This window comes from Papio anubis, chromosome 7 (genome assembly GCF_008728515.1).
Source record: "Papio anubis isolate 15944 chromosome 7, Panubis1.0, whole genome shotgun sequence".
Lineage (NCBI taxonomy): Eukaryota > Metazoa > Chordata > Mammalia > Primates > Cercopithecidae > Papio > Papio anubis.
In genome coordinates, this window is record NC_044982.1 from 1,727,283 (window position 1) to 1,863,579 (window position 136,297).

The following is a 136,297-nucleotide window of genomic DNA, read 5'->3' on the forward strand; positions in this document are numbered from 1 at the left end:
CAGGTGGAGCCTTTTCCCAGGGGTGCAACCTGGGCTGCCCTTGACTGAGCAGGTTTCAAGGTACTCTAGACCACCCGATCATCACAACAGTACCATTTAACTAGATGCTCTTATTTTTTATACCTTTTTGATGAGAGAGGCTAGGTAAGATACCCAGGGCCATATATTAGGCAGTAAGTCACTGAACCAGGATTTGAATTCAGCCAGTTTCATTCTGCTCTGCCTTGGAGTCCGGGAAATGGAGGATGTAGTGGAGGAGTCGCCCTGGCCAAGGCCCTGCAGTGGGGTGGGGGTGGTGCTGGAAGAGGGGCTGGATCACAAAGGACAGGACCCAGCCAGGTATATGTGTGCAGGAGGAGTGGAGCCCACAGTGGGATCTGAAGGAAGGCCTCGTTGTTATACTAAAATATCATTCCTTGTTTCACCGGATGGCCTGCATTTTTATTTCCTAAACCTGGCAACTGCAGCTTGGACCCCTGGAATGACACTGCACTTACAGCCACTGAGACCAGCTTAGGGACAGCAGAGGCCTGGCTCCCATCGCTGCTGGCCACCCACCCTGAGGACCCCTTCCTGAGGAAGGCCAACTCCCCTCCCCCATTTAAATAATCATCTGCCTTGCCCCGGCCACCAGCAGGAATAGCTGAATTCAAGTAAGCTAAGGGTGAACCCAGATGTGACTGCTCCCTTCCTGCCCTGCCTAGATCAGAGCCCTGCCCTGGCCCCTCCCAATCTTGAGCACGACCAAACCTTTAACCTCTTTGAACCTCAATAACCCTCATCTGCAAAATGGGAATCAGAGTGCATCCCGGGGTCTTTGTGAAAATTAACTAGAGGGCCTGGCACTCAGCAAGCTCTCAGGTTCTGGAATGTTCTTCCCCAAAGAACCCTTCACTGGCTTCTCTTCATTCCTGTCTCTGCTCAAAGTCCACTCCTTAGTCAGGGTGGCCGTTCCTGCCCACCTTAGCTAAGCTCCCTCCCAATCCCTTGGGCTGCATACCTTCCTCTCCAGCCCATTCTTGGTGTCCTGTGATTGTGGGATATCCCATCTCCTTCCAAAAGGGAAGGGGCTGTTTTGTTCACTTGGTGCTTAAAAGTTGGCAGGATGCAAGTGGGTGTTCAGTAAACGTTTGTTGAGTGAATGCATGATGGTTGCTTCTGTGAGTGATAACCAATGGTCCCGCCATCCCCAATCCTGACTCCTCTGTGGCAGCAGTTCAGCCCTGCCTGCCCACACCCCCAGCTGCTGAGCCTTCAGAGCAAGTAGGGGTGGCCTGCCACCCTGGGGCTCTGGGCAACAGGCTGACAGCTCCCCACTCTAGGCTGGCAGCAAACACCCTAGCCTGCCCTGCCTGGCTGGCGTGACAGAGAGAGCCTGGACACTTAACGGGGGTTGTGGTACACAAGGAGGGTCAGGATGCTGTCTTCGGGAGCCCAGGGTAGGACCTGGAAGGTGGGCCCAGCTAGGAATGGGTTAGAGGAGGGGGAGTGGACAGTGGGAGAGAAGCTCCTTGTGCCTCTCAGGTCGGGATGTCTGGGTTCAGGTCCCTCCTGCCCCACGCTGATCAGGGAAGGGGGGCTGTCCCAGGCAGAGAGCGCCCAGAGTTGGTACTGGGATCCTGGCCAGCCTGCAGTCCTCAGAGCCCCTGTGACTGGCTGAGTCTCAAGTGTAGAATGACAGGACACTGTCACACGGCCACTGTCACGGCGGTGGTGGTTCAGGCAGACCCTCTCCAGACATAGGCGGCCATCTGGCCTGTGAGCTGCCCTGGGGCCCCGCCCTGCAGCTGCTGCCGGGACCTACACAGCCCAGGGACCCTGGAGTCCTGCCCCCGGCCAGCAGCTGCAGAAGGTGACAGGGCAGGAGGCCCCTGAGCTCTGGGAGGAGGCAGCCGGCAGGCCCTCCCCTGGTGCAGCAGTTTTAGTTGGAAACATCTGGCCACAGAGCTCCTCAGCAGTCCCAGCAGCAGCTATGGGACTGGGTTCTCTCCTGGCCATTCTGTCTGGGGTGGGAGGGGGTATTCTCGAAGAGAGGACTCTGCTTTCCCTCTGGGAGGCCAGAGGAGAGGGAGCTGGCCCTGCCCACTGGGAGATCCCCGTCTTGGGGGAGGGCAGTTCATGCCAAGGTGAAGACAGGACTGGAGTGTGGGGCCCACAGCGGGTTGCAGGCACCAGCGGATGCCAGGGCACCAGGCTGGGAAGAGTGGGAGGCCTCGGAGACAGCCAGTGCAAAATAAGCAGGAGGTCCGACCCCTTCAAGAACAGCCCACGGTGTCACTGCCTCTTCCATGAGAGGGTGCCCTGCTCCCTCCCACACCCCCCAGCCTCGGCCACTTGCTGGCCTCCTCTCATGGCTCTCTCATCCTCTGCTTCCTCCCTGAATTCCTTCCTCTATCCTTGCATGGCAGAGCCGAGGATGGTGGGCGGATACCAGGAACTCTTCCAGGGGGAGCAATGGGCAGGTGGGACAGTCCCAGAGGGAGCCCCAGGTGGCCCATGGTGCAGGTTTGCTGGGTGAGAGACAGACACCAGATGCCCGGGCTCTGGGGGCAACCCTTGGGTCAGGTATCCCACTCAGGCGGCACAGACCACTGGGCCTCTGACTTGGCCCCCTGGAGGTCGGGCCCTTTCTGGGGTTACAAAGTCTGAGCTGGGAGGGAGCAGAGGTGCCCAGGGGAGAGGCAGGAATGGGGAGTCCCCTGCCTGAGGAGCCAGTGCCCCCATGCAGCGGGAGAGAGTCCTTCTTTTGGTCAGCCCCAAGAGGCAGTTTTGGCTGCAGACTCTGTCCTGAGCGCTGGGCCGAACCTGCTGCCTCTGTCTACATCTCCTCCCACCCCCTCCCCTGTTGCCAGCTGAAGTCACTCAGGCTGAAAATAAAAATGCTCCCCCCACCCCAATACTTAGCCTCAGGAAGGTTAACTCACAAGAGTCCCTCTTTCACAAAAGGGTTATTATCAACTGTGGGCCTCTGGAATGGGGGAGGGGCAGTTGTTGGAGGAACTTCTGGCTAGGAAGGGGTCGGGGTGGCAGTCACCTGCATCGTCCTGTGAGTGTGCAGGAGAAGGGGGTCTGTGTCCCATTCACTCATTCCATACCGGGGTCATCTGCCTCCCAGTGGACTTCGGACTGGGTGTCGGGGCTGACCAAATCCACCCAGCAGGGAGGGTCCTGGGCTCTCAGCTGTCACAGCCCACCCTAGACACCGCTCCTCCTGTGTCTGGTGTCTGCTCCCAGCTCAAGGTGGGACTCAGGCAAGGTGTGCCCCTCTTCTCCCACTCCCCAGCAGTCTCCCTTTTGTGAGTGTAGCTGCCGGTACCTAGGTGAATGGTTGAGTCCCCTCGGAGCCTTCCCGCTCCTTGGAGGCACACCTCCAACTGACCTCCTGTCCTGGCATCCTCCCGCACTTCCCCCAGAGGCACAAGGTCCTGGGATTGGGCGTTTTAGGACACTCTTGGCCGTCCCCTCCACGCCCCCCAGAGTGGGGCAGTGCATACGTGGGGCACGGCCTGAAAGTCAACCTAACCCACCCCCACCCCGCCCAGTGGAGGCAGAAGTCCGGGATTCGTCCCTGACCGCTCGGGCCTGGTCTAGTAGGGTCAGGGCAGAGCAGGTCAAGCTGCCAGGTCACTTACAGATGGGGAAACTGAGGCCAGAGGCGTGGCCCCAGGACGGAGCTGGCTGGTGGCCGGGCTCCGTTAGCGGCCCAGCCCGGGCCCCAGGCCGCCGAGGGCCACGCCCTCCAGGCACGGCCGCACGCGCCTTGCTTCCCGGGCGCGCTCCGCCCTCGCCGCGGGCCCGGGCGGCCGCGCGGTGGGGACGCCCCGGCGGGGCGGATGTGGGCGGGCGGCTCCGGGCGCGGGGCGGGCGCGGGGCGGGGAGAGGGCGGGCCGGCGGCGGCAGCGGGACCGAGCGCGGCAGGCGGCCGGCCCAGCGGCTCAGCGCGGCCGAAGGACGGGGCAGGCGGCCAAGCACCGGCGCGGGGCACCGGGCGCAGGCGGCAGCGGCACGCAAGGCCGAGCCCCGAGCAGCGCCCTGCCCGCCGCGGCCTCCAGCCAGCCCGCCAGCGCCGGCCCGCGGGGATGCGGGCGAAAGACCGGAGGCCAGCGGCCGGCTGAGCCCGCGCTCGCGCTCGGACGCGGCGGCCCGGTGAGTCCCCGCCCGCCGCGGCCGCCCGGGCCCGGATTTCCTCCCCGCGGGCCGGGCCGCTTTGTTCCCGGCCGGTTGGGACGGGGCGCGAGCCGCGGCGCCGCCAGAATGGAGGAGCAGGAGCAGGAAGTGGCCGAGCGGGCCTGGGCGGGGAGGGCGCGGGGCGCGCGGGCCCGGCCAAGGGAGGGCGGCCCCACGCCGGGCGCCGGGGGTGCAGGCTGCCGGCCCCAGCCTCCCTCATGACCTTGGGGAGGCCGCTCCACCCGGCGAGGCCGGGGCCCGGGAGAAGGGGCGCTGCCGGGCCTGGGGCTTGGGGTGCCCCTGCGGGCCGTGGGGCTCCCCGGGCGTTGGGCCAGCGAGACAGCCGGCGGAGGTGCCCCGGGGTTAGGAGAAAGGCTCGCCGCGGCCGGCCTTCAAGTTTGTGGGAGGGCCCCGGAAGGAGACTTCGTTTCCCACGGACAAAAAGTTGTACGTGGTGGCGGGGTACCCAGGCTAGCCACAAAGGACTGACCCTCCTGGGCCCCGGAACTGCTTCCTGTCTTGGGTGGGCCCTGGAGGTCCTGCCCGCCCGTCCCAGAGGCCGAGGCTTAGAGGGCAGCTGGGGCTTGCCCCTTAGATTGAGTATCCTGGGGCGCTAGCGAGCCTTGGTCCTGTCGGGACGGCCGCTGAGTGCTGCTGTGGTAAGCGGGGTTGGCTTGGGCCCCTGCTCTGTAGCCAGAGGCCGCCGCACATTCACTCCTGGGTCTCTTGGCCTTGCTCCAGGTGGCCACTTCTTGACTGCTTTGAGTCCCTCATCCAAGCAAAGGGCGGAGTGCATTGGTGGAGCGGTATAGACTTCTCATACACCAGGGTTCTGGAGGCAGATGGAGGAGCCCTTTCGAAACGCAGAGTATTTTTTTTTTTTAAGTTGTGACTTAAATAATAACAGTAGCAAGAATATGTGCTTATGGTAAAGGCAGGTGGCAGGTACGGAGGCTGTGGGAAGTTGGGGTCCCTCCGCCTCCACAGGCAGCCCTGTACTGGCCTGGTGTACACGTTTCTGTGCAGACGTACACCACCCTGTGTGTGCACAGATGTATTTTTACACATGGCTCTGGACAGCTGTCTGACTCTGTCAGCAGCAGGCCTTGGAGGGGCGCAGGCCCGGGTGGGGGGTGGGGGGACATCCAGAGGTCTTTGAGTCCAGCCCTCTGCCTCCAGGCCACGCCCACTCTGTCGTCAGAGCCCCCTGTGCCTGAGGCGTGCGCGGCTGGGAGCCCTGCCCTCCTCGGGTCTGGCCTGCTTTCCATCCTGCTGAGTACTTGGGGCATTTCCCTCTTTGAGCAAGGTGTGGTCTTCCCTGTCCTGGCATTAGACACAAGGCAGTGGGCCTTCCTGCCATTCTAAATGTAGCTTAAGACAGTCAGTGCAAAGCACCCCTCTGTAGGTGTCCAGCCCAGGCCTCAGGAGGCCAGAAAGGTTGCCTGGCGGGAGAGCATCTTGGCTGACTGTGGAAAGACCCATGTTGGCGTCCATTCCACAGAGGTCGTCAGGTATCTCTGCCTGGCCTGGAGGTCCCAGAGAGGACCCTCCTCCCCTCAGGAAGGCCCGTCTGGAAGGGTAGCAGAGGACTGCTCACAGGAAGAGCATGCCAAGTGCTCTTTCTCGGGATGCCAGGAGTTGGTGATGTGGGAACTGGGTTTTGAGGGATGCCTAGGAGTTCATCTATCAGAGGGGAAATGAGGAAGCCATGCAGGATCAATGGATAAAGTGTGCTCAGGTGAGGGCTGGCTGGTGGGCCACTGCAGGGTAGGGGCCTGTCCAGTGCTCCCTCACTTACTTGCTGCCTCCCGACTGCTGTAATTATGGGTCTGTAACCACCCTGGACTGGGTGCTCGTCACTGACCGACTTGTCTGAACCTCTCTTTGTCTCCAGCGCCCAGCACTGGGCCTGGCAAAGCCAGAGACGCCTGGTACACGTTGGCCAAATGAATGAACCAGATTCAGACCGGCAGGGGCGCTGTGGTTTAGGAGGGGCCTGGGGTTTCTCCCAGGAGGTTTTTGGGCTCGCCCTGGAGGGCTCTGGGCTGCCGTTTGCGCCGGTGGCCTGCATCCTGGTCCAGTCTTCTTCATGTTTGAATTTCTTTGCTTTCCTAGTCTGGAGAGCAGGGAGGAGCCCTGTTCCTTGTCCCAGGATCCATGGGTAGGAACACCATGGACAGGGAGAGCAAACGGGGCCATCTGTCACCAGGGGCTTAGGGAAGGCCGAGCCAGCCTGGGTCAAATAAGTCTCAAAGGGACTGCCTGGAGGAGGCAGCCTGTCAGCTGGTGCATCAGGTTAGGCAGGCTGGGAAGGCCTTTTGGGGATGGGGATGATTTGTCCAAAGGCTCAGGGAGGTGGTAATGGGGAGGTGAGCAAGGCAGCAGTTCTCAGGGCCAGGCTGTTGAGGGAGGTGGTGGCAGGGGCTGGGGACTCAGCCTAGAATGAGGAGAGGCCCAGGTCCAGGGAACTGTGTTCAATTACATGGATTTTACACTTGGCAGCCGTGAGTGTTTTGGGGGGAGGTAAGGCAGGCCGGCAGTTGGGAGTCAGAGAGCCTAGAGGGATGGCAGCCCACCTGGGAAGGCAGGTGCAGGTGGAGCCCCCAGGCACGTGCATTGGGTCTCCGACTCACCCTGGGCGAGGAGCTTCCCTTAGCCGGGCATGGCCTCACACTCAGCTTCCTTTGCTTCTCCCAGAGGCTGTGGCCAGGCCAGCTGGGCTCAGGGAGCGCCAGCCTGAGAGGAGCGCAGGAGCATCGTGGAAGCCTCGGGCACCATGAGCGACGTGGCTATTGTGAAGGAGGGCTGGCTGCACAAACGAGGTTGGTACCCGCTGCCCGGGCTGGGCCTGGGGAGGGAGGGATGGGGGTGGCCCCAGGGTCTGTGAGTGCCTGTGCCCAGGCCTGCTGGGTGGGAGGGACTGCCTCCCCTGGGAATCCTGGGCTGGCCTAGGGTGAGTGTCCGGGGCCCCGTGTCTTCCCATGGCATGGAGGGCATGGCCTCGGGGAGGCCAGGAGGATGAGGCCCCGTGCAGGGCCGGCCATCTGAGTGGCTTCCTGGTGCGGGCCCTGGCAGGCGGGGGAGCTGCTGCCAGCCTCTCTCCTGGCTTTCCTGGAAGGCGGCGAGGACACTGGGCTGTTCCAGGGTCTGGCACGCTGGCGGCCCAGGGCACTGCCCAAGGGCTCCTGAGGGCAGGGCAGGGCTGCTTGGCTTGGCTTGGTGCCTGCTTCAGGCCTGAGCTTTGGGGGTGGGGGGAATCCGTAACCGCCTGGGCACAGGGCATGTTTGCCTTGGAGCTACAGAGCTGGCTGAGCCCAGGCCCCCCAGCCCCTGAGTCCCCCTCCTCACTCATTTGGCCTTGCAGCCTATGGAGGGGGTGCTCCCCAAGTGGCCTGGCCAGGAGCTGGTGGGATGGAAGCTGGGGATATAGCCCCACCCCTTCCAACCCTGTGCAGGCCCTTCTGCCTTGCCCACACTCCATTGCTCAGGGGGGTGCAGTGGAGGCTGCGTGGCTGTTTTGCTCCTCTGTCCTGCTGGGGTAGACTTCCTATTCAGGTTCAGGTCCTCTGGCCGAGTCACTCTCTCCTGCCCCAGGCGGGATCTGTCTGCCCTCTCCTGACTTCTTTTTCCAGACTGGTTCCCTGCTAAGTTCTAGTGATCTCATGCCAGCAGCTCCCCACTTTACGTATACCCTTTAGCAGATGGGTTTCACATCTGGTAGTGGGGAGACCCCAGACACAGCTGGAGCAGACAGGGAGGTGTGGCAAAAGTAGGTGTCACAAGATGGGGCATTGTGGGATGTATAGGAGCTCACAGAAGAGCAGGCCTGAGGAGCCGCAGGAGCCTGGGGGTGGGGTGAAGGAGTGCCCAAGATGAGATGCTGGGGGATCAGGGGTGTGGTTGGCTGTGTGTTTGGAGCATTCGAGTTGGCAGCTACCAGTGATGTCACGCGGGGTCTCGAGATGAAGACAAGGAGGCTGCAGAGGCCTGTAGTCCATGGGGAGCTTCTGGCGTGGCTTCCCCCGAAGGCCTCCTGCCCTAGCCTGCCTTCTCCATCCCCTCCCGTGTGCTGTCCCCTGCTTGTTCCCCAGGAGTCCTGCCACCTGTGCCTGGAGGTGCTCTGTTACCTCTTCTCCCAGCCCTCTTTGGTGTCAGGGACCCCCCCCAACCGCTGACCCTGGCCCGGTTCCTCTCTGTGCCACACACAGTCTGCTGCCTGGGGCCGCTGCTTCTTAATCCTTGGCAAATGTTTGTTCATTGATAGACTGTTGGATTTAGGGTTGACCCAGGAGACGTCAGGGCCTTGACTGCCCAGGGGCCCAGGCCCCGGTTACTGGGGTGCCCATCAGCCAGCTGGGCCCAGGCGGGAGTGCTCCTCCGAGGCCAGGGTGATTTTCAGGTTGCTGCTGCTGTCGTGCCTTCGGGAGGGGCCTGGCAGGGGCGGGGCATCAGGCCCAGTGGGGTGTCCAGAGAGCTGAGTTTGAACCCTGGTTAGCCACTCCATCACCATGTCCCTTTCCAAGGGCAAGTTCATTGAGCTCCTTGGGCCTCAGTTTCCCCATCTACACTAGGGAGCAGTAGTGGGAGAGAGACCTGGTGGAGTGGAGAATGGCTTGTGGGGGGCCCTAAGTTGGGGTCCAGCCAGCCTCAGCAGCCTCCGGGCTCTGTCACCTGACCCCTAGCCTCAGGCCAGGAGACAGGGTCCTGTACCTCTACCCCTGGCTCTTCCTCCTCCATCCCCAGTGCAGTGGGCGCTGAGGATGGGAGGTGGCGTGGGTATGACATATGCCCTTGGCAGGCATAGCCCCTCTTGTTGCCGAGAGCAGGTGGGCGTCCACCCGCACAGCTGGTCCCTGCTTGCGGAGGAAAGCCTCTTCTCCAGGGCCTGCCGCATTTCCCCACTCCCGTCCCCGGGTCCCCTGTGTGTTGCAGATGTGCTCTGCCACCTTGCTGGCTGGGCCAGCCCTACCCATAGCACTGGTTGGAGGTACCAGCTGCCTCCCTGTCCCCAGCAGGGCTGTGCTGGGCTGACCCCACCCCTGCTTCACAGTGCTCAGGCCTGGCTGGGGAGGGACGCAGTGACTGTCCTCCAGGCCCGGCCGCAGCCCCTTGCAGACGCCCTGTGCCACTCCCCACCATTCCTTGCTCCTGCAGGTTAGGGTGCTGTCCTGGAGGCTGGCCCACACCTGTCCCCTTTGCCAGGACTCCCCACGGCCATGGCCTGGGGCACTTTGGTTCTCAGCTGAACCCCCAGGTGATAGTCCCACCAACGCTCCTTGGGCTGGCCACACATCCCGTGATGGTGCCTTCAGGGGTGATGTGGTCATCGAGATGAGAGGGGATGGGTGTGCCCTGTGTGTGAGGGGCAGGGTGGCAGTGTCTGCCAGGCCAAGGCTCCTTCTCCTGCCCCTTGGGAGGTGGGCGTCGTCTCTGGGGAGTGGCCCAGCCTGCTTTCTGTTGTTCTGATATGTGTGCTCTGGGTCAGAGGAGCTTCAGAGATAGAAGGGACCTGGCACGGGGACACAGGAGTTCTGGCTACAGGCCTGTGTGGACCTGTGGCTGGACCCAGGCAAGGCTTCTGGGTCTGCGCATCTAACAGGAAGATGGTTCCTGGAGGGTGAGCTCAGGCTGTTAAGGGCAGGAGCTAGCGAGGAGGCTGGTGGGACCTATAGGGACAGGGGGCCAGATGTCCCCTATTGGTTTGGGTGTCTCACTGGATAAGCAGCCACAGCTCAGCTCTGGCCATTGGTGACCTGGTGGGCTCAGTGTTGCTCAGATGTTTGCGTTTTCAAAGATTTGTTCTGTTGTGTGAAGTCTCCGGATTTTTGAAGGTTGACAATTTTAAAAAATCATCCCTGGGCCAGGGCGCAGGTCTGGCTGAACTCGGCTTCCAGCCTGCAGTTTTCCTTCCTTTGATAGCTCCGTACCAGGCTTTGGCCAGAGGCTGTGTGGCTCTTTTGAGGTACTTTTCCCCAATGGCTTGCTCACCTTGCCCGCTTGCGCCAGTGCTCCTGGGGCCATGCACCAGCCTGGCTACAGCCCAGCCCCATGGAGAGCTGCCCCGGTGCAGCTCCCGGCCTGGGGGCCTGTCCTTGTCCACTCACGGTTGTCTTCCTGAGCGTCCCCCCGTCCACTTGGCCGGACCAAGTGGGTCAGTAGAGGGCCAAGGCGGGTGGCCGGGGTGCTGGGACCCAGGATGAGGGGCTCTGGGCTCTTGAGAAAGGGCTGGGCCTAGGCCAGGAGTGGGTGCCAGCCACAGGGGCACCTCCTGGACTCCCTCAGGCTGGTCACTGACAGGGAGCCCGGGGAAGAGCCGCAGGCCTGGCTGCCTTTGGCAGGCTGTCACCCAGCAGGCCAAGGCCGAGTGGGCGTGGCTTGAGGGAAGCTGCCTGTGATGCGTGGGTCTACGCGGCAGATGCTCCTGAGTGCACATGGCGGCATGTCCAAGCCGCGGATCTGGGTGCCTGGCCGGGCCCGGGTGACATGGGACCATGTGTCCATGCAGCTCACGGAGGGTCCAGTCTCCGGACATCTGAGTCCTTGCCGTGCCCCACCCTGGGCCCATGCTTGGCACAGACCCCCAGTCCAGGCCTCAGGGCAGCGCCCTCACCACTGCTGCTGAGTGAGCCCCAGGCGCCCCGGTGGGGAGTACGGAGGCTGCTCTCTGACCCCAAGCAGGTGCCCAGGCTGGGCCTCCTTCCCACCGCCTCTCCCCACCTTGAGGTTCTGCCACTGGCTGTCCCTGCAGGGCCCCGAGGCAGGGAGTGGTTCCCTGAGGGTTCCACCCGTGTGTGACTTCGCATTGGTGAGTGACACAGACCCTCTCTGCACCCCAGCTGCTGCCCAGCCATCCAGCTGGTCCTGGGGTCTCTGTATGAGTGGGGGACCTCAGCAGGTACAGCCCACTCCCCTTCATCTTGGAGGAGGCCTTGACTTTGCTGAGTAAACACCCATGAGAAGAGAGGTCTGTGGGGAGCTCCGAGCCCACTCCGGAGAGCAGCTGCCGTGGAGGGCCCCGCTGGGCTCGTTGTTTGTGTGCAAATGGAGGCTGCTCATTACCCTGCCAGGATGAGGGGCCCAGCAGGACCCTGAGGGAGGGAGCCCGCAGACTCTCCCTTCAGCCTGTGGGAACCTTGTGAGCTCCAGGCCAAGGCTGTTTGTGCTTCCTGGGCCTCAGTTTCCCAGGCTGTCAGGTGAGGGTCAACCCCAGCCTGCGTCTGGGGGGCTTCAGTCTGAGTCCCGCGGGCCCTGGGCTGGTTAGTGCCAAGCTCCGCCTCCCCTGGGGGAGCACTGAGGGTCCAGAACGGCCCCTGTGGGCGGGCCAGGGACAAAGATCGGGAGGCAAGTGTGCTGGCTCCTGATGGGAGGGCTGGGCAGAGAGCGGGGGTCCCGACAGCCCTGGGCCCACCCGGGTGAGGGACAGGAGGCACAGGCTGGTGGAGGTCATGGCACGGCTGTGGTGGAGGCCGCCGGCATTGGGGAGGTTCCTGTTTTGGGAGCTTGTTGAGTTCTCACTTCAAAAACAACAAAAGAGGAAGCCGAGGTGGCCTTGAGTGGGGGTGAGGGGTCACTGCTGGCCCCAGCCCTGGACCTCAACCCCACGACTGGTGGCTTCTGATGGGCAGCTCTTCTTCCCGTCTGTTTGTTGGTTGCTGGCCCTCTCTGGACAGGGATGCCCTATGGGGGCCTGGACTCCGGGAAGGGAAACTGAGGCCCAGGAGAGGGGACACAATGTGTGTGGAATAGTTCCTGCGCTGGCGCCCAGACCCCTGCATACTTTCCGCTCTCAGGAGAGGCCTGGCTGGGTTACATCAGGCCGGGTTCCTAGAAGTCCTGCGGGAGGCTGAGCGGAGGGAACTGGCGCGGCCCCTGCTGGCGTCCCCTCTGCCTGGGCACACCCAGTCCGGCTTGGGGCCAGCACCCTGCCCTCGGGCCCTGCCATAGCTGAGCCTGGCGGCTGTGGCTCTGGGCCTGCTCCTCAGGCCACCCTGGGTGGGCAGATGCCTGCTGCTTCTGCCTGCTTGGATCACTGTGCCCAGTCCCATTGCCTCAGGAGAAGGTTCCCCCAGCCCAACGCTGGAGCCCCGGGCAGGTTGGCAGAGGGCCGTGCGGCTCTAGGCCAGGATGGGGCTGTTGGGCGAACCCTAGGCCCCTCACTTCCCCATCCCCAGTGGGAGTTCCCTTCCCTGTCATGCCGCCTTCAGGTGCGTTTTCCTTGAACCTTAAGAAATGATAGGTTTAGATTTCAGAAACATTGGAATTGAGGGGGTTGGGAGTTCATTGTTGACCACCAATGTTGGGGGCTTTGGGGTGGGACCCTTGGGGTGCTGTGTTTGGGCTCACACACTCCCCAGGCAGTGACCGCAGACCCCACCCATACCCTGTAACCTGACGGGCCCACCTGCCCAGGCCTTCAGCTGGTTGTCCAGCTCAGGGGTGGAGACACCCCCTGCGCAGGCCTGGCGGGGAGGCGGCTGCTCCCGGGGCCCGGAGAACGCAGAGGGGCCCTTCGGCTGGCCACGGACTGGCTGGCTTCCCCACAGACTGCGGCCGGGGCACAGCAGCCAGGTAGGGCGTGGAGATGCTGAGCTGCACAAGCTTGGTGGGGTGTGGGGGTGAGGCCACGGGGGTCAGGGCTGCAGTATCCCAGCAGGCCAGGGGATCAGAAGGAGCACCCTCCTCAGCCGGCCATGCTCTGGGGGCCCTCTTGCCCCAGGTGTGGCTCCAAGTTAGGGCAGAAACAAGAGCAGGCCAGTGGTGGGGAGGTGGGAGGCCGCTGGTGGGGAGGTGGAGGCCGGTGGTGGGAGGTGAAGGCCCCTCTCTGGGAGGTGCTTCCCATGGTTGGTGTGGAGGAGGAGGTCCCTATCGCTTGGTTCCAGTTTCCCCTAGCAATGCAGGGCACTTTTCCTGGGACGTCAGGGATCGAGAGGTCAGCACTGGAGCCCTTCACCCGCCAGGGGCCCTGCCCGAGAGAGACGGGAGGAGGGAGGGGCTGTGGGCATGGCTGTGTGCCCCCGACCGAGCCCCGGAAGGAGCCTGTGCCCGTGCCCACTTCCTTTCCCGAGGGCAGTGTCTACACATGGGACACTCTGGCCAGCCCTCCCTCGCAGCAGGCACTGTGTGCTGTCCCCATGCCCTGCTTCCTCCCACGCAGGGAGTGAGGGTGAGGGCCCTGGGAACCCACTGGGTGGAGGGCACCTGGCAAAGCCTGCTGCCAGTTACGGGGAGAGTGGGCGGGGGCAGAGCAGGAGGTGCCAGGGAGGGGCTACAGCCTCATCTGCAGGGGTCCTGAGTAGGCAGGGTGGGCCATGACATGGGTGGGGCTTGCTTGGGGGAGACCAAAAGTGAGGTGGGGGACAGGGACAGGGTACAGGGCCAGATCCACAGGGTCTTGGGATGTGCCCCTGCTGGGCTCTGCGATGGATGGGTGTGTGGCAGGTGGGGTGCCTTTGCCAGCCCGAGGGGTGGCTGACGGGCAGTGCCTGTGGGGGAGGACATCCAGGCTCAGGTGTCTGTCAGGGGCAGCGCCAGGAGGAGGCCCAGTACCCCACCCTAGTAGAACCCCAGGGGAATGGAAAGCTGAGAGCCAGGCGCTGCCCTGGAGCAGCAGGAAGAGGGGCCCCAGCGCCTCCAGCTGTGCCTCAGTGAGGTGGACGGGGTCATGGTGGTGCCCCCTGCCAGCACCCACGTTCCTCCTGGTGTGTGTGTCAGGCTGAGGCCTGCTCAGTGGTGGAGCAGAAGGCGGTGAGGAATTTGCAGTTTGTGTCAAGTTACAAACCCTGCTTGAGCGGCAGGACCTGGGGTCTCTGGTCGTGATCTGCGTCTCTGTGACCTTCAGGGTCACCTCCCCTAAGTCTCAGTTTCCCCAGGGAGCTGATGGGCATGATGAACCCTGCCCGCCCTGCCTGCCAGGTGGGCTTTCTGGGAGAGCAGAATGGGTCCTGGGCTGGGAGAGGCCCAGGCAGGTGGAGCGCCAGCCCTCTGCCTGGCAGGAACAGACACCTCTCCTCGTGCAGAGTGGCTGCTTGTGCCCCCTAGAAGGGCTTGTGCCGGGAGGAGCAGTGGATGTATTTCACCCACAGACCTGGGAGCTCTAGCCGAGTGGGGTCAGCTGGCCTCTGTTGTGCGGCCCCTCCCCTGCCCCCACCCCAGCCTGGTTGTTTACAGGGTTCGAGGGCTGCTGGTAAAGGGATGTGGACTCTCGGGCCCGGGCAGAGGCCTGGCAGGCAGGGAGGGTGGGTTGTGGGCCCCTCATGGGCTGCCGTCAGCGGGGCCGTCTGCTCAATGTGCTGGAGAAGGTAAATGGGCCCCCGGCAGCTGTCGGGGCGATGGATGTGTCGTCAGTGGGGACCGCGGTGGCCGCTGTCAGCTGGCGCCCGCTCCCAGGGCCTGCTGGGCTCACTTCACTGTGGAGAAGCAGCTCGGTGCCGCCTGGCACCCTGCCAGCCGTTGCCACCACCGTCTCTGCGAAGTGTTTATCCAGCAGTTTCCTGAGAACTGGGGACTTTGAGAAAATGTTCATGGAGCTGAGGACGTGGTGGCCTAGAGGGGCTGACACACCTGGTGGCTCAGGAGGACGTGTGTCAGTCCTGGGACATGGACCACCCGCCAGCTGGCCCTCAGGAGCCCACCCAGTCCTGCCCGTGGCACATGGGTCCTGGTCTCCATGTCTTTGTGGGTGCTGCCTTGGGGGCCCTGACCCACAGTGTGGCCTGGGATGCGTGTGTGAGGCGTGGAGAGGGTGTGCTGCCTGTGACTGTCCACACGGCCCTTGTGGTGGTGGTGTGGGTTGGGGGAGGCCAGGCAAGAGCAGCTTCCTCTCAGAACCCTGGTATTTGGCCCAGGAGGACTTCTGGGAAGGAACCCCCTTTCCTTGGGGGTGCTCCAGCCCCTTCCTGGGGATGAGCAGGGTTGGGGATGGAAGGTCACTCCTGCCGGAGAGCCACCAGGGACATGGGGGTGCCAAAGGGACCAGGGCTGGGGGTTGTGGGGCCTAGGAGGTGCAGGAGGAGTCAGGGTAGCCTGGGCTCCTCTGTCCCTCTGGGCAGGGCACAGGCGTCTGGCCAACTGCCTACCCCCCACCAAGGGCAGCCACCTCCCATGCCTAGAGCCCTGGGCCATGGACTTGCTGGCTGGCGGGGGGCAGTTATGGGTTTCATCGGGCACAGGAGCCCCTTCCCTTGTGGCTTCACAGGACCTGGTCTGGGATAGGTGCAGTGCCACAGGGTTAAGGGTCAGGGCGGCTCTCACCGGCCCAGGGCTGGCCTTGAGAGAACCCTAGAGGGTGGGACTGGAGCTGCTGCTTGCCCGCTGCCGTGGGGACCAGCCATGGGGCAGGAGGCTGGGACCGGTCCCGTACTGTCCTTCACGCGGCCCCCACTCAGTGGTGTGGGGTCCCCCATCCGGACTTGCTGACATTCCTGAAGGGGCACGGAGCCCTCTTTGCTGCTAGATCCTGAGGCCCAGGCCGGGGCTGTGCTGGGTCCCTGCCTGCTCCAGGTCCCAGGTCTGAAGCATGTGCAGTGGTTGGGGACTTGGGGGTTCTCGAGCCAAGAATGGGGGTATGAGAGTTAGGGATTGAAGAGGCCCGTTAGGGACTGGGCCTGAATGCCGGGCGGTCTCCGCTGCCCTTGGGAGTGGCTGCTGGCAGGAAATGGCTTTGGCTGTGTGTGGGTTTCTGTTCTGTGGGGTGAGGCGTGCCCTGGGCTCCCCATTTGTCTCCTGCCTGTACCCATCTGGAGTGAGGGCCTGGCGTGGCAACCTGGGGGTCTGTGCCCACTCTGTGTTTGGTGCCCTCAGCTGTGCGGGCAGGTAGGTGGGTGGAGTGGAGTGGGGTGGGGTTAGGGGGTGAGTGGGGTGGGGTTAGCGGGTAAGTGGGGTGGGGTCGGGGGGACGCCAGCTGGCTCTACGCGTCTCCAAGTGGATTCTACTCCTTCCTCGAGTGGGGGCCATCTGAGGACCACAACAGGGTGGGGAACTCAAGAAAGGCCTGGATGACAGGTTCCAATTCCCCTGGGGACCCTCAGGACAACGAAGGAGAAGAGTCCATGTGGGCCGGTCTCTTCGTGTGGGCAGCCCTGACTGATGTGTCTGTGCTCCCACCCTCCTGAGGGACCCAGAGGAGGCAGGTGCCAGCCTGCAGGTGTCCCGTGGCCGTGAGGACAGTGATGCTGGGCCCCAGGTGGCTGTCTCCTCCACCTGCCCTGTCCTGTGTCACCGCAGTCCTGGAGCAGGGAGTAGTGGGGCCCTGGGGCATCTGTTGTTGGGGCTGGCCACCCACCCAGCATCCTGTCTGAGCTGAACTCGTTAAGATGCAAGCCCCGGCCCCGGCCGCAGCTGGCACCACCCCAACTGATCGCCTGGCTGACCCTGTAGGCGGGAGATGAAGAAAAAGAACTGTGTGTCTCTGGACCCCTTATCCCGGTCCCTGGGGATCCTGCTCCTCCCCTGGAGGGGTCTGTGTGCTGGGCCGGGCTTCCGAAGATAAAGGCCAAGTGAGGCTCCCTCACTCACACTTGTCTCCCTGGCCCGCCCTGGGCCAGCCCTGATCCCTGTCCATTCCCTGTGTCTGTGGGGCCAGGTGAGCGGAAGGCACTGAAAGCCCAGGGCCCAGTTGGGCCTCTGCCCACCCCAGGACTCCCCAGGAGTGCTCGGGTCTGGGCACCTGCCCTCTTCCACCCCCTACGCCTGGTAAGTGCCGCCCCTGGGCTTGCCCCTCCCACACTCCCAGATCCAGCTCCCAGAACCCCCCAGATCCAGCTCCCAGAACCTGGGGCTTAGCTTGTGGCAGCAGGGACAGGGGCAAGACTGGGGTTGGACACGGGGGCTGCGTGCACGGGGGCAGCACGGGGCCATGCTGGGCACAGTGGGGGCTGGCAGCAGTTGGTGGATCAAGATGGGTTTCAGGGGTGCCGGGCCTGGGCGCTCATCAGTCTTCCCGCTCAGTTAGCGTCCTGGGGAGTGGCAGCTGGCAGGATGGGAGGCACTCCATCAGGGGCCGACAGCTCCAGACTGGCACACAGGCGGGTGGGCGCGAGCGGCAGGGTGGCCTAGGATGGGGGACGGGTGGAGTGGGCTGTATGCAGCCCCCGCGCCTGCTCTGCTCTCGCTGAGAGACCCTGCCTGCCTGCTGCACCTGCAGGGGTCCTGTGGCTGGGGGAGGGGACCTGGGAGGTGAGGTGGAGCTGCGTGGCACGTATGTGCGTCTCTGTGCATACTCGGGGGTGTGCGTGTGAGATCCCAGGCCAGGGACAGGAGCCGGCGCCCAAGGGTGGCAGGACCACGCCTGCCCGGCAGCCCACTGGCAGGGGCATGGAGGGCTCAGTGGAGTGGGTGGGGTCCCCTGATGAGTGCTTTTGGGCTTGGGGCAGATTCTGGGCCCTAGACCCTCCTACCCAGATGGGCAACTGGGTGTTGGCCATCCTCCAGGGGTGTCAGGCAACTGTGAGTGGGCCGTGGCTGTCCCCTCCCTGGTCCACCCCAGACCAGACAACAGCCTCTCCCCACACTCAGGCCCTGCTGGGTGGACTGTGGCTGTCCCCTCCCCGGTCCACCCCAGACCGGGCAACAGCCTGTCCCCACACTCAGGCCCTGCTGGGTGGAGTGTCCCCACCCCCACCAGCATCCCCCCAGCAGCCCTGGCTTGGGCAGAGTGAGGGCTGGTCCTGTGGAGACCACACCCCATGGTGCTGGTGGGAAGGGCATCGGGCAGCTGGGACTGGGGCAGGAGGGAGAGGTCACCTGGCCGGGGGGTGGCCATTTGTCGAGCCTTGGTGACTCACCTCTGAAAGAGCTCGCCCGTGGCTCCCTGGAAAGTAGAACGCCTCGCCCACTGGGATGCCCATGCCCCGTGTCCTCTGAGCTCCCCTGGGGCTGCTGCCCTGCTGGGACTTCCCTGTGCACCAGGGAGGGCTGGACGAGTCTGGGCTCACCATGCAGACCCAGCAGGACCAGGTGGTGGGTGGTCTGGTGATGGGACAATTGCTTGTCCCCCACATCCCTACAGGTGTCCCGGTCAGGGGCTCAGTGTGGCAGGAAAACCCAGGCCCCAGAGCTCAGGGACCCCAACCCCTTACCCTGGCCCCCTCCCCAACCCCTGCCCAGTGGCCCCTCAGATGAAGCAGTTGTCTAATTAGTAAGTTCCCTGTTGTTCAAACTCCTTGCTCGGCAAAATGTAAGTGGAACATTATTTTTTTCCAAGTGTCAGTATGAAAAATGGTAGTTGCTGGGCTATCACCGAGGACAGCTGCTCTGATTCTGAAGTGTGAACGCCTGCGTATGGCTGATGCTGCAAAACTTGAGGGAAAACATTCCCGTGTACCTGAGTGACCCATGGGTGGGACACAGCAGGGCCGACGACGGCAGGGCCTGAGTGTGGGTCTCAGCCTGGGGACTTGACAGCCTCTGTGCCCCGGGGCCCCTGCCCAGCTGGCTGGGCCACCTCCGTGTCTGGCTTCACTGGCAGTCCCCAGGACTGTGCTCCAGGCCCCTAGACAGGGAGTGCTGTCCCACGGCAGTGGGGCAGTCCTGTCCCGCAAGCCCGGCCCTCAGTCTGAGTGATGCTGATCTCTCACTGCTGACGCCATGCTCCATCCTCTTGGTGGGTAGCAGGGGTAGGGGGCGGCCATGCTGGACAGCCCACACATGCCACTGTCAGCTGCTGTCGCCACCTGGCCAACCCTGGTTGATTGGGGAATGCTCTCAGCCCTGCAGCCCCTGTGGCCATAGCTGGTGCCGGAGCTGCTGCTGGTGCCTGCTGGGGACTGGCTGGTTTGGTGCTGCCTCTTCCAGGAAGGCTGTGTAGATTGGCCCAGACCTCTTCCCAGCCTCCTGTCAATGGTACTCCATCCCCTGCGTCCAGCTGGCCCAGCCCGTTTTCACACACAGATAGGGTGGCTCTTCTGAGAGGGGCGCTGTGGTGGGGCGAGTCTGCCTTCCCACTGACCCAGGGCTGTTCCTGTCGCTTGCCCTAAGAAACAGCTCCCCCACTGCGCCTGCCCCCCGGGACTCAGGCGTCCCAGGCACATCTGTCCTGGCACACCCAGTTGCTACCTGGCTGCCTGGCGAGGGTCTGACGGATAGAGTGTGCATGGGCCCTCACCACCTGCACGTCCGTAGGGGAGTACATCAAGACCTGGCGACCACGCTACTTCCTCCTCAAGAATGATGGCACTTTCATTGGCTATAAGGAGCGGCCGCAGGACGTGGACCAACGTGAGGCCCCCCTCAACAACTTCTCTGTGGCACGTAAGTGTCCCCTCAGCCTTTCGGGATTCAGATTTGGGGTTGGCTGGAGCCCTTTTTGCCCACCAGGCCCCCCGATGGGGGTGCCCTGGAGCCTCCATGTTCTGGGCCAGCAAGCAACAAGCACTGGTTGGGTGGGGGTCTCTGGGCTGAGTCCCGAGGCTGGCTGGGCAGGGGTCTCCAGGCTGAGTCCCAAAGCCGAGGCTGACTGGGTGGGAGTCTCCAGGCTGAGTCCTAAGGCTGAGGCTGGCTAGGCGGGGGTCTCTGGACCGAGTCCTGAGGCCAAGGCTGGCTGGGCAGGGGTCTCTGAGCTGAGTCCTGAGGCTGGCTAGGCGGGGGTCTCTGGGCCGAGTCCCAATGCTGGCTGACTGTGGAGCAGTTCCCTGGTGCCCATGCTGTGGAGGCTGGAGGGTCCAGACAAGTGGTAGCAGAGCCAAGCCTCAGGGTGGACAGCTGACCCGGGGGCCCCTCCTCCAAGCGGGGCAGATAGAGCCCACCTGGGTCTCTAGCTCTGAAGCCTCCATCACTCGAGGAAGAGCTCATGCCTCTGCCTGCACAGGCGCTCGGTCCCCAAACCCCATGGCGGAACCTTTGCTTCCCTCTGTGAGGCTGCAGGGTGGAAGCCTCCATGCCCACGAAGGGGCGGGTGCAGAAAGGCCAGCGGGGGACCTTGGCCGGAGCATCCCACAGAGATGAGAGACGTGACACTCCCTGCTTCGCCCTGCTGTGGCTTTATTCCCTACCTGTAGCGGGGGCAGGTGCGACCCTACCCATGTTAGACGGGAACCCTGGCATGGAGACCCAGGCGCCCTGCTAGGTGGGAGGCTGGGGGCACATGGGCCTCCCAGCATGGTCCCCATTTTCTGTGTCCCTGTCCTGGAGCCCAGCTCTGCCCGTGGCAGCCAAAGGTGTGATTGAGTAGCTAAGTAGGACCCAGTTGTGGGCCATCTGTATGTGGCAGGGCTGCGTAACTTGCCCGACGCCCTCCCCGGTGTCTCCTTGGTTGGGGCTGGGGGCTTCAGGGATCAGGGAGAGGCTGGATACTCGCTGTGTGCCTGGTGGCACCTGGGACAGGGCCTTGCTGGGGACGGGTGCTGTGGGTGTGCTCGCCAGGCCGAGGCATCAGGAAGGAAGGAAGAGGGGAGCTCTCTGGGGAGGCACACGGGTGGGTACCAGCTGGGGTGGTGCCTGAGCAGCCGGCAAGGCTGGGGCCTTCAGATGAGGCCATAGGTGGGTGGTCTGGAGTGCCTGGCCAAGGAGCAGAGCTGGGCAGGGGCCAGGAGCTTTTCTCCGGGGAAGGGTTCCGGGGCAGGGGGCTCGAGACCCTGGCCCTGGGGATTGCATATTGGGGCAGATCAGACCATCCAGGAGCAAGTGGGAGGTGGGTGTGCCGGGGCTTCACACTGGTTTCCACTTCTCTGGCCTGTGTTGACACAGGCCACCCTCCCCACCAGGCTGATCCCGAGCCCCCTCCTGGCCCCCAGGCCTGGAAGACAGCTCCCTCGCTGCCTGGCCAGGCCCCCTTGTGGTTGCCAGGGCCTCGATGCTGGAATGTCAGAGGCCCCCTACTGGCCCCTCAGCCCCCTCCTGCTTTGCACAGGCTGGGCCAGAGCCTGCCAAGGAGCCCCAGCGGCTACACACTGCACTCACTCACACCTCAGGGCCCCGCACGTTCCCACAGCCCTCAGGGTGTATGTGCAGTAGGAATGGCTGTGCCCCAGGTATGTGTTCCCCAGGTGTTTGTGTACTCCAGGTGTGTGTGTGCTCCAGGTGTGTGTGTGCCCCAGGTGTGGCTGTGCACCAGATGTGGCTGTGCCCCAGGTGTCTGTGTGCCCCAGGTGTGGCTGTGCCCCGAGTGTGGGTGTGCCCCGGGTGTGGGTGTGTTCCAGGTGTGGGTGTACCCCTGGTGTGACTGTGTGCCCCAGGTGTGGCTGTGTTCCAGGTGTGGCTGTGCCCCACATGTGGGTGTGCCCCGGGTGTGACTGTGCCCCAGATGTGGGTGTGCCCTGGGTGTGACTGTTCTGGGTGTGGCTGTGCCCCACATATGTGTGTGCCCCGGGTGTGGGTGTGCCCCAGGTGTGGGTGTGCCCCAGATGTGGGTGTGCCCTGGGTGTGGGTGTGCTCCAGGTTTGGGTGTGCTCCAGGTTTGGGTGTGCACCAGGTGTGGGTGTGCACCAGGTATGGTGTGCCCCAGGTGTGGCTGTGCCCCGGGTGTGACTGTGCACCGGGTGTGGTGTGCCCCGGGTGTGGCTGTGCCCCGGGTGTGGCTGTGCACCAGGTGTGGCTGTGCCCCGGGTGTGACTGTGCACTGGGTGTGGCTGTGCCCCGGGTGTGACTGTGCCCCGGGTGTGGCTGTGCCCCGGGTGTGACTGTGCACCGGGTGTGGCTGTGCCCCAGATGTGGGTGTGCCCCGGGTGTGACTGTGCACCGGGTGTGCGTGTGCCCCAGGTGTGTGCCCCAGGTGTGGGTGTGCCCCCAGGTGTGCGTGTGCCCCAGGTGTGGTGTGCCCCAGGTGTGGTGTGCCCCAGGTGTGGCTGTGCCCCCAGGTGTGGTGTGCCCCAGATGTGGGTGTGCCCCAGATGTGGGTGTGCCCCGGGTATGGCTGTGCCCCAGGTGTGGCTGTGCCCCCAGGTGTGCGTGTGCTTCAGGTGTATTTCCCAGGTACTCAGGGTGAGATCGGGAAAATAGCAGGACATTTCTACACTAGGTGGGACAAGCTGCTTTCTGGGGTGGCCCCCTCATGCCAGCCCCTCTGTGGGATCTCCATATCCCTCATCCTCTGAGGCCTGGCGCACGGTGGGGCTCAGTGACTGAAGGAAGGACTGCAGGAGGGGACGATGCGGGGGGGTTGACCTGACCTTGGGCCAGATCCCCTTTCGGGCTGCCTCAACCTAGAATAGAGTGTCTGAGCTGGAATGGGGGTCCTAGCCCCACTCTATGAGGCGAGAAACTGAGGCTTGGAGAGAGGAGGAGGTGGGGCTTCCCAGGACTTGTGGGTGGTATGCAAGGGGAGCTGGCTGGTGCGGTGGGGACTGTGTTGAGGGCCCTGGGAGGGGCAGGGGGATGCATGCAGACAGAGGCTCTGCTTGCCCGCAGAGTGCCAGCTGATGAAGACGGAGCGGCCCCGGCCCAACACCTTCATCATCCGCTGCCTGCAGTGGACCACTGTCATCGAACGCACCTTCCACGTGGAGACTCCCGAGGAGCGGTACGTGGGCTGCAGCGGCCAGGCCGGGCACTTGGGCAGCCCTAGCGCTTAGGAGGGACATGGGGATGGCGGGTGCTGGGCGCCTCTGCCCATAGCCATCCTTACTCCCCAGTGATCCCAGGCCCTCCTCAGAGCCCGGTTTGGAAACTGTCCCAGTCCTGTGGGGTTGGGTGGGGAAACTGAGGCTGGAGATTAAAGACTGTCTAGGGACCGGGCACAGTGGCCGACATCTATAATCTTGGCACTTTGGGAGGCTGAGATGGGCAGATCACTTGAGACCAGGAGTTCGAGACCAGCCTGGCCAACATGGTGAAACCCCCGCCTCTACTAAAAATATAAAACTTAGCTGGGTGTGGTGGTGCACACCTGTAATCCCAGCTACTTGGGAGGCTGAGGCACAAGAATTGCTTGAACCCGAGAGGCGGAGGCCGCAGTGAGCCGAGATTGTACCAGTGCACTCCAGCCTGGGTGATAGAGCAAGCCTGGGGGGCGGAGTCCTGCTGTGGGCCTGGGTCCTGCTGGGGGTTGGAGTTTGGCTGTGGGGACAGAGCCCTGCTGGGGGCTTGAATCCTGCTTGGGGGCTAAGCCTGCATGTCCCCCAGGTCCAGAAGGGCTTTCTGACCCTGAGTGTGTGTGGCCAGCCCAGGTCAAGGGGTGGCCTCCTCAGGGCTGTCTCTGGGGACCCCGCTTGTGAGGCTGGAGGATGGGTGTAAGCCGTGGGGTGGAGCTCCTGACCTCATGGGGTGAGGTGCAGGGCTACAGCCTCACCTGACCTCCTGCAGGGAGGAGTGGACAACCGCCATCCAGACAGTGGCCGATGGCCTCAAGAAGCACGAGGAGGAGATGATGGACTTCCGGTCGGGCTCACCCAGCGACAACTCAGGGGCTGAAGAGATGGAGGTGTCCCTGGCCAAACCCAAGCACCGTGTGGTAAGGCCTGTCCCCCTTTCTGCCTATGACTGGGGCTACCTTGGGCTGTGGAGAGCTGGGTGGGTCATGGGGTCCCAGCTTGGCCCAGGAGACACTCAGCACTCCACGGCATCTCCATCTAGGCCGGTTTTCCATGTGGGGCGCAGCTGCTTCCCAGGTGGGTCCTCTTCCCTATGTCAGAGAAATAGTGGGGCTGCTGAGCCCTGCCAGGCTTGGGCAGTGTTACCCCACCCTTCCCCGAACCCCACGCTCTGAGCTAGGGCTGCACCGTGTGTTCCCTGTAAGTCCGGACTCCCCGCTGAGCCCCGCAGGCCACCAGATGTGAAGCGGTCGCCTCTCCTGGCTCCGCCTCCAAGTCTGCCGAGGGTGACTCTGGGGCCCCCATGCCACCTGACACATGCCGACCAGCTGGGCACTGTGGGCAGCGCCCCCCGCTGACCCTGGTGCCTGCCCACAGACCATGAACGAGTTTGAGTACCTGAAGCTGCTGGGCAAGGGCACTTTCGGGAAGGTGATCCTGGTGAAGGAGAAGGCAACGGGCCGCTACTACGCCATGAAGATCCTCAAGAAGGAGGTCATCGTGGCCAAGGTGGGGCCGGGGTGGTGGGGCAGGGTGGAGACGAGGATGCTGGGCGGCAGCTCACCCAGCCCTGCCTTACAGGACGAGGTGGCCCACACACTCACCGAGAACCGTGTTCTGCAGAACTCCAGGCACCCCTTCCTCACGGTGAGTGGGAGCCCCGATGGGGCTGAAGGGCTGGGGTCAGGTGGCGACTCCTGGGGCTGTCTCTAGGGAACGATGTCCTGTCTTCTTGGGCACGTGAGGACTTTACGCACCGCAGATTCTGCCGCTGGTGACAGGCCTGCCCTGGAGGGTCAGGCTGTGGAGGTGCCCGATGTGGGCTGGGGGCTGTGCTCGCCACTCCTGTGTGTGGGCAGGTGGGGCAGGTGGCCCTGGTCGTCTTTGCACTCTGCCGAGGCTCCAGGAGGCCCCAGCTCCCCATGCCCTGCAGCCCTGCCTGCCAGGCTTCTGTTGAGGCCCAGGCTCTGCCCTGGGGAGCCTGTTCTGGGGACTCGACCCAGGAGGTATTTACTGTGAAGGGGGCCAGACTCCAGCCACGTGGTTAGTTCCAGGTCACTGTGTTTGGGGATGATTCTCCTGCAGAAGGGGCCTTTGCTTTAAAAGCACAGCCGCCTGTGGTGGAAGGCAGGAAGGTGGCTCTGCCTGGGAGGGTGCATCCTCCCTTGCCAGGGCTCTGGTGCTGGGAGCACTGCCCCCTGTTGAGGTCCCAACCCGCCCTGGAGACCTGAGCCCAGGCCACTTTGCTCACCTTTCAAACACTCCTTGGCGCCTCAGGGGCTGCCAGGGCCCAGCCCGATGGTGGCGTGGTGTGGGGGAGTGTGGCATGAGGCAGTGTGATGTGGGGGTGTGTGGTGTGGGACAATGTGGTGTGAGGCAGTGTGATGTGGGGGTGTGTGGTGAGGGACAATGTGGTGTGAGGCAGTGTGATGTGGGGGTGTGGTGTGGGGCAGCGTGGTGTGGGGCAGCATGGTACCGGGCAATGTGGTGTGAGGCAGCGTGGCGTGGGGCTACGGGTGGCATGGTATTGGGTGGCATGGTATCAGGCAGCGTGGTGTCGGGCAGCATGGTGTGGGGCTACGGGTGGCATGGTATCGGGCAGCATGGTATCAAGCAGCATGGTATCGGGCAGCGTGGTGTGGGGCTGCTGTCCTGCCCGTGGGGCTGCAGTTCCAGCTCCGCTTCCTTGCAGGCCCTGAAGTACTCCTTCCAGACCCACGACCGCCTCTGCTTCGTCATGGAGTACGCCAATGGGGGCGAGGTAGGGGCTGGGGCTGCGGGGGATGGGCCTCACGGCCTGTGGACCCAGCCCTGGCAGCTGGGCCGCCCATGGTGGGGCTGGTCCTTCCCGGAACCTCGGCTACTCTCCACAGCACCAGACGGTGCTCCCTGCTGGGTGGGTGGTATGACGCCTGCCCAGGCAGCTGCCTGCTGTGGGGTGACTTGTTCCTGCTGAGTTAGGGCTTCTGAGACTTTCCAGGCCCCCGTGCCCTCTGGGGGCTGGTCCCTTCCCTGTGCCCAATGCCCTGAGCCCCTGCCTGAGAAACCCCAACCCTGCAGGCCGCCCCCGGCCACAGCTGTGCCTCAGGTCGCGCTTCCCACAGCTCTTCTTCCACTTGTCCCGGGAGCGTGTGTTCTCTGAGGACCGGGCCCGCTTCTATGGCGCCGAGATCGTGTCAGCCCTGGACTACCTGCACTCGGAGAAGAATGTGGTGTACCGGGACCTCAAGGTGCGCTGGCGGGCACTCGGGGTGGGGGCAGGGCCCTGGGAGCCTGGCGGCACTGACCTGAGGCCACCTTTCCCCTAGCTGGAGAACCTCATGCTGGACAAGGACGGGCACATTAAGATCACAGACTTCGGGCTGTGCAAGGAGGGGATCAAGGACGGCGCCACCATGAAGACCTTCTGCGGCACACCTGAGTACCTGGCCCCCGAGGTGTGCGCCCCACCTGTGTGCATACGCGTCGCTGTGTCCCCACGTCCCGAGCACACGCAAAGCTGTGTCCTCTCTGTGCCCCAAGCACGTCACGACACCTCCCCCGGACACCCCCTGATGCCGAGTCCTGCCCATCTGCCGCCCGTGCAGGTGCTGGAGGACAATGACTACGGCCGTGCGGTGGACTGGTGGGGGCTGGGCGTGGTCATGTATGAGATGATGTGCGGCCGCCTGCCCTTCTACAACCAGGACCACGAGAAGCTTTTTGAGCTCATCCTCATGGAAGAGATCCGCTTCCCGCGCACGCTTGGTCCTGAGGCCAAGTCCTTGCTCTCAGGGCTGCTCAAGAAGGACCCCAAGCAGAGGTGAGGGCCACCCATCCCGACTGCAGGCTCTTCCTCCATCCCCTCACCCCCAGGCTGCACCTGCCCCTGTGCCAGGCGGTCCTGGCACCTCCCAGACTACACTGATAGCCAGAGCTTGATGTCCTTGGCCAGGGCTGATCCCCAAAGCCTCAGGCACAGGCAGAGTGGCTGGGTAGGGCAGGGTCAGTTGGGCCTCCATCCCCAACCCTGCAGCCCCCACACCCCCAACTCAGGAAGCCCCTGCCTGCCGTGAGCCCTGGGGTGCTTTGCTCCCCACAGCTGCTCAGGGATGCTGCACCACCAGTTGCCCTCCCTGGCCCCAGAACGTCCTGTCCGGCGGGCCCTACATCACAGGAGGAAGGGGTCTGAGCCTGGGGCCTGGGCGGGTGGCAGTACCGACACCGTGGCCTTGTTTGCTACCCGCAGGCTTGGCGGGGGCTCTGAGGACGCCAAGGAGATCATGCAGCATCGCTTCTTTGCCGGCATCGTGTGGCAGCACGTGTATGAGAAGAAGGTGCGGCTGCTTCCCGCATATCCACACTCACGCATGCACGTGGCACGCTCGCCGGATTTCCCACACACTCGCCCTCACCTCGGGAGCCTGCTGCAGTCCTGGTACAAGGAGGGCCTTGCTGCACCAACCTCAGTGCCTGCTGCTCAGAAGCTCTGGCACTGCTGGCTTCCTCCAGGAAACTGGCCTGGTCCTCCTCATTTCCTCCTCCCCTCAGAGATGTGTCACACTCTGAGTGCCAGCCTTGGGGGTCCCTTCCCTGATGCTGTGCAGTGAAGGCTGGCTGGCGGTGGACCAGGGGTGCTGCCCCTTGCTCACTACCAGTTCTTCCTGTTGTCTGATCTCAATCCTTTATGCTGCAAGGAGAGCCCAGCCCTACTTTCTGGCTGTGCAGGGACGGGACAGCACCTACTTTCCTGGCACATGGGGGAGTCCGCCCTGGAAGGAGGCAGCTCTGTCTACATGAGTCGCCATCCTGGGTGCTCATCTTTCAGGAGCCCTGGCCGTCACCCTGGCTGATGGGGTCTGCCGGCTAGGTTCAGAATCCTGCACTCTGAGGTGCTGGGTGCCCTGTCACCAGGTGTGCTTCTGCCCAGTTCCCAGCCTGCCCCTCCCCTGAATGCCTGTCCTAGGCCATGTGCAGCTGGTCAGGCTGGGCAGCCCTGGGACCCAGCTGGGCACCTGTCCTCCCATTAACACAGGGTGCCCTGTCCCTGGTCCCAGTTCCTGCCCTGAGGCCTGCCACCCTCCAGCCCTGCCCTGCCCTTCAAGGGTATGGGGGGCCTGGGCAGCGCTCAGCCTCTGCCCAGCCTTGACCAGAGACCTTGCTAATTGACAATGGACAGTGCTGGTGCCCAGGCCAGACTTGGGTGGGGCAGTGCTTGAGGGGATCCTTGACTGTGGGACCTGAGGGGCTCTCTGGCAGCTCCTCACATGTGCACATCGCCTTATAGTCACCCTTGATCCTGGGTCATCGAGAGTCCTCTCTGCAGCCAGATGCCAGGACGCTGCGATCCTGTAGTCCCTGAGCCTTGGAGGCAGGGTGCGCTCATCCTGTGCACCCTGTTCCACAGTCTCCCTCTTTCCCAATTTACAAGAAGACTAATAAAAATAAGAAAACAAGAAAGAAAAAGCAAAAATAAAGTCATCACCTACTGGTAGCAGGGAGGGTCTCAGAGCTGGGCTGCACTACCTCCTGTCGCCTGCTGGGCTGCTGTGAGGGCAGCTTCGCGTCTCAGCTGATGAGGGTGTCTCCGTGCTCCTGCACCCCTCATGTCCCTCCCTCCCAGAGCTGCCTCCGTGGGGGGCTGGTGGCTTGCCGCTCTCTGACATCAGTGCTGCCTCGGGACCCCTTAGAGATCCAGGTGCTTTGAGGGTCTGGGTGTGCTGGGAGTAGGGAGCGAAGCTCGTGACTGTCCCGTCTGCCCACCTCTGCAGCTCAGCCCACCCTTCAAGCCCCAGGTCACATCGGAGACCGACACCAGGTATTTTGATGAGGAGTTCACAGCCCAGATGATCACCATCACACCACCTGACCAAGGTGAGGGGCCACTGTGCCTGCCCCCGCCCACTCCCTTTTCTCTCCACCCTCAGAGGCCTGCAGTGTTCAGCCTTTTTGGTTTCAGATGTTTTAAAATCCAAATATTTAAAAAGGTTCCCTTTGGAGAGTGCCAGTGATGAGGGTGGGAGGCAGTGCTCTGAGGGCCCAGGTCCTTGTGTCAGTCTGTGGGGTCCTGCCTCAGTTTCCTGGTGGCATGACAGCGTGCTGGCTGCGTTTTAAGAGGTTGCCTCCTTACTGGAGCTGTGGGTGGGTAGAGGTGGCAGGGAGGTGGGGCGCCCGGATCTGAGCTGTCTACACCCACAGACGACAGCATGGAGTGCGTGGACAGCGAGCGCAGGCCCCACTTCCCCCAGTTCTCCTACTCGGCCAGCGGCACGGCCTGAGCTGGCAGTGGACTGCGCTGGACAACAGCTTGGAGGGATGGAGAGGCGGCCTCGTGCCATGATCTGTATTTAATGGTTTTTATTTCTCGGGTGCATTTGAGAGAAGCCACGCCGTCCTCCGAGCGCAGATGGAAAGACGTTTTGGTGCTGTGGGCAGCACCCTCCCCCGCAGCGGGGTAGGGAAGAAAATTGTCCTGCGGGTTTTAATTTATTTCATCCAGTTGGTTCTCCGGACGTGGCCTCAGCCCTCAGAACAATCCGATTCACGTAGGGAAATGTTAAGGACTTCTGCAGCTATGCGCAATATGGCGTTGGGGGGCTGGGCAGGTCCTGCCGCTGCGTCCCCTCACTCTGTCAGCCAGCCGCCCTGGGCTGTCACCAGCTGTCTTTCATCTCTCTGGGGCCCTGGGCCTCAGTTCAACCTTGTGGCACCAGATGCAACCTCACTATGGCATGCTGGCCGGCACCCTCTCCTGGGGGTGGCAGGCACACGGCAGCCCCCAGCACTAAGGCTGTGTCTCTGAGGACATCATCAGGCTGGGCCCCTGGGATGGGACCAGGGATGGGGGATGGGCCAGGGTTTACCCAGTGGGACAGAGGAGAAGGTTTAAATTTGTTATTGTGTATTATGTTGTTCAAATGCATTTGGGGGGTTTTAAAAAATCTTTGTGACAGGAAAGCCCTCCCGCTTCCCCTTCTGTGTCATGGTTCTTGGTGACTGTCCCACCGGAAGCCTCCCCCTCAGATGATCTCTCCACGGTAGCACTTGACCTTTTCGATGCTCAACCTTTCCGCTGTCGCCCCAGGCCCTCCCTGACTCGCTGTGGGGGTGGCCGTCCCTGGGCCCCTCCACGCCCTCCTGGCCAGATGCTGCCGCTGCTGCTGCACCACGGCGTTTTTTTACAACATTAAACTTTAGTATTTTTACTATTATAATACGAAACTTTCCCTCCAAATTCTTCAATAAAAGTTGCTTTTCAAGTTTTTGACTCACTTTGCTGGGTGGAGGAGTGGGTGGCCAGGGAAGGAGGGGGGCCTTGGGAGGGAGTAGGGCGTCCCAGGAGGGAAGCAGCATCCTCAGAGCAGCTGGTCCTCCCCAGCTCCTGGTGGGCACCGCCACTCCAGCAGGTTTGGGGACAGGCTGTGTGGTGGGCTGAGGCAGGAGTCTGCAGGTCTGTGCCCCGGGGCAGCCTCCTGTGGAAGGTGTTCTCCCCCATCTCCAGAGGCCTGGCCTGAGGGGAGATGGGAGGCCCTGGCTGGCCCTGCCCTATTGGGATCCACCTTTTCTTCCTTTGACCCTACCCAGCTTCACCCCAGCCTTGAAGACCATTGGACCACGTGGCCATCTGCCCCCCAGCCCCAGCTGCTGTTCCCCTGGGTAGGGCAGTAAACCAGACCCTGACCACCAGGAAGGACAGACAGGGCAGGGCCCAGAGCTGAGGCCAAGGTCATGGCCTGGGCCGCGGTGGAAGAAAGGCTGGGAGGCCTGAGAGTGGCCTGTTGGAAGCCGGACAGAGCAGGACGGGGGCTGCAGGGGTAGGGAGGGGATAGGCTGGGGCCCAGGTTACCCGCAGAGCACTACATGGAGCGCAGCCCCAACAGCCTGCAGAATGTGCCGGTGCTGCCACCTGGTGGACGCCTGCCTGAACCGCTCCCTGAGCCAGGAGAGGAGTCCGCTGCCAAGCAACTGACACAGCAGGTTGGCCACCAGGCTCCGGGCAGTCGAGTGACCCGCAGAAGGGGTGGGAGCCAGGGGCCCTGGAGCCTCAGCTTCCTCATCTGTCAGATGGACTCCCCGTAGGTGTGGACAGTTGCAGAGTCAGGCCCCTAGCGATGGCAGTTGGCCCCTCTCTAAGGCATTCCCAGGGGTGCGTGGCTGCCCTCACTTCCACTGCAGGGGGTGCCCCTCAGGGAGCACAGGCTGGGGAGGATGTTCTGCTGGGTCTGTGGGAGCCAAGAACAGCCACATCTGGAGCAGCCCAAAGCTCTCCTCTGGGTGATCCCTTATTGCTTCAGTTCTAACAGGCTGCAAAACTGACACTGCTTTTCAGGAAATACACAAAACATGACACAGCAAATGATGCTCCGAGGGTAAGAGGCATCTGGATTTCAGATCTATTAATAATGTGACTCTTAGAAACCAAAAAATGCAGCAATGCCTTTCCAATATCCTCAAATTTTGAGCAAAGCATTACTGAAAGTAACCAAGGGATGGAAATTGTCAGGCAGAGGCAGCGTCTCCCAGACAGCCAGGCTGAGGCGCATGAGCTGCTTCTCCCAGCAGGGCCCCCTCTGACAATGTAGGCCTGCCTCAGGGCCAGTTCTTACCTTTTTTGTGGTAGAGATAGGGTCTTGCTATGTTGCTCAGGCCAGTCTTGAACTCCTGGCCTCAAGTGATCCTCCTGCCTTGGCCTCCCAAAGCACTGGGATTACAAGGTGTGAGCCACCACACCTGGCCCCTTAGGGATAGTTCTACAGTCCGGAGAGAGAGAGGCTTCAAAGTCATTGGCATTAGTACAGACATGACCCTGTGTTATGTCCCCGTTACAAGTGGCTGAGGACCTAACAAAATGAACGCAGAAATGGAGACCCTCTGAGAATTTCCTGACCCTCCTAGCTGCCCCAGACAGAACCATCTACAGCAGGAGGCAGCATCCCAGGGGTGGGGTGGAGGGTGTCAATGAGGGGTGAGATGTGCACGGAGATGCACATCTCAGAGAGGAAACTCCAGGAGGTGCAGGTGCCCCTGCAAGGGGCAGTCCAGTCCTGGCCAGCAAGGCCAGAGCAGGTGGAGATGGGCAGGACCCTGAAGCCTCACCAGGGCCTGCCGAACAGTGAGGGCTGTCTGAAGAGGTTATAACAGGAATATGCCAACCAAGAGGAAGCTCTCCTTCCTGTGTCGGAGGTACCCCGAAGGAAATAATGCATAAAGTGTCCATTTCCAAGACAAAGTGCCTTAAATCAGCTTAGGTCCGCAAACTACAGCAGCAACAGGATATACTAGGCCCCTGCTTGGATAGCCAATGCCTGTTTGTCACCCCCATCCCCCGCCCCTTAGTTGCCCTCACCTGAACCAAAGTTTAGTCTAAAATGAAAGCTTACTAGCCTCCAAAATAGCTCGCTTGGTCTGTTCTTACCAGCCCGCCCAGCTACTTAGGTCATAAGTCAAATATCTGAAGAGCCCCTGAGTTAACTAGAATTGCAATGCATTGCAACAAAATGCAACAAGACAACCCTAAAGAAAACACCTAAAGCCCCTACCCAACAACCAATAGGTGACGTCCAGGAAGGTTGTGACCTCATAGTACTCAGCCTATGAGGAACCGGGGGCGGGACCTGCGCACAGGGGATAAATTGCTTGTTGAAACTGTGCTGGGTGTGCCAGCCCATTAGACACCCAATCTTGCAAGACCATCATTGAAAGTCTCACTTTGGCTGTTCTCCGGGTCTCTGAGTCCATTCTTTGGGTGTGGATGGGTGAGTTTGTTTCTCACATACGCACATCATGCTCTTTCCAGCACAAGGCCGGCCCGGAAGGGAGGAAGATAATAAAAGTGACTTTAGCACTTAGACCTCCCATGTTTCAGCAGGTGTGGGTAACTGAAGGCTCTGCAGGTCCCTGGGTCTGGGGGCCTCAGTGTTGTAGATGAGGTCTCAGGAGCTGAGAGCGCTACTGCGGCATGTCAGGATAAGGCCTAGGCCTGCCTTCCCAGAAGATGTCACTTCCAGTGAATGTCCGCTCAAAGGCTGAATTTATCATACAACAGATAATTATTTCATCCTTTTGCTTCTAGCAAGTCTGGGACAGAGCCACAGAAGGGGCTGACAGCATGTAGGTTTTTTTTGTTGTTATTTAAAAAAAGAAATCTAACAATCGTTGCCCTTTAATTAAGGTGTCTAGACCATTTACATTTAATGCAACTATTGATATGGTTGAGCTTAAATATACTATCTTGCTCTTTTTCTATACGTCCCATTTGTTCTTTGTTCACCCTTTATTGTCTTTTTTGGATTAAATAAGTATTGTCGGTTGTCTCATTTTATCTCCTTTATTGGCTTATTTTTTGGATTTTACCAGTTTTCCCACTGATGTTCTTTTTCTATTCTAGTATACACATACAATCCAGGATACTGCGTTGCATTTAGAATAAATATATTTTGAATAAACGAATGAATGTAGCTCCCCAACCCTCTGGGGATTTCATGTAAGTGAGATTATGCAGTGTTTGTCTTTTTGTGTCTGGCTTATTTCACTCAGCCATAGTATCTTTAAGGTTCGTCTGTGATGTAGCATGTCAGAATTTTATTTCTTTTAAGGCTGAATATTATTTTACTGCATGTATAGACCACATTTTGTTTATCCATTTGTCCCGTAATGAACATTTGGGTTGTTTCCATCTTTTAGCTATTGGGGATAATGCTGCTATAAACTTGTGTACAAATACCTGTTCACATCCCTGCTGTCAATTCTTTTGTGTCTATACCCAGAAGTGGAATTGCTGGATCAAACAGTAATTCTATGTTTAGTTTTTATTTTCCTTTTATTTTATTTTTTTGAGACAGAGTCTCACTATGTTGCCCAGGCTGGTCTCGAACTCCTGGGCTCAAGTGATCCTCCCGTCTCAGCCTTCCAAACCACTAGGATTGCAGGCATTAGCCACTGTGCCAGGCTTATGTTTAGTGTTTTGAGGAACTGCCTGCTGTTTTCTGCACTGGCTGCACCATTTCACATTCCCACCAGCAGTGCACAAATGTTCCAATTTCTCCATATCCTCCCCAACACTTGTTTTGTTTTCAAATAATAGCTATCCTGATGGGTGTGAGGTGGTATCTCATTGTGGTTTTGATTTGCATTTCCCTCATAATCAGTGACGCTGAGCATCTTTTCATGTGCGTGCTCTTTTTACATATTCTTTGGACAAATGTTTACTCAAGTCCTTTGCCCATTTTTGAATTTTTTAAAATTGTTCCGTGTTAGGAGTTCTCTATGTACAGATGGTCCCTGACTTACAATGGTTCAACTTACAATTTTTCAACTTTATGATGTTACAAAAGCGATACACATTCAGTATGTTCCTTAACAATATTTCCAACTTGTGATGGGTTTATCTGGATGTAACCCATTGTAAGCTGAGGAGCATCTGTAGAGACAATTTTAATTTTTTTTTTTTGAGACAGTCTCGTTCTGTCACCCAGGCAGGAGTGCAATGGCGTGATCTAGGCTCACTGCAACCTCTGCCTCCTAGGTTCAAGCGATTCTCCTGCCTCAGCCTCCTGAGTCGCTGGGATTACAGGCGCCCACCACCACGCCCAGCTAATTTTTTTTTTTTAATATATTTTTAGTAGAGACAGGGTTTTCCATGTTGGTCAGGCTGGTCTCAAACTCCTGACCTCAGGTGAGCTGCCAGCATCAGCCTCCCAAAGTGTTGGGATTACAGGCATGAGCCATCATGCCTGGCCTTTTTTAAAATTGACACAGTCTTGCTCTGTTGCCCAGGCTAGAGTGCAATGGCGAGATCTCGGCTCACTGCAACCTCCGCCTCCTGGGTTCAAGTGATTCTCCTGCCTCAGCCTCCTCAGTAGCTGGGATTATAGGTGTGCGCCACCACGCCTGGTTAATTTTTGTATTTTTAGTAGAGATGGGGTTTTTGCCATATTGGCCAGGCTGGTCTTGAACTCCTGACCTTAGGAGATTCGCCTGCCTCAGTCTCCCAAAGTGTTGGGATTACAAGTGTGAGTCACTGCAGCTGGCCTAGGCAATTGTCTTTTAAATAGATTATATATATACATATTTAAAGACAGGGTCTTGCCATGTTGCCCAGGCTGGCCTTGAACCCCTATCAAGAGATTCTCCCAGCTTAATCTCCTGAGTAACTGGGACTACAGGCACTTTTAAAAATCAGAAAAAACCCTGCCTTTTGTGTCCTCCCACACAGTGACCATTTCAGGTGCTTGTCATATCTTTGTGTATATGCACTTTCCATCTGGTGTCATTTTCCTTCTGCCAGAAAAGCCTCTTTTGATAATTTTTGTAATTCTTTCAGCTTTGTATGTCTGAAAAGTCTTTATTTCACCTTCACTTTTGAAAGATATTTTCACTGGGTATAGAATTCCAGGTTGACATTCTTTTCTTACAAAACTAAATTTGGATAACTGTTTATTCAAGCCAGGCACGGTGGCTCATGCCTGTAATCTCAGCACTTTGGGAGGCTGAGGCAGGCAGATCACCTGAGGTCGGGAGTTTGATACCAGCCTGACCAACACAGAGAAACCCCGTCTCCACTAAAAATACAAAATTAGCTAGGTGTGGTGGCGCATGCCTGAAATCCCAGCTATTCGGGAGGGTGAGGCAGAAGAATTGCTTGAACCCGGGAGGTGGAAGTTGTGGTGAGGCAAGATCGCGCCACCGCACTCCAGCCTGGGCAACAAGAGGGAGACTCTGTCTCAATAAGTAAATAAGTAAGTAAATAAATAAATAAATAAGTTTACTCAAGTTATTTGCCCAACCCACAGGTGTTGTTCACTGTCTGCTTGCAGTTTCTAGTGAGAAGTCTCGCTGCCATTCTTTGTTCCTGTAAACACAAAGTGCCTTTTTTCTCTGGCTGTTTTTAAGATTTTTATTTTTCACTGGTTTGGAGGAATTTCATGATGTGCTTCATGTAATTTTCTCCATGTTTCTATTGGGGTTTATTGAGCTTCCTGGATCTGTGGCTTTATGTTTCCACCAAATTAGAAAATTTTACAGTCATTATTTTAATTATATTTATCTAGAGATGGAGTTTCGCTCTTATCGACCAGGCTGGAGTGCAGTGGCGCGATCTCAGCTCACTGCAACCTCTGCCTCCCAGGTTCAAGTGATTCTCCTGTCTTAGCCTCCCAAGTAGCTGGGATTATAGGCAACTGCCACCACACCTGGCTAATTTTTGTATTTTTAGTAGAGACGGCATTTCACCATGTTGGCCAGGCTGGTCTCCAACTCCTGACCTCAGGTGATCCGCCAGCATCAGCCTCCCACAGTGCTGACTAAGATTACATGCCCAGCCTACCGTTATTTTTTCCAAAAGTTGTCTCCACCCTGCTATGCCCCTCGTCCAGGGTCTCCAGTTACAGGCACAGTAGGCTGCCTGAACCTGTCCCACAACTCAGAGGGGCTCTGCCATTTTCCCCATGTTTTTTCTGTTCCCTTTTGGATCGTTTATATTGCTATGGCTTCAAGTCCACTAATCTTTTGTTCTGCAATGTCTATTTTGGTTTTAATCTCATCAGTGTATTTTCCATCTCAGACGTTGTATTTTTGTCTCTGGAAATTGTTTGGGCCATTTTTATGTCTTTCATTCCTTTTCTTAACATGCTCCTGTTTTCCTCTATCCTTCTTAATAATGGCCATTCTGATGTCCTTGTCTACTTAGTAGACAGAATTATTCTACCACCCGGTGCCATTTCTGGGTCTGTTTCTACAGACTAACTTTTCTTCTCATTGTGTGGTGTAGTTCCTGCTTCTTTGCAGGTTTGTTTTTTTTTTTTCTTTTTTTTGAGATGGAGTCTCGCTCTGTTGCCCAGGCTAGAGTGCAGTGGTGAGATCTTGGCTTACTGTAACCTCCACCTCCTGGGTTCAAGTGATCCTCCTGCCTCAGCCTCCCGAGTAGCTGGGATTACAGGCACATGCCACCATGCCTGGCTTATTTTTGTATTTTTAGAGATGGGGTTTTGCCATGTTGGCCAGGCTGTTCTCAAACTCCTAGCCTCAAGTGATCCACCAGCCTCAGCCTCCCACAGTGCTTGGATTACAGGCATGAGTTATTGACACCCGGCCTCATGTTTGTTCTTAAAAAAAACAAAATGTTTCCCCCTTACTTTTGAGTTTTGTTGTGGATTCTATTAAAGTACTTGCAACCGTTTGGTCTTTTTGAGGCTTGACTTAAAGTTGTTAGGAAGGCACAGAGCAGTCTCTAGTCTAGGGCTAATCTAGCCTGAATATGGCATCAATATCCTTTTGAGTCCTCTACCCTGTTCTCCATGAATGATGTTTCTCCACACTTAGTGCTGGGAATGTGACTTGCTTCCTGCTTTCTTCCAATGGCTCTTTCCCCAGCCTCAGGCAGTTTCCCAACACACAGGAGCCATCAGTCCTCAGCAGGAGCCTTGTGGGGAACAACACTGAGGCAATTTCTACTCCAGTGTTCCAGCTGCCCTGGGCTCCTGGCGTTTGTTCCCTCTCTCAGGCACTGCTATCCTGCACTGGCTGCTGTCTGCTGTCTACAGATCTGTATCTGTATCTACATCTGGTCGTCTATAGGCCAGTTTTATTGCTCCACCACAGCTGGAAGACCAAGAAATATTTACAAACATATATGCCAGGTACTGCTCTAGGCAAAGTCCCATCCCTCATGGAAGCGACACCTCAGTTAGTAGAGAGAATAAGTACATTTGCATATTTGCTTAAATATGCATTACATCCAGTAGTAAAGTTAGGTAGGGACGGAGAGTGATGGAGGGGTTGTCCTACACATTAGGGCACTAGGATGCTTCTCTGAGCTGAATCCGGGGGAGCCCTATGGCGTTCCAGAGGAAGAGCTCCCCAGCCAGAGGGAGTAAAGGGGGTGCAGGAGAAACATGCTGAGCATTCTCAGAACAGCAGGAAGGCCGGGCTGGGGCAGAGCAAGCCTTGGGACGGGGGAGAAGGGGTGAAGCCAGAGGCTGTGGGGCCACAGGCTTTTATTTTTAAAGACATGTTTAGCCATTGGAGTGTTGGGACAGGGGAGTGACAGACCTGGCTGCTGTATAAGGACAGACTGCCACGTGCAGGGCAGAAGCAGGGAGCCTGGAGGGCGCTATGTAATGACCCCACAGGGGAGGGAGGCAGGCTGGCTGGAGCAGTGTGGTCCTGTGGGGCAGGGATGCAGCCAGAGGATATGAAGGGAAAAGCCGACAGGCCCAAGGGGGCAGCGACAGGAGTAACAGAAATGAGGGCTTGGGTGGCAGTCTGTTGTGGACACCTGGAAGGAGTCAGCACATGGCTGACTGTGGCCACTTGCTGCTGGTGCTCGCGGCAGACGGTCAAGGCCGTCGTCCTCAGTGCAGGAAGCCCCCAGCCAGTCCTCTGCAATACCCTTCTAAGTTGCCCCCTGGAATTTTACCATGCTGACCACCTCTCTGAGGGTCCCCTCTACCCGTGACATGGGAGTGGTATATCCTTGGCCCCAGGGCAGCAAATCCCACTCTGGGCCTGGCTCCAACCCACCACCTGGGCACCACTGACTTTTCTCTAAGAATCAGCATCATCTGCTCCTCCAACAGCTTCCCAGGAACAGCGAAGGCTCTTCTTAACTATCCCCAGCACACGCTCCCACCCACCCTTTGCCCCAACCAACCTTTACTCTAGTCCAGAGCTTCTCCGAGGGGCTGTGGCTCCACTGCTCATTCATCCCTGGAGGGGCTGGGACCTGCCTCAGTGGACCTGTGTGGGGACCAGCACTCAAGCCCTCTTCTGTCCTCCAGGGCACCCCGCCTCCTCTCCTGTCAACTCCTCTTCCTTCAAGGCCCCACACAAGCTACACTGACTGCAGGGGGAGCACTGCTACGGCCATCTCCCTGCTAGAGCAAAGCTCCCAGAGGGCAGGGGCCTATCAATCACACAGGGTCTGACCACACAGGCACCAAAAAAGTAAACTAGACACCAAGATGTGATGGATCAGGTGTACATGACAGTGGCATCTGGGGATGGTGTGCGAGTATCACCTCTCTCCACGAGGGTCTAGTACACTGGTTGTGTACCCTGGAGCCAGACCTGGGTCCTTTCTCCCCATTACCAGCTGGGCAAGCTGGGGAGGAGCGTGCTCTGGGCTGAGATTTCCCATCTGTAGCAGGAGGCGAGTGAGGGGCCTCACACAATGCACAGTGGGGTCTCTCGGAGCTGGTGGGTAGACAACAGGTGCAGCAGGCCCCGCCCACTGACTGTTCCTTTGGCCATCCCAGGTGGAGGGTCACAAACTCCACCCTCAGAAGTGCTGACAGACAAGAGTCCTCTTGTGCAAATATAAAGAGGTTTATTCATTCTGTCATTAGGATACAAAATAGAACATGTAAAAGGCCTTCCCACTAACCCCACAGTTCAGTATGAACACCGAGCGCTCGTCCAGGGAAGGCTGCCATGCACGGCGTGGCTCTCCGTGAAGGCAGCCGGCTTGAGCCAGCCTCAGGTCTCGAACATGGCGCAGCTGGTGCACAGCACTTTCTCGTACATGTCACTGCAGCTGCGACAGCGTCAGGGAGGGGAGAGAAAAGCTGCTGTCAGGGGCTGAATTGTGTCCACCAGTCCCCACCATTCAAACGTCAAAGTCCTAACCCAGAACAGTTCAGGACATGACCTTATCTGGAGACAGGATGACTGCCGGCAGAATCAGTCTAGATGATGGCACTGATGTAGGGGCCCTAAGGCAACACGACCAGCATCCTAAAAAGACTACCACGTGAAGAGAAGGACACAGAGAAGACATGAAGCTACAGGGAGCGGGCGGCTGTCTACAGGGAACACCAAAGATAACAGTAGATGTGGCCGGGCGCGGTGGCTCAAGCCTGTAATCCCAGCACTTTGGGAGGCCAAGACGGGTGGATCACGAGGTCAGGAGATCGAGACCATCCTGGCTAACATGGTGAAACCCCGTCTCTACTAAAAAATACAAAAAACTAGCCGGGCATGGTGGCGGGTGCCTGTAGTCCCAGCTACTTGGGAGGCTGAGGCAGGAGAATGGCGTGAACCCGGGAGGCGGAGCTTGCAGTGAGCTGAGATCCGGCCATTGCACTCCAGCCTGGGCGGCAGAGCGAGACTCCGTCTCAAAAAAAAAAAAAAAAAAAAAACAGTAGATGCCAGAGAGTTCAGGACAGGTTTCCCATCACAGCCCCAGAAGGAACCAGCCCTGCCAGCACCTTCCTCTCAGACTTCCGGTCTCCAAAGCCGTGTGGCAGTACCTCCCTGCTGTCTAAGCCACCTGGTCTGCGAACTCAGGTACAGCAGCCCTAGCTGATTCCCACTGCCAACCAATTTACATGGAGCCCAACCTGGGTTTCCAGTAGGATAGAAGCTCTCCAAAGAAACCTCCAGATGACCTGCCAGAATTCACCGAACCACAGTGGTCTACACTGAAGCACATCAAACAGTGCTTTCTTCTGATGTATCAAGACTAAGGCTAGGGCCGGGCATGGTGGCTCACGCCTGTAACCTCAGCACCTTGGGAGGCCGAGGCCGGAGGATCACCTGACGTCAGGAGTTTGAGACCAGCCTGGCCAACATGGTGAAACCCCATCTCTACTAAGAATACAAAAATTAGCCGGGCGTGCTGGTGCACACCTGTAATCCTAGCTACTTGGGAGGCTGAGACAGGAAAATTGCTTGAACACAGGAGGCAGAGGTTGCAGTGAATCAAGATCACGCCACTGCACTCCAGCCTAGATGACAGAGCGAGACTCTGTCTCAGAAAAAAAAAAAAAAAGCTCTAAGGGTAAAGGTGAGAGAAACCAGCAAAACACAGGGAGAAAGTGATGAAGAGAGACATTGCGAGGAAACAAGACCGGCAATGGCTACCCCAAACACGATAGGACCATGGAGTCAACAAGGCAGCCAGAACTGCTTGCCACCCGGTGTTGCAGAGTTTGCCAATAGTACTGTGGGTGAGCCGGGAAGACAGCCCCTTCCCGGCCACCAGCAGCCAGCTGGAAAGCCCTGCAGAGGATGGGCAGGATGCCCTGCAGATGATTCCTAACCTGGATGAGGTGCGTTACCCCACTCCTGCCCATGGTGAAGCCATGGGAGCCGACCACAGGCACGCAGCGCTTCTCCCTGGTGCTGCCCACCCTCTGCCCAGGGCTCGCCATCTCCAATGAGTCAGGCCTCTGCCCTGACTGAAGAAAGGCTCGAGACAAAGGACTCGAGATGTAACATGTGGTTTCTATTTTAGATGGACAATTTCAGACACTGTTTGGACTAAGCTTGCTTTGGGTCTACAGAGCCAGTTCCACATGTGTCCAGATGAAGTCATCTTTCTCAAGGGGCAGGGCAAACAGATTCCACACTGTCCACTCCCACCCACCAGCTGAGTAGCCCCTGTGGTGAGAACGCCCCTCCCCACCTTAGGAGTAAGGACGGGATCCAGCCAGCTGCAGCAAACCCACCCACAAATGGGAGACTACGCAAACATTCCACTTCCTGCCTGAGAGGGTCTACAACCAAACAGCACGCATGACTGTGGCGAAGCTGCAGTGTGCACCTGTGTCACCAACCAGGGGCTTCTCAGACAGTGAGGAGGACCGGGAGGGGGTTGCTCAAAGGCCAGAGGAGGAGGAGGTGGGGGCGCTCAAAGACCAGAACAGGAAGCGGCTGAAGACAGACCGGAGCTGGATACACAGCAGGTCATCTGTGAGGTTCAGCTTTCCCTTAGAGAGGATTACTACCACTAAAGTTGGGCCAAGCATCTATTGCCACCATGTCCCGTTAGGCAATGCCAGATGGCACTGCATCAGGTGCCACACATGTGGGAGCTCTGGGCCCTTCCCAACATGGGTGACCCACCCGTCCCCCGTCACAGCTTGCTGGGGTTATGGGACCTCAGCAGCTCCAGGGACTGAAGTACTTACTCCACGAGGCCACACAGGGTACAGGCCACAGAGCCACAGCCCCAGCAGGTGCGCACACACCGCCCGCACAGGGCTCGCTCACACTGGCTGCAGACGGCCTTCCCATCTACGGCTCGCACACATGAGGAGCAGGCGATGGACACTATCCCGGATGGGTCTGTGAGGAAGAAACGCCATGCTATCAGCCTGCAAGGAGACGGGAGTTTCCGGGACTGCTGGGCTACCTGCCTCCATGCACACCTGAGGGCAGAGGGCTCTGACCTGCTTACCCCATCCTCACCCACACTGGGTCCTTCTGACAACCCAGAAGCCTGGCACAGTGCACAGGACCCCGTTTCACTAGCGAGATCCAATGTGAGACATGCCTGCAGGTGACTCCAAGTTCAGTGCTCCTTCCCTCACCAGGTCCCTCTGCTACCTGCTGGAAGGATCACTCTTCCCCTGCTGCTTGTCAGAACTCCATGTGTCCCATCTGGGTCTCAAAGTGTGGCCCACTGCCTTACTGGTTAACCAAGAGGTGCCTGAGCTCCTCCCAGACACACCAACCAGCCTTGAGGTAGGGTCAGGGACTGCATTTCTAACCAGCAACACAGGTGATGCTCTGAGACCCACACTCCACACTGCACAGGGATGGGAGCGCCGTGTTTCCAGCCATGTGGGACCATTCCAGGGGGCTGCACGCGGAAAGCAGATGGGATACCCAGGGAGTCTCTGCTGCTTTTCTGGCCCAGTAGTTAGAAACTGTTTTATCACTTCCAGTCTTGAATGTGAGACCTCCTGATAACAGGAGCCTTCTGAGCCAGAAGGCCAAGCTCTAAGTCAGACTCCTGCTTCCCCAGGGAGGAAAAGCCTGAGCTTGCAAATGAAGAAAAGTGCCTGTGCCACCACCTGCTCTCAGTGCCACAGCCACGAAGGGCTGCTGGTGCCACTCACCAGCTTCGGAGGCCTGCCCAAGGCTCCTGATCAGGCGGCCGTCTGGTCCAATCAGCATCTGCCCACGTGCAGCCCTCGGCGCCCCTGTAGGGCCAGGCTTTGGGGACTCTGGCAGGTGAACGACGGCACAGCCTTCATCCCACACATGGTCCAGGTAGGCCTGGGCCCCGAGGAAGAGGAGTCGCTTGGTCTTCTCTGGGGGAAGACAAATCATTCTCACATCCTTCACTGTGTACCAACGAAGCCCCTGCATGGCCTCTTAGTCTTTCCAGCCTCACATGAACCCCATCGTCCTCCTGTGTGCCCTCTGTCACCCAGTGACCCCAGCCTGTGTTGTGCCCTGGCGAGCTGGGTCCTGCTCTGCCTCTGAGAATGCTCGTGCCTCCCTTCCTTACCTGGCTTAGTTGTCATCTCCTCCAGGAAGGCTCAGGCCCTGCAGCCCCACCTGTGCCTGATGCAAGGGTTCCCTCTCCTATCACTCTGCTCACTTTCGGCAACTCACGGCCGGCCTTGCCTCACTGAGCTTGTTCCCCTTTCTCCCTTTTCTGCTTCCCCAGCACTCCTCACCTGGAAAGCAGGCTCTGTGGAATGCATAGAGGGAGCTCTGCACTGTGGAGCACTAATTCACAAAGCTTGTCACTGCCAAGGAAACAGCCAGAAGCTTGGAGCTGGGCCTGCAGCCTCTGGCCAGCGCACACCCCCTTCACCTGCTACAGAGTTGCTGGCAAGACAAGCATCCCAGAACCTTCCAGATTTCGTTCTAGAATACCCACCCATCCCTGGGAGCAATGATTTTCCATCAGGCCACAGTTCAGTCACTGGGGGAGGTTCAAAAAATCAGATGCCCAGGACCAGACCCAGAAATGCTTTGTTTTTGCTTTTTTTTTTCCCACCTCATTATAACACAGTAAAGGCAGAGATCCCAGAAACTCTATGTGGCTTTACATGAAATGGGCAGGAATAATAGTGGGTAACTCAAATGGAGTAGCTGATGCCAGCCCACAACACCCTGCACCTCTTCCTCCTGCCCCCCCATACCTTCCCCCATCTATAATGGGAAAGGAATGGGACAGACATGTGGTGAGGCTAATCCTTGTCCTTAAGGCCTTGTGGACAATTCGAGGTTAAGAGATCAGGGTGACAGCTGTGGCCTGGAATTTGGAAACTGTCACACAGTTCAAAGTAGATGTCCTGCATTTACCTACTTTGTAAAGAGTAAAGAGCCAGACTGAGCCAGGCCCCGTTTCCATCTTCCTTTCTTGCCTGCACAGTGTTTGAATTTTTCAACTGTCCTGAGAGGGCAGACGCCTGCAGTCCAGCCACAGTTCCCATGGCATCATTCCTCTTAACTCCGCATGGCCCGGGATAGCACTCGCTTGCACAGCCCTAGCACACTGGAGACACGGCACACAGGAACCTCGGGAGGGAGCGTCTTTCCTTCATCCCCAAGGCACAAGCGGCACCAGACAAATCACACCCCCCGGGTCATCCTCTAACTGCTCTACAGGTGCAGACCTTGTGCCCCAACCACTAGGCAAGGTAAGCTCCACTTTGTACCTGCCCCAGGGTATTAATCATACCAGTCAGAGTGATGATCGATAAGACCAACACGCCTGAAATCCAAGGGAGAAAGCCAGAGAAGGCCTGGGAGCTCACTGCCCTCACATCCCACCCAGAACTGGACATTCCAGCCACACGGAGTCCTACTTCGCTCTCCTGCTGCCTGGCTTCTGCCTCGGCCTCTTCCTTCCCTGCCTCTGCCTGGCTAACTCGCACTCTCCCCACAGGATTCGGCTCAGACTCTGTTCTTCCGAGAAGCCTTCCATGCCATCCCTGCAGGTGCGACTGCACAAACCTGTGCCTGCCCGGATCACCTGTGGCGATTCCTTCTCCTGCTGGTCTCCCCAACTAGGTTGGGGAGCTCCTGGGAGACGGGACACATCTGTCTTGCCCGCCTTTGGTCTCCCAGGACAGCCGCAGTGCCTGGCAGGGGCGGCGCGCTCCATGAATACCTCTTGGGTCAGGAGGGGCACTCTTCGGGTTAACTGCATGCAGGACGCCCCGCTCCCCGCCCTCTCCCAGGGCATCCTGCACGGGACAGTCCTGAAGAAGCACCAGGCAGCTGCCGCTCACTGAGGGGCGGCGACTAACCGGGATCGTGGAAGAGGGCGCGGGGACTAACGGCAGCGACCCTCTTCTTTCAGGTTGTTGGACAAGGTGGGTGGACGCTGGGGTCCTCACATCCCCCTCACTGACTCCAGCCCTGGGCGTGGCCAGCTTGTGTAACCGCGGCCAGAAAGCAGGGCCCTCGAGCCCCCCGCTCAGGCCTCAGAGGAGACACTGAGGCCCGGCCCGTTCCAGGCCCCGACGCAGTGGACCCTCGGCAGCCCTTCCGGCACTCACCGAAGACCTCCTGCGAGTAGCGCTCGGCACACACGCCGCGGCTCACCTCCCTCTGGCCCACGCGGACCTTGAGCTGCAGCGGGGCCGCGTCCGCGAAAGGGCAGCCCCGCTTGGGCATTGCCTCGGGGCCGGGAGCTACGCAGCTCCCCGGCCGCCAGCCCCTTACCAACGACGCAGTGACGTCACAGCCGCGCGCCCATCCGTGGGCGTGAGCGGGTTTGAGGCAGAGGAAGCGACGCGGCGCGTGATAGGCTGCGGGTGAAGTGGGGGGCGGGGCTCCTGCGCGGAGCGGCGCGGGATAGGCGGAGGACGAGATCGGGGGTGGGACTCATACGCCAGTGTACTGGATTCGACCGCGCGGGAAAGGCCAGGGGCCAGGTTGAGGATCAGGGTGGGCGGGTCTGTGGGAGGGATTTGTGCGCACGCGGCTCAGGATAGGCAGGAGGACAGTCTAGGGGCGGGGTTCCTATGCAGTGCGAAGCGAGGTAGGCTGGGAACCAGGTCAGGGGCGGCATTCGGCTGCGCGGGAAGAGCCAGCGGGAGAAGCCGAGGGTCAGGAGGGTGCAGCAAGGGCGGTGCGTTTAAGGGGCGGAGCTTGTGCATCGGGGGCGGGCCTCGTTTGAGGATCGGCGTGGGATACGCCAGGGCGACGTCGGGGCGGGTCTAGTTTGAGGAACGGCGCGGGATTGGCCAGGGGACGGCCGGGTCGGTGGCGGGATTCCTGTCAGCTTTTGTTTGATGCCTAAACAGTAGACACTGGTTATAGTTCCTCATTTACTTCTCCGAAGTTAAGGGGCAGCCCGCTTTTTCCTAGCTCTTTTTTCCTTTTAGAGACAGGGTCTCGCTCTGTCACCCAGACTGGAGTGCTGTGGTAGTCTCGGCTCACTGCAGCCTCCGCCTTCCGGGCTCAGGCGATCCTCCCTTCTCTGCCTCCCGGGTAGCTGGGACCGCAGGCGCGCGCCTCCGCGCTCCGCTTTTTGGTTTTGGGTAGGAACGGGGTTTCGCTCTGTTGCCTCGGCTGGTCTAGCTCCTCGCTGTGGCGGTCCCCGCCTTCCGGAAGTAAAGGCGTGTGGGGGCTGCGCTCCGAGGGCCGCGTGCGGCTGCCGAGCGCCCCCGGGCGGGGGTGTGTGGAAAATGTTCTTGCACCGCGGGGTCGTCTGACTTGGGGTCCCCAGGCCGCGCGGTGCACCCGCGTCGTCCCTTCTCCGGGGTTCTGCTCACCAGAGGCGGCTCTCCCCTGCCCGGCGGGTGCAGAACCGACGCGTCCTGTGGCGTGGGCTTCACCTTGGACTACGTTCTCCTCGCGGCTCGGTCGGCGCCGCCTCCCGTGTGAGGAGCTGACGCCTGGAACCCTGCAAACCCATCCCGCGTGACACCCGCGTCGCAGCTGCCCGCACCCCCTCGGAGGCAGCGCACTCCTCCCTGGCCACGGGTGGCCGAAGCCCCACCAGCCTCCAGGTCAGATGTCCTTTCTCCTTCTCCTGCCGCGGGGTTCCCCGCGGTGGGGGGCGGGATCCAGCATTCTCGGCTCTTCCTTGCCACTTCGCCGGCATAATGGAGAATTCCTTCTGCTTTAGGGAAATGACTTGAAAGTTGCTCAGTTGGAGTCACGTGTGACTAAACACACGTTTGGTTTATCCCAGAAATAGATGAAATTCTCAGAGAGGAGGATTCTTTTCAATCTCATAGATCGTGGGGATTTCTAAAGATTTTCCTGTGTTCAGACTTCAAACTACCCTAGGGTCGCATCACCATCGTGGACAGATACAGAACCTCGGGCAGGTTGTGGAGCGGGGCTGTCCCCCGGGCCGTATGCCGGTTCCTCAGAGGCTGCTGGGCAGGACTCTGCTGCTTCAACAAACTTGCCTGGCTAACACCACCCGCTCGCCGTTGAATGCCTTCCTGGGCGAAGCCATGAACCCTCCAGGGTTAAGCCCCAATTTTGCGGCTCACCTGCCCTGCAAGTCAGATGGATACTTAACTTGTAAAGAAACTGGTAGCTGTCCAAAGTGCTAGGAAAAAGGAAAATTCATTAAACAAAATCATTGTCATAATTTTCCTCTAATCGGTCTTGAGGTTTCTTCTGGAGAGTGGCTGTAAACTTTGGCCCTGCCCTGACGGGGCTCTGGGGCCGGTGGGCGTGGGGTTAGTGTGCCCTCGTGGGATGCCTCCTGACCCTGGCTGATGGCCTCAGGCCTGCGTATCCAGCCGTGCTGGCATTCCTCTCACCAGCAGCTTGCTTCTAGGCCTTGGCAGGCAGCCTGTGGCTTTTGCCTGAGCCGTGATCAGTTCATTGCTATCATGATGGCCTCTCTGGGAGATCCCTGACCAGGAGGAGAGTGAGGTTTGGGTGCGAGGGTCAGGTGAGAGCTGGAGGAGGCAGGGCAGCAGAACACATGAAACCACAGAGCAGGTGTGTGACTCACAGGGCTGGAGAGAGGAGGCAGCGTTCCTCACAGGCCAGCGGGAAGGGGGAGCCTTGGGGAACAGGCAGGCCCAGCCAGAGGATGGTGAGCGAGCCAGCAGCCTGTGCACCAAATCTGTATTGGGGTCCAGGGTGTTACCCAAGTGCATTTCCTGTGGAGTGTGGTTTCGAGCCGGCAGGCGTCAGCTTCATGGTATCTTGCTGTGACTGGGTGGTGGTCACTGTGGCATGTCTGCACAGTCCGTGAGGGGTGTGGGGGTCAGGGGCCGAGTCCAGTAGGTTGTATCCAGGTGTCCTATAGGGAGCTGGTCACCAGCAAGCAGGTGTATAAAGCAGAGATCTGGGTGGACCACCCTGGGCAACTGGGAGGAGGTGAGGAGCTAGAAACTGTGTCAAGAATGACTGAGCTAGGCCGGGCGCGGTGGCTCAAGCCTGTAATCCAGCACTTTGGGAGGTCGAGATGGGCGGATCATGAGGTCAGGAGATCGAGACCATCCTGGCTAACACGGTGAAACCCCGTCTCTACTAAAAAAATATAAAAAACTAGCCAGGCGAGGTGGCGGGCGCCTATAGTCCCAGCTACTCAGGAGGCTGAGGCAGGAAAATGGCGTAAACCCGGGAGGCGGAACTTGCAGTGAGCTGAGATCCGGCCACTGCACTCCAGCCTGGGTGACAGAGCGAGACTCCGACTAAAAAAAAAAAAAAAAAAGAATGACTGAGCCCTGCTTCTGTACCACAAAGTCCAACTTTTCTTCCTAATGGATGCCATTCTGAATAAATCTTATCATAAAACGATAATAATTCACTACAATTATCACTAATTTGTCTTTTACCCATGTATTCAACAGAGACCACTCTGACCCCGTCTACACTGGGGCTGTGTTATTGATACAAAGTGGAGAGAACCCCTTACCATAAGCACTCAGACCCTCCAAACATCTGCTACTGAAAAGAAGGGAGTGGAGACCCGAAAGATTGGCCTGGCTGTCTGCACTAACCCACCGCTCAGTCGCCAGAGCCTCTTGGCTCTGGTCCACGTGGAAGTGAGTGAGTTGGTGCTGGGGGAGAAGTATTTCCCCTCTGCGTTGGTGTCTTTTTACCCTGTGAAACGCCTGCCGGGATTCCATCCCGAGAGGGAGGAAAACGATGACAATTAATGTTCTGGTGGAAGATTTAGCACCTACTACAAAACAGAGGTTTGAAAACCTATTTTGCAGCTCTCAAATTTCTATTTAAATGACTTGACTTTGACGGCCCAGTGCAGATACCAGGGCCCAGTGGAGAAAGCCCTCAGCCCCCTCTCCCCAGGAGCTTACCCCTGCCTCGAGGCTCTCTTTTTGTCTCTCTTGCTATGTTATGAAAGGAGAGCATCTGGGAACACTCAAAGGCTGACTTCTGCCTGTGTGTCCCACCCTATCCCAAGGTGGCTGTGCTGCTGAGGGACTCAGGCCTGAGGAAGCAAGTGCCCGTGGCCTGGGGCAGGGCCATGCAGTTGCATGGCTTTCCTGTCGCTCAGGTCACTGAGGGCTGTTCTTGGCACTGTCTAGAAAAGTTGCTTGAATCCCTGGAGTCACAGTAATCTCATAACCCAACCTATGCCCCCGGGCCCCTGCCATGTGAGTAGAGCCTGCTGAACTTCTTGTGCTAGTGAGAGCGGCTGACAGCCACAGTGCTCAAAAGTCAGGGTCTAACCCCACCAGCCTGGCCTTTCTGTAGGATTCCCTGTCTTTGAAAGGATACTGGAAGGGCAGTTGTTTTTCTAAACTTACTCCGAATTCTGAGCCACCGCACCTGGCCTAAATATGTTTTTTTAAAACTAAACACACTGGTGCGGTGGCTCCCGCCTGTAATCCCAGCACTTTGGGAGGCTGAGGCAGGCGGATCATGAGGTCAGGCGTTCGAGACCAGCCTGGCTAACATGGTGAAACCCCGTCCCTATTAAAAATACAAAAATTGGCCGGGCGCGGTGGCTCAAGCCTGTAATCCCAGCACTTTGGGAGGCCGAGACGGGCGGATCACAAGGTCAGGAGATCAAGACCATCCTGGCGAACCCGGTGAAACCCCGTCTCTACTAAAAAATACAAAAAACTAGCCGGGCGAGGTGGCGGGCGCCTGTAGTCCCAGCTACTCGGGAGGCTGAGGCAGGAGAATGGCGTGAACCCGGGAGGCCGAGCTTGCAGTGAGCTGAGATCCGGCCACTGCACTCCAGCCTGGGTGACAGAGCGAGACTCCGTCTCAAAAAAAAAAATAAAATAAAATAAAAAATAAAAATAAAAATACAAAAATTAGCTGGGCGTGGTGGCGGGCGCCTATAATCCCAGCTACTCGGGAGGCTGAGGGAGGATAATCGTTTGAACCTGGGAGGCAGAGGTTGTGGTGAGCTGAGATTGCGCCACTGCACTCCAGCCTGGGCGACAGAGCAAGACTGCATCTCAAAACAAAACAAAACAAATAAACAGAAAAACCATATTTAATTCACTTGGTCTCTTATATGGGCTTGTTCTATTTAATTTTCTGAGTAAACACAAGGCTTGGCTTTGTGACCCAAAAAACATGGGCAGCTCTTAGGAAGCTGCATCGTCCAGACTCCTGTCACAGTGAATTGTTGTCTTTCAGTGTTTAAAAGCAATAAAGACAAAGTCAAATCAAACATGTAATGACTGCTCCCATTCAGTGGCCATTGGAGATGTTTATTATGACACTGCTTCAGCTGGACACGCAACCATGTGACACTAATGTGTCATAGAAGGTCTCTGCTTTGAGCACTTTGGCTCATTTTAAATAGCAGAATTTTAAAAAATATACACAAGGCTGGCTTTCCAATGTTTAAAATCATTGTAGAAACCAACAGGTTGAACAGAAATAGAAAAATACAGAAAACAGCTTTCCTGCTTTGGTGTCGGTTGTGGCTGCCGAGGAACGTGATTGCTGCTGTTTCGCTGCCAGGTCTGTTGGGATCAGCTCAGTCTGTGACTAAAACAGCTGGATCATTGACTCTCTTGACTTGCCAACACCAACCCATTTGACTGAAAAAGCAGAAAAGACTGTTATGATATACACTGGAGGCAGAAAATTCAGAAAAGTTTTCTTTAGCGTTGTATCTTTCTGTGTAGTTCATCTGGTAAAAAGGGCTATTTTCTCTCCAAATGGAGACAGTTCTAATTTTTAAGTTATAAAGGTAGTGCAAGCCGGGCGCAGTGGCTCATGCCTGTAATCCCAGCACTTTGGGAGGCTGAGGCGGGTGGATCATGAGGTCAGGAGATCGAGACCAGCCTGGCTAATATGGTGAAACTCCGTCTCTACTAAAAAAAAAAAAATTAGCTGGGCATGTGACGGGCACCTGTAGTCCCAGCTACTCGAGAGACAGGCATGAGAATCGCTTGAACCTGGGAAGCAGAGGTTGCAGTGAGCCAAGACCGTGCCACTGCACTCCAGCCTGGGTGATAGAGCCAGACTCTGTCTCAAAAAGAAAAAAAAAAAAATCTTATCTATCTATCTATAATTAAAAAAAAATAAAAATAAATAAAAAAAAAGAAGGTTGCGCATGTTGGGGGACTGATCCTCCCGCAGCAGAAAACAGGAGTCTCTTCCCTTCTCCCTTGGAAATGGCAACCTTAGTTACTTAGTGACTCTCCCTGCAGGCCCTTTCTCTGTAGGTGCAAACACCCCTGGGCTATGAGAGTAAACATACGACACAATCATATGGCTGGCATGTGACCCATCTGTTGTTCTGGATGCGGAGATGCAGGGGCTCCTGGCAAGGTCACACCCACACCCTGGCCACAGGAGCCGCGCTGCCCCAGCTCTGAGTCCTCCTCCCCTCCTGCCATCCAGTATATTCACTTGGTGACCACACTTGGTTTTCTTATTGCTCACCAAGCCCTGCGCTGGGATGTGGGCCCCTTGGGGCATCCAGGGTGCAGGGAGGGTGGCTGGGGATGCAGGGCACCCACCTGCGACTCCCACGTGATTCTCCACAAAGCGGATGTAGTTCTGGGCCTGCGGGGGCAGGTCCTCCCACCTCCTGGCGCCTGTGGTGTCTGCTTTCCAGCCAGGCAGCGTTTCATATTCGACTTCGACCTTCTGAAGCATCTCCTGGTTAGCTGGGGGAAGCGCACAGGAGATGAGTGGGGCCCACAGACCTCTCTCCTATCACCAAGGAAGCAAATATTTGGTGACACGGCCACCCCCATTGAGGGCCTCCTTGTTCAGGGACTCAGCAATGAGGAAGGCAGCAAGTGGGCACGTGGCCCAGTTTGATTTTCTCAGTGTTGGGTGGTGAGCAGGGGACAGCAGTGGGGCTCAGACACTGACTACATGCCTTCCAGACCAGAGGGACATGACACATATGTGCTACTCACTCTGCTAGAACCTCCACTGTGACATCAGCTGAGGCACTCCAAGCCTTGGCTTGGAAATTCTGAGACTCTAGAATCCTGAAGCACTAAGGGATCCTGAAGCATCTATGTCCTCCCACCCCAAGAACATCAGCTCCCAGAGGGCAGGGACCTCCGCTCTGTGCAGGACTCCGTGGCTCATGGTAGAAGACGACCACCCTTACAGATGGAAGATGCTGGAACACAGGTTCTTGCTGCAAATGTGTTTGAGCCTTGGAGCCAGTCAGTGTTTGCATGTCCTCCTGGGACCCTGGACCACCATGAGGAGACCTTGCAGGCCTCAGCAGTGCATCCTCTCAAAGGTCAAGGGTCAGGAGGTTCAGGGACACTGCCTGCAAGGACACACACGGCTCCTGTGGCCAGGTGGCCCTCTGTGGTCTACACAGATCTGCTGAATGGAGACCAGCCAGGGGCAGCTCACCCAGGGCCGCTGGGGAGGAAGCCATTGTGGGGGTCAGAACATGACCCTGGACTGAGGTTGAGGGGGCACGTCCAGATGCACACGAAACTGTGAAACCCAGGAAAATGGCATCTCCTTCACGCTTTCCAGAAGAAGGGGTACACGGGAGCAGGGATCCCAGTTAGATCTTTAAAATCTCACCACAAAGCATATTTTCTCAGATGAAATAGTCATCCTGTACATCTGGATAGAGCTTTAGGTTTTCCAGAGCTGACTGCATCCACTAACTCCTGTGTGCCTCCCGTGGCTCCCTGCAGGTGGGCCTTTTCCCCAAGGCAGCTGAAGGACCCCCAGGGTCCGAGGCGCGTAGTCTGTCCCCCTTGCCATTCCCATAGCACTGGAAGGCGCCTGCAGCCACCCCTGCCCGGCCAGGCCTCCCAGGGAACATTGTGGTGAGAAACCCATGAGAGGCGAAAGCCATGATGGAGGCTGGTCCCTGGAGGCAAGCTGCTTGCCCTGTGTCCTGTGAATGTGGGAACTGTCCCCTCTCTGAGAAGTCACAGGTCCCATCTATTCCAATACCCATGAAACGGCCCAATGGGCAGAACGGCTGCCCCACTTCACATACCTGGGAAATAGGGAATCCTCTTCCCGTTCAGCTTGTACGAGATGCCGACTTTAATCTCACCCAGTACATCCAGGATGTCCAGCTTCGTCAGGGCCAGCCTGTGGAAAGCCAAGGGGCCAGGCAAACCCACGAAGTGGTCAGCAATGCTGAGGTTTCTTCCATTTGCTTTTCACCTCTCACTTCTGTTATTTATAGCAGGGGTCCCCAGTCCCTGGGCTGCAGACCAGTACTTGGTGGTGGCCTGTTAGGAACTGGGCTGCAGAGCAGATGAGTGGCAGGCAAGCTAGCACTACAGCCTGAGCCCTAGCACACGGCGAGGCTGGCGCCATGAACCCTGCGTTGCACATAAGGAAAGTGAGGGTCAGGGACCCCAGACGCCACACCCTCAGCTACTAGGTTCCTCTGCTTCCTGTTGCTGGGTTGGCTCTACCCACCCAGGAGGGGTCTGGTTAATTCTCGAGGAATTTTGGCTGATGCTGTCAACCCTGGTGGAAGATGTGTGACTCACAGCCTTGGCCTGTCTGACTGAGCTGGAGAGGAAGCCGTGAGCCCAGCCATCACGCAAAGCCTCTTTCTGATCCCTGGGAGACAGCCTGAACAGCTGGGGAGACAGCCTGAACAGCTGGGGAGCCTGGGCCAGTCTGTGAGGAGCAGAGGGGCCTGCAGAGTGGACGCCTTGACAGGCCGGCACCAGTGCTTCTGTCCTCCTAGCAGGATGACGGTGCATCCTTTCGTCCTGGGGACTTCCGGTCTCCACATGAAGCATTTTAACCTTTTACAAGTGCCGGAACGCCCTCATCCTTCACGGCATCAGCCCTGGGGTGGGAGTTTGTGCTCCCAGGGCTGGCTGCAACACACCCTGCACAGGCCTCCATACCGCTAACCCCTGGGCCGTGCTTTGTGGAAGGGTCGAGATCAGTGGGAAACCTTGTCCAAGGAGACTTGGTGGCCCTCAGCCCCTGCGTCAAGTGCTGCTTGCCTCTGCAGGTGTCGGGAGTCAGGGACGGTCCCAGTGGGGATGGCAGCAGCATGGGTTGCTTACGCAGTGAATCCATTGACCATGTGAGCATATCTCAGAATCATCAGGTCGAGCCAGCCACAGCGCCTCTTCCTGCCTGTGGTCACCCCCCACTCGTGGCCGCGGGTCTGCAGCAGGTCTCCAATCTCCTACATGAGAACAGGGCAGATGTCACGTGGACTGTGGTGGGGGCCTTGTGCGGCCTGGCCCTGCTGCTCCCCCACCTCCCCCTTCCCACACGCAGATCTCAGAATCCCTGAGGCTGCCCCGCCTCCGCCGACAGTCCTTACGTCCAGCTCCCCCACATCCCCATGTCCATGGTAAGCCTGTCCGGCAGCTGAGGCTCACAACGGGCAGGGCCTGGCCCACAGTGCCGTGTGAGCCGGTGAGCACTCTTCCTGAACACACCAGACCACTAGGCTTTGTGAGCTGGGGAAGGCACTGGCAGCCTTGCCGTCTTCCCCTCCTGCCTTGGGCAGCTGGGGGAGGTGGGCCTGGCCCTGCAGCTTGGCTTTGGGGGTCAGGGGTGTGTGTATCTCCTAACACCTATCCCTGTACCCTCTCAAGCCTCTCTGGAGAGCATCCGCCCCTCCCTGTGTTGGCTCTCCCAGCACCTGCCCTTCCTCCTGCTCAGGCACAAGGGCCATGTCCTTGCCCTACCAAGGGTCACAGGTTGAGGCTGAGAGAGGAAGGCTGGGGCCTCCTGAGGATTCTGGGGCCACAGCAGCTTCCAGAAACCTTCCTGAGGCTGGAGAGCTGGGTGGGGTTGTGGGGCCTGGCTTTCAGCCCCAGTTCTAGCTTGGTTGTGACAGAGGACCGCCCCCAACCTGGGGACAAGGCCGAGGGAAGGTGCTTAGTGTCCTCCCTGAGCCAAGGTGAGTCCACCAGCTACCCCAAATGAGGGTGTCCTGAGGAGCTGCAAGGCGCCCCCACTTGGCTGTGGGCCTCACACTCCGAGGGGAGTGAGGTCATGTGTACATGTGTCCATGTGCACACCCTGTGTGAGCTCACGTGCTGCGGCCGTGGGAATAGGCCCACCCCAGTGCCTCTTACTAAGCCCCACCCTGGCCTGCACAGCAGGAAGGGCCCTGGTAGGAGATGGGGAAATGGTACAGGCAGGGTCCCCACAGCCCCCACCCTGGCACTGCTCACCCCACCCCTGGCACCGCTGCCGGGCCTCCCTGTCCTCCCATGGGGTCCTGAGGGCCTCGGGACTCACGTTGATCTGTTCGGTGGGGAAGGCCCCGATGCCCACGCGTGTGGTATAGGCCTTCACCACACCATACACGTCACCTATGTTCTGCGGGGGAATGCCTAGGCCTGTGCACACGCCGCCCACGGTGCAGTTGGATGAAGTCACAAAGGGGTAGGTCCCTGCAAGACAGAGCAGGTTAGGGGGCTACCTGTCATCCCCTGTAGATTACTCCACCCAGCCCAAGAGGCCTTCTCAGTAAAGGGCAGCGGGCAGTTCAGACCATGGGGGGTCCCCTCTGTGGGGGTCGCTAGCCTGTCCTGGGGGAGTGGCTGAATGGGTGCTGTGTGCTGGGCTATGTGGCTCACATAAGAGTCTGGGGTGAGGGGAGGGAGAAAGTTGCCCACAGCATGGCCTGAGGTGGCCAGGCCGCCTTGGGGGTGAGGGTAAGCTGGTGCGCCTGTGGGGGTGAGGACAGGATATGGCTGTACAGACCGTCGGAAGGGCTGGCTCTGACCCACCTTGCCAGGCTCCCTGGCCCCACCCCTGACCTTGTCACCTTGTCACCCTGTTCTTTCATCTCTAGCCCAGCCCTTTCTCCTCTCCCTTCCCTTGCTGACAATAGGAACACTAAGGACATGAGGATCATTTCCATGAGCATGGATGGCACTGTGGCCTTGGAAAGCGGGTCTGCCCCTCCCTCCCCCATCTGTTCCCACAGTTCTCTCATGAGCTGGCTCCTCCTGGCAGGTGCACGAAGGTCGCTGGCACGCACATCCTCCCGGACATACCGAAGTCAATGTCGAGGAGGGCGGCATTGGCACCCTCCACCAGGATCTTCTTGGGGGGGCCATGGAGTGCCTCATACATAAAGTAAACACCATCTCGGACCATGGGTCTGATCCGCTCAGCAAAGCCCTGCAAGGAAGGACCAAGCAGCAGAGTGAGCCTGTGACCTGGGGCAGAGGAGTCCTGCGTCCCCAAGAAGGTTGGCCAGCCCATAACAATGCCTAAGAACGGTTGTGCCCCAAGGGTGTTCAACGAGCACCAGGTAGGACAACCAGCCTCCCTGGAGGGGCACTTCGCAGCCCCCACACTGCGGCCCCGGCTTCACCTTGAGCCTTTTGAGTTGGCCTTCAATGTCTATTTCCAGGGTGGGGAACATCGACTGGTGCTGGTGGGCCAGGTTCTTGAATCTGCACAAGGGACAGTCATTGTCACCCCGTCACGGTCCACACTGGTCCTCAGGGCCCTCCCCACTAGCCACAGACCCTTCTGGCAACCTCTCCCCATCCTCTCCCGGGACTGCAGATGGCTCAAGTACCTGGAGGAAAACTCATCGAAATCTGACAGGAGGTCGCAGATGCGGAGGCCCGTCCGGGCAGCTTTGGAAGAGTAGGTGGGTCCGATTCCCTTCTTGGTGGTGCCTATACTGAAAAATGAGGAGGGGGTGTCCATGAGAACCCAGGAGCCCCAAGGAGCTCAGGCATCCCACTGAGGCCATGACCCCCGCCGGCTCATGACTCCAGTGCTCACCATTGCCGCCTGTGTCTGGCTGAGCTGTGAGTGTGTGCAGTGTGGGTGTACGCACTCGCATGGATGTATGTACTGGTACGGTGTGTGCCTGTGTGTGGATGTGTGCACACCGAGTGTGTGCCTGTGTGTGGATGTGTGCACACGGAGTGTGTGCACGTGTGTGAGTGTATGTAGGTGTGGCTGTGTGTACTTTTGTGCATTTGTGTGGGTGTGTGGGCTTGTGCGGTGCGTGCACATGTGCATACCTGTGCGAGCATGCGTGGGCGTGTGGTGTGTATGTGAGAGCACGAGTGTGTGCCCTTGCCTGTGTGAGAGTGTGAGTGGGTGTGTGATCACCTCTCTGAGGCAGGACACTCATCTGCTTCACTCCTGTGTCCTTGGCACATCTGAGGTTCTACTAAACTTTTTTAGTGTTCCTCATGTCCTCCCTGGGGCCTGTGTGGAGTCAGGAAAGGTGGTGGGTGTGACAGGCTACAGTAGGGCTTATGCACTCCTGTGGGGGGCTGCGTGGCAGTGACAGCCAGCAAGGACAGTGTGCAACCCCAGAGAGAGACGGGCTGGCTCGTCTGGGGGTTGGGTGATGCACTGTGGAATTTTGACAGGTGCCATTCTCCAGGGGCTTTGAGTGGGTTGAGGTACCCTCCTCGTGCCCAGGACCAGACACACCCCACAGTCTACCAGCTTGCGGGCCCAGAAGACTCCCTGAGGGTGAGAGTGTCCCGGCAGACTTACTTCTTCCCCTCTTGTGCCTGGCGCTGCACTTCCTGAAGTCCATCGACAGCCTGGTGAAAATCGAACACTGTCGGGTGGGCCAGGTGAGGGCACCAGGGAACGGGAGAGAAGCAGAGGACAGATGTTTACACATGGAACTCACCTCCTGCTGGCCTGAGTCTCCTGGGAAGGGGGTGGTCAAGATTTCAAAGAGGACAAACTGGGGTGTGACCATGAGTGTCTGGGGCTCAGTTTCCCCATCTGCAAATGGGCTAGGGATCCCTGACCCAGCTCCCACCTTGAAGCTCTTTAAAAAGGATAATGTACAAGCTAACGGAGCCATGTGGAACAAGAAGGCCTTGGGGACCTCCCTGATCTTGGTGGCCGTGGAGGAGCAGGGCTGGCTGGCAATGGTGGGGGCAGGAGGGGCTGTTCCCTGTACCCCAGTGGGAAACGTACCAAGGTGGGCTCTGTCAGAGATGATGAGCCTCTTCTCCCAGTCCTTCAGGCCTGTGGGGACACGGCACGCAGGTGGGTCAGTGTTCACTGCAGCTCACACGTGAGAGGCCAAGGCTGGGCTAGCTCGCCCGGCTCCCATCCAGGTAAGGCATGTGGGGGCCGACAGGGCCACCTCTGTTGCACAGCAAGCAGCAGGCCCGCCCCTCATTGCCTGCTCCCCAGCTGAGGCTCCCGGACCCTCACTCCACCCCCCGCCGGGATGCCCACTCTCATGCCTGCAGGCTTCACCCCTCCGGGGTGGGGAGCCGGAGCTGGTGTGAGTGCCTGGCCTTCCTCCCTACCTGCAGCCACTCTGAAGGTGACCTGCCCCCTCAGGGCCTCAGTCTGGGTACCCCCTGGTGCCCATGTCCCCAGAATCACATTCTCCTTGTTCTTTTCACACCCATCCCACCTTTGAGCGTGAGGCTGGAGCTCAGCGTCCTCCCAGACCCACTCAGGCTGCTGTCTGTCCCTACCCACACTAGGTCTGCCTTGCCCACACCCCCAGCTGGTGGGTCTCGCTCACTGCCTGCAGGCCTCTGTGTGCCTGGCCAGATGCTCCTCAGAGCCCCCAGGAGCCACATCCTTCCCTGCAGGCATAATGAGCCCAGCAGTCCCCACTTCCCACTGGGTGTCTGGTCCAGGTCCCTGGCTCCTTCCCAGACTTCCTGACCTGAGTCTGCAGGTGCTACCTGGCCCTGTGATGCCGAGGCTGCCAGCGTCTGAGGCCTCTGGGTTGCCTGGCTCACTCGTTTTCTGCACAGGTAGAGCCAGTGATGAGCTGAGCCAACTGTGTTGGGAACCCACCCCCGCCAGTCCCCTCCGCGGGAGAAACCCTCAGAGAGGCTCCAGCCAACACAACCTCTCAGGGCACCGTGTCTGGGACAGGGCAAGTCTGCAGGAGCTTGGACTTACCTTTCTTTTCATTCTTCTCTGCTTCCTCAAACAAGCCCGGCAAGTGGATGACCACCCCGTTGCCTGCATGAGAGACAGAGGCATGAGACAAGAGTTGTGTCCCAGACATTGGAAAACGTACATTAAGAACAGCATGAAGTGAATGGGTACAGTGGCTCATGCCTGTAATCCTGGCACTTTGGGAGGCTGAGGCAGGAGGATCCCTTGAGGTCAGGAGTTCAAAACCAGCCTGGCCCACATGGTGAAACCCCATCTCTACTAAAAATACAAAAAAAAATCTGGGCATGGTAGTGCGTGCCTGTAATCCCAGCTACTGGGGAGGCTGAGGCAGGAGAATCACTTGAACCTGGGAGGCAGAGGTTGCAGTGAGCTGAGATCCTGCCACTGAACTCTGGATGACAGAGTGAGACTGTCTCAAAAAGCAAGCAAGCAAACAAACAAACAAAAACAACCCAGCATGAAATGGGCACACCTATGTTCACAGCAGCATTATTCACAGTAGCCAAGAGCTGTCCATTGACAGATGAATGGATAAGCAGAACATCGTCTATCCATATAATGGAAAAGTATTCAGCCTTAAAATAGGAAGGAAATTGTGACACAGGCTGCAACGTGGAGGGGCCTCGAAGACATGATGCTGAGTGAAATAAGGCAGTTACAAACGGACACAAACAGGATGATTCCGCTTATATGAGGCCCCTGGAAGAGTCAAATTCATAGAGATCGAAAGTAGAATGGGAGGCACCAGGGACTGGGAGAGGGAGACTGGGGAGTTGTTTGATGTTTCAGCATTTCAGTGTGTGAAGATAAGAAAGTTCTGGAGATGGATGGTGGTGATGGTTGCAAAACAATCACATTCCTTGGTATTTAAGGAGCTGAAAATTGATGTCCCCGCAGAAACCTGCACATGGATGTTTAGAAGCTCTATTCATGGCCGGGCGCGGTGGCTCAAGCCTGTAATCCCAGCACTTTGGGAGGCCGAGACGGGCGGATCACGAGGTCAGCAGATCGAGACCATCCTGGGGTGAAACCCCGTCTCTACTAAAAAATACAAAAAACTAGCCGGGCAAGGTGGCGGGCGCCTGTAGTCCCAGCTACTTGGGAGGCTGAGGCAGGAGAATGGCGTAAACCCGGGAGGCGGAGCTTGCAGTGAGCTGAGATCCGGCCACTGCATTCCAGCCTGGGCGACAGAGCGAGACTCCCGTCTCAAAAAAAAAAAAAAAGAAGCTCTATTCATAATTGCCGGAACTCGGCAGCAGTCAAGAGGCCCGTCAGTAAACAAAAGGAGAAGTCAGCGGTGGTCCCTCCAGACAGTGGAGTATTATTCAACACTGAAAACAAATGAGCTATCAAGCTGTGAAAAGATGTAGATGAAAGTTAAATGCATATTACTGAGTGGAAGAAGCCAATCTGAAAAGGCAACATACTGTACAATTCCAACTCCAAGATTCTGAAAAAGGCAAAACTACGGAGACAGCATGAGTGGCTGCCGAGGGTTGAGGAGGGAGAGATGAACGGGTTGAGCTCGGAGGTTTTTAGGACAGTGAAAAAAGTCTGTATGATACTCTGGTGGCAAATACACAGCATACATTTGTCCAAACTGGCAGAATGTACAGCACCAAGTGTGAACCTTAAGGTGACTGTGGATGCTGGGTGATGGTGATGTGTCAATGCAGGTCCATCGATTGTAATAAATGCACCACTCTGGTGGGGCATGGAAGCTCTTGCCTATAATCCCAACACTTTGCGATGCTGAGGCAGGAGGATCACTTGAGGCCAGCAGTTGGAGACCAGCCTGGGCAACATAGCAAGACTCCCATTTCTTTAAAAAAAAAAAAAAAAGCGTATATGTACTAGCTGAGTGTGGTGGCACAAGCCTGTAGTCCTGGCTACTTGGGAGACTGAGGCAGAAGGATCCCTTGGGCCCAGTAGGTTGAGGCTGCAGTGAGCTAGGACTGTGCCATTGCACTCCAGCCTGAGTGACACAGCGAGACGCTGTCTCAAAACAAAAAACAAAACACAAATATACCCCTGAGCTCTAAACCCTTTGCTTGAAGACGAAGCCCTTCAGGAAGCCCTGCTGCCTCTCCAAGGAGCCCCTTTCCCTTTGCCAGTTCCTGCTGAGGCTGGCCATGGCACAGGCTCAGCTGAGGGAGACAGGACTTCAGTCCAGACAAGAGTGACCTGGAGTCTACGTAAGCCACAGTGAGCACAAAAGGTCACCCAAATGCCACGGCATCCTAAAATAAACACGTGGCAGAGGCCCGGAGTGTCGCAAGCTGAGGGTGTCTGTGTGAGCCCTGGCACGTCCTGCCACTTGCTAAGCGGTGCCTCCTTGGCCTTGTTTCCCGCCATGTGGGGCCCAGGGCTGGGCAGGACGGGGCTGGCGGCTGGAGAAGGCTTCCTGCAGCACAACCGGGAGCGGCCAGCCAGCGCTACTGCCCAGTCTGCCAGGGCCAGGGGCTCCCGCGACATGGCGGGCAGGCCACCTCACTGCTTAGGGCCTCCCTGCTGTGAACTAGGGACCGTCCCCACACTGTCCTAACTCCACCGCTGGGAGGGCCAGGGACTGGGTCTGCACCCAAGGGGACAGTCTTGGGTGAGTCACTCCAGCTCAGCCCCTGACCACACATGGCCCCTGCGGCAGCCACCTCTGCTCTATCTTCCTCCCGCTGCTCACATTCGACGGGCTCAGGCCCATGCCATCTGCTGAGCACACATCTGAGGCGCCCGAGCCCCCACTTCCTGACAGGCTGAGAAGGGGTCAGATACGTCAGAAGGATGGCCTTGCTGTAGTCTGGAAAGAGCTGGAAGGGAAAGTACAAGAAGGGGCCTGGCTGGCTTGGCCACTGGGATCAGGAAAAGCTTCTCTGAGCAAGGGGGTCTTGGGCTGAGAGCTGAGGCCAGGGTGCACAGTGCAGGCTTCTGACCAAGAGAGGGAGGGAAAGAGAGCCACGGAACCCTGGGGGCAGAGGTGGCTCGCCTCTCGGAGCACTGAGTGGTCACCCGTGGCTGCAGTGAAGTCCACAGGGAGGGGCTGTGTCCGGACCCAGGAGGGGGCAGGCGATGTAGAAGTAGGTCCCTCTGCAGCATGGACTGGGAAGGGGCTGGAACCAGGGCTGCCAGGTGGCCACAGCAACCCAGGCAAGAGGACGGCCATATGGCCCGGCAGGGCCAGGAAGGGCATGGCCTTGTCCACATAGCCTGGTCGCCACGCAGCAAGAAGCCAGGCCTGTCGCAAGCACATGCTCACTCACAGGTATGCACATGCAGTCACAGGCACGTGGGCGTGTGGTCTTGCAGAGTGTGTGCACGCGAGGGATCAGGGATCAGGCACTCCCGCTCCTGCGGGTGGATGTGACTCTGCCCTCCTCCCATCAGCCCGGTGTCCTCTCAGCTGTGTTCCCAGCCCAGGCCTGGGCTATGCAGGTTTCTATGCACCAGTGCCTGGTGGGGCAGGTGGAGGCCAGGGTCCAGCCTCCTGCTAGAGCCGTCATCACCAGGCTCTGGTACCCTGTACCCCTGCGAGTGGGGATCCTGGGCTGGCTGACACCGCCTTTCCTGCTCACATACAGGTGGGGGCAGGGTACTCACCAATGAAGGACACAGCCTTGGTGTTGATGATGCCGCTGGGCAGTAGGTGGAAGTCATACTCCTTCCCATCCACCACCACCGTGTGGCCAGCGTTGTTGCCCCCCTGGAACAGAAACCTGGCTGAGCTGAAGGCACTTGGGTACTGAGGACCCCCCGGACACGGACTGACCCACAGGTGGCTTCCTCTGTCCCTGCAGGGCACTGCTGTTGGATTTTGGGGTGCCTGGTTCGGTGGCCAGCTCTGCTGCGTCTGTGCAGGACTGGGATGTGAGCATCCTGCACCATGCAAGGAGTGCAGCCGTTTGGTCAGGGGCCTATGTTAGAAGGGTCTGGCCCAGGCTGGTGCCAACACTTCCAGGTGGCTTGGTACAGGTCTCTGCAGCCACAGGCCCCACTCTGGAGCTCGCTCCTTTCATGCAGGAGTGAGGGCCCAACCCTTCCGCAGAGCATGAATTCAGCCCCCGCCACAGCCCAACCTGCCCTCACCCTCTTTAGCAGGGACCCTTCCCTTTGAGCAGGTACCTCCCATCTAAAATGAAAAGGCAAAAGCTGTTCTGAGCCAGCCCTGTTCTGGGGAACACCCAGCCACAGGCTCCCCTCTCTGGGGGACTCCTGCTGCAGGTGGGGAGAGGGCCTGGGACTAGGATGTGCAGACTCAATCCCCTCCTGCCAGGAGATAGCCACATGACACAAGCAGACTGTGCCACCGCCCTGGACGCCACTGCCTTAGGCTCCCAAAGGGCCTCTTCTGCCAGTGGAAGCTGGAGATAAAGTAGGGACCCTCTCCAGGTGGGGCAACAACCAAAGCCCTCCTGCCTTTTGCTTGGCTCTGCTTAGCAGGGCACAGGTCCAGTGGGTGTCCGCTGCTGCCCCCACCCTCTGCTCCTACAGGCCAGGTGGGCTGGTGGCATGACAATTGCAGGGACACTCCAGCCCCAAGGCACAGCTCATAGGGCTCCCCTACATGTAGGCAGGAGTCCCCGCTTCACAGCTGAGGAAGGAGCAGCATCTCTGATGCCCCACAATGGCCCATTGCCCCTGAAGCCAGGCCCCCACCAATGGCAAGGGGTGTCCCTCCAGCACCTTTTGGTCTTCATGCCACCATAAGACACCCGTGTAGGCCAGGTGTGGCAGAGCCTGGAGGGAGTCCCAGAAGCTCTCACGAGAGAAGGCCAGGTCTCCAGCCCCACTTCCAGCCAGCCACAGGATGGCATGGGGGACCCTCCCTGTTGCCCTCTCTCCTTGAGCTCCACCTGGAAGGTGAGCAGGGTCCCGGCAGGGTGCTGGGGGACACACACAGATACCCTGCCCCACAGACTGGTCTGGCCTTTCCTTCACTACTGCCCTTTTGGGGCCCACTCTGTCTCCAGGACTCCAGAGTCCAGATCCAGCCCCACCTTCCTGCCTCACCTCCCAGCAGAAAAGCCCCCAACTTGTCTACCCATGAGGGATCCTCCCAGCCACACCGCACTGCTCTCTGCCCAGCAGGGGGGTCTCAGCTCCCCTCCCACCCTCACATGCCTGGCACTGGGATGTCCCACATAGTCTTTCCTACCTGCCCAGGCAGGACCCTCAGTGACGGCGGCCCCCTCCCTCTGCACTAGCTCCTCATGATGCATCTGGACAAGATTTACATGGAAAGAGCCCTGGCAGCTGGTGCCAGGGCAACCCTGGGGACAGAGGGAGGGCAGATCCGGAGATGCCAGGCAGGGCGCTCGCCCTCCTGGGACCTAACGTCACACATCGGGAGATTAGGCAGCACTCAGAGCCCTGAGGCCCCTTCCCAGGGCAGGAGTCCTCACCCCCACGCCCCGAATTCTGCCTGCCCTGCCTGGCTGGGCCCAGTCCTTGCAGGAAACCAGTTCAGGACAGTGGCTCTGGGCAGGGCGGTGCTGGGTGAACTGGGTGGGGATCCTGGGAGGTGGAGAGATGCAGGAAGCCTGCTGGCAGGAGGGAGGGTGATCTGAGGGCACCTGGAGGCCCTGGGGGAGCTAATGCTGCCAGGCGCCGAGGCAGGGTGGAGGTGGAGGGTCAGGGCACTTCCGCAGCCTGGGTGGGTGGGCGGGGCTCTCAGCCTGTGCCGCTCAGCAGACCCTGAGTCAGCCCTGGGCGTGCAGGTTCAGTCCATCGAGACGGGGCAGGCCCTGGCGTGACTGGAACAGACTCTGGGTTTGGGGGTCACCGCACCCTCCTGGAGACCCCCACCCTTACTCTGTCCTTGCCTTGGCACATATGTGGTGTGGTAATTCCTCTCCGCGGGGGTCACAGAGTAGGTTCATGCCCACGATTGCATCTGCTGCCTTTTGGGGGCAGTCAGGGGTGAGGTCTCTGAGGACAGGTAGGGAGACGGAGATAAGGGAAGCCTATCCCTTGTACAAAGCCCCGCCTGGGGTGGGCAGGCCTCGAGGGATGACCTGGCAGTCAGGGCAAGTGCTGCCTGCCACGGCAGAGTGCCCAGAGCCCATGTCAGCAGGCCCAGGGACACCCCGCTGGGCACACCCTGGCTCTGTTGGGGGCAAACACAGGCTCCTAGGAACAGGCATGGCTTGTCGTGGGCCAGTGGGTGTCCGATGACCCCCGGGCCAGGGCCAGTGCCAAGCCACTCCTGGGAGCAGGAGCCAGCCCAGGTCACTGAGCCTGAGGCCTGCTGACCCGCAGGCCTTCCCAGTTCTGGGGAGCCCAGGACGATGGCCCCGGAGAGACCCCAGTCTGTCCTCCCCATCACAGTTGAGGTCTCAGGATGTCAGGCTGCACAGGCACGTGGTGAGAGGTTGGGGACAAGAAGTCCTCCTGCCCTTCCTCCAGCTTCAGCCTGGGATTCCCACAGCAAAGGCGTCCGAGGAGGGCTGGACAAAGGGGGACAAAGGGAAGCTGGTACAGTCAGGCCGGGGCTCTGCACAAAGGCAGAGCCTTCAGGTCCAGGCCAGGGTCTGCCTTGCCATGGGAGCCACCAGCCAAGGCTGACCATGAGGCTGGCTGCTGAGGAGGGACCAAACATCAGGGCCAGCCCCGCCCTTCCTGGAGAGGGACTGGGACCTTCCCTTGGGGCTGCCTCGGGCTGCAGGTGGATGCCAGGCCCCTCAGCATGGTGTGCAGGGCAGTCGGGAGACTGTTGCCCTCTCACAGGGCTTTCTCCTCTTGCACAGACGCACCGGTGCCTCCAGCCCCACCGGTGTCCCTCCTCTCCTTTCCTGGCCCCTGCTGGCCCAGTAGATGGGTCTATGGATCCTGCCACAGGGGGCCTCTCAGGGTCTGCTTGTCCCAGGCAGCCCGGCCCTGAGCCCTAAGTCCTGTCACCATCCCCCCAGTGCTGAGCCCCCAGGGCAGCCGCGCTCACTCTGTCTTTCCTACCTCATGGAGATAAGTGATGGGCAGAAGAGCCAGGGTTGAGTGTGTGCCACAGGACAGCTCTGCTTAGGCATGGCTCCCACCACAGCCCCTCAGGCCAAGCTCCAGGGTCCTCATGTCCAGCTGGCAGGCCTCTCTCTGCCAGGCACCCCTCGGCTGCCCTGCTCCTCTAAAAGCAGAGCTGAGGCACCTGAGCTCAGGGAAGGCCATGGGCACATCCATCCTTCAGCCACCACTCAGGGTCCTCTAGGGGCTGCAGAGTCCTGCATTTACCTAAGATGCCCACTGCTGCCCCTACAGGTGGAGAGGAAGCCCAGGCCTGTTGCTCCTAGGAAAGGAGCCCCCTGCATGGCCAATGGGCTGAGCCACATGCTGTGAGCTGCCATGGGCGGTCACCCATGTTGCACACTGCACAACTCTGGGGGGTGCTGTCACAGAGCCATGGCATGAATGATGGCCCCTAGAGGTATAGCAGCTGCAGGGACACATCATGCCACCTTTCCACTGTTTGCCAGGTAAGGGACAGTAGATTAAGGTACGCCCCCAACTCTCAGAAGCACAGTGAGGCAAGGGTGCAAGTGAGAGAGAAGATACAAAGATGGACGGCGCAGAACACCTGCCTTGAGTGACCTGTACCCAAAGGCTCAGATCAGTCTGGGGGCCCAGAGTTAGGGGTACCCAGGGAGCCTGGTGGCCCCCTGGCACTTTCTACCTGCCTCCAGGTTTCTCCTGGGGTCTTCCCCTCTGTGGTGGAGCCTTGGGTCAGGACACTGGAGTCTCCCCTACCACTCTCTGCCTAGTCTGGCTGGTCACTCAAAGTCCCTAGGGGACATCCCTGCCAGCCGCCTCCCTGGTGGCAGGGAGTTCAGGAAAAGAGGCTGTCTCCATACTGGACGAGGGAAGAGGGGACAAGGCCCACTCAGGAACCAGACACAGCTCGGACCCCTGCTTTGTCCCTGTGGGTCTAGCCAACTCACCCCTCTGGGGGCCAGGGAAGGCACGGCCCTGTGGCCAGCCCTGTCCCCACTGCCCCACTCAGGACCCTCCCCTCCAGGAGGCTGTGCGCACCCTCAGACCACCCACAGCACATCTCGGGGCCGCTCCTCAGTCCTCCCACCATTGCTGCTCCCTCCAGGCATTTTATATATGTACCTATATTTATAAGTAAATATCTCTCTACATCTTTCTCCATATCATCTGACTATCTATAGTCTGCCAGGGCTGCCAAAACAAAATACACAGCCTGGACAGCTTCAACAATGGATTTTTTTTTTTTTTTTTTTTGGAGACATGGTCTCACTCTGTCACCCAGGTTGGTGTGCAATGGCGTGATCTTGGCTCATGGCAACCTCTGCCTCCTGGGTTCAAGCTGTTCTCCTACCTCAACCTCCCCAGTAGCTGGGATTACAGGCGCCTGCCACCATGCCCAGCTAATTTTTGTATTTTTAGTAGAGACTGGGTTTCACTTGGCCAGGCTGGTCTTGAACTCCTGACCTCAAGTGATCCACCTGCCTCAGCCTCCCAAAGTGCTGGAATTACAGATGTGAGCCACTGCACCCACCCGCTCCCCTCCAGGTGTTAAGGACCCGGCTCCTGCAGTCCTCCTGGGCAGGCAGGTGTGGCCTCCTGCATTTGACCTGTGGCTCCTCCAAGCCCTCTCCTCTCCCAGCGTCACCCTGGTTGGGCCTCCACAGGCACTGGGAAGGTGAGGTGTGGGCTGAGCTGGCGTGGAGTGGCCACTCAGTAGCTGGGGACTCCTTGGAGGCAGCCAGGGGAGGGCTGTGCTGTGACCTGGGGCTGGGCTGAGGGGCAGGGCCAGTTCCGGGGGCCTCTGCCCACCTCCTTGCCTCTGGGTTGCCACCCCGCAGCTCCTCCCCACCACGCCGGCGCCACGCTCCTCCCCACCATGCCGACGCCACGCTGCTGACACCTGCAAGGCCTCTACACACACAGGCTTTGTCCTTGCTCCTCACCTCCACACTGCCCAGATGGCGCATGCCCTGCCCCTGCACTGAGCTTGTCACCTGCGCGTGTCCCAGCCTTGCCCTCCAGCCATCGTCCTGCTCCTGTCCATCCCGTCCCTAAACCCTTGGGATGCCACCTGTCATCTGCCTGGCTTGGGGGCTGTCCATTGACCTTTGACCTGCCAGGGCCCCCTCCACTCCCGGCCCACTTGGCCACTGCCCTGCAGTCCACAGGCCCCTTAATGCCATGGATGACTCCTCTGGCCACAGCGTCTGCTTGGCCCAGTGTTCCCAAGGAGGCCCCTTTCTCTCCTGCGATGCAGCTCCCATCGTCAGCCCTACCTGCAACAGCACCTGGGACGAGGCTTGCTCCCTCCCATGCTCCAGAGCCTTCTCCCCACAGCATTAGCAGACTACATCTCTGACGGTGCCATGCCCCAACGCCACTGCACTCTGCCCGCTTCCCCCTCAGCCCTAGCTGTGCCAGGCCCATGCTATACCACCTCCTGGTTAAGCTCTCATGCAGGCTTGGGGAGGAGGGGACAGTGGAGTGGTTGTTTGCACCTCTGCCCCTGGAATGGGAACAACCAGCTCTCCTGCCTCTGTGTCCATCCCCAGCCCTGGCCCAGTGCCTGGCTGTCAGCGAGCTCACGCCAGACAGTGAAGCGAGCAGAGTGGCGAGCGCCGGGGGAGGCTGACGGTGCTTCTCAGAGGCTGTGAGGCTCCTGGGGCCCAACCTCTTGGCACTGGCACCCAATGGCAGTTTGTATGACAACTATGCCCGGCACAGAGCAAGGGGCCCTGGCGCCCAGTGTGCACGCACCTGTGACTACCAGTGTGGTGCGGTGGGTTCAGCCACTTACACTGTTTCACTCCCTTCTGGGCTCTGCTTGCAGGCTCCCACCATTCACTCATTCCTTCAACCCAGAGGAATTGTTCTCTGCCCCTTTTGGTAGTGGGGTGAGGCCTGGGACAGAACCGACAGGTATGCAGGTCTCGGCTGCCTGGGACTGGTGTTCCCGCAATGAGGCAGGGCTGTGTTTAACTGCAGGGACCCTCTGTCCTGGAGCCATGGCCCAGTGACCAGCACCATCACCAGTGCAGAGGTGGGGTAGGGGAAGACCCCTTTCTAGAAGCAACCCCAGGCACTCCCCGGCCAAGGCAGCTGCCCCTCCGACTCCCAGAAGGTCTCTGGTGCACCCTGGAGCCTGAGGCAAAGCGTTACCTGATGGCCCCTTGGAGACAGCGCCCAGGGCCACGACAGCCACAGCACAGGGGCCCTCAATGCACAGGATGCCGGCTCCCACCTGGTGCTGCCACACCACAGAAGACACTGTGGGAACAGCCTGTGGTCTCACACCCCTGCATACATGGCCACAGCTTTCCACCCCTGTCCGCCAGCTGGACACGGGCTCTAGCTAGAGCTGGAGGGCATGGGAGGCTGGGAGTGCACTATGGAGACCCAGGGCAGGCCCCTTCAGCCCATGTATTGGGCATGGCCAGACATAAACAACCCAGTGCCCTGAGGTCTGCACTGCGGCAGAAGGACGGGGATTCTAAACCAGGCCAGGGCTCACCAGAGCCTTGTGGTCCTGGGCAGGGAGCCCAGTTATCCAGAGGAAGTAGCTTGGAGATGGAAGGAGGAACTAGGGGGTAAAGGCCAGGCACTGCCAGCCTGGGAATGGGGGTAGGGGAGGCCCAGCTGTGCCTGTCCTCAGCTGCCCATCTGAGGGGTACGAGCCGGACGTGCAGGCGGGGCACACAGGGGAAGGAAATGCCATGGACATGAGGGAGGAAGCACAGGCGGAGGTGCCTGGGGACCCCTCGGAAGTAGGATGGGGTGTCCGTGCCCAGAGAGGAGAGAGGGAACACAGGACCCCAGCACAGAGAGGCAGGCAACGTGACGTGGCCGCAGAGCAGGGAGGGCAGACCTGGCTCAGAGGAGACTCAGCCTGGAGGGGAGAGAGGCTCAGGAGCAGCCAGGGGAGCAGGCAAGGAGGAAGATGGCACAGTGGGGCCAGGGGGCATAGTGCAGCCTAACAGACCCAGAGCCACCCTGGAGTGGAGGAAGGACGGCCCAGGTGTGGAGGTGGGGGTGTGGGCACGAGGTGGGGGATGCACAATATAGGCTCAGCCTGGAGAAGGGAGGCTGTCCAGAAAACAGGTCCTAAAGGTGGACTCAAGGCGAGAGACTGTGGGAGGCGAGGACACTCTCAGGGGCCCCCAGGTGCACTCTGACCACAGGCCCCAAACGACCAGGATGGGAAAAGAATGAGGCGAGCCGTGCGGGGCTTTGGGCAGCCCCAGATCACCTCTGGGCAGGGTGGAAAGTCCATGTCCAGGGTGAGCAAAGCAGGGACTCTTGCCAAGTGCCAGGAACCACCAGGGGGTTTGGGAGCTGGGCTCGAAGTGATGGCTCTGCTGGTGCAGGCGTCAGCAGAGGGCAGAACCAGAGCCTGGGTGTGCAGAGGCTTGGGCAGCCAGGGAAGGAGCATAGCCAACACTCAGGGTGGCCCCAGGCCCAGGCGACCCTTCGGGGACTGGGGAGCAGAGCAGACTGGTTGCCAGGGCTGGTAGCTTCAGCCCTCCTGGCAGCCAGCCTGTCTCCCAGATGCGGCCCAGCCTGCTCTGCCTACTGCATGCACTTTTACCACCTGGAGCACTCCGCCCTTGCTCTGTCCTCTGCTCAGCCCCTCGAGTGAGAGGGCAAGGTTTGGCCTCTGTGTGCCTGGAAACCCCCATGTCGGGTACCTTCATCTGGCTTCAGGCATCCACACTCCAAGTAAGAAAAGAGGCAGTCTTCCCTGGGGAGATCCAGCCAGATCCTCACTCTGCCAGCCTCTGACGACATGGGGTGGTCAGACATGGTATGCATAAGAACAGGGGAGATGCTGGGAGCCCGGTGGCAGGGGAAAGCCCCCACCGCTAAGAGGAGAGATGGCACTGTGAGGTCGGGGATCACTGAGCATTCGCAGAGAGCCTGGGGCTGGGGCCCCAAAGAAGACAGGTCCCTGACCTTCCCTTTGCAGAGCAGCACCCCGCTGAGATCCAGCTCGGTCCCCGCACTCACGGGTGGGGACAAAGGGCCAGGCCCTTGGCTATCATGGTGGGCACGTGGCACCCGTGGGGGCTCCAAACGTGGCAGTGACTCTCATTCCTCCGCACTTGAGCCTCCGTTCCCCTGTGAAGGAGCTCTTCAGGATGCTCCTGCCTCACTGGCTTTTGAGGAGGCTGGAGGGGGACAGCTGTGGGCTCCAGGGACAAACCTCTTTTATTCCCACTGGCTTGGAGAGCCAGGCGCTCTCTCAGGCTGTGGGGTGGCCTGGCGGGGGCAGCCTGGTGGCCCGAGTGTGGGATGGGCTCCAGCCTGCTGCGCCCTCCGCGCTCCTGTCTGCAGCTGCGAGTGAGCGGGGCTGTGGGGGGACAGAGCGGGGGCACAGCAGGGAGGGCCCAGATCCAGAACCACCTCCACAGCTGGCAGTGGAGCGGGCTGAACGCTTGTAGAGCAGCTGTGGCGGCCCCAGCCCGCCCTGCAGAAGTGCACGGCGTCCACCAGAGCCGGCAGTTCATAGGGAGGGGCCTGGGCCTCACGGGAGCAGAGGTCTGAGGAGGGTGGGGAGCCGCGGCTGCCCCACGCTGAGGGCGCCCTGGAGGGTGAAGAGCCGTAGAGCGCTGGACACGCCCCCTGGCGGCCGGGGACGAGATGGCGGGCAGAGGCAGCGTGGAGGGAGCATGGGCGGAGGACCACCTCTAGGACCTGGGGGATCTGCGGCGCGAGAGACGAGCTTGCCTGCTGCTTAGGATGGAGAGCGAGTGGGGGAGGTCCCCCACCGTTCCAGGAAGAACTTTCTAGGAAGCCACAGTCCCTTCCGGCAGGATGGGCTCAGACAGCCCTGAGCCACGCAGGGTGCTGGGGTGACTCCCTTCTCTGACAGGGATCGTCGCGAGCCCCAGCCCTCCTCTCCGGAGCTCAGGAAGGAGGCCACAGAACCCGGAGAAGCGGCTGTGCAGGGGCCCTTGTTCCATTATTGGCAACAGCCCCAGGCGGACTCCAAACCCCAGACGCATGCGTCCCAAAGTAGACCCCTTTGTGCCTGGAGCTGTAAGTCAGCCCATGGGCAGCAGACTTGGCTGCCCTGGCATGGGGCAGGCAGCTCCAGGGTGGCAGCCGAGAGAGTGCCCAGTGTCCAGCTCAGTCAGAACAGATGGGGGCGCTGAGAGCAGCCGCGGGCTGTCAGAGGCCCCGCCCTCGGCCCTGGGGGACAAAGCGGGTCTGGCCTCCTCGGTGGCACTGCCAGCCACCAGGTCACCCTGGCCAGAAGTCTGTGGCCCTCCCTCTCCCCTGTCTGGCTAGGATCATCCCAAGCACCCTCCCTCAGGCCCGGCCCCAACCGCCCCCCAGGACGGCCTGGCCCCCTTCCACCTCTGCCTCTCCTTGGCTGACTCACCGGGGTCAACCCCACCCAGCAGGCAGCTTTCACCCCCTCCACCACCTGCCGACCATGCGGGGAGCCAGCTAAGCCCTGTCCCAGACCCAGACAGGCCCCAGGTGATCACTGCAAATGAGGAAGGGGGGTGTCCCGAGGGTCCTCAAACCACCCTGGGGCTGGGTCCTCCGGTTCCCCCATGGAGGGTGCAGCGTCACGCCGATGGCATGCGCCACCCCCTGAGGATCGGGTGTCCCCAACTCAGCGACTTGTATTTATAGCTGTGCCCTGGCCAGCTGCCCAGATGGTGGAGGAGGGGGTGGGTGGAGGGAGGGCGGTGTGTGTGGGTCGGGGGTTGTGTAAGTGGTGCGTGTGCGTGCATGGGTGGGGTGGCCCTGGGAAAGGTGCTCCTGGAGGGAAGGCATCCAAGCGGGTGAGTGACCGGCCAGGGCATGGGAGGACAGGGGCCGTCTGGGTCCGGGGAGGGGGGCTCGCTGGGCGGTGGGGGAGGGACCCGGCGCCCCAGCCCGCACCTGGCAGCGGCTGATGATGTCGGCGTCCGTGGCCAGCAGGTCCACCACCTTGCCTTTGCCCTCGTCCCCCCACTGCGCGCCCAGCACCACCGTCACGCGGGAGCCGGTCGCCGCCGCCTCCTGCTGCAGCCGCCCCCGCTTGACGCCGCCTGCGCCGGGGGGCCGGTCGTTGGAGGCTCGGGTCCCGGACATGCTGGCTCGGCTCTTCCGCTGCGCTGGCCCGGCCCGGAGCCCGCCGCCGCCGGCGTCCGCGCCATTAAATGGAGCGGGGCCGGGGCAGGGGGCGGGCCGGGGGCGGGCCAGGGCGGGCGCAGTGACGCCCCGTTGACCTCCGGCCGCCAAATCCCCGCCCCTTCGCAGCCGCCCGGGAAGCCCAGTTGAGTCTCGAGCACTTTAGAGGTGAGGGGGCGCGTAGACCGACGGCCAGGCAGGCAGAGGGCCTGGGGCGCCCCACGACTTTGCCAACGGAGGCAGTTTCTCGCTAGGCCGTCGGGGACCAGGGCTTGTGCACCGCGACCTCACCCCGCCAGGCCCCTGCCGGGCCCAGGACTTCGGGGTTCCAGCAACTGCGGAGGTGGTCATCCCCTCCAGGGAAGGAGTGCGGTTTGCAAAAGGGGATCTGCGTTCTGCACCCCACCTGGAGGGTCCGCACTCTCGGGGAGCGCACCTGCCCCGCGCGGAACCCCGAGTCCCCTGGGCGCGCGCGCGCGCGCCCTCTGGCGGCCGCGAAGAGCCGCGCAGCGCGTGTGTCCCAGCAACTGCACGCACCTCGGCCCCACGGCAGGGGCCCTGCGTCCCGCCCCGGAGCGCTGTGGCTCGGGCCTGGCTGTAGCGAGCAGGCGGGCTCCAGCATGGAGCTCCGGCCCTCAGCACCCAAGTCTGGGGTAAAGGGACCCATGCTGTCAGCGTCACCTGGCTGGCATGGGAGCAACCCCCAGGGATGCACACCAACGTGGGGCCCAGGTTTCCAAGAGGCCCCACTCCAGACCTTCCCGTCCCAGCCTGTGGAGGGACCAGGCCACAGAGGGAGGCGATGGTCTGCGAGGCTCCCGTGTTCCCGGCTGGTTGTCCTGTCTCGCCTATCCCGCCCCACCCCTCCCAAGTGGATGAGGCTTGGAGGAAGGCAGCCCTGGTGGCCAGGAGAAGGGTCCTGGGACCCCCGGGGGAAGAAAGGAGAATCAGGCTCTTGCTTCAGAGCAGGGAGGCGGGGCCCTTGGTTCCCTCCCTGAGGGCTCTCAGTTGCCAAAGAGCCTAGAGCCACGAGGCTCCTTGGGCTCAGGGCAATTCCAAGGCTAGTGACAGGGAGCCCATGGAGACACTCCCTATGAGGAAGGAGTGGAGCTTGGGCCTGTCACAGCAAAGGTCGCTCACAATGAGTTAGTGATTCAGGTGCAGCCAAGGACACCACTGCCCACCCTTGCCTTCAGTCTCCCCACCCCTCCTCTCTGGGCGCCTAACCCTGCCCCAGCCTGGGGGAGAGGGGCTGTTCAAAACCTGGCCTCCCACCCCCTGCACCCATGTCCCCAGTCCCCTCTTCTTCCACTGGGCACACTGATACTTCCTCTCCCTCAGCATCCTCGCGGGGAAAATGCCACTGTGTGGGTTCCAAGCAGTCAGTGCGGCCTCGGTGGAAAGGCAGTCTTCGTGCATGAACTTCCCAGTGCCACCCTGGCGGTGACAGTGCCACCCTGGGGGTGACAGCTGGTGTCACTAAGCAGACTACCGCCCCCAGCTTGGGAAGGGGCTGGAGCAGGGCTGGAGGGCTCCGAGGTTTGGCAGAACCTGGAGCCTTCTGAGAAGGGGCTGCACCCAAGGGTGGGACAGTGGGTCTGGGCGTGTCAAGGAGGGAATTTGGGGCACAGCAGATAGCTGTGCAGGTAGGGAAGAGGCAGACTGCAGCAGGAGAAACCAAGAGGGTCACGGGAGGTTTGTTTCCAGATGAGAGAAACTGACAGTTTTAAATGCCCATCAGGAACCACAAAGTCCCATCAGACAAGGGGGTGCTCCCAAGGCCTGGCAGGGGCCACCAGCTCTGAGCCCTTCCTGGGGACACTTGGGGCTCTGGGCTAGCAGATGTCAGACAGAGGCTTGGGGGACTGGGGGACATGCTAGACCACCTCACTAAGGGGGCTTGGACTGACCCTGCAGAGGCGAACGCTAGTGACTCACTGACTTCTCCAGGCCTGGACTATAAATAGCCACCGGCCCAGGTGGGGGCAGGGAGCTGGGGCTTTTCTAAAAACAGCCCTGCCCAGGCCCAACAGCTGGGGCCCCTGCCAGTCACACGGCCCAGCCCGAATTATAACACCCCCACCCCCCAATCCCCACAGTGGGCCTGTCCCCAGGTGGTGGGCAGCACAGGAGCCACCGAGCTTGGGGCCATCCATCTGGGCCCTGCTGTCTCGACGTGTGACCTTGGGCAGGAACGAGGGTGCATGGGCGTGTCCACCTGTGGGTTCACTCTTTGGGGGCCACACCTCCCTGTGGGAACATCATACACGGTGGCCCAGGACACACAGACACCCACAGCTGCCTGCATACACGCCTGCAGCCACGGAGCCTCACCATGCAAGGCACACCCAGAGCTCCTGTCCGTTTTGGTTCCTTTGCTGGCTGTAGCCCACTAAACTGACTTCTCACGGAGCAGAGAGGAAAAAGAAAAACCAGGCTCCGGAGAGGCAGCTCCTCCTCCTGTCACAGGGTCCCCAGTCCCACCTCTCCAGGCAGGCGGGGCGATGGCCTCAGTTGCTGCAGGTCACCCTGTAGGTGACCCCGCCCAGTACTCCATAGTCCAGTTTTACTGGCAGATCTGTGAGGGGTGGGGAGGGGGAGGCATTGAGCTATTTAACTTAAAAACAATAGCACAGATGGGAATGAAAAATGGTGCAGCTGCTTTGGAAAACTGTTTGGCAGTTTCTTAAAAAGTTAAACATAAACTTAGCATGTTGCCCAGTTGTTCCTCCACTAGGAAACTACCCCAGATAAATGAAAACTCGCATCCACATGAGGACTATGCAAATGTTCACAGCAGCAGGATTCGCAGAAGCCCCAAGCTGGAAGCAACCCAGATGCCCATGGACAGAAAAGCAAACAAAATGTGGTCCATGCATGCAATGGAATGTGCTTCAGCCATGAAATGCAATGACGTCCTCATACAGCCTGCAGTGAGGATGGAGCCTGAAAACAGTTGAAGGAAGCCAGGGGACATGCATGACGAGCGCAGGTGAGTGACTGCCAGGGCTGGGGAGGAGCGCAGGCAAGGGGTCAGACTGATGGGTGCCAGAGGACTTCTTGGGGTGATCGAGAGATTCTCAAAGTGCATCATTGCACAACCTTGATCTGCTGGAAAGCAAATACCACCACAGCACACACATAACCAGCAAGTCTGGTGGTTTGTAAATTACGCCCCTGTAGAGCTGCACCCATCTCACCACTGTTGGGTGCTGTTCACCACGGGGTCTGCCCTCTTCTAGATGTTTCTCACTACTTCCTGAGGGCTTCAGGGACAGCCCCTGGCCTGGGGGACTGGGGGCCCCTCAACAGTGAATGCTCACACGGGGCCTGGGGGACTGGGAGCCCCTCAACAGTGAATGCTCACACGGGGCCTGGGGAACTGGGGGCCCCTCAACAGTGAGTGTTCACACGGGGCCTGTCCGGCGCTCACCACATTTGTGGGAGCCCCCATCCACCTACTCCCGCAGCCTCTGAACGCAACAGTCACACACCGGGCTAGGTCTGCTTTTTATTGGCCACACGTCCAGCTGCCAGCCTCAGGGCACACACCTGGCAGGCGGCAGGCTCGGGCAGGCTGCCCTCGCTGGGTGGGCAGTGAGGGGGCAGAGGCTGCTGGGTGTCACCCTGCAGCCCCTCAGGTGGACTGTATTGTCCCCAGGGCCCGCCCATCCTGGGCAGCTGGCACTGGGAGGGGTTTTCTGTTGATGTGATGGCCAAGTTTCAGCTGCAGGGCAGAGGCCTGGCGGTGGCAGCAAATGCACACCGCTCCCCACTCCAACTTCAGGGGCTGGACATGCTGGGATGGGGGCCAGACCCCACGGGAGGGGACCCTGGCCTGCCATGGCACTGCCTGCCAGCCTACCCCTGCCCAGGGCCCCCAACTCAGCCACCTCCGAGCAGTAAAGACTCGCAAAGCATTGCGTTTTGATTAAACCCTGCTGGGCTGAAGGGCAGGCAGAGCTGTGGTGGACACTGGCAGGACACAGCCCCCCCGACTGGCCCTTGGCAGGCTGCACCGGGTGCATGCGGGTGTGGGCCAGGGTCGCCTTTAGGAAGCAGGTAGGAGGCTGGCGCGTGCAGGCAGTCCAGGAGGGCACTAGGCCTGGCAGGGTACTGGTGCCTGTTGGGGTCCCAGCCACAACACCCAAAGAAGGCTCCGGGAGGGCCCCAGCTGGGTAAGGCACGGACTTTTGGTTTCCGGGGCCCAGTCCCAGCCTGGCCCCCAGAAGAGCCTCTCTTGGCAGAATGGCAGCATGTCCTGTGGCCTGGGCTCTCTCACTTGGCCTTGGGCCTGGGCCTGAGGCCTGTAAGGAGAGAGAAGAAATGACATTATTAGGAGCAGCTTTGCTGGGTACAATACCAAGTGCCCGCTTCTGGGTCCCCAGGTCCCTGAACCCCTCATCACCACTGTCCAGCGGGTTGTGCCAGGCATCTCAGGTCCACTCTGACCCCAGGCTCTTTCTCTGGAGCAGCACAACTTATCTAGGTGGAAGATGCCGGGATGGCCTGGCCAGGCTGGGTTTTGGCAAGGTGTGGCAGCCTGAGCCTGTGTCCTCTCTGCTGAGATGGGGAGTCTCTGTGGCCTGTCTCCCACCCCATGTCTCAGACCCAGGCTGCACTCTGTCGTTACTCATTAATCCCCACTGCCACCACCTGCAGCCCTCCATCGCTTCCACATCGGGCCCCAAGCCCCACATGAGGACCCCAGCAGCGCTTTCTCCAGCGGGCTGCTGAGGGAGCTCAGCCCTGGCCCAACAGCTCCTGCCACCCAGATGGCCCCAGAGATGGCCCCACAGGCCTCCTGCCCCCAACACCCTCTTCGCTCTCTGGTCCAGGGGCCCTCGGTGGCCCTTGTCTGAGTGCTACCCCCATTGCCACCACAGTGCCAGGTGGTGTCCCAGCTCCCCAGTGGGACAGCCCAGGCGGGGTTTGAGAACCACTACTCTGAAGAGACAGAGGAAGAAAACAAAAACTGCCCAAAATGATCACTCAGAGGGGGATCTCAGCACCATTCCCCACTCAGGGAACCCAGAGAAATGGCCAAGACCAAGGCCTGGGCAGGGATGGGAGGGGGATCAGCAAGTCTGGGGTGAGCTGGGAACAGAGGCTTGTGACAAAGATGGGAAGCGCTCAGGGGCTGTGGGTCAAGGGCCCCCGCTGGTCCCCATCAAATGCACGACAGTGGCAGTGATGGATTACTGCACATTCAAAACTCACGTGATGGAAAAAGGGAGGGGAGAAGGGAACACCCGGAGGAGGGGCGGCAAACACAGAACTGCGCTGCAGCCATTTGTTCCACACGTCACCACAGGTGCTTATTAACTAGAGAGCATGGAGGTTCAGAGACCACCCCCGTAGCCGTGGTCAGCGCTGCTGCCACGAACATCCCCACCCAGCTGGGGAGGACATGGCGTCCCTTGGGGTAGAACTCCTGCCCCAAAACTCAACCTGGACCTACTTGGGGGGAGCAATCAGGCAAACCCAAAGTGAAGGTGTCTTCCAGAACGTCAATGTCATACAAGACAAAAAGGGGCAGGAATGTTCTCGAACAAGAGACTGAAGCTATATGACAACCAAACACAGTGTGTGATTCTGGATACAATCTTGTTTGCGAAAACAACAAAGCAACAGCTATTAAAAGAATTATTGGGACAAGTGGCACATCCGCACTGGCACCGAGTGTTAGAAGCACGTGGACAGGAAGCGTCCCTGCAGCACGCCCTGCCTGCGGGGGACTGGGGAAGACAGCTATGCTCTCAGGTGTCTATGGGCGAGTTTAGGGGTCCAGTGCCATGATGTTTATAAGAAACTCTCCAATGGCTCAGTTGGAGGGGGGCAATGTAGCAAAATGGTCACAATTTTGGTATTTTTGGCAAATGGTTGTAATTTCGGGGAGAAGGTGTTGTTTATTCTGATCTCTATGCAATTTCCTGTGGTGCTGAAGATTTTCTAAATAAAAAGTTGGGGGCTAGACATGGTGGCTCATGCCTGTAATCCCAGCACTTTGGGAGGCCGAGGCGGGTGGATCACCCGATGTCAGGAGTTTGAGACCAGTCTGGCCAACATGCTGAAACCCCGTCTCTGCTAAAAATATAAAAAATTAGCCAGCCGTGGTGGCGCGTGCCTGTGGTCCCAGTTACTCAGGGGGCTGAGGCAGGAGAATCACTTGAACCTGGAAGGTGCAGGGTGCAGTGAGCTGAGATCACATCACTACACTCCAGTCTGGGCAACAGAATGAGACTGTCTTGAAAAAATAAATAAATAAAAATAAATAAAAAATAAAAAGTTGGGGAGAGAAGAGGAGGATTCCTTCCTTCTGCCCTCAGCCGCCTGTGTGGCAGGAGCTGGGGTAGGTGGAGGCTAAGCACGTGCAGAAGGTTCAGGAGGGAACCAGGTGGAGCGTGGAACTGGCACTGGGCATGTCCATCTTTCACTGGACCACTGTCAGACTTGGCCACCCGCCCCAAGCCTGCATGCTCCACTGTTCCTCATACTCAGGGACAGCAAGTCCAAGTTCCAGCCTCTAAGGGAGATGCCAGCAGCTTTCTAAAAAATACATGTGGGTGCTTCACACCAGAGCCACACTCGGAAGATGACCCTGGAAGCAAAAGCTGGACCCCAGGGTGAAGGCCGTGCCCCCACAGTGAGGACAAACTGTCTGGAGAAACTTCTCTGGGCTCACGACTGCTCTTGCCTCCGATGGGCACCAGCAGACCTCACATGTCTTAAGCCTAAGCCCCAGGCCCAGCGGTCAGCATATCTGCGATGCACGGACACTGGGCTCGCTCTGAGCAAGGCTGGAGGTGCTGGAAGACGCCACCACCTGGGCTCACAGAGCTCACGAGCGGCCAGGCTGGACCTGGTTCTCTGCTCTAGCTCCTCCTCCACCCAGCGCAGGCTGGTCTGTCTAGCTGGATGCATCAGCCTCTCCAGCCCTGTGGACGGACCTGGCTGACTGACCCTTGGCTGGGGGCCCCCCAGAAGACACTGTGTGCTGGGGGTAATCTGCAACTCCACAGACCCACCCATGGCCTCGGGGTAGAAGGATACTGTCCAACAGGAGGGGGGCTGCAGTGTGCTTGTCCCTGGCAGCATCTGCCCTTGGGACTGTCCCTGTCTCCTCACAGACTTCCTGGGGACATGCCCCAGGAGGCCCCACTCCACTGACACACTCAGAGTGAAGATATCCCTCCACTGACAGACAGAGCAGGAAAGCCACAGGGCTACTGGAACTGCAGTTAGGGCCAGGACACCAGACAGGAGCAACCTCAGCCTGTCCTGCCAGCCAGGAGGTCCCGCCCACGCCCCGGATCCTGCTCACTAAGGGAGCCCGGCTAGCCCTGCCACCTGCCCTCCCGAGGCCTGCATGCCCGGAGCCAGCGCCGAGGTTGTGTCTTGCCTGCGGAAGGCACCAGGTGAGCAGGTAACCTGCGGAGAGGGAGGGGACAAAGGGGAGGAGCCCACCACCAGGGCTGCAGGAGAGGCGAGGCCACACTGATGCACCACGCGGGCTGGAGAGAAGCCAGGTTAGTGTCCCGGAGGGGTGTGGGCAGCAAGCTCTGTCCCCGCTGCCCTTTAGCTGCTGTTAGCCCCCACGGAGCGCCGGCTGCGTACATACCTTACTGGATCACACACAGTTTCTTTGTTTTATTATCATCAGAATCAGGGGGAACCTCTGCTTTCAAATAAAAGAAATGCACTCAACGGCTTATCACACAGGAGCAACCCTGACTCAGAGCGGGTGGGACTGGGGGGCCTGGGACAGCCATGCCAACACCCTCGGAGGGCTGCCCGGTTCTCTGGCCACTGAGCTGCATGGCAACCACTAGCCTGCGACCTGGTGCCCAGTGTCCGCCCCTTACTCCCTAACGGAGGTGGCGTGAAGGTGGGAATTAGCGGGTTGGAGAAACAGTTGCATGGGCCACGGCAGCCCAGAAAGCCACCCCCGGTGGATGCGCTGCTGCCTCCTCTCCCGCGCCGCGCCCAAGTCACCTGTCCTGGGTGCTGCTGGAACTTGCAGTGCCCAGTGGGGAAGGGGAGGGACCGGCTGGATGCCAGCGCCCTGGCATGGGACGGTACCCAGGGCCCCTCCCTGAGTTACCTTCCTGGCTCCTGGAGGGACGCTTCTTCCGTCGCTTGCCAGTCCCCTTTGAGGCCCGGCCCCGGGCCCTGGGGAGTGTGCCCGACCCTGAGGAGTCGGTCACCGCATCCTCAGAGAAGGACTTGTCCAGGGATGTGTCCAGCGCGGACTCTGGGGCTGTATCCTCCTCGTCCTCGTCCCCATCCTCACCCGGGCCTGCCGCAGGGGGTCTGGCACCACGGCTGTGGACTGCGTCCTCCAGCCCTTCGCTTGTGCTGTCGGCCTCGGCCTGCAGGACGCCCAGCAAGGACGTGGGATCCTTGGCATCTTGGCTTGAACTTCCAGCTGCAGGGGGCTTGTTGCTGGAGAACTTGAGGGGCTTCAGGGCCTGAGCATCTCCCAGAGTCACTGGCCAGGCCCCCTCCAAGGGTTGGGGGCACTGGGCATCCTCGGTGGTTAGGACGTCGCTGGCATCCTCATACCAGGAAGAACGCCTCTCCAGGGGTGGGGGACCACCCTCCTCCGACTGCTCCAGCGTAGGCTGAGGGCAGGGGGTCACGGCGTCTACAAGGTCCCAGCCCCGGGACTCGCTGGCCATTGTAGCATCAAGGTCGGGTTTAGAGGCGGGACGGTGTGTGCCGCCCACGGGGTCTCCTGCAGAGTTACTGGTGGCCACTGCATAGAGGGACATGCCAGTAAAGGGCAGGCACCCTGCCCCCGAGCCAGCCCAAGCGCAGCCTCCTCCATCCCGCTGTCTACCTGAACGCCCTGCAAAGCCTCCTCCCCAGGAAGCCTCCTCTGATGTCTCAGAGCAGGACCTGGCCTCAGCGTCCTTGGTCGGTCTACACTGTGGCAGGGTGGGGGACACTAGGCCACACCATCCCCAGCACCCTGAGGCAGCCACCCCAGGAATGGGGTCCTCCCACCAGGGCCTTGCCGCCTGCCTTTCCTGCCACCTCTAGCACCCTCAGCCCAGGGGCATCTGTCAGTGGGCCTGGCCTCATCTCTTAGGAGCCCAGCAGGCTGGGCCACTGCTTCAGCACTCGGGGCAGGGCCTGTTGTTACAGTGGAGGAGTTGGAGTGAGTGGAGGGAGGGATGAGGGATGAGAGCTGAGCGGCCACCACCTGCCCCCTCGGCTGTCCCTAGTCTTAGGGGCCTCCAGGGCGGTCCAGGGAGATGAGAGGCTTTCCAGTGAAGTCAGGAGGGCTTCCTGGAGGCACAGGGTAGGGACAGTGGCAAGGGGACCATAAGGAGGCCGTGGAAGAGGGTCTTACCAGGCTCTGTGGCTCTTGGGGGGTCCATGGAGGCCACCTTGCTGCCCCCGTCGGTGTCCCCGCGGCCCCGGGCCGTCTTCCGCAGCTGGAAGCCCTTCCTGATGTCGGCCAGGAGGGCATCGATGACACACACCTCCTCCTGCTTCCCGGGCCCCTTCCTGACTGAGGAGTGTGGGACACTCAGAGAGCCGCATGGGGACCCTGGAGCCCACCTAGAGGGCTGGGGGTCGTGGGGAGGCTGGAGCACAGGCAAGGATCCCGGAGCTGCCCTGTCCCCGCCCAGCCGGCCGGCCCAGCCTCACCAGGCTTCCCGTCCTCTCCCCGAGGCCTCCGCGCCTCCTCCTCCGCCAGCTGCTGCTTCCTCCTCTCTGCCTTCGCTGCCTGCTCCTTCCGGTCCTTGTTCTCCTGCACTGGCAGATGTGGCCCCGTCACCCCAGCGTGGCACCCCTCAGGGGCTCCGTGGGCCTGGGCGTCACCCTCCCTGAACCTCAGCAGCGCAAGGCCCACATGGCTGTGTCCACCCGACGAAGGGTGCCTCTGCCCTTCCTGCTGGAGGAAGGTCAGAGGCCTCAGGACCCCACTCTAGCCGGACAGGCTGTGCCCTGCCAGGCTGCCCCCACCTTCAGGGCACGGAGGAAGAGGTCCCGGAAGGCCTTCATGGTGCCGAACGTGTCCTCCAGGGACAGCTGCCGGGCGTCCTCACACAGGTAGTCGGCCAGCTCCCGCTGCTTCTGCTCAATGGCCTCAAACAGCTCGTCTAGTGCCCGGAAGGCCGAGATGCTGGCCTGAGGGTAAGGACACGTGATGGTCCTGTGAGAGCCCCTCGTGGGCACCACCTAGGGTTAGGCCCTGGGTTGCAGGAGGGTGGTGGCCACAGGGACAGGCCCTGAGGACAGTGGTCTCTGAGAAGGAGCAGGGGCCTGTACCCTGACTGTGCACACCTGGAGAACCTCGGTCCCCAGGATCCACCCTGGAGCCAGGAGACAGCACAGCCGCTCGCCCGGCTCGCTTGATCAGGGCAGCCTCTTCTGCCAGCCCCAGGCCCAGGTGCCCACTTGCCTGGAGGCGCTCAGTGTACTGCTCCTGGACCTCGGCCACCGAGGCAGACACCTTCCGCTCAGTCTCCAGAAGCTTCTTCAGGTTGGAGCTGGCCTCTGAGCGGATGATCTCCAGGTTGATCCTGAAAGGTGAGGAGGGCCAGGCAGAGACAGCAACAGCTGACGTCAGCCTTGCTGGGACAGGGGAGCCCCTCCCCTGCACACGCCCTGGTGCCCCACTGTGCACACTGCAGGCTGCACTCTTGAGGCCCTATGTGCAGTGTTGGGGTTGAGTGCCTGTTCCAGCCGGCCCTCAGCCCCCTGTGGGCATCTAAGCGGGGACCCTAATGGTCAGCCTGTCCTACTTGCCTAGCTCTCCCCAAGGCTGAGCAGCTCCTGGGCCAGAGAACCTTCCAGGGCAGGTGGAGCCCGGGAAGGACCCTGTGCTAGGGGCCCGGACTGTGTAGTGGGGTGGCCCAGGCTGCCCTCCTGCCTGGGTTGTGTGACCCAGGAGGTGACACTGCTTTCCTGGGCCTCTTTTTCCTCATCTATACAATGAGGGAGGCCCGAGCCTGCTCGCGGCTGTGGTGAAGGTTCAACTTGTGAAGGGGCTGTACTAGACCTGCCCCTGGTGTGACCCTGACCTGGCCAGCCCTTGCCCCCTCTAGGCCTGTTTCCTCGCTGAAGTCAGAAGGGGATAGGCCATGGCAGACACGGTCCTGTCCCAGAAGGAAAGCGTTCTATTGGGCAGGGCTCCTAAGGGCACTGGGGCTGTGCTGCCGCTGTGAGACTCAGTCCTGGCGGGCAGCCACCTCACTGGCTGGGACGGAAGTCAGGCCCCCGCCTGGCTGAGGGGTGTGGGCTGGCAGGCACTGCCTACCCTGCCGCTTGTGAGGGCTGCTCCAGGTCCTGGGGCAGCTGCAGGAGGTCCGGATGGCTCTTTTCCGCTTCCTGCAATGGGACACGTCCAGTGAGATCCACCGTGGCCACACTCTCCGTCTGGGGACGCCCGTGTTCCAACCCCCCCAGCTCTAACCCTTAGCAATTAAGGTCCAGAAAACCCCCGGCACTCCAGACCCTCAAATCTTTCCCTTGGGCCTGGCGATGACTTTGTGGTGTTTCTGCTTTTCCTAGGGACTGTCCCCCCAGACCAGGGGTAGGTATCCTGGGGAGGGACAAGCCTCATTCAGGGGAGCCAGTGCTGCAGGAAGGAAGGGGTGCTGGGAGGGATGGGGGCACGGCTCTGACTGAGGCTGCTGGCTCTAGATGGGGTCCTGAGACAGGGAGACCGGCGGCCTGAGTGGTGGGCACAGGGGGGTATGGCCTCTACACCTCTACACTGCAGGTCCGGGGGGACTTGAAGCCCTGCCATCGTGCCCCCGCTGGTGCCTGCCGCCTCGGCCCACCTCCAGCACGTGGTGCAGCAGCGTCACACGGTTCTGCTGGGACTTGGTCTCCGTGAGCTTCAGCAACGTGCTGATCTTGAAGCCGTCAGCATTGCCGGTGTGGCTGCCCTGGGAGAGCCCGGGAGTGAGTCTTGCAAGCCCCAGGCAGGCCAGGTGGGATGGGGAGCTGCCCCTGACTTACGTAGTTGAGGAAGTTCCCAATTCTCAGGATCAGCTGGCAGAAGATGGGCAGCTGGCGGCTGGTGAGCAGGCCTGCAGGGGCAGCCAGGGCTGGAGAAGGGCTCTTGGTTCGGAGCCCCCAGATGCCCTGGTGGTGGGGTGTGGTCCTGCTTGCCAGTGCCCCTGCACTCCCTGGCTCCTCCCCAGGCTCAGCCCAGCACCATAAGGGAGGGACACATGACAGGGCCTGGGGACTGCAAACCCTCCACCGACGGGAATGGACACCTACAGTGTGCCTGACAGATGTGAACTGGTCCGTACCTGTCCCTCTCCCTGCCCAGTGGCTGTGGCAGCTCTCCGAGGATCCCCTTTCAGAGATGGTATCCGTGTGTGTGCACTTGTGTCTGTACATGTATGTGAGAGTGTGTGTGTGGGGGCGTGTACGTGTGTCTGTCCTGTGTGCATATGTGTGACTGTGCTCGTGAGCTTCTGTGTGTGCACGTGCCTGAGAGTGGCGGTGTGCTTGTGGGCACGTGCCCGAGAGTGGCAGTGTGCATGTGTGTGCACGTATCCGAGAGTGGCAGTGTGCGCATGTGTGCATGTGCCCAAGAGTGGTGGTGGGCATGCATGTGTCTGTGTGTCCAGCAGGTGTGTGCACCAAGGTGGTGGCAGCAGGGTGGTTTCTGGAGTGGTGAAGGCTGGCACCCTTGGGTGCTCTTAGCAGCCATTATGATACTGCCACTAGCAGGGGCCCCGAGCAGCCCTCCGGCTCTAGTTCGGAGGCCTGTCCCTCCTGCACACGTGCCCCACTTGGCCCCACTCACTTTCGCAGGCGGCCAGCACCAGCTGGGCCTTGGGCCGCACCATGTCCAGCACGGCGGCCGCGCCCTCACACAGCAGCATGCACTCGATTCGCAGCTGGTAGCTGGGGATGGTACAGACAGGGATCAATGGCCTGAATCTCCCCCCCGTCCCTGCCAGAGGGGCACTCAGCACAGGGCTCTGGCTTGGGTGGTGGGCAAAGGGAGGGGGTTTCCACTGCCTGCCCCGTCCAACAGGCACCCTCCTGGGCCTGTGCAGAGCGGGATCCAGTTGCTCCAGAGGCCTCGAGCCTCACACTTTGAGGGGAAGGACTGGGGGCGGGGCTCAAGTGATGTTTAGAAGCCCGACAGCTGCAACGCTGCTCCTGGAGCCCAGGGCAGCCATTGGCACAGCCCCTTCTCCACCCTGGTTGGGCCCTGCTCCCTATTCCTGCTCTCCTCCCACCTAGGGCCCAGGCCCTGGGGTCTGAGGGCGGCTGTGCTCACCAGGGAATGGCCAGCAGGAGGAGGTAGAAGTGGTCGGCGTTGGCCAGCTTGGCTCGTTCCTCTGTGAATGCCCGCAGGTTTTCAATCTGCCAGGAGGAGGACGGCGTGTGGGATCCCCCCACACCAGCTTCCCACCCTCCCGGACTGCCCACTGGGCTCAGCCCCTCCAGTCCCATCACAGCTCCCTGTGGCTCACGGTTCACGGCAGAGGTGGGGCTGGGATGCCTCCCTTCTCTGTCTCCCTCCTGGGAGGAGCCCCGGGGACAGCCTCTCCCTTGGTTGGTGGCACTAACTGGGGGAGGGGGTGGGAGTGATCCTCTCACCTCGTGCTTCTCCGGAAGGAGCTTAAGGAGCTGTTTGAGAACCTCCACATCGAACTTGGTGGTATCGCCGGCCCGGATCATAGCAGCGACCTCCTCGTTGGAGCTGGAGCAGGGAGAGGACCGGGCAGGGGCGGGTGAACCATGAGTCAACCCCACCCAACCTCTTTGGGACCCCGCCTGGCAGGGTCTCCCCACGCAGTCATGGGGTGGCCAGGGCAGGTGGGACACAGGGCGGTCGAGTTGTCTGCCCACGGTCATGTGGTGAAGGGGACCCAGACTGACTCCTACCCTCGCTATCCCTCCATGGGCCCTGCTCAGGAGATGCAGGGTGGGTCAGTCCAGCCAGCTCCCTCGGGCCAGTGCTGGACACCCGCAGCAGGAAAGGACTAGGGGGCTGAGAGTCAGGGCCCAGGTCCTCGCCCTGGTTTAGCCACTGCTTGTCTGTGGCCTTGTGGGGAGGTCCCAGCGCTCTCTCCCCAGGAGGCTGGACAGCCCCTAGCTGGGGCAGCATGGGGCTATTACCCACCCACTATCCTGCCCAGGGGATGCAGTATGCACTTCCCATGGTGGCCTGCAGAGGGCACTGCTGGGCCCAAGTCGGGAGGCTCAGGTGGAGGTGAGGCTTCGTGGCCTGGGATGGGGGCCACCTCTGTCACTCACCACTTAAATTGCTTCAGGAAGATGTTGAGGTTCAGGCTCTTCTTGGCATCAAGGAAAGTGATCTGGAAAACCCCCCACCCAACAGGCTGGCACCGGAGGGTGACCTGGCAGGTGGCCCCGGTCTGAGCCCCTCCCCGTCCCCACCTCCTTGGGCTCCTTCCTGGCCGGTGCGGCAGCTGTGGTGGGCTCCTTGGGCTTGGCCGCAGGGAAGGAGAAGAGCTGCTCGATGCTGGAGAAGTCAGGCTCCACAGTCTCGGCATCGGGGCTGCTCAGGGACGCCCACATAGAGTTGTGCTCTGTTGGGTGGGCACATGGCCAGTGAGGCTCTTGCAGCCCCAGGGCCTGGTGATCTAGCAGGCAGGGATTGGAGCCTCCCAGAGGGTCTGAAGGATGACCTGCCTGGGACCCAGCAGGTCCAGCATACAGCAGGCACCCTACCTCCCTACCTGAGGACCTGCAGCCGGGCCCCAGGGCACCATGGCACCCCAGAGGCACTGGCTCACGGGAGCAAGTGGAAGGGGGTCCTCAGAGGTAGCCCCCGCCCTGCTCCTCCCCCGTCCCCACCTCAACCACAGGCGCCGAGCCCAGAGCAAGGGCCAGGCTGCCCTGGCCACGCACGGGCAGGACACGCACACAAGTTCCATGTGCCACCTGCCCTTCTCCCCAGCAGAGACCAGCCCCTGTCCTAGGGGAAGCTTCTCTTGGGGGTCTGGGGACCCTCACCACGTGCCACGTTGGATGGCAGCTTCTGCCAGTTCAGTTTCTTCATGCGCAGTGTGGGTGGGTTCACCCGCCGATGTCTGGGGACCCAGGCGGAGCCCAAGCTGTGGTCCACCTGGGACACGATGACCTCCTCCACGCCTCCCGCCACAGGGGGGCGGCAGGTGCAGGCCAGCAGTGGAGGTGGGGGTGGAGGAGGGCCCCAGCCCATACCAGGCAGCAGGGGTGGGGGTGGGGGTGGGCATCCCATGACCGGGAGTGGTGGAGGTGGTGGGGGCGGGAACTCACAGGAACTTGTCAGGGGTGGTGATAGAGGAGGTGCTGGGGGGACTGTGGCCCCCAGGTCTGGCAGGGGGGGAGGTGGGGGTGGGGGAGGAGGGGGAGGGGGCTCAGCACTGGAACCAGGGAGCAGGGGGGTGGATGGGGGAAGAGGGGACGCCTGCTGCTCCAGGGTTCTCGGCTGCGAAACTTTCAGGACGCTGTCACTCTGGGTGTGGTCTACGGGCTCACAGGCAGCAGCTGCTGCTGGCTGCTGGCCCTCCACGCTGGGCTTGGGGGTTGTAGTGTTTTGCGGGGAGCTGCCCCTCTGGTTCTGGCCTAGGTTGGCCTGGACGCTTTTATGGGCCTTGACCAGGGGGCTCGGTCTGGGTCGCCCCTTGACAGACAGAAGCCGCTCAACCACTTCCTCCAGGGTGCATTCCTGGGCTGCAGTAGGGGATGTCCAGGGTTAAGGGAGAAGGGAGCGGGGGAGGGAGGGATGGGGGCTTGAGGAGGAGGCAGGAAAAAGTGGCCACCTCCGCTAGGCAGAGGATGGGTTGGGGCCAAGGACAGGCCCCCTCCCCCGTGGTCTAAGACCCCAGTGTCTGCCCACCAGGCTGTGCCTACACCCCTGCCCCACCCCCTCACCATCGCTGGCCAGGAGCACGGCCCGGTTCACCAGGCTCTCCAGGGCCTCCCAGAGCAGCTGGCTGGAGCGGAGGCTGGGCTCCAGGTGCAGGAGGCCCTGCAGCACTGACAGGAGCTGGGCGGACACCGGGGAGCAGCTCACCTGGACGGGCGAGTGTGGGGTGCGGGTCAGCAGCCGACCCCTCCCCGGTGGACTGAGAACTGTTGGCCCATCTGCCAGGGCATCCAGCCCCATCACCCCCTCTATTCCCACGGATCCCTAGAGATGGGACCCTCAGCGACTGTGGTACTGGTGACATGTGGGACTGTCCTGTGCATTATGGGATGTTAAACAGAACCCCTGGTCTCAACCTACTCAATGCAATAGTACCCCTTGCCTAGTCATGGCAGCCAAAAATGTCTTCAGATGTTGCCAGATGCCACCTGGGGACACAACTGCCCCCCAGATGAGAGCTGCCAGGTTCAGGGAACGAAGGGAGGGCCTGAGTTTGACGGGAATTCAGCCTCTTAGCCCCTCACCAGGCCTGAGGCCTCTGAATCCCACCTGATGGGGACTGGGTAGCTGGGGCCCAGGACAGTACAGCCGGCTGTGGGCTGCACTGGTCTTTGGAGCCCCGTCCTTCTGGGTCCTGAGGCCCTGGCTTTGCCCCCAGGCTGCCCACTCTAGGCACCAGCTCCCTTTCCAACCCCTGGCCCCTTGCTGCTCCCTGGAGTCTCACCCCAGAGCTGGCGCCACGGCCAGGTCACAGCAGGGTCTGACCAGGGCAGGGAGGACCGTTCCAGGCCCAGCCTCTGGACCTCAGGGCCACAGCCTGCAATGGAGGGTTGCCCTCCGATCCTCCAGCCCCCAGCCCACCTTGTGGAACAGGGAGGCAAAGACCTCCTGGTGGCTGCTCATGTCGACCCCACCAGAGACTCGCAGCAGCTCCTCCTCGTCCTCAGCCTTAGCCTCCTCGAAGGCCTCCAGCTGGATCAGCAGGTCGGCATCCTCCAGGTCTCTGTGTGGGAGATGCCAGGTGGGCTGAGCCTACTGCTGCTGCCACCAACACGTAGACGGGGCAGCCCGGGTCGGCGCCAGTGTACCAGCCCTGCTCAGCCCACCCAGGACTCTGAGCCAGCTCGTGGCCAGCTGTGGCTGACATGTGGCCCACATAGCCAGGGATGCTGGGCTAAGAGTGGCAGCTCCCAGGTCAGTGCCTTGCGCCCTGACAGGCTGCCCCCAGGTCACCAGGCAGCCGCATGCCCTGGGGAAGGGGAAGGGCGAGTATTCCCACTCCCATCGAATAACATGCACTAAGGCCTGGGGAGGTGGCACACAATGGAACCGGGCCATGACCTTGGGGGAGGGAAGGCCCTCCTCTGGGAGCTGTGTGGCCACAGTGAGGACCACACCTGAGGTGGGTTCACAGGGCTGCATGGATACAGGAGGGGCGGGGCTCTGGCCTGAGCAGGAGGGACCTTAGTGTTCACTGGGCCTAGGACTTGCCAGTCATCTCAGTCTGGTCAATGAGCAGAGCCCTCTGCAGGCAGAGCCGGCCCCCTTCAGCCCACACTGGCGGGGCACAGGCACTTATGCGGGCAAACTTTCCCTGAGGCCATTTCTTTTTTTTTTGAGATGGAGTCTCACTCTGTCACCCATGCTGGAGTGCAGTGGTATGATCTCGGCTCACTGCAACCTCCTGGTATCCACCGATTCTGCCTCAGCCTCTTAAGTAGCTGGGATTGTAGGCACATGCCACCATGCCTGGCTAATTTTTGTACTTTTGGTAGAGATGGGGTTTCACCACGTTGGCCAGGCTGGTCTCGAACCCCTGACCTCAGGTGATCTGCCCATCTTGGCCTCCCAAAGTGCTGGGAATACAGGTGTGAGCCACTGCGCCTGGCTCCTGAGGCCATTTCAACACAAGGCGTTCTAGCCCTGGGCTCCTCCAAGCTGACTCCCCTGAGTACAGTCCTGACTGAGGCCTGGGATAGAGCTTCCCAGCTATGTGGGTTCTCAGCAGGGCTGCAAGATTTAGCAAATGAAACTACAGAGTACCTGTTCAATTTGAATTTCAGACAAACAACGAGTAACTTTTGGCATAAGTATATCCCATGCAACATCTGGGATATATTTACACAAAAACATTGTCTGTTGTGTATTGAAACCTGAATGAACTTCATGTCCCATACAGTACCTGGCAACCCTAGTTTCTTTTTTTAAAAACATTTATTTTAGACTCAGGGGGTACATGTGCATGTTTGCCACATGGTACACTGTGTAACGTAGGGGATTAGCCTTCTAGGCAGTGGTCCCCAGCCTTTCCGGCACCAGGGACTGGTTTTGTGGAAGACAATTTTTCCATAGACTGGGGTGACGGGAATGGTTTAGGGATAAACCTGTTCCACCCCTGATCATCAGGCATTAGATTGTCATGAGGAGCCTGGATCCCTCGTGTGCGTGCACAGTGAGAATCTAATGCAGTGCTGATCTGACGGGAGGCGGAGCTCAGGCGGGAATGCCTGCCCACCACTCACTTTCTGCTGCATGGCCCGGTTCCAACAAGCCATCTACCGGTCCACAGCCGGGGGGTTGGGGACCCTTGTTCTAGTGGGCCTGACACCAAGTAGCAATGAACACTGTGCCTGTAGGTAGTTTTTCAACTCTCGCTCCTGAAGCCCGTGTCCCTGTCTCCATCTTGCATCCACGTGAATCACCCTGTAGTTCCCTCTTACTGGCATTTCATTTCCTGTTTCTGGGTTGGTTCACTTAGGATCACGGCCTCTAGCTCCATCCACGGTGTGCAAAGGATATGAGCTCATCTGTCCTTTCTATGGCTGCTGCAACCCTAGTTTCTGTGGGCAGCTGCCAGGGACAGTGAGCTGGACTCTAGCCTGAGACCTTCTGGCTGGACCCCCTGGGGTTACTCCGGGGGAGCCACCTCCCTGCCATTGGAGATGCTGCTTAGGTGAGGTGGCTGGGATCCAAAGGGCAGGTGGGCCTGGCCCTGGGAGCAGTAGGGGCAGCCGGCAGGACCGCCACAGTGGGGACTCACCGCAGGCGAGCTAGGACATCCAGCAGCTGCAGCCCTGCGAAGGGACGGACAGGGTCAGAGGGTTTAGAGGCCACACCCCACCGTCCCCAGTTCACTTCTGCCACCCAGAGCACCCGGCCTGCTCTGCTGCAGTCACGGGACACCAGAGACCTGAGGCTCCAGAGGGGAGACATGAGGGGAGACGCACGCTGGACACACAGTGATGCTTACTCAGGGCTCAGAACAGGCAGGGTGGGAACCAGGTCTCAAGCCCCCTGTCCTACTCCACTGCCTGGCCAGCCTCGCAACTGAGAACAGTCCAGGGTTGACCCCCAGGCGTTCTGAGGCCCATGTCCATCGAAGGGGCAGGTGGTGGCAGGCCCGAGATGGTGCCTTCCTCTGGGGCCCTGGGCCGGGGGCAGGTTTTGTGGTGCTCCCACCTCCCCAGGTGGATGCAGCATGAGATGCACTGGCCAAGAGGTGGGCAGGAGTGGGCATGCAGCCCAGGGCAGGCGCTTACCGATAAACTCATTCCGCAGCTGGGTGCGCGTGCGCAGGTCCTCGGGGCCCAGAATGACGGCGTTGATCACGCTGAGCAGGGTGACTACGTAAGGCACGTTGTCGCTGCCGGAAAGCTCGTTCATGACAATGCTGAAGCGGTACTGCTGGCTGCACACCGTCTGCGGGGAGGGCGGGGTCAGGGCACACCCAGGCAGGGAGCCCCACGTGCCCAGGCCCAGGCCCTGCCACCCACCTTGTAGTGGTCCAGGGCGTCCAGGGTCAGTGCGTGGCCCTCGGGAGAGTAGATGCACAGGGCGGCCAGCAGCTCAAACACCTGCTTCTTCACCATCACGTTGGATGTGTCCAGGGCTGCCAGGGTGGAGTGGGCAGGCTCAGCAGGGCCAATGCACCCTTTCCTAAGCCTGTGCAGCTGGGCTCAGGGCTGGGGCTCTGGGCCTGGCAGGCAGACGCCAGGGGGTGCCGGGCACTTGTCCGTGGCCCACCGCAGTGCTGAACAAAGGGCTGGGACCCAACGAGCTGCCCACTCCTCGGTGTCCTGACTCTGCTCCTGGACCACAGGGCCAGACCCTGCAGGGAAGGGCTTGGAGGCAGCCGCCCCATCCTGTCACTGGCTCTGGGCCCAGGTTTTCTCCCAATGCAGCACTTACTGTGTTTACGGCAGACATAACCTCATTCCTATGAACCCCTGCCTCCCACCCCATCCCTGGAGCTGTGAAAGTTCTGGGGGTGTCTCTCATCTGACCCTGCTGAGAACAATTCACAAAAGACTCCATAGAGGGGCCCTGCCAGGCCCAGGCTGGGGAGACAGGCTGAGAGTGGCTGGTCCCTGCACCTGCCTCTGTCCCCTGGGTCCAACAGAAACGAGGTGCCTCTGGCTTGCTTGCCCGCACAGGTACCTGCTGCCCCCGTGGGTCCCGCCCTGCCCATCACTGCCCACCCTAGCTCATCCCCAAGCATCGGTGGGACCTGGCAGCAGCCATGGAGTGGCACAGCAAGGGGTTCTCTCAAGGGGCCAGGACTAACTTTGGGCACAGGCTGGGGAGACTTCCTGGAGGAGGGGAAAGGGAGCTGGGGCTTAAGGGCTTAGTTCAGGACCTTGGAGGACACAAAGGCAGAAAACATGAGCAGAGGCAGAGACAAGAGGCCTGCCTGCCGGGGACGAGGTCCTTGGGTGCTGGAGTAGGGGACAGGGCAGGGAGGGAAACGCTGGGGAAGGCGCTGGGAGGTGGAGGGTGACACCATCAGTAGATGTGGGCCAGATCTGAAGGGCTCTGTCTAGGCTGAGGCTGAAGGGTTTGGAGCCAGGCAGGTGTATGTAGGAGCCACTCGGGTGGATTTGCATCTCTAACTCAGGTGACTCCTGCCGCCGAGGTGTGGACAAGGGCAGAGAGGCCAGAGGGTGGGAGCCAGCACAGGATGGGGAGGAAGGGTGGAGCAGAGCCACAGAACACAGGGGGGCACAAGGGGACCGCTGGTGCAGCAGTGCGGGGACTGGAGTGACCTGGAAGCCTCAGACTAGGAGTGAATGTGGATGTTTTTCCTGAGCCCAGGAAGCCAGTCCTCCAGGAAGCCCTCCTTGCCTGTCTGGCTGCCTTCCTCCTGGTGGGTCCCCAGGCTGAAGCCTCATACCAGGTCCCTAGCGTCCGCCTGGGAGGCCCTCCCGCACTGCGGCTCACCCTGGGAGAGCTGGCGCACGTAGCCCTGGTTGCTGAGGATGTACTCGATGCCCTGCCGCGAGTTCATGACGGCGCGCACGCAGCTCACGCAGGTGAGCTGCAGCAGGGCATCCGAGATGCGTGCCACGCCGCGGCCCGACAGCCGCGCCAGCGCCTCAAGCAGCAGGTCCAGGCCGCTCTGCTCCAGGAATTGCACCATCCAGCTGCCGTCGCTGCCCTCCAGGCGCTTGCGCAGGCCAGAGTAGTTGACCACAGAGGGCATCTGGAGCAGCCGGATGCACAGCTCAGGGTCCGCGCTCTCCAGGTTGGCCTCTGTGGGGTCCGAGTCCTGTGGCCCCAGCTTCTCCTTTAGCGCTGCCCACTTGCGCTGTGCACCCTCCTTCACCGACATCTTGCCGAGCTGCGAGCAGAGGGCAGGGAGCCATCAGCGGGGAGGGGATGGGGGCTGTCCTCCTGGCCACATCCCTCAGCCTCAGTTTCTCTGCTGCAATTCCTGCTCACGTGCCATGCTGAGGGTTAGGAGTAGCTCTGTGTCCCCCACTCTATCTTAGGCTTCCCTGTACTCATCCCTGACCGAATTTCGGCAACTAGGGCGGCAGGCAGGAAGGGCCCCACTGCACGCATGTGGACCCCCAGGCTCAGGGCTAGGAGGGGAGGAGCCGGCTCAGAAACCTGCACCGCAATTCCGAGGCCAGCAGGGCCCCTGCGACTTGACAGGACCGGATGAGCTTGGGAAGGACTGGGGGGAGCGGGAGGCTCCACTGGCTGGAACACTACCCGTGGTCATGATGCAACAAAACGGCACATCTGAGGCTCCCTTATCTCACCCCAGGGCACTTCCCCGGCCCCAGTGGACAATATGGACAGGGAGATTCCAAACCTCAGGCACTGCCTGGGCTGCCCACAGCGTCAAGAGCATGGCTGGGGAGGAGAGGTGGCTCCCGGGTCTCCCCTGGGCCTCAGTCTGCCCATCTGCATGTGGGTGGGGGGCTCACACCAACAGGAAGACGGAGACCCTTGGCACTCAGGGTTTAACCAGAATTCAGTTGCAACAGGTCTGACTTCAGCCCTGGGAACACCCTGGTAACAGGCCCAGCCCAGAAGAGCCCCAACATGTGCCTTTCCCCAAAACAGAACAGCAGGACAGGCGGTTGCACCTCTGACATCAGCTCCACGCCACCACATCTCCCCAGCTGCTGTCCCCAGCCACAGACCCTGGGAACTGGCCTCGAAGGTCAGGGGCATCCCAGGCCCTCCTGCAACCATGTATGGCTCAGATCTTATATTTAGCGTCTGAGAACGGCTGCGTGGAGCCTCGGGGAGGGAGCTCGGGGGCCGGGCCTGGCAGGGACATGCTCTGAGCCTCCACCCTGGCCCAGCACTCTCCACCCTGGCCCTTGGCTTCCCACCACCTCCAAGGCAGGCACTTTATACCTCCTGTAACAGGTGGGGAACTGGAGGCGGCTGGGTCCCAGAGAAGCTGGGTCTGTGCCCACAGTCCCTCACCTGGGCACGACTGGGCTGTGACTGGAGGTCCCGCATGCGCAGCCTGGTAAGTCAGGGGACCCCCGGCCGAGGGGCATTTGAGGTCACAGAAGCCAAGCGGGGTTGAGAACCCAAGCGCCTGCCTCCCCAGGCGGCTCTGGCCCCAGCCCCGCTGCTGTCCTCACCGCTGGAGGCCCCATTCCTCCCTCCTGCCTTGGGAGAGTGTCCTGGAGCACCTGCCCTTGAGGTCTCAGGCCCACTCCCCAGCCTGGCCCACGACCAAGCCTGGTGTTTCCGGCAGTCCAGCCCCTACTCCCCGCACCACCCCTCAGCCCTCCACCTGTTCAACTGCCCCGGGGGGCCAGCGGGTTCCTTCCAGGAGGCAGCCTGACAGGTGTAAGCCAGAGCTCTGATCTGCGTGTCCCCAGCTCGGGCCCTCACCAGCAGACCTGGGCCCAGTCACTCATCCTGCCTAGGCCTCAGTTTCCTCCTCCGCACCTCCAGCATCAGGCTGCCAGGAGCATCCTGAGAGGCTATCCTTGGGATGCCCCTCCTCCCGGCTGGGGGTCCTGGTCTGGGCACTGTACAGCAGAGAGCCTGGAGCCCCCGGCCCACTGTGGTTTTAAGCTGCCCTCCCAGGCCCGGCCCTCTTGGTCACCCAGTGGCTATCCACTCACCCAGATGCGCAGGACCTTCCGGCCGCCTCTGCCCACCCACTCTGGGCCCTGCCCTGGGCTGCTCCTCACGCTCCCCTGGCTTCTCATTGCTGCGGACCGCTGAGCTGCCAGAGCCACCCGGGTCCCCAACGCCCCTCCTGGTAGCAGTAGGGGTTGCTCCCACCACCATGAAGAGCCAGGCAGCCGAGTCTCTGCACGTATTCCCACCCACCTTGGCTGCTGCTGCCTAAAGAGGCCCCAGCACTGACCCTCCTTTCCTCCCCCGCTTCCATTGGCCGGAGTCTCCTTGGCACAGGCTGAGCGGACGGAGTTATGAACTCTCCCAGGCCCGGCCCCTGGCATCCAGAGTGTCCTCTCCAGCCAAGAGCCCCAGGGGTCCCTCCACGCAAAAAATCCTGACCTTTTAGAGACAAGCAGTGCCTCCGCGAGCCACCTGTGCCCCAGGCCCCAGGGTGTCCCTGGACTTGAAGGTGCTCCCTGACCTGAGTACTGCCCCTCTTGGCACTGCCCAGTGCTCCTTGCCCTGTGCAAGTCCCTGAAAGACGCCAGTCAAGAGGAGCCCCCTTGGTCAGTGGGGTGGAGCCACGGTGGGAGGAAACTGGCCCTCCTGCCCATCAGCTTTCCATACCCCTGTGCCTGGGTGCCCAGCTCTGTGTCTGAGCTGCCCCGGTTGACCGTGCCCCACCAGGTGCTGTCTGGGGGCAGTGAGTGTAGCAGGGCCTTGCTGGGCTACGGCCCAGCACAGACAGGGTTCCAGCTGAGGACCCGGAGGATGAGACCAGAGCTGCCTTCCTCCTTCTGCGATGCCACCAAGGCTGCCCGATCTCATCTGCGCCCCCCGGTCTCTACAATGGGGAATGTTCCAACTGCTTTTCAGCATGAGGCTGAACCTGCAAACACACCACGGCCAGACTATATATGCAGCACTCTGACCCGCAATCTGGCCACTGGCCCCAAACGGCCGGGACCTCGTTAATAACTGACAGCTTCTGTGATTTTTGTCCCATCATAGGAGCCCGACTTCCAGCCAGCAGCCTCTCTCAGGGCATCCCCGAGCCTTCCCTTTGTCTATAAAAAGCTTTCTATGTATAGAGTGAAATATCCATGAGAAAACCATGAGGCTTCCCACTGCCCCGCCCGCCTGAGTATCTGCTAAACGCGGGTGGCAGTGGCCGACTCCCTGCTACAGCCAGCTCTGCACAAACAGCCTTGCCTGTTTTTACTGGGGGGTGGTGTCCACTTCTGCAAGGATTTCAGAAGGAACCCACAGTGTACTGATCTCAGGGGCACGGGGCTACGGGGAACAATACCCTGGAAGGTGCCAGTGCCAACTGAGAAGGGCAGGGGGCGGGAGTCTCATTGCTGAGCTGTGTGCCCCGGGGCAGGCTGCCCTTCTCTGTTGTCCATCTGGAAAGTGGGTTGGCGGGGCCACCAGCACAGGAATGTGTCCTCAGAGCTCCCCAACCCCGGCTGTAGGGCGTGGCCACCTCCCCACAGGCACAGGAATTTGCGTTCTTCGCAATCTTTTTTACAGCCGACACCAACTCTGGCTGAGGCAGGGCAGGACCATCCAGGCTCTGCAGGGCCCAGTACCCATGGCTCAGGCCAGACCCCACGCCTCAGACAGCAAAAGGGTCAGGACGCCAAGAAGGGGTGTCCCATCCACCCCACCCCCAGCAGTCCACCGGCACCAATGGAACCGCACAGGGCAGGTCTTCTGCAGACGAAGACTCTGAGGTCTGAGGGGCTCACCCCACCCACGCTAGTGGGACGTCACCGTGGTTCTTCAGCACTAGCCTGGGGCTTCCAGAGGACAGGACCATGCCTCTCCCCTCAGACTCCAGCTCCTGCAGGCAGGGTCCCCCTCTGGGCCTGGGCCTGGCCAGCCTGGTGTGGTGCTGCCAGCACCTCCATCCGAATGCCTACACGCTAGGGCAGCTGCACTGACGCTCTGGAAGCCGCTGGGCCTCTGCCCCGCCTGGCAGTCAGCAGTCAAGCTGAGTGTGTGGTGTGGGTGGGGACAGGGACATCGCTGGCCCTCACTAGACCTGAGGCCATGTGCCCAGCCCCTGCGGTGCAGACAGAAAACCAGAGCCGGGGAGTGTGGGCTCTTGAGGCAGGCCCAGCCCCGAGCTGTGGAGAGTAGCTGGGGGCTCCTGCATGGGCCCATGACCCTGAGTGGCACACGGGCTGGGGTTAGGGTACCCAGGCCTGAATCCTGGGTACCTGAGGGAACTGAGCCAGCCCCTGAAGCCCCCAGGCCTCGGCTCCCTCACTTGCCTCCCAGGAACCAGGCGAGGAGGGCCTTCCACAGCACCCTGTGGCGGGTCCTATGCCCTCAGCCAGCACCAATGGGCCTGGAGGCCCCACTGTGACATGTTCTGAGTCTGCCTGGAACAGCCCCCTCCCGTGTGAAGGCCCCACTGGTAGGGAAGGGAGAGGTCTGCCTGAGTCCAGGCTCCCCACGAGGAACAGGCCAAGCCCTGAGCCGGACAGCCCTGGGAGGCAGGTACTGCCTTGTGTGCCTGGGACCAAGGGGCTCTGGGGATCCTGAAGCAGAGGCGGGGGTAGGGCAGGCACCGGCTGGGCACATGAGCGCCTGCGGGGGCCACTGCCTGGGAGTGGGCAGGCAGCCGCAGTGTGGCCCTTCTGGCACTGGCACAGGGATGGATGCTTCTGGGCCCTGAGCCAGCGCTGGTGGTGAGGGTGCAGGGAGGGAACTTGTCTTCCACGGGGTGGGCGGGCAGAACGGCAGGAGAGGATTCCGGAACTAGGAGGCAGGGGCTGCCACACTGTATTTTTAGCTCCTCCAAGAGCCCAAATTTTTCCACTGCTTGGCAACCCATGGATCTCCAGAACTGCACGCGTTCCTGGCAGCACCCCGGGGTTCTAGGCAGCCCAGGCCCTGCAGGGCGGTGGAGGCACCTGGAGCTGAGCCTGTCCTACCATGACCCCCATTCCCCTCCCTCCCACTCAGACTACCAGCTCCTTTGAGCCTCCGGCATGTGTCACCTTCCCCACCCGGCCAATGGCCCCTTGAGGGACCTCCACTGACCTGGTGGCTCACCGACTGCCGGCAAGGCCCAGGGAGGGCCTGTATACAGGGGGCCTCAAGGCAGGCGAGGATGGGGGTCCACCCGTTGCCACCTGTCCAGGGGCATGGGGCGCACTGGGCCTCAGTGAGGGCTGGTTGTGTCCTCACTGTCCCCTGGCCCATCTCACACCCAAGAAGCACTCTAGCCCTCATGCTGCCTGCAGTCCCCAAGATCTGGATGCAGTGTGAGACTCCTGCCTCCAAAGCCCTCTTGAACTCTGCTTGTTATGCAAAGAGGGCCCCCTGGGCCACTGTGGGGACCCACAGCAGGACAGAAGGGCCCCCTGGGAGTGGGTAGGTAGAAAGACGCTCTCAGCAGCGTCATGATCAGAAGACAAAGATGGGAAGCAGCCACATGGTGACGGAGTTCAATCACATGGTGTGTGCGATGCCACCAGGACACCTGCCCAATCACTAACCAAAGCTGCATCTAGGATGAATACGGTTGTTTGCTACTGAGGAAGAAAGCAAGCAAAATGATCAAAAGACAGCAGCAACATCTCCCAGAGGGAAGCTGGGCTCAGAGCGGCGGCAGCCCCTGCTTGGGTCACCCAGGGAGAGAGCTGGGAGCCAGGGGTCCTTCATGGCACTCTGGCAAGTGTTGGTGGAGGTGGCTGGGGGTCCGGGCTGGCCAGCACTGAATGCCAGGGGACACCACTGGTCCGGGAGCCAGGCTACAGCTGGGCTCTCTGTGTCCCCAGGATCTGGGGCAGACAATAGGCCTGGGGGAGGTACGTCTTCCTGGGTTAGGAACAGAGCCCTGTGGAAGCCATAGGGAGGAGGGTGGCTCTGTCTGTAGGGGGGAGTGGGGGGGATGCAGCAAACAGGAAATGCCCCAGCTCACTGGAAGGAGGGCTCACTGGGAGTAGGGTCGGCAAGCGTAGCCCAGGCAAGGGAGGACAGGAAGGGCGGTGGCCCCACACCAGGAAGCCAGGCTCTCGCTTCCACCTGCACTGAGGGTGTGCAGGGCTGGGGTGGGCGGGCGGCTCGCCAGTCACCTTCTCCAGGCCACAGTGTCTCCACTGCACAAAGAGCAGGGCCAACGGGGTGCTCCCTGAGGGCCTGGTCACCTCTGGCTTTCTCGGGGGTCTGGGCTGGAGTCTGGGGGCCCAGGGAGAGGCGTGGGGGGACCAGCGGCTGCACTGGAAGTACTTCCTGAGTCTGTCTGAGGGCCTGCCAGCACCTACTATGGCTGTGGCTGGGAGTGACGTGTGCAGATCTGTGGTTAGGGACTGGGGAGGGCACAGGGCCTGATCAGGCCCTGCAGGTGGCATGAGCCCAGGGGTGGCCTATCGCAGACCCCAGATGTACCCTGCAGGGGGTCTGCTGGGCAATGGGGGCAGGTGGCCAGGAGCATGAAGACCAGGAGGTCATCACCAGAAATGTCCCACTTGGGTTTCCTCCCTCGAGACCAGACACACTCAGAGATGCCTCCCTCCGAGGCCCCCAGGTCCTTCCTCTGTCCTCAGAAAAGGCCTCTCTCAACCTGGGAGGGGAAGGGCAGCAGCTGGTTGGAGCCAGGCCCCAGCTGCAGGGTTCAGGTCCTGATTGCTGTGTGCCTCGCTAGGCCCCAGGGTGTCCAGCCCCCACCCTGCCTGTGCCAGGACAGGACGGCTGCCCGCTGCCTGCCCATAAGCCAGGCTCCGTGGTCCCTGCCCCCAGCCCACATCCCCACTAGCAGCTGCCTTCCCAGGAGCACGGAGAACAAAGACAGATTGAGAGTGGGGGAGAGGCTGAGCCTGCGCACCCAGCACGGCCAGGGGCTGCTGCCAGGGCCCAGGGTGGGGGCGGCTCTGATTCTGGGTGAGACTGGGCTCTGCCGCTGACCGGCCTGTGACCCATAGGATCTCCTGGTTCCTGTCCTCAAATGCGGATGAGCGTGTCAATGCCAACCCCACAGCTTATTGACAGATCAACGAGACGCCGCCTGTAATGCCAGTGCATAACCACGCACAGCGCATGCCCTGACCACCCGCCTTCCCGCTCAGCCCACACCTCCTGTTTGGCGGCTGGGACGGAGCTGGGATGGTGCTGGGACGTTGCATGAGTCTTTGCAGCCCCTGCTCAGCGTCTCTTGACCTCTCCTCCAGGCAGCCAGTGCCAGGCAGCCTGTCAGGCCCAACAGGGCAAACAAGATCCTCAGCGTGGGTACAACATGCTGCTTGGCAATGCTTGCTGGGACACGAAGGTGCCAGGGGCCTGAGAGCCAGGTCCATTCTAGATTCAGTTTTCTCATCTGTAAAATGGCCAGGATGTTCTCCAGGGCCCTGTAGCTCTGACCTGGGTTGGCTAAGCCAGCACCGCCTGTGAGGCCCCTCCTGGGCCCGGCCCATGGCTCTGCCAGCTCCTGCAGGCAGCCCCTCACTGCTCTGCCTGTACCTCCACAGCCTGGCCTGGCCCAGGAAAGGGGCAGCCAGGGGGGCCCTCTGCACATGGAAGCATAGGCAAGGGTCCTGGGTGTCCCCAAGGGGCTCCTGTTCTCAGGCCACTCACTTTTGTGCACAAGGTGGAAGCAAAGGCAGGTGGGGACAGGTGGTTACTCCCTCACCCCCACCCTGTGTCCTCCTCCCGGCCTAGGCTGGGTGCAGGTGACAGTCTGAGCTGTGCCTGGAGCAGGAACACGGACGCAGCAGCACAAAGGGTGGGGCAGGCAGGCTGCACACCGAGGCCATGTCCCAGGGCTTGCAAGGACCCAGGTACAGATGGGGAGATGGAGGCCAGTGGGATGCTGGCCCTCCTTGCACAGCTGGCCATGTCTACCCCCGACCCAGCGAGGGCCAGGATAGCTCAGGCACGAACAAACACCTGCACCACTGGCCATGCCCACTGGGACTCCATGTGTGTTGGGCGGCCGGCCACTGGCTGGGCAGAGTGAGGGGCTGGGGCTGGCCTCTGCCTACAGCAGCTGAATGGGGGCTTGGAGATGATACAGAGAAGCCGTTACCCAGGGCTGTGTGTTCGGTGGGCCACTGGTTCCCTCCCCCTCCCTCCTCAACTGTGCCCTGGGTTAGCCTCAAAGCTAGGCTTTGACATTAGCCCTCCTCTGCAAAATGGGAAGCAGACAGCCTGCCCTCTGCCCCAGGTATGGCTCCTGGTTGAATTCTGGCCCACGAAGGGCTGCCTGGGGGGCCTCAGTCTTCACTGTGAGGTGGGCCTGGGGCAGAGCCCTGTAACAGTAGGGCAGCCCTCCAATCCGCCCCAGCCCACCTCTCCCACTTTGGACCTTGGGGTGCTCAGATTGAGTCCAGGTCACAGGAAGAGGGTGGGGTGGTAGAGAGCTGTCATAGCACGGGAGCAGGGGGTCCCTGCCCAGGGCACCAGGGCCGGGGGCCTTGGCAGCATCTTCCCATGTCCCTCTGACCCTGCAAAGGCCTTGCTCGGCCGCCAGGAGCCCGGCCAGGCCTCCAGTGGTGCCCATCTGCTCCTTCTGAGTCTCCACGCCATTTCCAACAGACAGAGGTTGGGGCTGAGGGAGACAGAGGGTACCCCAGCCATGGCCAATCACCCTTCTGAAGTGAGAACAGGAGTGAACTGAGGGCACAGAGGCTCGGGGTGGCCCAGCCTGGCCCTTCTCTCCTGGCCCCTCTCCCTCCCTCCTCTGCTGCCTCTGGGAAAAGCTGCAGGCCAAAGAGGAAGGCAGCCTTGGCCCTTGCCCTTGGCCATTCTGTCCTCAGGGCCATCACGCTAGTCATCCCATCTGGGCTGTGACCATGCTTGTTGTACCACCCAGGCTGTGACCCAGGCCCTGACTGGCCAGGAGGGCTCTGGGGTCCAGGCTGGCCCTTGGGCAGTTCTCTGTCTGCATGCGCTGCTCTGGATTGACACAGGTGGCTGCCTGGAGGGCGGGCCTATTCCTGCTCTACCAATCCCCGAGTTTGGAGGCCTGGTAACGGCTACTTGACCAGGACAGGCCTGTCCTATTCCCAGAGTGGCAGTGCCAGGACCCTGAGCCTACCCCAGTGGTAGCAACAAGGGGTGGGGGGCCTCGGCCTCCAGCTACTCTGTGGGGCCAGCCCATATGCACCCTGACACCAAGTAAGTGCCATGTGCCTACCTGGCACAGTGCCAGCGGGGCTGGGCTCCAGGCTCTGGGCACAAAGGCAGATGCACACAGTAGGGGCTTTATCAGCCCCTCCTGGCAGAATGGATGGCACTGAGTGTAAAATGGCACTGACTGTCCCTTGCCTCATCTATGAAATGAATGTTCCTGCAGGACCCACGCCTCACCGGGAGGGATGAGGGTGGGAGACCGTGCGGTGGGACCCGGCAGGCTGGCTCATTCCTTCCCTCCTCACCCACTCACTAAGCACACAGACACGGCCCAGGCAGGTGTGAATGGTGAGGGAACAGGCCCGGCTTGGAGCTGGCTCTCGGGGACTGACATGATCCCTCAGAGGGGTGACCCTGAGCAGCCCCTGTGGTTCCTTATTTAATTACAGCTTAGAAAAGGCTGTGAGAGAGGACAAACCCTCAGGAGAGGACAGGCACCACCAGTCTGCCCTGCTCTCCTGGCCTGGCGGTCGCCAGGGTATACCAGTGCTGGGCAGGGGGGCAGCTGTCTGAACAGACCCCACCCCAGCTCGGGACTCAGGCTGTCTGGGTGCTCAGAGGCAGACCAGGCAGGACTCCCTCCTAGGGTGAGGCTGGCAGGAGTGGAAGTCTCTCTAACAGGGGGCCAGGTGGTTGGACTCTGCTCACCCCTCCAGCGATGGGGAGTCCGCGCCCGTGCCCTCTCTCCTTCCCACAGTTGGTAGCAGCCTCCTTGTCTTTGAGTTCAGTTGTCCACTAGGCCTGGCTCTGCTGTGGCTCCTGGGGACTGCCCTCCAGAGAGTGGCTCCTGTGTGGTCTCCACCTCCCGGCCTTCCCATCCACCATCCTGAAAACAGAGGTGGGTGTGCCTTCTCCAACGTCTTGTGTCCACTGGGTCATGAACCACACACCTACCAGACACCTGCTGTTTGCAAGATGGAGGCTGGCAGCAGGGAGTCAGGTCTCATTCCTGACTATGGGGAAATTTGACCTCCAGGCACCAGCAAAAAGCCAGAGGCTTGAGCTTACTTCACTGTCCCCGTCCAGAGCTGGGCCAGCTGCGTCTTGCCCCACACCCACAGGCAGCACCGAATTACTTTCCAGTCACCACCCACCCCTCCCGCAGCCTGCACGAACCCCATAACTTTTCCAACCCGGGAAGTAACTGCACTTTGATGGAAGGCGCACAGAGTCTATTTCAGGTAGGAGCCTCCACGTCCCCACAAGTGCGGTGTGTCATTAGCTTGACAGCCGTCAGCTCCTCCACAAAGTGGGCGCTCACCTGAAGGTTAACTCTTCGCTGCTCAGGAGCCCTGGCTGTGGAGGCTACAGGCGCACCTGGCCACTTGGTCTGTCCCCACTAGTGACACCTCCTTTGCTGGGTTGTAGGGCCCATGACAGTCCAGGGATGGGAGGGTGGGGCCTGGGCAGGGGTCAGCTCCCTCAGGTTGCAAGAGGGCTCACTGCACCAACCGGGCTTTTAGAACAGAAAATTGCTGCTGCCCTGGTAGGGATGGGAGCCGTGTGAGGTCTCAGACCCCAGGCCTGGAACCCAGTGCTGCTATTTGCTGCACTGGGGGCTGAGCACCCACACACCAAAAGTCCCTGGCTGGGTGGCATCCTTGGGGTCTGGAGCACTGCTCTGGGACCCCACCTTCCCCTGTGCAGGGCAGCAGGGAGCAGGTCCCAGCCTGAACTGCTGTCCCACCCTTCAGAGTGCAAATGTGGAAACTGAGGCCCGAAGAGGGCAAGTATCCTGCTCCATTCCAGTGCCAGAGGGAGGGGCAGGGCTGGTGGTAAAGGAAATTTCCTACATCCAGCGCCTTCTGGGCGTGCCTGACCTCTGGCCCGGTTCCTGGTTCCCTGCCCCCGGCAGGGTCTCAGACTCTCTGCCTCCTGGTGTGTCCAGCTGGAGTGGCCAATAACGCTGTGGTCACAGCTGAGCTGCAGGAGCCCTGGGTGGGGAGCTTGAGCCCCAGAAAGCCCAGACAGGCAGTCCACCCCCAGGCCTGTGCTCCCCAGGGGGGACTGGGGACGGTCAGGGACACAGCTGGTCACCCCGCTTCCCCTCCTTAGTCAAGGTCACTCCTGGGGCGACTCCCCAGTTAGAGGGTTGACGGGTGGGTCTGGGGGCGCACAGGGATTGGCTCCTACCCCACCCAAAAGGAACAGAGAACTGTGATGGAGGCTGATTCCCCTAAGCCTGCCAGCGGTGGGGATGGGGGGGAGAGCCCCCTGTGCGCCCACCTGCGCGTGGGCAGCTGGAAGCCAAGCAGTCAGGGTGGGGCCGCAGGCCAGCGCGCACCTCGGGGTGCCACCCGGGCTGCGGACCCGAAGTTGAAGTTTATTTTCCCAACTGTGGCTGATTCATGGTCAGGATGTGGCAGCCGCGAGGCGCAGAAATCCTGCCTGCCCCTGGAGTAGGCCCGGCCGACCCTGGGCCCACCACTTTGCGGGCAGTGCGCGCTCGGGCGGTGCCGCGCCGCGGAGGACCACAGTCCCGAGCGGGGCGCGCGGTGCCGGGGGGGCCAAGGGTGCCCTGGGGTCCCCGCCCGGGAACTGTGCCCTGCGCCGCGGAACCGCCCGCCGCCACCTGGGGCACACACGCCGCAGCCCGGAGCCTTACTCCTGGACGCAAGCACGCACCCGCCTCCTCCCGGACTCAGTTTCCCCTGAGGCTCCTAGCGGACCCCGAGGCCAAGGACTTACCCGGTGAGGCAGCGGCCAGAGGGCGGTGGTGCTGCCGGCACTCCGTCCGGGGCCGGGTCAGGGGCTGCGGGCAGCCGGATCCCACTGCGGCGCTCCGCAAGGCTCGGACCGTGGCTCCAAGCGGGCGAGGGGCAGGCGAGGGGCGGGCGGGGCGGGGCGGGCGGGAGGAAGAGGAGGTGCCGCCCCGCCCGTCAGCGGCCACGTGGGGAGCGAGCGCGGGCCGGGGGCGGGGCCTGAGGGGGTGGTCGCTGGGGGTGGCCCCGCCCACTGTGGCCGGCCCCTGAGAGCTCTTTAAGGGGTCTCCCCACACCCGTGAATACCCTGGCCGCCCTCTCGCGGTCGCCGCTGGCTTGGCTCCTGATGGGCGGAGATGGGGGTGGGACGCGAAGAGCTGCTGTCCCCCGCCTCAGCCCCCACTGTCCGCCCAGTCCCTGTCCTCTGCCTCCTCCCGTCCACCTACACCCCCATCCTCCCGGTGGGACTGGCTTCCCAGGCGCCGCTCACCTCCCTCTGCCCCGGCCCGGGACTCCTGTTCCAGCCAGCCGGATCCGGAGTCCCCGCGTCCGGGGATCCCTCGGCAGAGATGGCTCTTCCCAGGCTTCAGGGACAGAGAGCCTCCTCATCAACCAGGCCACCCATGTGGCCTCCTCTCCGCAGCCTTGCCTGAGCCCCTCCACCCTTGTTGGGGTCTCGGCGGTCTTGGGCAGCCGCTCTTCGCCGGTTGGTGGAGGCAGCTGCATGAGGGCCGCGGAGGTGTCGCAATGGGGTGGGTTTTCTCTGCTACCCCTCTGCTGTCCAGCCTCATCTGTCTCCTAGATTGGGGGGCACCCATCCCCCCACCGCCGACATTGACCAGCGTGGGGCGTGCCCATAGTCCGCTCTGAAAGCCAGCCTGGTTGGATGAGAGCCAGGCCCCAGCTCTGGAAGTCCCTTCTGATGTCTGACCCTCAGAGCTGCAGGAAACAGTGCACCAGGCCTGGGGTTTGGGGGTCACTGGCAGCTAGAGGGAGGGCAGAGGAAGGCAGGCCTGGGGGAGCCCCCGTGTGACGTGTGATAGAGCAGACACAACCCCTGCCCTGAGAACCGGGGCTAGCACTCCCTGTGCAGCCTCAGGCTCTGATATGACCCTGTGGAGCCTCAGTTTCCCCATCTGTAAAATAGAGTAAGTACCCATAAGGGCTGTATGAGGGTCAAGAACATGCGGATAAAGTGTCTCCACTCGGAATCCTGACATCTCTCTCCAGAGGGCCTGCTGTGTGGGCCATGGCGGCCAGGGCTCAGGGTGAGGGCAAGGGGAGAGAGAAGGGCTCCTGAATGGCTTCCCAGCTCCGAAGCAGTTTCTGCTTTGAGGCCAGCTGCGTGTCCTTTGACCCTGGTGTGCCTCCCCTCTGGTGGGGATAAGTCCGTCTGCTCCCTGTGCAGACCCTGCCCTGCACAGCAGCCCCAGCCCTGGAAGTTTGCTGGCTCAGCCCCAGCGCAGGAGCAGCTGCTGGCAACAGCCCCATATGAGCGCTCCTGAGTGCCGGGTGTGCCTGAGGAGCCAGCCAAGGCAGGCGCTCACTGGACACCCTCCAACCTGGGCGGCGGCTGCTCCTAGACAGGCACTCTGCAGTTCTTGGAATGCACCTGGAAGCCTTGCCGCCAGCCCTCCACACGGGGCTCCGGGCCCCTTCCAGAGCAGGAGGCCTTCCTGCCCTCCCTCAAGCTGGGTTTTGGGTCTCCTGGTGCACTCCTGGACCCGAGCATTGGTGCCTGCGCTGGCACCACCTGAGGGTGGGGAGAGGGCACGGGTGGGGCTGACTCATCTGCATTGGGAGCTGGCGCCTGGCAGCGGTGCTTGCCAGTGGGTGTGTTTGTTGATCCAGTGAATGGAGGAATGTGGGAATGTCGGTGGGGAGTGAGCTTTGATCTGCAGCCCCCTCCCCTGTCCACCTGCCTGGGGGAAAGGCAGAGTCCTGAGCCTCACTCAGAGGCTGGAGCAGGAGGCCGGGTGTGGGTGAGGGGTCCACCTTTCCTGCCTTGATGGGGGAGGGGGGCCCAGCACCCCCAGGGCCACTTCTGCCTGGGGCTGTCTCCCTTGCACCCAGTCATGCTTCCGAGCTGCACACCTGGTCCAGAGAGGCCAGCACAGGCCGGAGCAGGGTGAAGAAGGTGGGGTGGGCCGGGCGCGGTGGCTCACGCCTGTAATCCCAGCACTTTGGGAGGCCGAGGCGGGCGGATCATGAGGTCAGGAGATCGAGACCATCCTGGCTAACATGGTGAAACCCCATCTCTACTAAAAATACAAAAAATTAGCCGGGCGAGGTGGTGGGCGGAGGCTGAGGCAGGAGAATGGCATGAACCTGGGAGGCGGAGCTTGCAGTGAGCCGAGATGGTGCCACTGCACTCCAGCCTGGGCGACAGAGCAAAACTCCGTCTCAAAAAAAAAAAAAAAAAAAAAAAAGGTGGGGTGTATGTGATTTAGTTGGAGAGAGTTTGGAGAAGGCCCTGGATCAGCAGGGAGTGCAGAGGAGGGCTTTGGGCCCTGATTAAGAGTGTGTGTGTGTGGAGTGGAGGCCGAGGCCAGAGGTCTGGGAGGGTGGAAGTGTGGACACTGAGAGGGGACTTTCCGTCAGGCTTGAACCCACCGTGCCCAGGACAGCAGGGTTCATCCTGCCTTGAGCACTGATTTTCTGAGACATACAGAGGCCCCATCCTCTTTTCCTTCAGTGGCTCACTCTCAACGCTCTGCACCTCCAGCGCTCCCAGACTCCATCCTGGCCCTATTCTGAGCTTGCTTCCTGGCCCTGGCATTGAAGGGAGGACCAATTTGGCCTCAGAAACACACCACCTGCAGCCACTGCCTGCGGCTTCCGGAGCTGCTTCCTGGAAGCCATGGCCTGCCTAGAGCCTCCCCTCCTGGGCGTTGGTCCTTCCTCGGAGCCCATATGCACGTGCTGGCCCACAGCTGCGAGTGCCCAGATGCCTGAGAACAGGGTCGTGCAGGTACAGGCTGGCACTGTGACACACCCAGGCAGAGCCGCACATGCCTGGTCACTGGCACAGAGTGCAAGAGTGGCCCTGCCACTGCAGGCCTGCGGAGAGCTCGCCTCTACCTCTTTCTGGGGGATTGGGATGCGGGGAGAACAGACCTTGGCACCAGCAGCTTGAGTTCTGCTGGAACAGGCAGGCAGGCGTGGGCGTTCTGAGAGAAATCCTCCCAGCCTGATGTTGGCGCCGCCGTGCAGTCAGGACAGCCTTGTATGTAGCAGGCGGCCACTTGCAGGCCCAGAAGGGCCGCCTGGGGTCCACCTGAGTAGCAGGCTGGCCATGGGTTCATTTCCTTCATCAGTTCAGCACCCAGAATGCTTTTTATCTTTTTTTCTCTTTTGATATTTTATTTTGCATCCTACTGGGGTGCCCTGAGATGATCTCTGACATTGTTACAGAATGAAGTGAAAGCATGCCTGCCCACTCATGTCCACCCACCTTGCCCACCTGTGTACCCATTCGCCCATTCATCCATCCATTCCCACACACACCTACACTTCATCCGTCCATTCACCCACCTACCCACCCGTCCACCCACCCACCCTTATCCATCCATCTGCCTGTCCATTCATCCGTCCACCCACCCTCCCATCCATCCACTCATCCATCCACCCATCATCCACCTATCTACCAGCCCACCCATCATTCAGTCATCCACCCATTCACCTACCTACCCACCCACCTATTCATCCACCCACCCTTATCCACCCACTGCCCATCCATTCATCCATCCACCCACCCATCTGTCTATCCAGTCATTCATCCCCCTACCCATCCACCTACCCACCCATTCATCTCACCCATCCACCCACTCTTTTTTTTTTTTTTTTTTTTTGAGACAGAGTCTCCTCTGCCTTTCAGGCTGGAGTGCAGTGGCCATCTTGGCTCACTGCAAGCTCCGGCCCCAGATTCACGCCCATTCTCCTGCCTCAGCTCCCGAGTAGCTGGGACTACAGGCCACCGCCTGTTTAACTTTTTGTATTTTTAGTAGAGATGGGGTTTCACCATGTTAGCTAGGATGGCTCATTTCTGGATTCCTCGTGATCTCGGCTTCGCCTTCAGCTCTCCCTCCCAGTGCTGGGATGGCGGAGCCACCGCTGCCTCGGCCCCATCCACCTACTCTATTCATCCATCTGCTCATCCATTCATCCATCCACCCACCGACCCATCCATCCATTCATCCATCCATCCACCATCCATTTACCCATCCACCCATCCACCTACCCACCCATCATCCACTCATCTACCCAGTCACCTACCTACCCACGCATCCATCCACCCATCCACCCACCTCATCCATCCATCTTTGCATCCATTCATCCTTCCACCCACCCATCTCTCCATCCACTCATCCATCCACCTACCCATCCACCTACTCACCCTTAATCCACTCATCCATCCACCTACTCATCCACCTACTCACCCTTAATCCACTCATCCACCCATCCACCCACCTACCCACCCATTCGTCTACCCACCTATATCCATCCATCTGCCCATCCATTCATCTATCCACCCACCCACCCACCTATCCACTCACACATCCATCCACCTACCCATCCACCCATCCACCTACCCACCCATCCTCCATTCATCCATCCATCTGCCCATCCCTTCATCCATCTACCAACCCACCCATCCATCCACCTACCCATCATCCACTCATCCACCCATCTATCCACATAGCTATCCACCTACCCACTGATTCATCCACCCATCCACCCAACCCTAATCCATCTGCCCATCCATTCATCTATCCACCCACCCACCCGCTGACATCGATTGATCGATCGATGCCGATGGATCGATCGATCGATGAGCCGATTGATATGGGATGACGATTGCATTTTATCGATCGATTTGTCGATCGATTTATCGACGACGATGACATTGATGATTTTCGGATGATTACTTTATCGATCGACATTGACGATTCCACGATTTATTTACCGATGATGGATCGACGATTTTTATCGATCGACGAGCCGATCGACGATCGACGACGACATCGATCGACGACGACGACGATGACGACGCATTTACCGATGGGATGATTCCATCGATTCCATTTACGACCGGACGACCACGGGATTTGTTTAACCCTTATCCATCCATCTGCCCATCCATTCATCCACCCCACCCACCCACCTATCCACCCACACATCCATCCACCTACCCATCCACCCATCCACCTACCCACCCATCATCCACTCATCCACCCATCCCCCCACCTACCCACCCATTCATCCAACCATCCACCCACCACCCACCCTTTCATCCACCCATCCACCCACCCACCTGTCCAGCTGTGGCACCTTGGGCAGCTGTTCTGCTCTGTGCTTGCTGACAAGGACACGACCATCCCCAGTCACCTCCAGCCAGGTCCTTCCTCCCCTACCCCTCCTTCAGCTTTTTGCTCTGTAGCTGGCAGCTTTGCCTGCTGGGGCTTCAGCAGCCCCCTGTGGAGGCTTTCAGTATTTTGCAAGCTTCTCCTGCATTTCTCAGTTCAAACTCCAAGAGCACCTGAGTCAGCCTGTCTGTGTCTGGCTGCAGGATGTAGACATTGGTCAGGGCTTATCCCTGGTCTGAGGAGGGGAGGCAGGAGGTGGGACCAGGCTGCTGCTCTTAGATGGGATGGTGGGTGGGGTGGTCAGTCAGGGGCTTGTGTCAGGCAGGAAGCTCTGTCCTCTTCATTTGAATATTGCACACACATACAGTAGAATCTCATTATTTGCAGATTCTGTACTTGGAAATTTGCCTACTCGCTAAAATGTATTTGTAAACCTAAAACCAGTACTTGCTTAACAACAGTCTGCATCTCTTGAAAATGAAATAAAATAAGATCAATACTTGCTTTTGAGGTGATGCGTCCTATGGAGAAAATATGTGTGTTGGACAGGCTCTGAACAGGCATGAGTTGTAGTGCTCTTGGCTGGGAGTTTAGTGACGTATATTAAGAGAAACACATAAATAACTCTATTGTGTACTGATTGGTTGCTGAAAAGGCTGGAGCAGAGGCTCATAGGAACCTGGCCCTCTATTTCCCTTAGGAGCAGAGGTTCGGCATTCACTGAGTCAGTGCTTGCAGCCACACCCTGGAACACAGGACTGGCTGTCACAGATCGAGCTGCTGCATGGCATGCATGAGGTGCCCAGAGCTTGGGTCTACCACACCAGGAGTTTTTACATTCATAGAAACCCATGTAACTACCACCACCCATATCTAACTATGCAACACCTCCAGGGCCCAGAAAGTTCCACTGCATAGCCTCCTCCGTGGGCACCTGCCAAAGCTAACTGCTTTTCTCATCTCTGCCATCATAGATTCATCGTTCTAGCGTTGCATGTAAATGTCAACCTTTGCGTCTGGCTTCTTTTGCTCCACACTCTCTGAGACTCATCCGTGTGGTGGTGTCCATTGTTCGCTCATGTTTCTTGATTTCTGTGAAGTATTTCATTGCACAAACCTATCTGCTGAAAACTGAGGTGCAGAGGCAGGGTGCTGGCAGAGCTGGTGGGCCTCCTTCGGGCACCTCACTGAGCAGGCTGAGCCCGTGCTGGCCATTGGGTGATGCAGTCCACCTCCCTGCTGACCTTCAGTGAGCCCTCAAGCTGTCCCTCCCCTCCCCAGCCTCCTTCTCGGTTGCCTCAGTTGTCCGGTGGGAGTCCAGGTAGGATGTGTGCTGTTCCCCGTGGCGGCACGCAGGTTACTTGCATGATGGGGAGAGCTGCTCAGCTTTGAACTGTCTTATGTTGGGGGTCCGTGCCATCTTTTGCTTAAAGAAGCGGTTCTCCAGCTAACGAGGTGAAAAGATACTGGGCCTTGCAACCCTGGTGTTGGGAATTTGAGGGGCTGGAGAGAGCACCAGATGGGCTCCCTGGAGGTGCTCCTTTGAGAGCAGGGAAGTGCCTGAGACCCACCCACACCCCAACCCATAGTCTGCGCGCCTGCGTGTAGCTGTGTTCTGACCTGCTCTGCTCCTGGCCTTGAACCCTGCAGACTCAGAAGAGGCAGGGATGGGGCAGCAGAGAAGGGGAGAGGGCGGAGAGGGCTCAGGGCAGGGCCTGTAGCCTGATGAACTGGATCCTGCCTGATGATCTTGGAGGGAAGGAAATAAAGTCTAGAATAACTTGCAGGTGATTTTTGGCTACTGGACTGTGTTTGGAAGAGACATAGTGCCAAGACTTTGTAGGTCTCCAAAGTCTCCAGAGGTAATGCGTATGTGTGTGTGTGTGTGTGTGCGCGCGTGCGCATGTGTGTGTGCGTGTGCGTGTGTGAGCGTGTGTGTGTGCATGTGCGTGTGTGTGCGTGTGCACGCGTGTGTGTGCGTGTGTGTGCGCGTGTGTGTTTGCGTGTGTGTGCGTGTGTGCATGTGCGCGTGTGTCTGCGTGTGCGTGTGTGTGCATGTGCGTGTGTGTGTGTACGCATGTGTGCATGTGCATGTGTGTGTGTGTCTGCGTGTGTGGGCGTGTGCATGCGTGTGTGTGTGTGCGTGTGTCTGCGTGTGCGTGTGTGCGTGTGTGTGTGCATGTGCATGTGTGCGTGTGCATGTGTGTGTGTGCGCGCATGTGTGTATGTGCATGTGTGCGTGTGTGTGTGTGCGTGTGTGTGTGTGTGTGGCGGGGAGTGGGGGCAGGTTTCAGAAGTATTTATGAATGGAATGATGACTGGAATGAAGACACAGCTGTGGGCTGTGACTCTCTGTCCTCCCCTGCGGGCCTTCTCCCTCCTCCTTCACTCTCCCCTCCACCCTCCCATCTCTCCCTGAACACCTCCCTCCCTGTCCCAAGGCTCCAGGGCCTTCAGGTGTGCTGGTCACTGATGCCAGCCTTCTGCTTTGACACCTCTGGTGGGGGCCCCAGGCACCAAGGGAAGCCAGGCTCTTGGAGTGGATGGTGGGAGGCAGGGAGTGGCAGCCCCGGGCTGGGGCACGTAGGAGGATGCATGCTTGGGATTTATTCTGGATGGGTCACCAAGAAGCCACGGAGGGTCAGTCTGTAAACCAGTTTGTACTGCCTCCCCAGGGCCCCTCCTCCCCTCCGCCTCTCCCCTCCCCCATTGCAGCCACCTGCAGACCCCTCCCCCAGGTCTCTGTGTCTTTGAGGACCTTTGCTGCTCCTTGGGTTTTCAACATTAATACTCAGTTTATTAAAGTAGCACATTTAAAATCTCATTTTTGCCAGGCACAGTGGCTCACGCCTGTAATCCCAGCACTTTGGGAGGCCGAGGAGGGTGGACCGCTTGAGCCCAGGGGTTCAAGACCAGCCTGGCCAACAGGGGGAAACCCTGTCTCTATAAAAAATATGAAAATTAGCCACTTCATGGCGTGTGTCTGTAGTCCTAGCTACTTGGGAGGCTGAGGCACGAAGATCGCTTGAACCTGGGAAGCCGGGGCTGCAGTGAGCCAAGATCATGCCACTGCACTCCAGCCTGGGTGACAGAGCGATACCTTGTCTCAAAAAATAAAATAAAGTAAAATAAAAAATAATAAAATCACCTTTTCCCCCCCCAAATGTTTGGGTTTATTTTACCAATCTTATTCATCTACCAGTCCCTTTCGAGGGGCCTCTCTGGCCTTTTAAAGGAGCTTATCAATGACGTGTCTTCCATTGTCCTTGTCAGCACTTGGGATGCACACAGGCTTCACAAGCAGCGACTTCACGGCACAAACCTTTCAGTATACTGATTCTTGAGTTCTTCAAAAATTCCAGTGTTGTCTGAAAAGGCAGCTCAACCATTTCCTTTATTTTCCCTTAATGTCACAGCTCTGAGTCAGCCACACGTGGACGGATCTGTAACAGCAACGATAATAACCACGGAAGCACGTTCCCTACATGTCCAGGTGCCAGCTGCAAGTGCCAGGGCTCAGCACGCCGGGCCTCCTTCCATCCTCACTGCCGTGTGCGGTGGGCACGGGGACCCCCACTTTACAGAGGACGCTGAGGCCCAGGGAAGGGCAGCACCCTTCCAGCCCGGCCCTGAGTGCCGTCTGACCACGTTACTCTGAGTTATCCCAGGCACACCCAACATTGTGGAGGCCCCAGCCACTAGCACAGGTTGAACGCACAGATGACTCCTCAGTTCAACCCAGACACGATAATCCTAGGGTTGGCTGACTTTCTTCCATCCTGGAGGCTAGACTTGTCCGGGAGGGAGGTGAGGATTTCAGGAGTGGCCACTGCTGGGGTGGCCCTTCCCCTAGGTGAGGGCTTGGTTTCACAGTCAGCATTCCTGAGTTAGGGTAAATAATTCCCCAGTTCTTACAGAACCTCCTAGTTTCACTGCTAGCTTGGGAGTAGATCAGACTTTCTTCTCACCTTGATGGGACCTGCTGCTAGGTTATGGCTGGATTCTGGCCTGTGTTCTCCCCTCACCTGGCCTGCAGGCCAGGCATCCCGCTCTGGCTTCCCCGTTCCTCCAGGGGTGCTGCCCACCCCGAAGGCCGGATGACTGTCCCTGCTCCCTGCTGCGCTCCTGCCTCCTGGGCCTGCTCCACGCCCCACTGCTCATCTGGGGCACCTTATCTGCCAGTCTCAGCTTTGCTTAGCCCCAGGCACCATGCTTTTTTAATGGAATGGAATCCATTTGCTCCTGAGCTCTTCCAGGATGACAGGGGACAGATTCCAGAGGGGAGGTGGGAAAGCCAGGGCTTCCCTCCTAAAGCCCCTGGGCAAGGCTCTGACCCAGCCCCCAGGCCCTCCCTGTCCCTCCCCACACTGCTGCCTCCTGCCCGCATCTTCCTGAGCGCCCAGCACGCATTCCCTTTCTCCTGTAGAATAATGGGGAGACTTACGGGTTAAAAATAACCCCAAACCCCAAACCCCATCTAACTCCACATACACAGGCTGTGCCAATTCCTCGCCAGGCACTGGGATCTTTCCCATGCCGCTGCACAGGCTGCTGGCTCTTCTGGGACCCCCACCCCAGGGAACTCCTCCAGGCCCTCCTCCCCTCCCTGGAGACTCCCAGCCCCTCCCACTTTCCGCCTTGGGAGAGTGACAGCTTCCCTCCTTCCCACAGCGCCTCAGCCTGGAATCTCCACTTGCATGCATCTGGTTTCCTGTCTGGCTCCCCGCCTGGCTCCCCAGTTAGACTTTGAGTTCCAGGCCCAGTGTGGCCAGGCGTCAGCCATGCTGAGCAACCGAGGGGATGTCATGGGCTCCAACCCCCATCCTCACCTGCCCCACCCACCCTGCCTCTCCAGGGGTGCCTTAGAGTGAACCCCAGGTTGTCCCTGCTCCGCACCAGCATGCTGCCCTCCGGTGTCCGGGGCCTTCGGTGTCTGTGCCTCCTGCACTCAGACGCTTGCAGCCACTCCTCCGCCCCCGTGTCTCCTCCGCTTTCTTGGCTACCCCAGCTTGGCCTTGTCGTTCCTGACCTCTTACCTTGGCCATATTTTCAAAATAAAGTGGAAATCCAGTCCTAATTTCATGAGACATGGAGTTTGCTGAGAGGGGGCGCAGGTGCCCGAGTGCCAGTAACTAGGGCTTAGCCGAGTGCCTTCTACATCAGGCCTCCAGATGTGACACAACCAGTTCTGTGTCCAAGGTCCCCAAGGTGAGGGCCAAGCCTGCACACGGCTTTCTGTGGGTGGCGTCCAGGAGAATGTTCTTGTTCCTCTTTCACCTTTCATTGGCAGTGCTTTATTCAGTGAGCACAGGACATTGATGAGGCCCCGTTACAGTGGGGCGCTGGGAGGGCCCTTCCCTGCTCCTGCTTGTTGGGGGCCTTACCCCTCCCCCGTCCCATTTCCTCCTGCATGTGCCAGTCTGTGGCTCCTTCGCAGCCTGGTGCCACCCCCCAGATGGTAGCTCGTGATGTCGACTTCTCTTCCAGGGCCTGGCTCGGGGAGGAGCTGGTGTTTGCTGGGAGAGTGAGTCAGCTGGTAGCTCTGTTTCCTTGGCCTGTGTGGAGTTTCTGTTTAGGAGGCACATGGGTGCTCCACAGTCTGAGTGAGCCCCTCCAGCTGAGACCCCACCTCACTGCCCACTGCGCCCCACCATCTCTGGTTTCTCTTCTCTGGGTTGGTGTTAGTCAGCCCCACCCACCCTGATGTCAGGCCTCCTCTGTGTGCACGCGTGTGCGTGTACGTGTGTGCGTGTGCGTGTGTGCGTGTGCACGTGAATTTTCCCTGGGAGGTGGCTCCTGGGCTCCTGGGCGCTGATGAACCTGATTCGTTTCCAGCCAGGGGTCCCCGCAAGCCCAGCTAGCAGAGCTCGGGGCTTTCTGGGGCTCCCTTATGCTGGCAGAGGGCTGGCTGCGTCCTCATTTGATGCTGCTGACTCAAGGCCTGAGTCATTGCCAACCTCCCAGTGGTGGTTCCTGGACCTGGGGGGTTCTGGGTAGGTTGGGCATTGCGGGTGCATAGACCCTGGGGGGTGGGAGCTGTTGGACCACCGCCCTCCCTGAGCAGCAGGGAGCCCTGCGTGGGCTGCATTCCAAAGCACAGGCCTGGCCTGGCCTACCTGGAGGGACTCCTCAGAGGGCAGGAGTGGCCCTGTGAACAGCGCAGTCCCGTGGTACAGCGGGAGGGTACTGTGGCTGGGCCAGTCTGGGCCCTGGCTCTGCTGCTTGTGCTAAGGGAAGAGGCCATCCCTCGTTTCGCCTTATGCCCAATTTCTGCCTCCAAAGAAAGAAGTAGTAAAAACTAAAAGGCAGAAGTGAAATCCACAGGCAGACAGCCCAGCGCCACACCCTGGGCCTGGTAGTTAAAGATCGACTCCTGGCCTAATTGGTTCTGTTGTCTATAGATTACAGACATTGTATAGGAATGCACTGTGAACATCCCGATCTTGTTTTGTTCCGATCTAATTACCGGTGCATGCAGCCCCCAGTCACATACCCCCTACTTGCTCAATCAATCACGACCCCCTCACACGCACCCCCTTAGAGTTGTGAGCCCTTAAAAGGAACAGGAATTGCCCACTCGGGGAGCTCGGCTCTTGAGACAGAAGTCTTGCCGATGCCCCCGGCCAAATAAACCCCTTCCTTCTTTAACTCAGTGTCTGAGGAGTTTGGTCTGTGGCTCGTTCTGCTACAGTGCTGTCTGCTGAGATGGGGTGGTGATAACAGTCCCACCTCCTAGGGCTGCTGGATGGGAGGTGTGTGTGAAGCCCACAAGCCAGGCCAAACTACCATCAATAAAAATGACCCAGATGCCAAGGCATGGGTGGGAGGCAGCAGCCTGGTCAATGGCCTGGCCAAAGTCCAGGGTAGGGGCCACGGGGCCGCTTCAGCTGTGTGCAGGGAAGGCTCCTCTGCACACACTGAGGTGGGAGGAGTGAGAGTCAGAAGAAGGAGGGTGGGTTTGTTCCACAAGCAAGGAAAGGTGACAGAGGCCTTGAGTGCAGCTTGGGGACCCTGATTCACGGGAGTGGATTGGAGGGTCCCCCTTGGTGAGCGGCAGAGGATGGTACGGCCAGGCGGAGGGGGTGAGCTGGGGCAGAGCCGGTGGGATCTGCCGAATGGTAAGGGGATGCGTAAGCGTGAACCTGAGAGAGTGCATGTATTTGGGTAGAGGCCGGGGAATCAGCATTCACTCTTTGCAGAGGGCAGAGGTAATTTACAAATGATTGGGGACCCTCAGGAGCCCGTCTTGACCCTGTGTTGCCTTCCTCTGGGGCCTCAGTCCTCTGTTCAGCCCAAGATCCCCTAGAGAAGAGCCAGGACATCTGGGGTCTCCCAGGAGCAGCCTGGTCCCCTGCAGTCCTTTTTGGGGCCTGGAGTTGATACTATGGGAGCCACAGAGCTGTGCTGGCCCTGGAATCCTGGGAGCCCTGTTTGCCTCCGTCCCTGTCGGGGCAGCCCAGCTGGAGGTTTTTCCCCATCCATGTGGTTTGGGCCGGGTGCCCTGCCCCAGTGCTGGGCCTGATGGGCACCTAGGGAGGGCAGCTGGGCTGGGCCCACCCTCAGCCACTTCGCCCAGCAGTGCCATCACCCTGCTTACAGATGGACAAGCCCAGGGCCCGGGGCTGGCTTGGGCCCACAGAGTGGCTGCTGGGGCTAGGGCTGGGCCCATGCCTCCCTGACCTGGCTCCACCCAGCTCCTGGCATTTCCTTCCCCTTCTCCCCCAGGATGCCCAACCCTCCCAGCGGGCCGGCTGGGGAATCTCATTACTCCCAACCTGTAGATGCAGAAACTGAAGCTGCAAGAGGGGAGTGGCTGGAGACTAGGAAGGAACCCAGTGGCAAGGTCGGAGTCTGCCCAGCTGGGTGGGGATGAGGCCTCTGTGCAGAGCTGTCGGGAGTCCTGGGGGAGAGTAGAGGGGCCACTGCTAGCAAACAGAGGGTGAACTGGGGCTGGGACCAACCGGACCTGTGAGCACTGGTGTCCCTGGCCAGGTCACCCTTAGGGCCTCCTGGCAGGAAGCCTCCCACCTGGGCTGGCCCTTCTGGTCCTGGGCACCTGCTCAGGCTCCACAGGAGGGGCTTCCCATGTCAGGGCAGGAGCCTTCAACTGGGGTCTGGGGTCTCTGACCACCCAAGCTCTACCATGTAGAGTGAAGGGACTTGACCCCTTTGAGCCTCAGTTTCTGCAGCTGTACCTAGGGCTGTGGGGAGGGGGATAGAAGGGAGAAGAAGGGGTGGGGGCACTGGCAGGTCTTGTTTTGGGGGTTGGGAAGGGGACTGTCAGGAGACCCCAGTTGCTGAGATGATGTGCGTGTGCACAATTGTGTGCCCACATCCCGAGGCACAGCTCCGGGATTACGGCCAGGCAAGAGTGGGGAGCCGACCCCCATCGGCCACCCCCAGGGGCTTACAGAGCAGCTGGGGGTGCCAGGACTCTCCTGGGCCAAGCCTACCGCAAAGGGAGCGAGGCAGAGAGAGGGAGCCGAGTGGGGGGAGTGGGAGGAGCCACCAGGGGCTCCCAGCAGGGAGGGTTCGTTTGTCCGAGAGAAGGAGCTGAAAGGATCTCTGGGGCTCCCAGGGGAGGCTCTGATAGAGGGAGGAGGAGGGCCGACCGGAGCTCAGAGCAGGACCTGGGGCCATGTTGGTGGGCTGCTGTCAGTGTCCTCAGAGATTCCCCGGTGGGTTGAGGCCTGGCTCTGTGGTATTCCACATGGGCCAAGCCTCTTGCTTCTGGAAATTTCTCTGATTTTCCTACCGCCTTGTGTTTTCTGATGGGTCCTTTCTTGGGGTTCCACCTAGGCCTTCCCCTCCCCTTCGCTCAGCCCAGTCTCCTGGGCAGGGTGGCCACCCAGAAGCTAAGAAGCCCTGTGGTCGACTCTGTGTGTCCCTGAGATCTGGAACTGCAGCCCCGCCCACCTGCCTGCACTCCGCCCTCTGCTGTCGCGCGGGAAATTAGCTGGCTATGAGGGGTCCGCTGGGCTGGGGGCTGGGGAAGGTGGCTCGGCAGCCCGCAGCCCTGCGTTGTCCACATGGATTGCAGGAGGGGTGCTCTGGGGAGCACCCGGGCTCCACTGTAGGGGAGGGCAGGCTTCGTGCTGCTGTGTGGGGGCTGAGGCGGCAGCTGCGGTGCTGAGTCACGCTCCGGAAAATGAAGGAAGCAGAGTTTCCACCACCATCTGCCTCCTCCTTGGGAGGAGGAGGAAGGGGAGGAGGTGGAAAGAGGTGGAGTAAGGGAGCCGGGCTCAGAGCAGGGCTGCAGGCACAGGGGTGGGGGCATCCAGCAGGCCAGTGCCCTGCCTGTCCCAGACCGAATGGGGTGAGGGCAGGTGGTTCTTCCCGAAGCAGCTCTCGCCTCTTCATCAGGGAAGGGGGTGTTCAGTGATCCGCCTAGCAGAACCAGGCCACACCTCCTCCCTGCCCCACCTCGGGGAACCAAGAACCTCCAGGGCTCTCCGGAGCTCAGCAGGCTCAGGTGCTAAGTCCCACTGCCCCCGCGTGTGGCCTGGCTGTCCCCAGTCCCCAGAGGCAGTGGGAACTTGACACAAAGTCCTCAGCCAGCCACAGCCTTCTGCCCCCATAGCGTTAGGAACCTCCAGCGTGCTGGCCACAGAGTCCAGGGCAGTGGTGGGGGGAGGGGGCTACTCTGAAGGGGGTGTGGTAAGGCCCCGCCAGCTCTCCCTCTGGAAGGTGGCTGCTGCCTGTCAAACCCAGGGGTGCAGCCCCTTCTCTTGCCTCCAAAGGACAGCAGTGGATACCCGGGATGCCCCTATGTCTGGGGAGCCCCCCTTAGCTGCTCTGCCCTCCTGTCCTCCTGGAATGACATGTTTCTCCTGTCATGTGCAGATGTGGCAACCAACACCCAAGGCTGACGGTCCCCCCAGGTCCTCCCTGTGGGTCTCCCCAGTGGCAAAAAAAACGGGAGCTGGGTAGGTCCGTAGGTTTCAGCTCTAGTAACAGCAGACCCCAGCCTCAGCCCTCTCACCCCACAGGTGGCCCTGGGCCAGGGATCCCTCTTTGCTTCCTAGGCATGTGATTTGCCCCTCTGGGCTTTCCGCTCTTCTACTAGAATGGGTGGTCCTGACACACGGAATCCAGCAGGAATCCTGGGCCGGTTGTGGCGGGGCAGTCCCCCGGCTGCTGTGTGTGGCTCTTCTTAAGGACACAGGAGTCAGGAACCTTGTGGCTGCAAGGGCCAGAGACACGACCTAGTGAGGGCAAAAGAGGGAGGGAATTGATGGGCTGATGTCACAGGAGGCAGGGAAGGTGGCCAGGCCAGGACAGCTGTCCCCACACCCCCCCACAACACCCGCCTCTGACTCCACTTCACCCTGATTGTGCTGTCCCCTCCCCCGGGCTGGGGCCACAATGGCTGCAGGTCCAGGCTGGCTGCTCCTTGCCCTGGGGCCCTGGGAGGAGGGACAACATTGTTTATGAGAAGTCTACCCCTAGGAATAACCCTGGGAACACTGGGGCTCCCAGGCCCACCCTTAAACAGTCTCTGGGAGGAGGACTGGGGATAGGGAGATGCTACGAATGGAAGACCCTTTCTAAAACACAAGGTTCAAAAAGCGGGGTGGTAGCTCCTAAGTGCGGGGTCTGCAGGTGCTTCGGACCTGCCTACCTGAGGCCCTTGCCCACAGGCCCTTGCCTACTGAGGCCCTTGCCCACAGTGGCCTTGCTGGAAGGGCGCGGTGCTCATGACCACCTGCCACACTTGTGTCAGACTGGACACAGGGCTGTGGAGGCCTCTGAAGGGCTGCTGGGGAGGTGCTGGCCAGCCTGGCCTGGCCATCAGGATGGTCAGGGTCCAAAGGCAACTCCTTGGTGCTGGGAGTGGAGAGGTCACTTTTGCATGATGTCTGATTGGTGCTGGGAAGTCAAGGATCCTGGCAGGCAGGGCTTTGAAGTCTGCAGGCAAGTCACCCCCCACCACCCCAGCAAGGCACCCAGGTCAGGGACATATAACTTGTGTGGCAGCACATGGGGCTTCCTCTTGCTGGACATTCCCATTTTACAGATTCAGAATCTGAGCAGGAGAGTCCCAGAGGAGATAAGAGGTGTCAGAGCCGGGAGTTTTCCCATCAGCTGGCACTTCACTTACTCCCACCCTGGCCCCGTCATGGGGCACGTAAGGCTGCTTAGTGTTAAAACCTCTTACATAGTCCAAATCCCATTCATTCACCTACCCATCCAGGCATCCACCCATCTGTCCACCAATCTGTCTACTCTTCCACCCACCCAGCCAACCTGCTACATCCATCCATCCATCCATCCATCCATCCATCCATCCACTCATCCATCTGCTCACCCATCCACCGATCCACCCATCCATCACCTATTCACCCACCAACCCACCCACCCCCATTATCCATCTGTCCATCCATCCATCTATTCATCCATTCACCCACCACTATCCGTCCATCTAACCACCTACCCACACATCCACCCACCCAATCCATCCATCTATTCATCCATCTACCCATCCAGCCACCATCCATTCATCCACCCATTCACCCACCATCCATCTATCCCCCATCCACCCACCCCACATCTATTCAACATTAATTGAAAGCCTGCTATGTGCTGGGCACAGGATTGGCAGCAGTGGTACCAGGTAAGCAAGGGCACAGCATCACCCAAGTGGGTTGTAGCTTTAGTAAATAAAGATACAGGGCATGGAGGTAAATTTGAATTTCAGATAAACAATGAATACAGATTTAGGATAAGTATGTCTGATAAGGTTTGGATTTGTGTCCTTACTCAAATTTCATGTCAAATTGTAATCTGCAGCCTTGGAGGAGTGGCCTGGTGGGAGGTGACTGGATGATGGATGCAATTTCCCCTTTGCTGTTCTCCTGATAGTGAGTTCTCAGGAGATCTGGTTGTTTAAAAGTGGGTAGCACCTCCCCTTTGCTCTCTTCCTCCTGCTCCAACGTGACTGTAAGTTTCCTGAGTCCTCCCCAGCTGTGCTTCTTGTATAGCCTGCAGAACCACGAGTCAATTAAACCTCTCTTCTTTATAAATTACCCAGTCTTGGCCAGGTGCGGTGGCTCAAGCCTGTAATCCCAGCACTTTGGGAGGCTGAGACGGGCAGATCATGAGGTCAAGAGATGGAGACCATCCTGGCTAACACGGTGAAACTCCGTCTCTACTAAAAAAAATACAAAAAACTAGCTGGGTGTGGTGGCGGGCACCTGTAGTCCCAGCTACTCAGGAGGCTGAGGCAGGAGAATGGCATAAATCCAGGAGGCGGAGCTTGCAGTGAGCTGAGATCCAGCCACTGCACTCCAGCCTGGGCGACAGAGTGAGACTCGGTCTCAAAAAAAAAATAATAAAAATAAATAAATAAATAAATAAATAAATTACCCAGTCTCAGGTAGTTTTTTTTTTTTTTTTTTTTTGGAGATGGAGTTTAGCTCTTGTTGATCAGGCTGGAATGCAATGGTACAATCTTCTCTCACTGCAACCTCCGCCTCTCGGGTTCAAGCGATTCTTCTGTCTCAGCCTCTCCAGTAGCTGGGATTACAGGTATCTGCCACCATGCCTGGCTAATTTTTGTATTTTTAGTAGACATGGGGTTTCATTATATTGGTCAGGCTGGTCTCGAAATCCTGACCTCAGGTGGTCTGCCCGCCTTGGCCTCTCAAAGTGCTGGGATTACAGGTTCGAACCACTGCACCCGGCCTCAGGTAGTTCTTTATAGCAATGTGAGAATGGGCTAATATAATGTCCTATGCAACATCTGGCACCAGCATGTCCCAAATATTGTATGAGACACTCTTGTACTGAAATTTATTTGTTGTTTATCTGAAATTCAGATTGACCTGGGAGTTCTGTATTTTATCTGACAACCCCACCCCAAGGTGCTTGCTGTCAGGGGGTGAAATGATGCAGGTGGGAGACGCCTGGACGCATGCAGAGGGCTATAGGACAGGGCAGCTCTTCCTGCCTGCAGGAGTTGAGCAAACCTCTCTGGAGAGAGCTCCACCTGTGTGCTGAGCACCTTTTGTCTTCTCAAGAGCCTCCACACCTTGGCTGTGCCTTCAATGTATTCCATCCATCAGAGTCTTCCAATAGCACTGGATGAACTCAAGCCTCTGCTGATACTGTCCATATTAGTCTGTTTTCATACTGCTATAAAGAACTGCCTGAGACTGGGTAATTTATAAAGGAAAGAGGCTTCATTGACTCACAGTTCCGCATGGCTGGGGAGGCCTCAGGAAACTTACAATCATCGGGGAAGGTGAAGGGGAAGCAAGTACCTTCTTTACAAGGTGGCAAGAGAGAGAGAGTGTAGGGGAAACTGCTACTTTTAAACCATCAGATCTCATGAGAATTCACTATCAGGAGAACAGCCTGGGGGAAACCACTCCCTGATCCAGTCACCTTCCACCAGGTCCCTCCCTACACACATGGGGATTACCATTCCAGATGAGATTTGGGTGGGGACACAGAGCCAAATCATGTCACTGTCTGCAGCACCAGGTCCAAGGCACCCATTCCTCATATTGGAGTCTCTGCGGACAGCAGGGCTTTCCAACTCATCACCTTCCTGCAGACAGCCCCCGTAGGGAGTCCTCCGCTGGCACAGCAGGCCAGGGTCTCCCCCGCTCCCCAGCCTGGCAACACCCTCAGGACAGGACGCTGACTCAGACCCTGTGAGTCTGCAGGGCGGGTGCAGCGGTCCCCCACTTCTGGCCCACCCCTCAGTTCCTCCAAGGCTTCAGCCCTCAGGCTCCTGCTTACCCTCCCATCATGCCTGTGGCCGCCCAGGGCAGTAGGCTCCTCATGAGGCTCCATCTGGGCATTTGCTCTCGCCTCTTTCTGCCAGACTATCACCTCCTGAAGGGAGGGCTGAGTCTCTTTGTTGTTTTCTCCCCTATTTACGTTTGGCAATAATAACAGCAGCTACTGTGTATTAAGGGCCTCCTGTGCTGTATAGCCACTTAGAAAAATAATCTAATTTAATCTTTCTAAAAAAACCCTATGCATTTGGTAATATTAGCATCTGCATTTTACAGTTGCCAAAACCAAGGCTCAGCGAGGGTGAGAAACTTGCTCCAGGTCACCCAGCTAGTGATGGAGCACAACAAAACAGCTTTATTAATTTGAAAAATGCTTGTTATTAAAACGCGAATGAATGCAAACATGTACAAAAAAGAGTCTCTAAAAGTCACTTTAAATCCAACCACTAGGCCGGGCGCGGTGGCTCAAGCCTGTAATCCCAGCACTTTGGGAGGCCGAGATGGGCGGATCACGAGGTCAGGAGATCAAGACCATCCTGGCTAACACAGTGAAACCCCGTCTCTACTAAAAATACAAAAAACTAGCCGGGCGAGGTGGCGGGTGCCTGTAGTCCCAGCTACTCGGGAGGCTGAGGCAGGAGAATGGCGTAAACCCAGGAGGCGGAGCTTGCAGTGAGCTGAGATCTGGCCACTGCACTCCAGCCTGGGCGACAGAGCGAGACTCCGCCTCAAAAAAAAAAAAAAAAAAAAATAAATAAATCCAACCACTAAGAAATAACCCTCATTAAATTGCTAAACCTTGTTCCAGATGTCTTGCTTGGTACTTACGTAGAGAGACAGAGAAGAGGGCTGAAGAAGGGAAGAGTAGCTGAGAAGCGGAGTGCGATAAGATGATAGGCTTTATTTCAAAATAAAATATCAAATTGTATTTCATTTGGATTTAAATGGAAAGAGTTGCTGCATTTCAGATAAATATTTTACCACAACAAAAGATACTGGTTCCTTAATGATCTCCTTAGATTTAAAAAAATGACTATGGAAAACATTAAGTGGCTGGGTCATTATGTTTATGTAACCACATATTTTACAATTATCAAGGTCTACTGATTCTGTAGGGGAATGAGAAGCACCACTCAGGCTTCCTCCCACGTTCCCTCCTTCCTCTGCTTCCCAAATGTGCTGGTTAAATAAATGATTGTGTTTAGCTGACTTTTCACTGACATATAGTGGAGATATGGAAAGATACAGCCAGCCCAGCCTGGGCTGTCTTCACAAACTGAACACACTTCTCTAACCAACATCCAGACAGAATTAGACCATCCCCTCTACCCCTAGATCTCCCCATCAGCACCCCCAGGATAACTGTATCTTTTTTTTTTTTTCAGACGGAGTTTCACTCTTGTTGCCCAGGCTGGAGTGCAATGGCACAATCTTGGCTCACTGCAACCTCCGCCTCCCAGGCTCAAGTGATTCTCCTGCCTCAGCCTCTTGAGTAGCTGGGATTACAGGCATGTGCCACCATGCCCGGTTAATTTTTGTATTTTGTGTTTATTTATTTATTTATTTATTTATTTATTTATTGAGATCAGAGTCTTGCTCTGTCACCCAGGCTGGAGTGCAGTGGCATGATCTTGGCTCACTGAAACCTCCACCTTCCGGGTTCACACCATTCTCCTGCCTCAGCCTCCTGAGTAGCTGGGACTACAGGAGCCCGCCAACACACCCAGCTAATTTTTTGTATTTTTAGTAGAGATGGAGTTTCACTGTGTTAGCCAGGATGGTCTCGATCTCCTGACCTCGTGATCCACCCGCCTCGGCCTCCCAAAGTGCTGGGATTACAGGTGTGAGCCACCGCACCAGGCCTAATTTTTGTATTTTTAGTAGAGACGGGGTTTCACTATGTTGGCCAGAGTGCTCTGCAACTCCTGACCTCAGGTGATCCACCCGCTTCGGCCTCCTAAAGTGCTGGGATTACAGGTGTGAGCCACTGCGCCCGGCCAGATAACTACATCTTATTTGCCTCTTTCCTAAAAGGGGATTCCACAGTGTCTGTTTTCCTCCGCTCAGCATACAGTCTGCAAGGTCGCCCTTGTTGCATGAGATTACACCTCAGTCATTGTCACTGCTGAGCGCCATTCCATGGGGTGAGCAGCCCCCACTCATCTATCCCTTCTACAATGAATGGGCATTTGAGTGGCTTCTGGCTCTTGGCTTTTGTGTGGCCATGAACGTGCTCACACAGTACATGTCTTTGGTGAACAGGTGCAAGCATTTCTGTCGGGTGAAACTTGGCAGTGGGTCCACCTGTGTTCATCTTTAATAGTTACTATCCAGCACTTCTCTGTAGTGGTTCTATCGGCTTTCACGTGACGAGCAATGTGTGAGAGTTCTGGTTACTCCACAGCCTTGCTGATAACTGGAAGTGCTCACCTTGTTCGTATTGACCAGTCTGTGGGTTGTGATATTACTTCGTGATTTAATTTGCATTTTCATGATAGCCAAGGAAATTGGGGTATCTTCTTACATGCTTACTGACCGCTGGACTATCCTCTTTGGTGAAGTGTCTTCAAATCTTTTTGCTCACTTCCTGGGGAGTCGTCTATCCTTTTCTTGTTGATTTGTAGGAGTTCTTTACATATGTTCTGGACATAAGTCTTTTGTACTTGGCTGTACACTTGTATTGCAGATATCCCCCACCTCCTTTGTTGTGGTTGTTATATGTGTGGTTTTACTTGTATTAAATTAAATTATTTAATTAATTTATTTTTTGAGACAGGGTCTCACTCTTTTGTCCAGGCTGCAGTGCAATGGCATAATCTCAGCTCACTGCAACCTCTGCCTCCTGGGTTCAAGCGATTCTTCTGCCTCAGCCTCCCCAGTAGCTGAGGTCTGAGATTATAGGCGTGCACCAACATGCCCAACTAATTTTTTGTATTTTTAGTAGAGATGGGGTTTCACCACATTGCCCAGGCTGGTCTCGAACTCCTGAGCTCAGGCAATCTGCCTGCTTTGTCCTCCCAAAGTGCTAGGATTACAGGCGTGAGCCGCCGCATCTGGCCTACTTGTATTTTAAACTCTATAACCTACTACGAGTATTGTTCTGAGCAGTCTATATTCAATTAAATTTACCCACGTATTTTACTTTTTCTGGTATTCTTCATTTTTTTTTTTTTTTTTTAGGCGGAGTCTGGCTCTCTTGCCTAGGCTGGAGTGCAGTGGCCGGATCTCAGCTCACTGCAAGCTCCGCCTCCTGGGTTCACGCCATTCTCCTGCCTCAGCCTCCCGAGTACCTGGGACTACAGGCGCCCGCCACCTCGCCCAGCTAGTTTTTTTGTATTTTTTAGTAGAGACGGGGTTTCACTGTGTTAGCCAGGATGGTCTCGATCTCCTGACCTCGTGATCCGCCCATCTCGGCCTCCCAAAGTGCTGGGATTACAGGCTTGAGCCACCGCGCCCGGCTCTTCATTTTTTTCTACACGTTCATGTTTACATCTGCGATCATTTTCCTCTTGCCTAGATATATTTCCTTTAATATTCTGTTTACTGCAGATCTGTCAAAGATGAATTCTCCTGGCTTTTGTTTGTCTGAAAAGTCTTTATTTCACTTTCATCTCAGAAGGATATTTTTTCTGGGTGTAGAATTTTAGGTTGGCCACGTGTTTTCTTTCAGCACTTTGAGGATCTATGCCCTTGTCTCCTGGCTCCCATCCGTTCTCGTTCTTGATTCTCGTCACATTTGCCTGCTTCTTGATGTGTCTGTTGATCTGGGGTTGACCCTGTGCATTGTGAACACGACATAGTAGGGACGTGCGATTCCGTTATCTTCCTCTCCAGATTATTAACTGTTTTGGTTTCGTTTCATCAAGCAGTTAACCTGACTGAACTCAAACGGTAAACACTGCCTCCTCTGTGTGGCTGGCAGGTAAATCTCTCTTTGGTTATGTGAGTTGCTTGGGATCTGTCCTGTGTGCACATAGCTCAACTTCTGCCAGAGATCTGAGCTGAGTTTTTGATGCAGTCTTTGGGGAATCCCTGTCTATGGCTCTCTCCTTTCTGAGATTTCCCCCTCACATTCCAGCTGCCATGGTCACCCCAAACTCTGTCCTCTGGTTCTTCGGATCATTCCGTTTTCCTGATTGTCAACACCCTACAGCCTCTGTCTGGTTTTGGTCACTCAGAATGCAGTGAGTTTATATATATACACACATATATGTATATTTTATATATATACACATATATGTATATTTTATATATATGTGTATATATACATACATATATATAGAGAGATGGAGTCTTGCTCTTGTCACCCAAGCTGCAGTGCAGTGGCGCGATCTTGGCTCACTGCAACCTCTGCCTCCCGGGTTCAAGTGGTTCTCCTGCCTCAGCCTCCCGAGTAGCTGAGATTACAGGTGCCCACCACCACGTCTGGCTAATTTTTGTATTTTTTTTTTTTTTTTTGAGACGGAGTCTGGCTCTGTTCCCCAGGCTGGAGTGCAGTGGCCGGATCTCAGCTCACTGCAAGCTCCGCCTCCCGGGTTTACGCCATTCTCCTGCCTCAGCCTCCCGAGTAGCTGGGACTACAGGCGCCTGCCACGTCGCCCGGCTAGTTTTTTTGTATTTTTTTTGGTAGAGATGGGGTTTCACTGTGTTAGCCAGGATGGTCTCGATCTCCTGACCTCGTGATCCGCCCATCTCGGCCTCCCAAAGTGCTGGGATAACAGGCTTGAGCCACCGCGCCCGGCCAATTTTTGTATTTTTAATAGAGATGGGTTTTCACCATGTTGGCCAGGCTGGTCTCGAACTTCTGACCTCAGGTGATCCACCTGCCTCGGCTTCCCAAAGTGCTGGGATTACAGGCATGAGCCACTGCGCCCAGCCTAGTGAGTTTATATTATGGTGTTTATGTTTTGTCTGGCAATTACAGTTGTTATTTGCACAGGAGTTGTTCTAATTGGAGTCACCTGGCCTGTATTGGGAGAAAATCCTTAGGCAGTTAGGATGGACAGAGGGGCAGGTCCCTCAACCCAGCGGGGGATGGACCCAGGTGGACTGGCGTGTAGTTTGATGGGGTTCAGGCTTCCTCTGGTTTGCCCCGGTTTAGGGGATTGGTCTCTTCAGATTTCAGCTTGGGAGCCTGGCAGGTCTTGATCTCCCCACTTTGAAAGGCTGTGGGAAGTGCAGGCCTGCCTCACAGAGCTGCTCAGCTTGCTCCTGAGCCTCCTCCTGCAGCAGCATTGAGATCCTACAAGTGTCTTGGAGTGGTGCTGAGGGCCCCGCCGCGTGGTTGAGGCCCTGGACACTCCAATTTTGCCACTTTCCTCCCTGTGACCGTGAGAATCTTTGCTGGTTTCTTTTACCCCAGCTGCAGCTCTCTGCCTGGGCCAAGCTCAATCCTTAGCCCAGTGCCCGAGATCAGTAAATGTCCCCAGGTAAAAAGATGGCTGTGGGTCACCGGCTTATCTGACGATTCTCCATACTTTGGAATTTTAGTCTAAGTCCTCGCAGCCTCCGCAGCTTTCTGGTGCCTTCGCAGTGAGGTTTCCACCGTGTGTCCGGCCTCCTCAGCTGTTGTCAGCAGTTGTGGTGGCCTTGCCTGTGGGACCCGTCTTTCCTATTTGAAAGCAGAAGTCCAGGTATTATTATTATTATTATTATTACTATTTCTGAGACAAAGTCTTGCTCTGTTGCCAGGCTGGAGTGCAGTGGCGTGATCCTGACTCACTACAACCTCCACCTCCCAGGTTCAAGCAATTGTCCTGCCTCGGCCTCCCAGGTAGCTGGGACTACAGGCATGTGCCACCAAGCCCAGCTAATTTTTTTTTTTTTTGTATTTCAGTAGAGACGAGGTTTCTCCGTGTTGGCCAGGCTGGTCTCGAACTCCTGACCTCAAGCAATCCACCCACCTTGGCCTCCCAAAGTGCTGGAATTACAGATGTGAGCTACAGCGCCTGGCCAGAAGTCCAGATATTAGTTTTTTTTTTCTTTTTTTTTTGAGATGGAGTCTTGCTCTGTCGCCCAGGCTGGAGTGCAGTGGTGCGATCTTGGCTCACTGCAACCTCCACCTCCCGGGTTCACGCCATTCTCCTTCCTCAGTCTCCTGAGTAGCTGGTACTACAGGCGCCTGCCACCGCACCCGGCTAATTTTTTTGTATTTTTAGTAGAGACGGGGTTTCACCATATTAGCCAGGATGGTCTAGATCTCCTGACCTTGTGATCCGCCCGTCTCGGCCTCCCAAAGTGCTGGGATTACAGGCATGAGCCACCGTGCCAGGCCCAGGTATTGGTTTTACACTGTCAAGGTGTATTACATTTTAGTCTGCATTCAGTAGGTTAGCCTTATTTCCAAGGCAGAATGGTTCTCATGTTCCCCCGCAGGCTCAGTGTCTGCCAGCCTCTTTGGAATTAGAAAGATCAAGGAAGAGACTGGACTGGAAAGCCTATTGGAACCCCTGCTTTCCATAAGGCATTAAAAATACCCTTTAAGGCTGGGTGCAGTGGCTTATGCCTGTAATCCCAGCACTGTGGGAGGCTGAGGCGGGTGGATCGCTTGAGGTCAGGAGTTTGAGACCAGCCTCACCAACATGGTGAAAGCCTGTCTCTACTAAAAATGCAAAACTTTGCCAGGCGTGGTGGCGGCGCCTGTAATCCTAACTACTTGAGAGGCTGAGGCAGGAGAATCGCTTGAACCCCGGAAGCGGAGCTTGCAGTGAGCTGAGATCGCACCACTGCACTCCAGCCTGGGCAACGGAGCGAGACTCTGTCTCAAAATAAAAAACAAAAACAAAAACAAAGAACCCTTTAAAATGCAGGTGAGTGTCTTCTGCCCCAGCAACACCAATCCTGGGTCTTTACCTCACGATAGCACCTTGCAGGTGCTCAAAGACCAAGCTACCAGGATGTTTGTGGCACTACTGTTTAGAACTCTGAAAGGGTAACCCCAGAAGGCGTCAGTTTCCAACAATACATGAAGTTGTTGAGAACAAATTGACTTATGCACACAGCGTAATGTGAGGTCATTTAAAATATTGTGTCAGAGTGAGTGGAAACACGGTCAGGTTTTGTCACTGACAGATGTAAGTGGCATTCATAGCAGCCTGTGTTGTGTGGTTGGCATTGTGTGTGTCACATGCATGGAGGTGTCTGGACAGGGGGAAAGTACTTGCAATCACAGCAACTGACCTCGGGCAGTGGCTGTTGGTTGTTCAGAATTCTTTCGGCTTGCCTATATTTTCTGGTGTTTTAAAACAACGATTATGTGTTTTTTTGTGGCCGTGTATTTTTGAGATACCTTTTTTTTTTTTTTGAGACAGAGTCTTGCTCTGTCACCCAGGCTGGAGTGCAGTGGTACAATCTTGACTCACTGTAACCTCCGCCTCCCAGGTTCAAGCGATTCTCCTGCCTCAGCCTCCTGAGTAGCTGGGATTACAGGCACCTGCCACCATGCCCGGCTAATTTTTGTATTTTCAGTAGAGACAGGTTTCACGATTTTGGCCAGGCTGGTCTTGAACTCCTGACCTCAAATGATCCACCCACCTTGGCCTCCCAAAGTGATGGGATTACAGGCGTAAACCACCACCACTGGCCTGAGATACAGTCTACCCAGAGTAAAATGCATAGACCTAAAGTATATGAGTTTTGACAAATAAAGAGGTCAGTGGAACCCACACCCAGCACAAGCCTGGGGACACTGCACCACCTCAGAGGGTCCTGGCCTTCTCTAGTCTACAGTGTATTGTGGGTAACACAAGTTAATCAGAGAAACGTGCTTTCTCAGCTGGCAGAGAGAAGTTGTGTATAGGCCTGGGCTCTCCGATTAGATCGTTCTCACCAGGGTACTCTGCAGCCAGGGGGTGCTGGGGAAGAGGCCACATAGGTGCCCTCTGCCCGGGCCTGGGGGAGGAGGGAGGCCCTGCTGCAGGGGAGCTGGGAGCCACTGTGGCCACCATGGAGGCTGCCACTCTCCCGGCTCAGAGCCATCTGGTCGGGCGTGCTGGTTGTGGGGACAAAAGGCCTTTGTACCCGGGACAACCTCAGCCCTGCTGTAGGGGTGGGAGGAGAGAACGGCCACATTCCGGGGTGGAGGGTGCGTCACCGGACACAAAGCCTTTCTTTCTGAGCTGCTAGTGCACGTTGGCCTGGCTGGGGACCCTACTGGGGCCTCTGTGGCCGCTGAGGGCAATTCCAACCAGCTTCATGGGCGGTGGCCGATGGGGCTGGGGACAACTCCTGCTCTCGGGCTAGAGAGAGGTGCTCGGTCTCAGGAAGAGGGGTAGGGGCGGTGCGTGGGACTCAGCCACCCTCTGCGGCTGAGGCCTGCCACCAGCCCAGTGCCAGCCCTCGGGGACGGTGCCACACCAGGGCCTGCGGAGTGGTGGTGGAGCTCTCTGGTGGTGGAGGGTTGTCCACATCCTTCTCCTCTTCCTTCCCTGGTCTACACCTGCCTTTCCCTGGTCTACACCTGCCCAAGGTGTGGAAAAGCCCAGGCCCTCTCTACAGCCTGCAGACAGCGCCAGGCCGGGGGAGGGTGCAGTTTGAGGACAGGAGGGTCAGCCTCGGGATGTTTCCACTTGGAACTGGGACCTGTGGGCCACCAGAGAACCTAAAAGCAAACATGTCTGGCCAGCGACGGGATTAACTCAGAGTGCGGAATCAAAACACTTCCTGTTAGTGTGAGCTCACTCAGTGATTTAGGCGAATGAACACGGTCTTCCCGAGCTGGGAGAGTTTGTCCCTCCCCGCCCTGGGGTCCCTCCTGGATCTTCCTGCCTTGATAGCTCCGCAAAAAATGATAACAGCCCAGGAAGGTTGTGATGTGTGTGTGTGTGTGTGTGTGTGTGTTTGTGTGTGTGTGTGTGTGTGTGTGTGTGTGTATTGGGAGGGCAGTGGTCCCAGCTCCTCGGGGGCATCAGGCTCTGTAGCAGGGCCCACCATCTCAGCGGGAGGGTGCAATGGCCTCACCCACACTGTCCAGGCAGGTCTCTTGGGACCCCTTTTAGCCAGCACAGGTGGCTTCTCCCTAGGCTAAGACATTAGCCGTCATGGTGGTGTTTCAGGTGGCAGCACGGGGAGTGGAGATTTTGGGGCCACAGTCTTTCCCGGCCCAAGGTGCCCCAGGGCCTGCCCTGGGATGCGGGTTCCTGCCAGAAGTGCCTTTTGCTGCCTGGAATCAATCACGCGGAATGTGGGCTCTTCCCCGGTCAACCTGGGGAGCCCCAGTCGGGAGGTGAAGATGGGTTTAGGGGATCAGAAAAAGGAAAAACCAAACCAGATCCCAATAGAAATCCCCTGGGGAGTTGGGGTCATCTTGAACCAAGGGGAGGGAGGAGGGGGCTGCAGCTGGGGTGGGGAGTAGTGAGAGGGAAAGAGGGTGAAGCCTGCTCACAGGAGTTGCCCGTGGCCCAGGCTTTGGGTGGTGGGCACACAGATGCCTGCAGGTGGAGGCCCAGGCTTTGGGTGATGGGCACACAGATGCCTGCAGGTGGAGGCCCAGGCTTTGGGTGGTGGGCACACAGATGCCAGCAGGTGGAGGCCCAGGCTTTGGGTGGTGGGCACACAGGTGCCAGCAGGGGGAGGCCCAGGCTTTGGGTGGTGGGCACACAGGTGCCAGCAGGTGGAGGCCCAGGCTTTGGGTGGTGGGCACACAGATGCCAGCAGGTGGAGGCCCAGGCTTTGGGTCGTGAGCACACAGGTGCCAGCAGGTGGAGGCCCAGGTTTTGGGTGGTGGGCACATAGATGCCTGCAGGTGGAAGCTGAGCAGGGAGGAGGTTCTCATCAGCTCACCCGCCCTCCTCCAAGCCCCAGGCTGGCCTGGACTATGTAGGGAGCCTTTGGGGTCAAAAGCACACCCACCCCCGATTACCTTCTCCAAGGGCATGGACACCTGTAGGAAGGAAGGGAGATCAAATACCTTGGTTCAGATTACAGTTTTTTGTTTTGTTTTTGTTTTTTTGTTTTTTCTAAAAATCAGAAAATGGTGAAGATGTAATCACCACACTCAGGTGTAAACTCTGTAGCTGGGTTTCTAAACTAGAACCACTGGTCACGGGATTCAGGTGTCCCTGAACTTAGATGGAAAAACGTTGCATCTTTATTTTCACCAACCTTTAGCCGAAAGTGAGTGTTCCTCAATAGAGAATGTGGCCAAAGGACCTGGCAGTCTCCACAGAACCTGGGACTCCACTGTCAGGAAAGTCCTGTGTATTTTCCCATCGTGTTTCAGTAGCTTTGGCGTCTTGAAGCCTCATTTTTGTTCCTTCTTCAACACTGTTGGTCATGAGAGCTGCAGCTAGATCTGAATCAGTAGGGTTTTTTATCTGTTGCCCAGGCTGGAGTGCAGTGGCACAATCTCGGCTCACTGCAACCTCCACCTCCCTGGTTCAAGCGATTCTCCTGCCTCAACCTCCCGAGTAGCTGGGATTATAGGCGAGTGCCACCACACCCAGCTGACTTGTGTAGTTTTAGTAGAGATGGGGGTCTCACCATGTTGGCCAGCCTGGTCTTGAACCCCTGACCTCAGATGATCCACCCACCTCGGCCTCCCAAAGTACTGGAATTACAGTCGTGAGCCACCGTGCCCGGCCTGAATCAGTAGATTAACAAGAAATCCAATAACAATTACTTTATTATTTTGGTGACCGCATTTCAATATAGTTGGTGTATTAGTTGGTTCTCACGCTACTATAAAGATACTACCAGAGACTGGCTAATTTATAAACAAAGGACGTTTTGTTTGTTTGTTTATTTATTTATTTATTTATTTATTTATTTATTTATTGAGACAGAGTCTTGTTTTGTCACTCAGGCTGGAGTGCAGTGGTGCAATCTCGTCTCACTGCAACCTCCACCTCCTGGTTTCAAGTGATTCTCCTGCCTCAGCCTCCCAAGTAACTGGGATCACAGGTGCGTGCCACCACGCCTGGCTAATTTTTGTATTTTTAGTAGAGACAGGGTTTCACCATGTTGGCCAGGCTGGTCTTGAACTCCTGACCTCAAGTGATCCACCCACTTCAGTCTCCCAAAGTGCTGGTATTACAGGTGTGAGCCAACTCGCCCAGCCCACAAAGAAACTTTAATTGACTCACAGTTATGCATGGCTGGGGAGGCCTCGGGAAACTTACAATCATGGTGGAAGGGAAGTAGGCACCTTCTTCACAAGGTGGCAGGAGAAAGAAGTGCAAGCAGGGGAAATGCCAGCTGAAGCCTGGGTCCAGGTGATTCCTGAGGCCAAGAGGTCCCATGCCTGCCGCCTACTCGCTGGGACTCAGGGAAGTTGGTGGTGCAGTGTGGTCTGAGTCTGAAGGCCTGAGAGCTGGAGGGCTGATGGCATTAGTCTCAGTGTCAGGGCCAGAGAAGGTGAGATGAGTGTCCCAGCTCAAGCAGCATGGCAGGAAGAGTGGGGCAAATTCACCTTTCTCTGCTTTCT

The 136,297-nt window shown here is 59.1% G+C and overlaps 5 protein-coding genes and 2 long non-coding RNA genes across 13 annotated transcripts in view; 3 read left to right on the forward strand and 4 right to left on the reverse strand.

Moving 5' to 3' along the window:
* LOC110743844 overlaps positions 1 to 429 on the forward strand; it is a 1,466-nt gene extending 1,037 nt beyond the window's left edge. Inside the window, exon 2 of the long non-coding RNA XR_002523577.2 lies at positions 1 to 429. This exon is cut by the window's left edge and continues 398 nt beyond it. This is a non-coding gene — a long non-coding RNA (uncharacterized LOC110743844).
* A 3,460-nt stretch (positions 430 to 3,889) lies between these two features.
* AKT1 (AKT serine/threonine kinase 1) lies at positions 3,890 to 29,869 on the forward strand. Of its 2 annotated transcripts, XM_009212375.3 has the most exons (14): positions 3,890 to 4,146; positions 6,865 to 6,989; positions 19,285 to 19,413; positions 22,507 to 22,618; positions 23,401 to 23,548; positions 24,006 to 24,137; positions 24,210 to 24,275; positions 25,321 to 25,389; positions 25,733 to 25,858; positions 25,937 to 26,065; positions 26,216 to 26,430; positions 26,857 to 26,944; positions 28,379 to 28,481; positions 28,806 to 29,869. In XM_009212375.3, the coding sequence occupies exons 2-14, from the start codon at positions 6,944 to 6,946 to the stop codon at positions 28,883 to 28,885; spliced, it is 1,443 nt and encodes a 480-aa protein (XP_009210639.1). In that variant the 5' UTR covers positions 3,890 to 4,146; positions 6,865 to 6,943; the 3' UTR covers positions 28,886 to 29,869. The 2 variants fall into 2 exon arrangements, with proteins under 2 accessions (XP_009210639.1, XP_021797344.1); XM_021941652.2 differs by lacking the exons at positions 3,890 to 4,146; positions 6,865 to 6,989; positions 19,285 to 19,413 and adding an exon at positions 19,656 to 20,168 and having other exon boundaries at positions 28,806 to 29,866.
* Positions 29,870 to 38,909: 9,040 nt separating this feature from the next.
* Positions 38,910 to 45,066, reverse strand: SIVA1 (SIVA1 apoptosis inducing factor). 2 transcript variants are annotated; one of them, XM_003902336.3, is made up of 4 exons: positions 44,852 to 45,066; positions 42,449 to 42,643; positions 41,516 to 41,672; positions 38,910 to 39,138 (listed from the first exon to the last, which is right to left on the reverse strand). In XM_003902336.3, exons 1-4 carry the CDS (start codon positions 44,967 to 44,969, stop codon positions 39,081 to 39,083), a joined length of 528 nt encoding a protein of 175 aa, XP_003902385.1. In that variant the 5' UTR covers positions 44,970 to 45,066; the 3' UTR covers positions 38,910 to 39,080. The 2 variants fall into 2 exon arrangements, with proteins under 2 accessions (XP_003902385.1, XP_009210638.1); XM_009212374.3 differs by lacking the exon at positions 42,449 to 42,643 and having other exon boundaries at positions 44,852 to 45,050.
* Positions 45,067 to 45,235: 169 nt separating this feature from the next.
* On the forward strand, positions 45,236 to 46,916 carry LOC103886542. Its single transcript, XR_650262.1, has 2 exons — positions 45,236 to 45,336; positions 46,076 to 46,916. It is a non-coding gene; the product is annotated as an uncharacterized LOC103886542 (long non-coding RNA).
* Positions 46,917 to 49,930: 3,014 nt separating this feature from the next.
* ADSS1 (adenylosuccinate synthase 1) lies at positions 49,931 to 72,697 on the reverse strand. Its single transcript, XM_003902334.4, has 13 exons — positions 72,438 to 72,697; positions 62,166 to 62,268; positions 58,572 to 58,634; positions 57,618 to 57,668; positions 57,180 to 57,246; positions 56,236 to 56,343; positions 56,026 to 56,107; positions 55,703 to 55,829; positions 54,939 to 55,093; positions 53,744 to 53,868; positions 52,702 to 52,799; positions 51,230 to 51,379; positions 49,931 to 50,302 (listed from the first exon to the last, which is right to left on the reverse strand). The coding sequence occupies exons 1-13, from the start codon at positions 72,627 to 72,629 to the stop codon at positions 50,250 to 50,252; spliced, it is 1,374 nt and encodes a 457-aa protein (XP_003902383.1). The 5' UTR covers positions 72,630 to 72,697; the 3' UTR covers positions 49,931 to 50,249.
* Positions 72,698 to 76,166: 3,469 nt separating this feature from the next.
* LOC103886541 lies at positions 76,167 to 76,971 on the reverse strand. Its single transcript, XM_031667768.1, has one exon. The coding sequence runs from the start codon at positions 76,694 to 76,696 to the stop codon at positions 76,208 to 76,210; it is 489 nt and encodes a 162-aa protein (XP_031523628.1). The 5' UTR covers positions 76,697 to 76,971; the 3' UTR covers positions 76,167 to 76,207.
* On the reverse strand, positions 76,167 to 105,888 carry INF2 (inverted formin, FH2 and WH2 domain containing). Of its 5 annotated transcripts, XM_009212372.3 has the most exons (24): positions 105,751 to 105,888; positions 103,711 to 103,888; positions 93,757 to 94,156; positions 92,313 to 92,428; positions 92,079 to 92,238; positions 91,580 to 91,613; positions 89,401 to 89,542; positions 88,545 to 88,686; positions 87,642 to 88,343; positions 87,063 to 87,214; positions 86,919 to 86,980; positions 86,259 to 86,361; positions 85,936 to 86,021; positions 85,453 to 85,553; positions 84,651 to 84,721; positions 84,470 to 84,577; positions 83,944 to 84,014; positions 83,086 to 83,206; positions 82,647 to 82,811; positions 82,329 to 82,431; positions 82,027 to 82,188; positions 80,773 to 81,426; positions 80,290 to 80,346; positions 76,168 to 76,975 (listed from the first exon to the last, which is right to left on the reverse strand). In XM_009212372.3, exons 3-23 carry the CDS (start codon positions 94,145 to 94,147, stop codon positions 80,291 to 80,293), a joined length of 3,702 nt encoding a protein of 1,233 aa, XP_009210636.2. In that variant the 5' UTR covers positions 94,148 to 94,156; positions 103,711 to 103,888; positions 105,751 to 105,888; the 3' UTR covers positions 76,168 to 76,975; position 80,290. The 5 variants fall into 5 exon arrangements, with proteins under 5 accessions (XP_017817081.2, XP_009210636.2, XP_031523625.1 ...); XM_017961592.3 differs by lacking the exon at positions 80,290 to 80,346 and having other exon boundaries at positions 76,167 to 76,975; XM_031667765.1 differs by lacking the exon at positions 76,168 to 76,975 and having other exon boundaries at positions 80,295 to 81,426.
* Between the last annotated feature and the right edge of the window lie 30,409 nt (positions 105,889 to 136,297).

What these genes read in the sequence shown, in the direction of transcription:
- AKT1 (XM_009212375.3), top strand. Translation starts at nt 6,944, where the DNA reads ATGAGCGACGTGGCTATTGTGAAGGAGGGCTGGCTGCACAAACGAG. An exon ending in GTGGAGACTCCCGAGGAGCG is followed by an intron (nt 22,619 to 23,400) that starts GTACGTGGGCTG and finishes GACCTCCTGCAG; the next exon opens with GGAGGAGTGGACAACCGCCA. An exon ending in AGGAGGTCATCGTGGCCAAG is followed by an intron (nt 24,138 to 24,209) that starts GTGGGGCCGGGG and finishes CCTGCCTTACAG; the next exon opens with GACGAGGTGGCCCACACACT.
- SIVA1 (XM_003902336.3), bottom strand. Translation starts at nt 44,969, where the DNA reads ATGCCCAAGCGGGGCTGCCCTTTCGCGGACGCGGCCCCGCTGCAGCTC. An exon ending in TGGGCAGGCCTCCGAAGCTG is followed by an intron (nt 41,673 to 42,448) that starts GTGAGTGGCACC and finishes TCTTCCTCACAG; the next exon opens with ACCCATCCGGGATAGTGTCC. An exon ending in ACCCTGTGTGGCCTCGTGGA is followed by an intron (nt 39,139 to 41,515) that starts GTAAGTACTTCA and finishes ACGCTGTCGCAG; the next exon opens with CTGCAGTGACATGTACGAGA.
- ADSS1 (XM_003902334.4), bottom strand. Translation starts at nt 72,629, where the DNA reads ATGTCCGGGACCCGAGCCTCCAACGACCGGCCCCCCGGCGCAGGCGGC. An exon ending in CAAGGCTGTGTCCTTCATTG is followed by an intron (nt 58,635 to 62,165) that starts GTGAGTACCCTG and finishes TCTCTCATGCAG; the next exon opens with GCAACGGGGTGGTCATCCAC. An exon ending in CAGGCACAAGAGGGGAAGAA is followed by an intron (nt 56,344 to 57,179) that starts GTAAGTCTGCCG and finishes CTCATTTTTCAG; the next exon opens with TATAGGCACCACCAAGAAGG.
- LOC103886541 (XM_031667768.1), bottom strand. Translation starts at nt 76,696, where the DNA reads ATGCACCCGGTGCAGCCTGCCAAGGGCCAGTCGGGGGGGCTGTGTCCT.
- INF2 (XM_031667766.1), bottom strand. Translation starts at nt 94,147, where the DNA reads ATGTCGGTGAAGGAGGGTGCACAGCGCAAGTGGGCAGCGCTAAAGGAG. An exon ending in CGTGCGCCAGCTCTCCCAGG is followed by an intron (nt 92,429 to 93,756) that starts GTGAGCCGCAGT and finishes CCACCCTGGCAG; the next exon opens with CCCTGGACACATCCAACGTG. An exon ending in GGTGCTGGCCGCCTGCGAAA is followed by an intron (nt 84,722 to 85,452) that starts GTGAGTGGGGCC and finishes CTGCCCCTGCAG; the next exon opens with GCCTGCTCACCAGCCGCCAG.